The sequence below is a fragment of the Rhinolophus sinicus genome, chromosome 5, assembly GCF_057876585.1.
Source record: "Rhinolophus sinicus isolate RSI-liver-muscle chromosome 5, RSI-T2T, whole genome shotgun sequence".
Classification (NCBI taxonomy): domain Eukaryota; kingdom Metazoa; phylum Chordata; class Mammalia; order Chiroptera; family Rhinolophidae; genus Rhinolophus; species Rhinolophus sinicus.
This window is the reverse complement of record NC_142505.1, coordinates 27,057,478-27,196,794: the sequence shown is the minus strand read 5'-3', so window position 1 is coordinate 27,196,794 and position 139,317 is coordinate 27,057,478. Positions and strand designations below refer to the sequence as shown.

Here is a 139,317-nt window from a genome sequence, read left to right as displayed (position 1 = left end):
AATATCCCTCTAATCAGCATGCAGCATTCAGGCCAGATGGTATTTCTGGTAGTAGGAAAACCCCCTTACAGAAGTTAACCAGTGACTTAATGTCAACTTCTTTCCAGAGAGACAAAAGTAGAGAAAACATACTCCGTATGAAATTCTTCCCAAGGGAGAAGGTGGGTGTATCTTAACACGGGTTCTCAGGAGCTTGTCTTCCAAAGTGTATTCGTTGTTTACCTATTAATTATTTTATTTATATTATTTTATGGACTTAAAAACATGTTGCGATTTTGTTTATTTGATACCCAATTAACGCATTCTCCTTTTTTAAGATTCAAACAGTAAAGACGTATGCAGAAGAAAAGCAGACATCTCTCTTTCCCCAAGGGAACCACTGCCAAAAATTGGGTATGTATTGTTCTAGACTGTCTTCTATGGCTTTTCATATATACATGAAAACATAGACACAATCTATTTTTAGATTTAGGTTTAATTTGCATACAGTCAACTGCACAAATTCTAAATGTATACCTTGATGGATTTTTATATAAGAATATACTTGTAGACTTCATTAAGCCTCCTGTATTTTAAAAAATAACGTGGCAACATAATCATAATATTATTTTGTAAATGTTATCTGTCATTAGTTTGGGGTAGGGATTTTTCAGGTTAGTGCCTATCAACCTACCCCATTCTTTTTAACTGCTGTATTATATTCCATAGTGAATGTAGAGATGTAACATATAATAGATTATGTAACCATTTACGTATAATGATGGAAATTATTTTTGTTTTAATATTTAACATTACAGTGAACATGAACACGTGTACTGGCCTCTTTGTACACATGCTGGTGCTTGTTGGATGTCCAAACCACAGAAAGTCTGCACACCGAGTGGAAGGAGAAAGGCCTTAGGGGCAGGCAGGCTGGACTCAAATCCCACCTTGCTGCTGACTTGCTGGTGCTTTTAAATTCGTTAGCCCAGTTTGGGCCACAGTTTTGTCCACTGTAAAGTAGAAATAATAGTGACCTTGCTGGGTGGGTGTGAAATGAGAAACGTCTATCAAACATTGAGCTCGGGCCGGCCGGGTGGCTCAGGCGGTTGGAGCTCCGTGCTCCTAACTCCGAAGGCTGACGGTTCGATTCCCATATGGGCCAGTGAGCTCTCAACCACAAGGTTGCCAGTTCAACTCCTTGAGTCCCACAAGGGATGGTGGGCTGCGCCCCCTCCAACTAGCAACGGCAACTGGACCTGGAGCTGAGCTGCGCCCTCCACAACTAAGACTGAAAGAACAACAACTTGAAGCTGAATGGCACCCTTCACAACTAAGATTGAAAGGACAACAACTTGACTTGGAAAAAAAAAGTCCTGGAAGTACACACTGTTCCCCAATAAAGGCCTGTTCCCTTTCCCCAATAAAATCTTTTAAAAAAATGTATGAGGAAAAATATTATATAAAAAATCCATAAAACTCGACCAAGAACATAAAAAAAAATATGAATAAGGGTAAAGACTTACCTTGTTTTTGGATCGGAAAACTCAGTATTAGATAGATGTCAGCATAAAAGGGGGGAAGCAAACCATCCATAGGGCAAAGATCTTTACAACAACGCATCAGCTTGACAGAGTATTTAAATCCAGAATATGTAAAAATATAAACAATGCAAACAAATCAATAATAGAAAACATTCCCTTCCCCCCCCAAAGGCAGAAGACTTGAGAGACATTTCATAAGAGGAAATATGATTAATAACTATGCAAAATTATTACTCTACCTCAATAATAATCAGGAAGATGAAGATTTAAATCATAATTAATATTTCATATGAAATAGGCTAGCAATGGAGAGAGTATGCAAGCAACGCTGGGTTTTATGTAATATAATCATGAGAGTCACTTTCACCTTTGAATAATGGATGTCCCATCACCTTTGCCATATTCTAATGGTGAGAAGCAAGTCACAGGTCCCACCCACAATCAAAGGGAGAGGATTTCACAAGGATGTGAAGACCAGAAGATGTGTGGTCATTGAGGGTCACCTTCTGCCACAAGGAGAATAAATAAATAAATCGTCATATATTCATACAATGAAATATGCCTCAGTGGAAATAACCACACCAACTACCCACAACGTAGAAGAATATCAGGAAGTATATATTGATGGTAAAGAACTGCCAGTCTCAGGAGTTCATAGAGGAAGATTCCATTCATGTGAAGTACATAAACTTGCAAACTACACAATACATTTTTAGGATGCAAATATATGTGATATGATGAATAAAAACAAGGTAGTGATAAACCAATATTATCCAAAAAAGCATTTATCTCAGAGAGATCAGGGAAATAAATGGAATTGAGATCTTCAAGGTAATACTCACTAGACGATGGATACGTTATTCTTCATAATATAATATTTTGTATATACATTTAAAATGTTACTTTGTGCCTATTCACTACTGTAAAAATGAATAAGGCAGCATTGTTTACAGTGCTCAAAAATAAATGGTTAGTTTATCAAACGAGTCATAAACACAATAGAATACTATAAAACCTATACAAACAATCGAATTTATTCATAAAGAAGTTGACTAAATGTTTGATAAAAAAGCCAACTGCAGAACAGCATAAATAGGATGAGCCCATTTATGTAAGATTGTATAGCTGCATAAAGAAATAGCTTAGAAATATGTTTACCAAATTGCTAACCTTAGTTTTAGCTTTGTAAGAGATTTTTACTTTCTTATTTTTGCTTTTATATAAAGATTTAAAAATGAGAATGTATCATTTCCCCCAAGTAATTAAGATATTTTCAAATTAAATAAATCTATGCCCTTTTTATATTTTTACATAAAAACATTCATGCATTTTTAAATTTAAAAAAATAAATCAATTTAAAAGAAAAGTCATAAAAAATTGTACTTGCTTCTTTTTAAAGTGGAAAAAATTAAGCAAGTAAGTGAACTCTGAAGTGAAAGTGTTCTTTTCCTCCTTCCTCAATCCATCATCCAGAGGTGGACTCACTGGATGACATGAATCCTTCCAGGTCGGAAAACAAGTTGATTATATTTCACATATTCTTATATAGGTACTGTTCTATAATTTGCTTTTTCACTTAGCAATAATATTGTTGACACTGTTTCATTATCAGTTCATACAGATCTACCTTATTCTTTTTTAATTTTTTGTTTTTCTTATTTTTTTGTTTTGTGCATGTGTGTGTTTTTTGGACTACCTTATTCTTTTTTATATCCCATTATATCAGTATACAAAACATTATTTAATGTTCTCTGTATTGATGGACCTTTAGTTTGCAACAACAAAATCCTTGTGCATATATCCATAAGCGAAATTTCTAGTAGTGGAATTCCTCTGTCAATGACTGAGTTCATTTTGAATTTTTCAAATTTATTCAACAAAACTTTATTGAGGACATTCTCTGTGCCAGGCACTGTTTTTACCACTGGGGATTCCATGTGAAGAAAACAAATTCCTTCCTTCAAGGAGCACACACTTGCTCAAAATATTGCCCCCTATACCTTTTATACCAATTTGCACCATTTTTAGTTTTATTTCCTCTATCTTGATTAATAATGAGAATAAAAGAAAAAAAATGGACTTTAGTGCTATTTCTTTTGCATTTTAAATTAAGAGAGATTGATATTTTTACAAATATTTATAGGGCATCAGACTTTCTTTTCCCCTGAAACTGATGAATCAGGTACATTTTTTTCCCTATTATGTTGTTGATCTTTATTTCACTGGTTAGGAAGCAGTCTTCTATAATAAAGTAAACTTTTAACATATGTGTTACTTTTTTGTATTGTTAATTTTTTTAAATATGTATGCATAATTTCTCTGAAATCAATGAAACTACTTAAAAAATATAAGTAGCCAATACAATATTGAAGGAGAGGAACAAAGTTGGAGGACTGACACTACCCAACATCAAGACTTAGTATAAAACTACAGTAATCAAGACAATGTGGAATTGGGAAAAGAATAGACAAATGGGTGAATGGGACAAAATAGGGAGCCTAGAAATAAACCTACATAGGTATAGTCAACTAATCTTTGACAAAGGAGCAAAAACAATTCAATGGAGAAAGGGTAATCTTTTCAACAAATGATACTATAACAACCGGATATCTTTATGTTTAAAAAGAAAAGAATCTAGGCATAGATATTACACTTTTCACAAAATTAACTCAAAATGGTTCAAATAGTAAATGCAAACCAAAAAACTATAAAACTTCTGAAAGGCAATATAAGAAAAAAACCTAGGTGACCTTGGGTTTGGTCATGACTTTTTAGACATAAAAGCACAATCCATGGAAGAAAATTTGTTAAATTGAACTTCATTAAAATTAAAAACTTCTGCTCTGCAAAAGATACTAATGGAATGAAAAGACAAGCCACAATTTGGGAGAAAATATTTGCAAAACACATATCTGACAAATGACTAGTATTCAAAATATACAAAGATTCTTAGAATTCAACCAAAAATATCTGCAAACAACACAGATTAAAAATAGGTATAAAATACCGTGTTTCCCTGAAAATAAGACCTAGCTGGACCATCAGCTCTAATGTGTCTTTTGGAGCAAAAGTTAATATAGGACCCGGTCTTATTTTACTATAAGATTGGATCTAATATAATATAATATAATATAATATAATATAATATAGTATAGTATAGTATAGTATAGTATAGTATAGTATAGTATAGTATAATATAATATAATATAATATAATATAATATAATATAATATAATATAATATAAAATAATATAATACCGGGTCTTATATTAATTTTTGCTCCAAAAGACACATTAGAGCTGATGGTCCCGTAGGTCTTATTTTTGGGGAAACAGTATGAACAGACATTTACCAAAGAAAACAAACAAATGGTAAATGAGCATATGAAACGATGCTCAACGTCATAAATCGTTAGAGAATTATAAATTAAAACAACAATGAGATACCACTAATACCTATTAAAATGGCTGAAGTCCAGAACACTGACACCATCAGATGCTGGAAAAGATGAAGAGCAGCAGGAACTCTCATTGCTGGTGGGAATTTAAAATGGTACAGCCGCTTTGGAAGACAGCTTGGCAGTTTCTTACAAAACTAAACATGTGTTTACCGTATGATCCAGTAATTACCATCCTTGATATTTACCCAAATGCGTTGAAAACTTGTGTCGACACAAAAACCTGCACATGAATGTTTAAAGCAGCTTTATTCATAATTGCCAAAACTTGGAAGCAACCAAGATGTGCTTCAGTAGGTGAATGGATAAATAAACTTGGTATATTCATACAATGGACTATTATTCAGTGATAAAAAGAAATAAGCTGTCAGGCCATGAAAAGACATGGATGAATCTTAAATGCATATTGCTAAATGAAAGAAGTCAACAATATTATTATAACTATATATGGTTCTAGGTGAGTACTAGACTTATTGTGGGAAATCACTTCGTAAGTTATATAAAGGTCTAACCACTAGGCTATACACCTGAAACTAATATAATATTGAATATCAACTGTAGTTGAAAAAATTTTTTTAATTAAAAAAAAAGAGATATAACAATATAAACATAAAAAAAAAAGCCAACCTGGAAAGGCTACATGTTGTATGAATCCAGCTACATGACATTCTGAACAAAGCAAAATTATGGAGATAATAAAAGGATCAGTGGTTACCAAGAGTTGGGGGAGAGAGGGATGAATGTATGGAGCATAGGGGATTTCAGAGCAGTAAAACTATCCTGTTGATGACGTAATGGTGGATCATATTATACATTTGTCAAAACTCCTAGAATGTACAACACAAAGAATGAACTGTAATGTAAACTATGAATTTAGGTAATAATGTATCAATACTGGCTCATCAATTATAACAAATGTGCCACACTCATGCAGGATATTAATAATATGGAGGCGGGGGAGTGCCCAGTTAGCTCAGTTGGTTAGAGAGTAGTGCTGGTAGCACCAGGGTTGCTGCTGGATCCCCACATGGGCCACTGTGAGCTGCGCCCTTAAAGAAAATGAAGAAAATGATAATATGGAGGGAAGGGAGTGAGGGGGCATATGGGAAATCTGTACTTTCTGCTCAATTTTTCTGTAATTCAGAAACTGCTCAGAAATATTTTATTATTTTTATTAGTTTATTAATTAAAATATGTATTTGTGTGTGTAAATAGAAATATTCCAGGAAAACATCTTTTTGGAAGTGTATCCAATAATTTTATTTTCCTAATTCATGTCTAAAGCAAATAAACAGTAAAGATTGTAGGAAATTAGAAGATTAAATATATTGGGAAGGCTGATAGTACAAAAGAAGAATTATTTTCCTGTAAGATGGCTATATCAATTATTTAATTTATATATTGAGGTACTACAGGAGTAGGCACTAGACCTAAAGGCCAACGGCAGGTCTCTACCTTGAGGAGCTCAGTGTGATGGGAAAAATAGACCTACGCCTACAGATGCATTACTAGATAATAACAATGTCAGTGCTTACTATGTGCAGGAAATGGTTTCTAAGCATTCCATCCACATTATCTCACATCCATACAATGCTGCAAACAGACACTATTAACCCATTTAACAGACAAGGACACTGAAGCTCCGGATGGTGAGTTAACTTGCCTAGAGGAAGTGGCAGAGTACGGAATCAAGCTCAAGTGTGCTGACCAGCAAAATGGGTAACTTCTAGTATGCCAGGAACAGAGGTAAAATCAATTCATTTTGGAAGACGAGGACAATCAGTGATTCATATTGCTTCAGGAAGTAGGATTCTTACTACTGGAAACTTTTGAAGTTCAAATACATTCACCAATCTTTCATTTTTGCTCTTTTTGCCTTTTTCCTGTGGGAAGACATTCTTTGGCTTGTCCTTCTCCCAACTAAAGGTCAATTGACCTCATGTGGCTCAATGGAAAGGTGGCCCAACTACAAAAGGCTGCAAGTCAACCTCTCTAGTGGGCTGCCCTTGTTCAGCTTAAACGTGACCGTGAAATTCAAGTTTACCAGATGTTCTACAACAACTATGATCATAAAAGTTAAGGCCAAAAAAAAAAAAAGAAGTTAAGGCAGTAGACAGCAGTCCCGTGGAAGAGAGTTATATTTAGTAGTCCTTTAGGATCTGTCTCAGGATATCACTGAGATTCTAGTACAGGCTGTTACTGTTTGAGGGCTTCTCAGCCTGCGGCGGAGAAAATGGAGTGGGTGGTTTGCTGACAGTTTTTATAAATACCCCAGTATTTATTTAATGGCAGAAACACACAGAACACACAGAGCATTAGAGGAAAGAACACAGCTTAGCTCCATTCATCCTCTGGGCCCTGGACCAAGCACTTCTAGTCTGTTCTGAGGATCTGCCTCTGGAGCCAGCTGCAGCCCTGTGGCTGGGGAAGTCACCTGCCTGCCTGCTGGAGGAGGAAGGAAGGAAGGAACAGGGAACAATGAACCATTTGTTAAAAGCCCATTTTTTTTGTTTAGTTTTGTTTTTTAAGTTAATTTTCTGATCCTATCATTCCTCTGCTTAAAACCTTTTGGTAACTCATCACTGCTTTTAGGATAAAGGTCAAAAGCCCTAATAATGCTGATGAGGCTCTGCCGAGTTTGCCTCTTCCATCTCATCCCTCCCCACTCTCTTTTTCACTGAAGTTCCTCAAACATGTCTGCACACTGCCCACCTCAGGCCTATACATGCTATTTCCTCCCCCTTGAATGCTTTTCCCTTCACTGTCACTAATTCTAACTTATTCTTCATTGTCCAGCTAATCACATCTCTTCTTCAAGCTGAACTGTTGCACCATCAGAAAGATATTTCCCAGTGCCTCACACGAATCCTCCATCCTTATCAAATACCATCACAACTCATACTTTTCATTTATTCAACTTTCTAATGATGTGTTTGTATAATTATGTAATTAATGTTTCTCTCTCCGGTTCTGTCTTGCTAGCCATTATAAACATTTTAACCCTAGAGCCAAGGCATAGACTTAACAGTAGCTATGCCTGCTATGTAAGAAGAGTTCTATCAATAAATATTGATTAAATAAATAAATGAACAAATGACATAAGTGTTTGAGCCCTTCAATATTTAGTTTTTAATAAGTGGAGTAAGAAAGATCCCAATTCTTTACCCTCTTCCTTAGTTCATAGCAGTGCCCCAGTCTGAAGATACATGTTTCAGAAGCTGGCCAATAGTAGGGCGAAGAGAAAGGAGAGTGGAGAATCAGAAACTCTTAGACTCTGCTGGGAGCTTGGCCACCAAGCAATCTGATCTTCTACAACTGTACCGTCCAATATGGCAGCCACTGGCTACATGTGCTATTTAAATTTAAACTCGTTCAAATTAAATACAATTAAAATTTCAGTTCATCAGTCTCAATGACCACATTTCACATGCTCAATGGCCACATGTGGTCAGGAGCTTCCATACTGGACAGTACCGATGTAGACCAGTTCTATTATCACAGAAAGTTCTATTGAATGGTGCTACTCTAGACTAAAACATCTCATCTGTACAGAACATAGGATTCTCAAAAGGGTGAAAGAAGAAAGCCCACTTTCCCTTCCACTTTCAAATCAGGTGGTGGGGGAGAGAGACTCTGCATCCATTACAGTTACTGCCTCGATCACAGGTAACTCCAGGTGCTACAGCTAAAGGTTCTTCATCTGTAAACAGGACTCCTAGGTGCTCCTTATTGGGGCTCTTAGGAAGATTTAGTTACAACACATGTTCAGGCCCTGAGCTCTCAATAAATGTTAGTCACTCTCATTACCGGCTGAGAGTTCAAGTAGTAAAGAGCATGAGAGACTCTGGTGCAAGCTACTTCACTTCTCTGAGCCTTAAGTTCCTTATTGTGAAAATGGGAATAGTAACGTCAACATCCTAGTAAGGATTACATAGGATATTTTGCCAAAAGGGCTTAGTACAGTGCCTGACATCTACTAAGTACCGGAAAATTGTTGGCTATCCTTATTTTGTTGTTGTTGAATGCTGTAACAAACATGAGTTTCTCAAGAATCATCTCAGAAATTGGATTCCAGCTGTAAAAACTTTCCAGGTATGGGCCTGAAGATGTGTGGTTGTGGCCAGTAGAGCTAACTTCCTGAAACTTTCATTTGGTTTTGCTGAGGGCTGGCAGCCCACCCTGTGAGCCCAACTGTAAGTAAGAGTCAGTTACATTTCTGAGATGCCCGTGACTTCTCACCAGGCCATGAAGCGCCTGATACAGGCTATGTGTCAGAATTCTACTAAAAAGTATTGGTCGTCGTAAACAACTGAACTTCTTTTTTTGTTTTGTTTTTTTGTTGTTGGGGCAGGGGAACAGGACTTTACTGGGGAACAGTGTGTACTTCCAAGACTTTTTTTTCCAAGTCAAGTTGTTGTCCTTTCAATCTTAGTTGTGGAGGGTGCCGTTCAGCTTCAAGTTGTTGTCCTTTCAGTCTTAGTTGTGGAGGGTGCAGCTCAGCTCCAGGTCCAGTTGCCATTGCTAGTTACAGGGGGTGCAGCCCACCATCCCTTGCGGGACTCAAGGGATTGAACTGGCAACCTTGTGGTTGACAGCCCACTGGCCCATATAGGAATCGAACCGGCAGCCTTCGGAGTTAGGAGCATGGAGCTCTAACTGCCTGAGCCACCGGGCCGGCCCCAACAACTGAACTTTTATCAAAGTTTTCTAGTTGGAATCAACCAAATTCCTTTAATATCTCCTGTCAATTGTGCTAGCTCCAATGTTTTCTTCCAAATTTTAGACTTGTTTCCATCAGGCAACCAAATTCCAAACAGGATATGTATAGTTTGTCTTTGGAGGGTGGAGAGTAGGAAAGAAGGGAGGGAAATGATGTGTAATCTGATGTCAAGTTAAAAGCAAGAGAAGGAAAGTGGGGGTGGCAAAAGGGGATCACTAATATTTATTGAATACCCACCATTTACCAAATTATTTTTATTCTTTTCTTATTGACTTTCTTTTTTCTTCTTTTTCTAATTTTTAAAGTAATACATGTACATGGTCAAATGTAATTGCATTTAAAGAACACAAATTTTGAGTGTATTTTCATTCAAAAAATGTGAATGACAGTAAACGTAAAACGATTCAAAAATTAAACTTATTTTTTTTGTTTTAAAAAATGTTATTTTCTAAAATATTGAAAAGGACTTTTCATCAAAATGAAAAGGCAAAACGAAGTTCTAGTTAATCACTATCAAATTTTTAGCTAAAGATATTAAAATAAGCTAAATATTTTATCATTTTGGAAAATTCAGTAAGGCTTTTAAGATAATTTTTAAAAACTGTTCACAGTCTTTACAGTCAATGTTCATCAATTTGCCAACGGAAAAAAAAATAGTCACACTTCCCATATGCAATGTTTAGATCTATGTACATATAAATTTAAGGGTAAAATGAATTGTTTAATATTACAAAATGTTCCTCAGACCCTGTGCATGTCAGTGACTACTGTGCTAATTTATGAGGATCTTTAAAAGCATGAATTGGAACACAAAGAAAAGCAGGAAAATGGCTGCTTGGCACTCTGGGAAACAATACTTTGTTATGCAAGAATCTTTTGCATTCATGCTAAGAAGGAGGGTTTGACAAGTTAATTAATTTGTCTTTTCTCTTACCTAAGCATTCCTGCCACTCAAATCCTGCTCGCCTAAACGGTGCCTCTCTCAAATGCAAAACTTCTCTGTATTCTGATGCAGGCGCCTTCTGTTTTGAGGAACTAGGACCAGATACAAGGAAGTATGTCTCCCTAGGGCTTGAGTCAGTTAAGCAGAAGGGTGAATGTCTAGGTGCACAGAATTGCCTTGTCTGTAGCTCATACCAAATGACAAGTGACGGAGATGCCCCCCTCACCCTGACTCTGCCTGTGAGTTTTTCTGACGTGAGTAACTTTCTAAACTACGGGTCCCAGAGTAAGGCCTCCTCTTACTCTGAGGCTAAGGGTAATAGTGCTTTAATAACTAAGTAAAGAACATGCAATCTTAAACTGGGTAAAAGACGTTTTAAAAGCATTGCCGTGATCTTCCAGTAGATTGAGGTATAAGGTCATGCTACAAGGCACTCCTTCTCCAAACGCTTAACACTGATGTTTTAAAAATGAAATACAAAGAGAAAATTTTAGTAAGATGGTGACTGCTGACTCACATTATCTCAGCAATTGGTTGAGATGTAACAGGGACTTAATTGTGAATGATAAGGACAATAGAACTGAAAAATCACATAGGACACTAGTATCTTCACAAACATGGGTTAGGCAAAGTGGTTTTAAATGGGACAAAAGAGTACTTAATGTTAATTGATAAATCAGACCAGTAAAAGAGCTTCTGTTCATCAAAGGACAGTATTAGGAAAGTAAAGGTCAAGCTGCCCGCTAAGAAAATATTTGCAACACTTATATCCATTGAAGGATTCAAATCCAAAATATAAATTGAAAATTTATCACAAATCAATAAGAAAAAGACCAGCTAATTTTAAAATGGGCAAAAGATTTAAACAGGCATTTATTTCACAAAAGAAGATATCCAAAATGCCAATAGGTAAATGAAAAAGAAAACCTTATTATGCATGTTGTAAATACTAATTAAAACCATAAAGAGATACCACTATACAACCACAAAAACGGTGAAAATTAAAGAGATTGACGATATCAGAGTTTGAGGAAGGTGTTCAGCACTGTCATTTTCATTCCTTGCAGATAGGTATAAAAGTTGGCACAATCACTTTGCAAAACTGGCACTGTCTATTGAATCGCAACATACACTTTTCCTATGATTCAGCACCTGTACTCCTAGGTACATACCCGGGAGAAATGAGTGCATATAACCATCAAAAGGCATCATAGTCATAGTCATAGCAACTTTATTCACAGTAGTGAAAAACTGGAAATATTCATCAGTAAGAGAATGAATAAACTGTGGTATAGTCATATAATGCACTACTACACAACAATACAAGTAAGTGACATGGCTACATAGAACATGATGGATGTCATAAACTTAATGGTATTCAACAAGGGTCCATGCTGTACGAAGAACAGGCAAGACTAATTTATGATGAGAAAGCCAGAATAACAATTACCTTAGGGTACTGTCTAGAAAGGGGCAGAAGAAGCCCTCTTGGGTGTTGGGCATAGTCTATGTATTGATCTGAATGTTGAATAGCTAAGTGTATGCATATAAAAATTAATTGAGCTGGACAATTAAAATTAGTGCACTTAACTAAACATTATATCTTGGGGAAAAAAAAGTCTCTAAAAAAAAAAAAAAAAGGATAAATATCCCAGAACAGGGAGACAAAGGAGTAAAAGCAGCTGAAAATACAAGCATGATGGACTCTGATTCTTATTCTTTTCTTTCTTTCCTTTTTTCTTTTGGTGTGAAAGAAATACAAATGTCTATTTTTTTAATTGACATAAAATACTATTTCAATGTAGTCATCATTTTTCTTTATAGATTTTCAAATAATATTAAACTCATCCTGACTAGATATTACACATTTGTTGCAAATGTTTCATTTTTGTAGGTTTAAGGCTTTTCCTAAATGGAAGACTAGGTAAGTAATGAATTAGATCTTCTCTGAAAGAACTACATACGAAAAGGCACGTTCAGCAAGAAAAAAGAAGCAAACCTAGATTGAAGGAGTATAGTACAAGAAATGGTGAGCATGGGAATTGTTCAAATATATTGGCAGAAGTGTTAAATATGTTAATTCACTATTTATTGCATGTTATGGACTGAATTGTGTCCCCTACCCCAAATTCAAACGTTGAATTCCTAAACCTTAGTACCTCAGATGTGATTATACTTGGAGATAGGGTCTTTAAAGAGGTAATTAAAGTTAAATGAGGTCATATATATAATTGGTGTCATTATATGAAGAGGCAATTAGGACACAAGGACACACAGAAGGAAGACCACGTGAAGACATTGGAGGAAAATGGCCAACCCCACCAATACCTTGATCTTGGACTTGTAACATTCCAACTGTGAGGAAATAAATTTCTGCTACTTAAGCCATCCAGTTTCTGGTACTTTGTTATGGCATCCCCAGCAAACTAGTATATTACAGTTACATAAGAAGTTGGTTTGTGTCATAAACAAAATGTAGAGTGAAACAACAATAACAAGCAAGATGGGAGTGTTTGGTGGGTAGTTATAACAGGCTAATATCCTCTTGGTTTCCAGCCATGTAAGAGAAAGAAGTGTTCTTTTCCAGAACACTATACCTTGGCAAAGCTGAGTAGTTGCAATAGAGACTATGACCCACAAAGCCTAATCTACAATCTAGCCCTTTACAGTAAAGGTTCACCCAACCCTTCTCTAGAGGGTTTATTTTTAAATGTTAAAAAACACGAGGAAGGAGGATACGAGGATACTTGGGAAATGAGATAAAGAGAGATATGAAGGAGGATTTCTTAACCTGATAATATATATATGAGATAAAGGGAGATATGAAGGATTTCTTAAACTAATTAATTACTAGTACATATAGCATATCTGGCTAATGAAAACGAGAAAATTTGGTTAGTGAATATAAACATTATATCACTCACTGAACTTTTCTATGTGTTTGAAATATAACAATATACAGATTTTTGTGTTTTGGGAAAATATGTTACTATACACAAATATGTTTGTGCTTTGGGAAGATATCATGTTACTATAGTATAGTTCCCACGACAGCTCATTCCTCTTGCCGTGCCTAAGAACTGTACTGTACTACTTTTCATTTTTCTTCTTTGAGTTCTTTACCCAAAGTGGTTGCTGATGTATAACACCTGTTTCATAAGTTGAAAACCCTGCTCTGAGCTTTGATTTTAGACCTAGAAGGTCAGCTGCTGCACTCAGCCAACCAGGATTTAAGATTAAGGATTGGAGGTAGTTGGCTTGCCCATCTAAGGGAACCCTAAACTTAGAAAACCTGTGCTGATAAAATTTTTTTTCTAAATTTGTGAAATTATGTGTATGACCATTTTCACGGAGATAGGGAATTAGAATCCCTCTTAGGATTTTTTAATAAAAACAATTATCTGGCACTAACAAGAATAAAATTCATGCTATTCAGATTGTTACAGAAAATCTAGGTCATATCAAAGTTTGGTTCTTTGGAAATTTTATTTTCTTCCATAATTTTCAAGATGCTTGAAGAGATAGATACTCAGATATTGCTTTAGAAAAGCTGTCAGCCATTTAGCCTGAGTTCAGAAGAAAGGAGACTTCATTTCTTCTACTTACTTTCTACCTTCATTGTAAATGGTAGGTAGGCTGGTAAAACAAGTACATATGTTAGTATTTAAAACAAAACAATGGGGAAAAACCCTCTCTCTCTACAAGAGCAATGCTCAGCCAACACATTTAGGCCTATTATTTTTCTATTTTCCATGTTAAATATGGAAAATTGTTATTAACATGTTGTGTACGGATCACGAGAATCTTCGTTTTTTCTGAGTGGATTTTTATGAGGGATTTAAACTCCGCCGTATGCAACGTGTTAACAACTGAAAATAAAAATGAATAAAGTAGCACTAAAGGTATTTTGGGCCAGCCATGCTGTTTGGGGGAGGGTTTCAGGCAGCAAAGCAAATGCAGAGGCCCTAAGGCTGGAAAGAGCTCCCTGAGTCTGGCAGGAGTATGTACTACCACATGGGGAGAAGGCCCAGGAGAGGTGGATCTTGCTAATCAGGTTATAGAGTTGAGATTGTATTTTAAGTGTTATGAGAAACCACTGGAAGGTTTCAAGCAGGGAATTATGGAATAAGCTTTGCATTTACAGTTTGAAACCTCTGTACAACTATGAAGGGGGGATTGTGGAAGAGCAAGTGTAAAATCACGGAGACCAGTTAGGAAGTCGCTGTCAGGAGTCAGGGCAAGAGATGATGGCCACGGAGACAGGTATGAAAAGATTGAAGATAGAGTTTACAGGTAGAAATGATGACTAGTGTTTATTGAAAACTTTCTTTGAGTGAGGAACTGGGGAATACAAAGTGAGAAAATAAGTTTTATTCTCAAGGGTGCCCAGTGGAAGGGAACTACTTTTAAGAATTTGCTGTACCAGAGAGTAAGGGGGGTGGGGGGTGGGAGATGAGGGTAAGGGGGATCAAATATATGGTGATGGAAGGAGAACTGACTCTGGGTGGTGAACACACAATGGGATTTATAGATGATGCAATACAGAATTGTACACCTGAAATCTATGTAATTTTACTAACAATTGTCACCTCAATAAATTTAAAAAATAAATTATAAAAAAAAAAGAAAAAAAAAGAATTTGCTGTGTCTTTCTAAATCTTTCTCTTGCGTTTGCATTTGTATATGCATTATTGAACATACAGAATTGTGCTTATATGCCAATGAGTTTGTTTTTAACATAAATGATATTACACTGTACAGGGGTTCATTCAACAGTATTTCTTGGAGATCTAGCTATGCTGTTACATTTATATAAAGGTCATTCTTTGTAATCTCGTAATAGTATTAATACGCCAAAAGTAACCGCCAGTGGTCAACCTGACCCGTATAATTCCTACTCCCCATGCCCTTTATTTTGTAATTGTGGCTTCTCTTTACCTCAGTAACTTGTAAATACTTTGTAAATTAAAACATTGACTTTTATTTTCTGGGTACCCATTTCCTAAAAGGGCTCTGTACACAGGAGCTAAATACTCACAACAGCCTTGTTAGGAAGTCTCCGGAATCCTTTGCCCTTGAAATGTCCCTGCCTGGTGCTCATAACACACTTTGAATAAATAGCCCTGGAAACTCTAGGCCTTCAGCCTAAGGCAGTGTGTCATTTGGGTGCCCTGAGCAAGAAAATAATGAAAAACAATGTTCAGTAGATGTCACAAGCCATTCACTATTCAGACAGTGATGGTTTTCAGGGTGTATTGAAATGAGGTTGTTTTCTTCTTCAAACATTCTGCAAATAGCCTGCAATTTGAATTCTGGGAGTGGCTTTGGGAGAGGGAGGTGATGGGTGAGTTAATAGTAAAGCTGGGTTCCTCCCCACCCCCAACATTTTATTATGGAAAATTTCAAACATACTGAAAATTTGGAAGAATTGCGCAGTATGAACACTTCTATACCCACTATCTAAATACACTTAACATTTGACACTTCTTTATCGTATATATGCTCATCTGCTTATTTGCCCATTCACAGATACATCGATCCATCTGATTTTCTTGATGCATTACAAAGTACATAGCAGATATCAGGGCACTGCATACCTAAACTTTCAGCATGAGAAACATTAAGTAGAAGTCAATATTTATGATGTTAAAAACATATTTGAGGGAAATTTATATCCAGAGAAATGCACAAATATCAAGTGGACCAGTCCATCAGTTTGACAAATGGCTTCATGTGGAACCCAAACCCCTATCAATATCTGCCAACATCACGATGTTAGATTTTGACCAGAGGATCACAGCCTTTAACACTCCCATCCTGCTTTGGCAAGAATGGCCAAAAAAAGAAAAGAAAACAAAACTGTAAAACACCTCAGCAGAGTAAGGCGAGAGTAACAGTGGTAAAGTGAAGCACAGCAAGCTGGGAAAGGAAGCACCCAACCAACTCTTCTAATGGCACGGACCTGACAAGAGTTTGCCATTTCAGACCTTCAGATTGGACTCAGGGTGGGAGAGGATATTTCCTTTTGCCTTGTCTAATGTCACTGGTTAGATGTACAAACTTTGAAAACTTTTCCATTTTTACATATCACTCTGCATTAAAAATCAAAAGAATGTAGAGAATCTATAAAAAAGATAGAGAAAATTAACCGGCAAAAACAGGAACGGGAAGTGGGATATTTCCAGGGAAAAGCACATTCCTTAATATTTCTGGCTGGATTTGGGTGAGAATTATACAGCATGCAAAGAATTTGATAATATGCACATTATGACCCATATTACATAAAAATTATCACATTATGAAAGCAGGGCACTTGTGGAGGGTCCTAAGGAATAGCCCTGGGCTTTAAAAAACTGTTTTAGAAAGGCTGACCAAGGGTGCACAACGTTCAAATGAAAAAATGCAATGTTCATTCCACATTACTAAACACAACCCTCATTGTCATGAACAAGGAAAACGATAGTTTTCAACAGTTTAAACGGAGTTGATTTTTTTTTTTTTAACTTTGAGGCCAAAATCAATACTCATTTTTCGGTGTGCTTAATTTTTTTCATGGTTAATATGCCTGCTGGTGGTATCAATTTTGAAAACTATGGAACATTATAGAAAAGAATATAGCAAGATTATCACCACACCATACCGAGATGAGCCCTAGTAACAAACTTGTTGTATTCAAACTTTCCCCACTGCGCAGTTTTCATTTTGACAGTGCTTTTAGATAACCGTGTGTGTGTGTGTGTGTGTGTGTGTGTGTGTGTGTGTGTGTGTGTGTTTTAACAACCAGCACTTTCAAACAAAAATTACAGAAATATTAAGTCTTTTTCTTCCTCTGGCCGATTGGACCCAGAATTTACCGCAGGAAGAAAGCGTTCTTAATTAAAAAGAAAAAAGTTGGACAGAAAAGTATTTAAAAAGAGAAACAGAAAACATTACGCCCTTATTTTGGTGAATTAGCAACAAAGAAAAGGATTAGCATAGACGGGTACTTTTTAAAAATATTTATTTTCCTCTGGCTCCCGCTAGGGTGGAGGAAGTTCTCTGTTCCGAGCGAGGGTGGAACAGAGTGGAAGAACAAATGACTGGGAGTCCCCCCCGCACCCTCGGCTTGGGAGTGCGGGGGTCAGCAACGGGGGCTGCTGAGAGAGGCGGCCAGCAGGTGCCTGGGCTCCAGCCCCCTACCTCCCCGCCCCCATCCATCACCCCCTCCCGAGCTTGGCCTCGCCCCCTGGCGGGTGAGCGCTAGGAGTAGAGGCGCGGGGGTGGGGGGTGCAAAACCCGCGGGCAGCGGGAAAGAGGCCGAGGGTGGGGGTGCTTCCCGGCTCTGGCATCGCCGAGAGGTTGGCACCGCCTGCTCGCACCCTCAGTCCGCAGCCCCGAGGAACATGTCCGCGGCCAGGGCTCACAGTAGAGCCCCGGGGAGGAGAACCGGGGGAGGGCGTGTGCAGTGGCGGCGGCGGCCGCGGAGCCGCTAGTCCCCTCCCTCCTGGGGGAGCAGCTGCCGCCGCCGCCACCATCAGCGCGCGGGCCGCGGCCGGAGCTAGCCGGGCGAGCGGCGCGCGCGGGGGCGGGCGGGGGCGGGGAGGGGGGTGGGCAAAGGGGGCGGGAGGGCGTGGGGGGAGGGTCTCGCTCTCCCTGAGACCAGAGCCCGAGAGGGAGACCCTGGCGGCGGCGGCGGCGCCTGACACTCGGCGCCTCCTGCGGTGCTGCGGGGCGGCATGTCCGAGGCTGGCGGGGCCGGGCCGGGTGGCGGTGGGGCAGGAGCCGGGGCTGGGCTCGGGGCGCTGCCCCCACAACCCCCCGCGCCACCCCCCGTGCCGCCGCAGGGCTCCCCGTTCGCCGCCGCCGCCGCCGCCGGGGGCTCGGGCGCCTGCGGACCGGCGACGGCAGTGGCGGCGGCGGGCACGGCCGAAGGACCAGGAGGCGGCGGCTCGGCCCGAATCGCGGTGAAGAAGGCGCAACTGCGCTCCGCTCCGCGGGCCAAGAAACTGGAGAAACTCGGAGTGTACTCCGCCTGCAAGGTATTCGCTCGCCGCTCCCGGACCGCCGAAGGGGACTAGGGCCCAGCTCACGGGACCCCCGCCCCCTCCCCCTCCCGCCCGCGCCTCCCGCCTCCCGCCTCCCGCCTGGGGCCGCTGCACCGCGGAAGTGCTGTTGTCGCCCGCGCCCAATTAGCTGCTTCTCGGACAAGAGCGCTTTTGGGTTGGAAGAAGGGGGATCACCAAGACCGAGAGCTTTTCTTTCCTCCCATTTGGAAGGAGTAGCCTCTGTATCTGCGCTGCTGTGCTGCCCTGGGGCTTTGTTGCTCTGTAGGAGCTCGCCAGGGGTGCCTTCCCGGGAGTGCAGCAGTGCTCACTGTGTAACGAGCGCCCCAGGGCTAAGGAAACATCTTTTGGGGGAATCTGAGCACCCCCCTCTTCGCGCATCGTCTCCCTGTGCCCCATTGGGAGGAGCTGGAAGAAGGAGTGAGGGTGGAATGCGCTGCGGGACTCCCGGAGCGTTGGGAGATCGAAGGGGTGGAACGCACCGGGTGAGAAGGTGGGCACATCTCACGGCGAGGGTGCTGTAGCTTTGGGCTCCTTCCACTGAGGGTGGAGGCGCTGCGGCGTGAGGCGACAGCCCCATCATTATTGTGTTATTACTTGTTTAGTTAAAACGCTGTCCCAGCTGCTCGGGGTGTAAACAGGATTTGGCAAGGTGACAGCCCAGCGCGGCAGGCGCTGCTGCTCAGTTTGAGTACACACATTTCTTGCCATCCCCTCTCCGTCCTAGCTTTCGGCACCCCATAGTCCCTCAGCTGCAGATCCAGATGTGGGCGCCGTGCTCCCGCGGTGGCAGGATTGCCCGAGGCCGCAGGGCAGCCTGGCCCAGCGCTGTCAGCAGCGGCTTTGTTTTGACAGGGTGACAGCTGAAGGGGGCGGGGACTTGGCCTTGTCAGCTCCTGCGGCCTGTGGCTGAGGCAAGGAAGAGACACCCTCACACACTCACACACCTCTTATGTATTCCTCCCGCCTGCTGCAAACAGGGTCAAGTTCCCAGATTCCCACAACCGAGCTGCAGTGGCCAGTTCTGAATTTTGGTGTAAAGATTATTAATCCTGCCAGAACCTCTCTCCCCTGGTGATGTTGTTTTTAGTATTTACAGGAGCTTCTCAGCAGCGTTGGAGCGTCTGTGCTTACTGTTTTCCCACACCATTCACATCCTCTTGTACACGTTGAACGCCTGTTGAGTACCTGACCTGGTTCAATAAATACTTGTTGAGTGGATGTAGGATCTAGCCCAGTGTTTCTCGAACTTTAATGTGCATAGGACTCACCTGGGGAGCTGGTTGAAAATGATGATTCTAAATTAGTGGAATTGGGGTGGGGCTGAGAATCTGCATTTCTAACACATTCTTAGGTGGCTTGATGCTAGTTCACTAACGTCACTCCAAGTAGCATGTCCCAAGTTCAGAACTGGACAGTATATTATTGGACTCTTTTGAATTCTGAAACTGTGAAATAATAATGCCATGTGGTTGGTATTTCTGAAGACGGAATGCAAAAAAGATAAAATGTGGAGTGTGCTTCTTAAGAAAGGTGAAGGGCCAGGAGTTGGTTATTAAGGGCTTTAGAGTAATGAAGAACAAAGTCAGTTACTCAGTGGGCTCGGAGTTTTGCAGCCAGAGTGGGCCCATATAGGGACTGTGTCCGCTTAGTGTTTCTGCCCTGCCTTTTTATTGGTTTTTCCATCATGAGCACCTTCTCTCCCTGTTGCCCGCTGTTGCTTTAATATCCAAAAACTTGCCTGAAGTTTTGGTCCTTTCTAAAACTTTGAGCCTTGCATTGATATTTTGGATCCTTTCAAATTTCCAAGAGTGAGATGTAGCACCTTTTGTAAGGTTTGTGACTTGAGTGTTTCATGTTCACATTCACAATCAAACTTATACGAAGCGAGAACCTCTTAATAAAGACCTCCCTTCCTGCTCCTGGGAGACTCTGAAAGTGTCACTTTGTATTTACTCATTTATTCAATAAATATTTAGAGGTCCCAACTGGGTGCCAGGCATTGTGCTGGATGCTGGGGCTATGACACCCAGAATTTATCCTTCTGGAGTTTGTGTGTGTGTGCGTGTGTGTGCGTGCGTATGTCCCGTGCACACACATGTGTTGGGGGCCTGGGGAGGTGTGGGCAGGGAACCAATTACAATGAATTTAAAAAAGGAACTGCTTTCTTAGAGTGGTGTTGGAACTCAGAGCTGGCAATTCCTGGGCTGGAGCACTGTTGGGGTAGGAATGGCTTCCTGGAGGAAGTGTCAGTGGGTGCCAGGGAATCTTGGCAGAGCAGGGTGGGGTGAGGTGAAGCTTCTTGTAATGGAGAAACTGAAAGCAGATATGAAAACTTGGAGCTGTGCCAACAGGAGCTAGCGCTCCACTGGCTGGGGCAACCAGATTAGGGTGTGTGTGTGGCCAAGAGGGCATTGGGGAATCTAGGAATCTTAACACCTGGGGAGTGACATTATCTCAGATATGCTTTTTTTTTTTTTTTATACTGTGCTTGATTGGGTATGTGGGGTGCAAGAGAACATAATCTGTGGTTCTTTCTTAGCTTGTCCGTACACTTCATGTAAGAAAGCCCAAAAGAACAGATTGCCCTTCCTTTTGGTACTGACCGGCCCCTTGACAAGTCGGAGAGAGTAGAGAGGTTAGGGAGTGAAGAGCAACCTGGAAAGATGGGAAGTACTTTACTGGGTGCTATTGAAAGAAGAACAGGTCCCAGACCTGATAAAAGATCTGGCCTTTAAACTTCACCAGTGAAGCAGAAAACGAAGGGAGCTAGTTCACAGCCAGGGTGGTGCGCCACACCCTGGAGAGAAGAAAAAAAAAGAAACAAACTTGTTTTGCAGGATCCAGGGTAGAGTTCTTTGAACTGTGTGCTGGCAAAGATTGCTTCAGAGAGTCACTTGGCTGGCCTGTGACACAGCTAGAGTGATCATTAAAACTGTAGTCTGACCATGATTAACCTCTACTTAGGACCCTTTTGCTATCTCTGGCTCCTTTTCAGGGCCTTGGGTGCATGCTTCCTTTCTGCCTCAGGGCCTTTGCACACACTGTTCACTGTCACTGCTCTTCTCATCTCACTTTCAAATTAACTCCCCAGTCTTCTTGCAAATCTCAGACTCCTTGAATTTCCTTTACCAGCCTTACCATTATGTTTTCTAAACCCCTCTGTACTTACTTTTCCTTCTTGGTGCTTTTATCATAGTTTTAAATTGTGTGATTATTTGGTATGTGTTTGTCTCTTCGAATCTTCGACTAGATTCTAAGTGAAGTGGTTATTGAGTGAATGAGTGAATTGGAGAAGAAAGAAACTGAGGAAATGATTAGCTGTTAGGAGAGCAATAGTGAGATTTTAGCTTGACTACTTCTTGACAATTGGTAGAGGGGATTTTTCAGTGAGGACATTTTTAGGTATCTCACAGGTTTCCATAGGACTGGGTTTCAGTGTTAGAAAAGAAACCCGAAGTGAATGTATGAGTAGCCCAAATCCAAATCTCCTTGAATTAAAGTGTAATTTATCTATTAAAAAATCCCCCAAATCATTGGCTGACTCTTCTTAATGAAATAGGCTGTTTATACATGAAAGGAGGAAGTAGGTTGTAGTGGCCAAGAATACGTGCTTCAGCGTTCAGACTCACCGGAGTTCAAATTTCAGGATATCCAGCTGTGTGACCTTGGACAAGGACTTCACCTAAGCCTCCATTTCCTTGTCTGTAAAGTAGGAATAATAATGCTCCCCTCAGGGCAAAGCAGTGAGGATTTAAAATAGGCTAATGTGTATGCGGCATCCAGCAGGGTGTCTGGCCCCTGGTGAGCCCTCACAGCAGCTCAGAGTGGGGGATATACTTTTAACTTGGAAGTCAAGAAAGAACGTGGGACTTAGAGAGTGTCAAATCCCAGCCCTGCCACTTGTGTGATCTTGGACACAAGTCACTTAGTTATTCTTTGAGCCTTGATTAGTTCATTTATAAAATGGGGACCATGACTTGAACCCTGAAGTTAAAGGAGAGAAGATCCCCCAGAGTTTTTAGAACCTAAGAGTGCTGGCTGAACTGAATTGCCTGGTGCTTTACTCATTCATTGCCTGTCAGAGTCATTGGCTACGAAGCATTTATAGAAAACCCAGTTGCTTCGATTCTGGGCTGAGTGCCATACCTAGAGAGTTACATGGGCACAGGGCTATACAATTAGCCTTAATTTTAAAAAGAATGGTTTATAGTCTAGAAGTTAACACTGTAGAAATGTGCAGAATGTGGAGGCAGCAATGCCACCATGGGAGACAAAGTGTCCTGTGTTGGCCAAGGGCTGGTGAGTGGGGCACTAGAGCAAGGCTTAGAGTTGGGGAGTGCCCCCTACACCTTTGTATTTGTCATGTTACGCCTTCAGAGAGCAAATTTCTGTTTCAACTGTCAGCCTCTGGAGTAGTGACGCTCCCTTGAGCTGTTTTGCTCCCCCAGGGGGTATTTGGCAAGGTCTGGAGACATGTTTGGTCCTTGTAATTGGGAGGAGGAGTGTGCTACTGGCAACTAGTGATTAGAGGCCAGAGAAGTTGCTAAATATCCCATGATGCATAGGACAGCCCCCCACAACATAGAATCATCTGGCCCGGAATGACAGCAGTGCCAAATTTGAGAAACCCTGCTTCAGAGGAAAATGGTGTTGTCCCATAATGCCATAAATAAATACATTGGCAGTAAAGGAAAAATTAATGCTTTTAATGTTAATTTGAATCTGAACACTCAAAATCTGAAGCATCTCACTTTGTGAAGCATGGGCATATTTTTAAACAGCTTTATTGTGGTATAAATTATAGATCATGAAACTGACAAACTTAAATGTATACTCAGTTGCTTTTGAGAAATGTATACAGTTGTGCATCCATTACCATAGTCCAGTTTTGTAACTCTTTTATCTCCTGCAGTGGGCACCATTTTTTTAAGGTGAGATTTTTGTATCAGTGAATTGTGGATTTGCAAACAGAAACAAAATTTTAAAAAATATCTTTTTGGAGATTCTTTAGATAAGTAGTATTGTTATAGCAAAGCACAAAACATGAAGGGGGTAAATAAAATGTTTTAAGAAAATCAGTCTTTAGCTGCATAAGTCTTGTAGCATACAGTTATTTCAGTCATGTGTGGTGACTTCTCTAAAAGGCGGTATCATGGAGCCAACACACACAGGAAAAATGTTTCATTTGGCAGGCACAATACAAAAAGCCTGAGAGAAAGAGGAACAAATTTAATTCTGTTTCCTCATAAACTTTCAGGGAAGATGGAAATTCAAGCCTGCAAAAGCCTTCAGATTGCAATTTGCAGTTTTATGTAACTGAGAAAATAGTTTATAGGGCAAAATGGAACAAAATCTGCTGAGGACTGTTTTGTTTTAGAAACATGTGCTTGCAAATGACATTTGTGATGCAGAGCTGGTGGCTTTTGTTGTTGTTTTTTACCACTAAGATTTAAACCTAGTTACCACATTCTCAGGATTTATTCTGTGCCCATCAGGTAAATCCGTAGCGTTGGACCTGTCATAGGGAGTCTTGAGAGTAAAATACACAGTTTAATGTGAGGTACCTTGGAACAATCAGAACATCTGCTTCTCAGATGAAAGATCTGGAGACGCAGTACAGTGCCAAGATGGATTTCCAAAGCTCAGTGGCTTCTGATTGAGTTCATTTGTCTCTTCATGAGAGACAGGTAGCTATTTAGGAATAGTTGTCAGTGGTTTCCTACTCTTAATGGTTTTCTACTCCTAATCTGATTCAAACCCGAAGGTATCTGTGGCAGAATATCAAGCATGTGGACTACCTGGCAACCTGGTGAAAAACCTGGAGCATCCGCCCTCCTCTCTGCACCGGGCGCCTTGGGCACCGACTTAACTGCTTTGTGTTTCGGTTTCCTCTTTGGTGGAGTCAAGGCGTCACCTCATTGACCTCCTGTAAAGATGAAATAGTTTAGCTTCTGTGAAAGTTCTTGGAAGATAGGCATTTCACAGATGTCTATTTTATTTTTAACAACTTTCCATTGGTCTTAGCAGTTCGTATTTTGCTAAAGTGTTAGGCCTCATGTCACTTGATTCTTCTACCTGGGGCAAGAGAGAGGTAAGGAAGGTCATTTTACTAGCAGGGAACTGAGACCCAAAGGTTAAGCAATTTCCTCGAGCTGCAGTGGTTGCTCAGGGAGTCTCTTTCCAGTGCACCATTTTACATCCTCTTCCCAAAGTTTCTCATGCAGTGGAGGGGTTGCTGTTCCTCCAAATGGTTTACAGAGAGGATTTCATTTGTTTCAGACATTCTACTGCTCTCACTTGATGTCTATTGTCCCCCTATTGAGAGGTATGTTCAAAGGCTTTTCTAGTTCATTGAAACCGTGCAGGCCATAAAGCAGACAAAATAAGCGTTCTTTATTACTGGCCCAGGGCAGACAGATGCATGCCCTCGATTGTTTTAAAGCTAACAATCTAGAGTGGTAACTATGCTGGCCCAGCACAATTTCCTGTAGGAAGGAAAGAAGATGAAAGAGATACCAAGTCAGGCTGAGAAGGTGCCAGATATGCCAGAGAGGGAAGGATTGACTGTCCGGGATGTTTAGAAGTCCCCAAACAGAGGACTGCATACATACCATAGCAGTATTTCAGCACGATCCAGAGGAAAGTCACTTCTTAACTTTTAATTGTATGAACAGAAAGTAAAGTGCTGAAATCCTAAATACTGTATATATAGCCCAATGATTTTTTCCCATATGCATGTATCCATGCACCTGCCACCCAGGGACAGCTATAGCGCCTTTGCAGCACCTCAGAGGGCTCCCTGGTGCCCCCTTCCCACCTCTGGTAACCCTTATTCTGACTTTATCACCAGAGGTTGGTTTTTGCCTTTCTTAAAGTTCCTGTAAATGGACTCACACCATATGAACTCTCTTGCATCTGGCTTCTGTCACTCAACGTGATGTCTGCGAGCCGCATCCCTATTGTGGCGTATAGCAGTCGTGTGTAAAGATGCATTTTTTAAACTAAAAAACAAGTTCAAAGTTGCCACCCATTTTCAGGATGGAAGGCATTGGATACGGACAACTTTATAAAATGAACTTTAATTAGGCTTGTGAAAGAAAAGATATGAATTTGAAATTCAGGTATACTGGGAGGAACCCACGAGGGCAGGAACGTGGACTAGAAATCAGGGAATGTGTACCTGGCTACGCACATGCAGTCAAGGATTGTAATGGAGGCGAGGCGGACTGTTGGGGAGGTGGGTGCAGGAGGCCTGTGATGTCACAGACGGTGGAATGCCCGGTTTGCACAGTTCCTCTCCCATGGCGTCTGTATTGGTGAGTCCTTACTGGGAAATATGGGTGGGAAGTCCTGCTGTCACCCATCCTGGTTCTGAAAGAGGACTAGAGTTATACCCTGTGCCTTCGAGGCCACATAGAACCATACGTGTTGGGGGCTGTGGCAGGGTTCCTAGAAGACTGGCCAGAACCCAGTACATAAAGCTCCAGCGGACATTGATATTGGCAGCAATTCATCCATGAAACCTTGTACTAAATATATAAGATAAACATTATTTAATGGAATCATATGGACCATCCACTTATAAATTAATCTTCATATATACATATATATGAAGGGATTTTTATCTTATTTACTCGTGGGTGTCCATACACAGGGGTGTTATACCTATTGCCATGTATTCATTTAACATTTATTTCCATGGGCTGCTTTAGAAGATGTCTACTCAGGTAGCGCCTGTCCAAACTCTTTATGACAACTTGTCACCTAGTGATAATTGAAATAGAAGCGAATCTTTCTAATATTGAATTGCTTTCATCTCTGGCATCTCATTGGGCACACTGGTACCCCCTGCACTATACCTTTTCTTTTCCAAGTATTGGTGTGGCTTGTTAAACCTTATTCCAATTTGTTTCCAAAGGCCCATTTCTCAGAAAAGCTTTCCTGACATCCCCTACCTCTTGGTCTAAAATAGCAGCACTCCATCACTCTATAATCTTACCTTGTTCTGCATTTGTCAGTACTTGGAAATGACATGTATATTTTAAATCATTTCTCGTCTGTTTCCTTTATGACAACAGAAGCTCCATGAAGCAGAGACTTTTGGTTAATTCCCTGTCCCACAGGGGCCATGTCTTGCACATAGTAGGTACTCAGGACATATTTGTTGAGTAAATGGGCCATTTCATATTCACAGTGAATTTCATATTCGCTTTGTGAGATTGGAGGGAACAAAATCGTGTCTTAAAGATGAGGAAACCGAGCCTCAGAGAGGTTGAGTAACTTACCCAAAGCCACGTGGTCAGCAGCAGGGAAGCCCTCAGCTGGGGGTGGAATAACATGGCCTGACTCTTACGAGATGTGTGGTTCTACTCAGGTCATGAGTACTTGTCTAATGGCCTGGACTTTTGCTATAAGATGGAGCAAGGAGAAGTCACACCCACTTTTAATCCTCTGAACAAATGATGTGAACTTCTGTGACCACCATTTCCTGTTCCTCAAATGAGAATTACTAATAAATTCTCACAAGAGTATCATGAGCATTGTGCGACCAGTGAGTTGAAACCTATGAGCTGAGAAAAAGGCCCTACGATATATTCTAAAAGTCAATGTTATGTCAGTGAACTAGAAACAAAAATCACCTATAAAGTCAATTTTCTAGCTACTGTTCATGATTTTTGTTGCTTTGCTGCCTGCTTTAAACTAAGGGATATGATAGGCTTTAATTTGTTCTTCGGTTTGCATCCAGAGGCCCAGACACAGGGCTTGTTTTTTAAATCAGGAGATGAATGCATTTATTTTGGAAAATAGTGTGAACAACATCTTGAATGATCCACTTGGAATGTTGTTTTGTTGTTGTTACACTGCCTAACCTTAGGAGAAGGCTTTGAGTCATCTCTTAAGTGACCTCAGGGAAAGACGTGTGGGACGGTTCCATGAATTCCACACCATCCTAACCAGTCCGCATGCATTGTGTGCTCTCGGCCTGTGCAGAGGCTTCTGTTATGCAGCAGATTCTAGAAGTACAGAGATGAGACCTGAGTAATATAGTGCCTGATGGCAGCAGCTCTAATTTGCATCAGCTCTAACAAGCTGGTGTTGAAACTGGATGGCAGGATGCCACAGAAGTCAAGGTCAGCATACTTTGAAATAACGAAGTGAGTCATGTAACTCAGGATTTGCACGTACCCACAGGGCTACCTGACTAACCCCACCTCCAGTGAACACATCCACAAGTATTGGTTAAGGGTCTGTGCCCAGTTCTCTCCTAGGTGTGTGGTGAGTGACAAAGGGAAACAGAATTTCGCTAGAAGCCCCTCATCTTGCTGGAAGCCAGATACAGAGGGAAAGAAAAATTAAAATGAATAATCAAGCATGAAGTCAATACACAGAGAAGCCCTTATGAGCTAGGGACAGGTAGAAGCGTAGGAGAGAGGCCTGGCCCGGTGGAGTGAACAGTACATGACGAAGCAGAGAAGCAAAACTGAAGGGAGCAAAACTTCAGAGTGGTTTAAATGTGGACCTGGGCAACAGATGGACCTGAGTTTGAATCCTGATGTGCTGCTTTCTTGCTGTGTGACCATGAGAGAGATTATTTAACCCTTTATGAGCCTCAGATTTCATAGCTGTAAAATGGAGATCGTGATGTTGTCAACTTTTCCCATTCATTCAGCAAATTTGTTACTGAACGTGCCAGGCGCTGATTTAGATCTGGGGATACAGTGACAGATGGGTCCTTACTCTTGCAGAGCTTGCTTTCTGGTAGCAGAAGCAGACAGTAAACAACAAAATAACAGAAAAGGGTAAGTGCCACACAGAGAATGTAAACAGAGAAGTAAATGAGAGTGCCTGGGGAGCTCCTTCAGATGTGTGCCCAGAAAGGTCTTTCTGTGGAAGGGACAGTCTGGGGCCTGAATGATAATGAGAAGCCAAGGGGGAGGGTGCCAGGTGGGGATTGCAAAGACTTGGCCAGAGATGGCTTGGCATGTTCAAAGGCTGCCAGGCAACCATTGTGGCTAGATGGGGGTGGGCTGGGGGGTGAGTTTAGGAGATGAGGTGGAAGAGATCGATGGCGCCCAGATTGCCGAAGTGGAATTTTCACAATGAAATGATCTGACCTTCAGTTCTCATCAGTTCTGACAAATGCATATCATGATAGTACATTTTCATTGCCCCACAAAGTTCCTAACTGCTCCTTGCCATTCAAATCCCTCTCCTCTAGAAGCAACCACTGAGCTAAATGTGTGTCACCACAGGTTAGTTTTGACATGCTAGAGTTTCATATAAATGACTCTACATGGTACATACTCCTCTTCTTTCAATCAGAATCGTAGTTTTGAGATTCATCCTGTTGTTGCATGTATCAGTAGTAAATTTCTTTTTATTGCTGAGTATTCCACTGTATGGATGTACCACAGTTTGTTTATCTGTTCATCTGTTCTGGATGTCGGTGTTCTTTCTAATGGATTCAGATTTGATTTGCATTTTAAAGCATTCCCTTTGGCTATTCTGGGAAAAACAAAGTGTACAATCAGAAAGAGTAGAAAAAGAGGGCCAATGGGAGTTACTGCTATCTAGGTGTAAGTGTATAGTGGTCGCTTGGCTGAGGGTGGTGGCAGTGGAAGGTTATCTTATGAGTGTAGCGGCAGCAGGGCTTGGTGTGTCGTGGGGTGAGGGTGGCATGTGAGAGAAGACAGAAATGAACCTAAGGTCTAGGTTGTTGGTCTGAGGAACTGAGAGGATCCTGGTTCCATTTTCCTAGTTGGGGGAGACCATGGGAGAGGCAGGTGTGGGGTGGATGAGAACCAAGAGTCCTTTTGGGGATGTGTTAAATTAGGTATGCCTCTTCGTAGTCATGTGTTGTTTTGATAATAAAATGAGGTCATCCATTTAGCCGTTTGCTATAGTATCTGGAACATTCTAAATGCTCAACAAGTGGTAGCTACTGTTACAGTTAAAAGCAGTGCTGAGTCATAATTATGAAGCTTACTAAAGAGACTAGCTAAATTGGAGAAAAAGGAAGAATGAGTAAACAGGAATAGTAGGAGATAGGACCCACTGGATAAGGAAGAAATCAGTTTCTAGGTCTTGAATTTCAGGTAGAAAATTTTGAACTGAATCCACTTGGCAATAGTGACTCTTTGCGTTTTAAGGAGGAGGAGACACAAGACATTTTGAGTGCTAGCAGGAGCTCTAGGGTTTGGCTACTTGCTCTTTTGCTAGCTGGGTGAACTCAGGCAAGCTACACACCCCTCCTCTCTAACCCTTGAATTACTTGTCCTGTTGGGTCGTGGGGAGGGGAAAATAAGATGATGTAGGCTAAAAAATTGTGTTGGAAAGTATCAGACAGAAATGCTCCACATTTATTAAATGGCTTCAGAGTGTAGGGTGATGTGTTAGACAGTGGGTGTTAGGTGCAGGGTTGGGAGTGGGAGTGGGAGTGTATTGCAAGTGGGGAGGAAGCTGTTTTCATTTAACTGGCCATTAAGGGCCGGACCTGGGGCTCTGATAGGGAGAATGGAGAGGGTATAAATCTGTGGGAGACTTTGAAAGAAGAATCAGATGGCCTAGGGTGAGAGCATTGAATGCAGATGAATTGAGCCCCAGGATCTGGGAAAAAGGTAATGGCGGTGGAGAGAATAGGATAGGATAGTTGAAGTGGGGGTGGTGGAGTTGAAGGCAAGCCTTCATGTAAAACTCACTGGGTAGACATGCCAGACGTAGGCCGTTGGGAATGTGGGCTGGAAGTTCTGTTTTGCAGGTTGGGCTGGTTATGTGGATTTACAAGTCATCAGCCCAGATAATGACCGATACCACGTGATCCTGAGCTGTCCAAGGAAGCAACATACATGGTGCTGTTTATTTTGCTCATCCTGGTTGACCTGATGCCAAAACAACAGGCTGAAGAGTGAAAAATTCTGTCAGTCAGCGGGTTGTCTGGGCTGCTCAGTGCCAGCCAGTTTGACAAATCTTTCCACTGTGCCGAAGACTGAGCTGACTGCTCTGGCAAGTTCACCGATCAAGTACATTAAAAGAGATTCCAGAAATTGTGTTGGATTTAGGGTTCTGGGACACCAGTTTCCTGGCCTGGTATCACTCAGGACCTCTTGAGGCCCTTTCAGGGGTGGTTCATGTGTTTGGGTTTCGTCCTGAAGAGGTGACTCAGACGTAATGAAGGGTCTGGCCCACATTTAGGGCATTTGGTAGCACTGGAGTCATTCTAGCATCTTCTGAGACAATGTCTGAGGGTCCTGGGCCTTTACTTCAGTCAGACCTGATTATTTAGCACAAAGAGGGCAGCAGTTCCTTAGTCAACTCGAGCACAGGCTTCTTCCAGATGCTGATGTCCTGATGGGTTTCTGTTGATTTTGAGGTTGGGCTAATCTTGGAGAGGGTAGAAGAAAAGCCCTTGAATAGGGTGTTTATCCCTGGGTTATTTCTTCATGATATGGTTCCAATCTCCTTCAGTGTCCTTGACCACTCCTTCAGCATTTGTTTTTGCGGTTCCTTGTGGCTTTCCAGACCAAAATGGCACTCTTAATTGAGGTGTTCAGAGACTCCTGCTACTGAATTACCTTACCGGTTATCTTTTTTCCCCTTGTAGTTCTGTTTTCACTTTCAATTCCAGGCAAATTTGATCTCCTGAGGTAAGGCCCCCTCTCTCACTCCCACTTTCTTCTTTTCACTTGTGCCCAAAGTCCCCAGATTTTTAAAGTCCCAGTTTCAACTCATAGCTTTATGATTGATGTCTGCTCGCCTTCCATATACAACTTAACTGTGTGACCTGAAGTGTTATCACACTGTGGAGAAGGAAAAAGGGGTTCTGTCCCTGCAAGGATTACTTAACCGTTTCCGTTTAAGTGGTATGTGGAAAGCTAAAGCTAATGTAGGGAGGGGAGAGCAGTATTGGCACCCACATCCATCAGACCATTTTTTCCCCCTTCAAATCTTTGCTACTTAAAAGTGTGGTCCTCACGTGAGAGCTTGTTAGAAATACAGAATCTCAGGCCTGGACCTACTGATTCAGAATCTGCATTTTCACAAGATTTCCTAGGTGATTCCTGCGTGGATTAAAATTTGAGCAGCAGCGCCGCTCCAAATCACAACAGCAGTAGTCAGACTGCTTCCAAAGCAGTTCACTTCCAAAGGGAAAATTGGTTAGGATCACAACTCCATACAGCAGACTCCAGGTGGTGGTGTGGTTTGAAAAGAGGATTCAAAGATTTTTTTTTCCTTCCCCTGCATAATATATGCGCACCATCAAGAGGGAAGTTCAGACAGCCCATAGCAGTAGCAAATGAAAATGTCAACCCTTTTACTCTCCTCCTCCCCATCCCCAGCCTTTTTAATCATTTCCAGAAATTGTCCTTCTCCCCTCCCTCACCCTCCCGATCTGTAGCTTACATTTTACGCTACAGCTCAAGGAGGGGAACTAGAGTCATGGCACAGAAATCCACTTTAGATTTCAAGTAGGCTCCGATGAATTTGTGAATGTGCCAGAAAGTTGGATGTCATCAAGCCAAAGGTGTTGAGAGAGCGAGACCAAAAGCAACACCCTCAACAGGGCCTTATTATTAGCAAGTTGTAATTGTTTCAAACTCCACCAATTTTAAAAACAGGGCAACCTACTTAGTGACTCACTTATTCCTGTCATTTGCTGTTTCTCTTTCATGGAGACAAATTCTGATAGCGGAGGTGTGGACACCTAAACACTGTAACTTCTTTTACTCTTTTAGATCAGAAAAGGACAGGTGGTGCCTGCCATGTGCCCATCTTTTTTTGTTTTTAAATTCCCCCAAATGTAACTTTTTAATCTCTTTAATTTTAAGGAGAAAATAACTCAATTTTGGGATACGCTTTGGGACCACTTTACAGAAAACCCATATTTGTAGTGATATTTAGTTACTTGCTGTTCTTGCTGTTTTAAAGAAAAGCTTTATTGAGCTGTAATTTGTATGTCATAAAATTCTCTGTTTTTAAGGGTACAATTCAATATTTTTTTAGGAAATCGACTGAGTTGTACAATCATCATTGCAATTCGTCTTTAGAAGTTTCCCATCGCCCCAAAAAGATCCTTGTGTCTGTTCATGGTCAACCCCATTTGCTCCCCCAGCCTGTTAATCTTTCTATCTCTATAAATCTGCCTTTTCTGGACATTGATATAAATGGAATTATACAATATGTGGTCTTTTGTGACTGGCTTCTTACACTTACATTCTGTTTTTGAGGTTCATCCAAGTTGTAGCGTACATCAGCATCTCATTCTTTTTTATTGCCAAGTAATATTCCAGTGTAAGGTTATGCCACATTTTGTTTATGTATTCAGCAGTTGATGGAAATTTGGGTTATTTCCCTGGTTAGCTAACATGAATAATGTTGCTGTGGATATTTGTGTGCAATCTTTGTGTGGATATACGTATGAGGTCTGACAATTAAGTTCGTGAACTAATCCTAGAAAAAGTGCTACATACCTCATTGCTGAATATCACTGCGGTCACCTTCGAAGTACTCCCCTTGGGAAGCTGTGCACCGATGCCAGTGTCTAGTTCACCTTTCAAAGCAATTTTGGAACCCTTTTTCTGGAATGGCCATCAGAGCTGTCATTGCATTACTCTTCATGTCCTGAATGTCATCAAAATATCTTCCTTTCAATATTTCCTTTATCTTTGGGTAAAGAAAGAAGTCATTGGGGGTCAGATCAGGTGAGTAGGGAGGGTGTTCCAATACAGTTATTTGTTTACTGGCTAAAAACTCCCTCACAGACAGTGCTGTGTGAGCTGGTGCATTGTCGTGATGCAAGAGCCATGAATTGTTGGCAAAAAGTTCAGGTCGTCAACTTTTTCACGCAGCCTTTTCAGCACTTGCAAATAGTAAGCTTGGTTAACTGTTTGTCCAGTTGGTACAAATTCATAATGCATAATCCCTCATATCAAAGAAAGGTTGAGAACATCATTACAAGAAGTTCTCAAACTTATTAATAATTGTCAGACTTCATGTTACCATTTCTCTAGGAATGTTAGATACTAGGAATGGGTTTGATGAGTCATGTGGTAAATTTATGTTTAATTTTGAAAAACATTTTTTTATTTTTAATTGTGGTAAAATACATATCACATAAAATTTACCATCTTAACTATTTTTTAAGGGTACAGTTCAGTAGCATTAAGTAATTCACATTGTTGTGTAATCATTACCACCATCTATCCACAGAACTCTTTTCATTTTGCAAAACTAAAACTGTATCCATTCACCAGTATCTCCCCATTTCTCTCTGCTCTCAACTCCTGCAACCACCATTCTATTATACTTGGGTTTCTTTATTTTAACTTAAAAAAAATTTTTTTAAAGTCAAAGTTGACGATCAGTATTATTTTCTACTAGTTTCAGGTGTGCAGCATAGTAGTTAGTCATGATTCTACTTTCTCTATGATTTGACTACCCTAGGTACTTAATATAAGTAATCTCATACAGTATTTGTCCTTTTGTGACTGGTTTATTTCACTTAGCATAATGTCCTCATGGTTCATCGATGTTGTAGCATGTGTCAGAATTTCCTTTCTTTTTAAGTGTGAATAATATTCCATTGTATGCATATACTACGTTTTGTTTATCCATTCATCTGTTGATGGCCCCTTGGGTTACTTCTACCTTTTGGTTGTTGTAAAAAATGTTTCTGTTAACATGTGTGTGCAACTATCTCTTCAAGTTCCTGCTTTCAATTATTTTGGTTGTATACCCAGAAGAGGATCATATTACTAGATCATATGGTAATTCTATTTAAAAAATTTTGAGGAACCATCGTATACTGTCTTCTACAGTGACTGCGCCATTTTGCATTCCCACTAAGATTGCACAAGGATCCCAATTTCTCCACATCCTCACCAACACTTGTTTTCTGTGTTTGATAATAGTCATCCTATTTGTGTGAGTGGTGTCTCATTGTGGTTTCGATTTGCATTTCCCTAGTGATTAGGGATGTTGAACATCTTTTCCTGTGCTTATTGGCCATTTGTATGTCTTTGAAGAAGTGCCTGTTCATCAATTGCCTGTTACTTTACCAGGTTGTTTATTTTTTCTTAAGTTGTAGGAGTTATTTATTGATTCCGGATCTTAACCCCTTATCAGATAGTTGATTTGTAAATATTTTCTCTCATTTTGTATGTTGCTTTTTCACTCTGTTGATTGTGTTCTTTGATGCACAGAAGTTTTTAATTTTGATTGTCCAGTTTACATATTTTTTCTTTTGTTGTTTGTCATTTTGGTGTCATACACCAAGAAATCATCGCCAAATCAATGCCATGAAGCTTTCCCCCCCATGTTTTCTTCTAAGAGTTTTATAGTTTTATGTTTTATGTTTAAGGCTTTGATCTATTTGGAGTTAATTTTTGTATACGATGTTAAGGCAAGGCTCCAGCATCTTAATTCTTTTGCCTGCGAATATCCAGTTTCTCCAGCATTGTTTGTTGAAAAGACTCCCCTTCCTCCATCGAATGGTCTTGGCACCCTTGTGGAAAATCATTTGACCATATGTGTTAGGGTTTATTTTTGGGCTGTGTATTCTATTCCACTGGTCTATATTTAACTTTTTGAGGCACTGCCAAACTGTTTATTAAAGTGTCTGCGCCATTTTACACCCTGTCCAGCAACTTACAAGGATTCCCATTCCTCCACATCCTTGACAGCACTTGTTACTGCCGTGTTTCCCTGAAAATAAGACCTAGCCGGACCATCAGCTCTAACGTGTCTTTTGGAGCAAAAATTAATATAAGACCCAGTATTATATTATATTATACTATACCCGGTTTTATTTTACCAGAGTAAGACCGGGTCTTATATAAATTTTTGTTCCAAAAGACACATTAGAGCTGATGGTCTGGCTAGGTCTTGTTTTCGGGGAAACATGGTATCTGCTGTTTTGATTATAGCCATCCTCAAGGGTGTGAAGTTGTATCTCATGGTTTTGGTCTTTGACTTTTAAACATTCTGCCTCTGTCCAACCTGGAGCAGAGAGGTAGTAAAAGAGAGTGAGGACCTCCCCTCACACAACCACAGGACCAATTATCTGCCTACATTCAGTCCTGCCGTGTAGACTGAATATGCTCAGGCAAGTCTCTTCCCATCTTAGATCCTCAGAATCTTAGGTCTTCTGAATAATGGACATAATTAATAGTTTCCTCACACAGGGTAAGATAAGAACAAGTAGACAGTGTCTTTTTCATTTTAGGTGCTTAATAAATGTTGAATTCAGTTTTATTCCTTGCATTTCTAATCAGTGTGTTCTTGCTATGGGACATTCCTGTCACTGATTGAAGTTTTTTAGCAAATAGGACTTTCCAGTATTTTAAGCATTGACAATCTTGTTAGACAGCTTGGCTGTCTTTCTCCTGTTCCTTTGGATGTCACCCAAACATCTTCACACCCGTCTTACTCATCGACACTGAGTGAACTGCGAGCGCCCTCCTCCCTCGTTTGTCATCTGGGTCATGATCACTGTTTCTCCAGTTTAGCTTCCTTCTCCTCATCCATCCTGGCTGTTGCGTCCTATGACAAAGTTGATTGCGTTCTCTTGACCTCTAACCTTGGATTCTGTTGGGGCATAAACATTTTTATCGTAGCCCCATCAAAAGCAATGCAGTGGCCTTTTTTTTTCGTGGTTCTGCCACGTCTGCAGAGACTTGCTCTTGGGGGAGATGAAGTCATCTGGGCAGCTTTCTCCTTGTGCCTGGGTTGCTAGTTTCTGCAGTAATTAGCTTGGCAGCGCCCTCCCTAAAAGGCTGTCCTTCCGCTGGTACTTTGTTAAAGCTGCAAGACCAATCCCCTTGGGTGTTCCCTTAGGCAGCAGCTGTCTTGCCTAATTAAGGCCCGAAGTGGGAAAGGTGTTTTGAAGGAGACCTCTTTATCTCAGAGAACAGTGGAGGAGTCTGAGCATCTGGAAGGGAGATATGAAGGCCAAGGCAGAGGGCATGGTGGCAGCAGCTTGGAACACTTGGCAGAAAATGCTTTGCTGGCAGTCAGGATACTGTTTGAATGCTTTCTAAAGGACTAAGTATGTCCTCTTTAGTCAATAGGATAATAAGTCCCACACACATTAAGAATTTAACTCAGGTTTTGATGTGTCCCATTGGTGCAGGTACACACTTAGGAAGTACTTTTCATATCCTACCCCAAAAACATTCTAAAACTAGCGATCAGAGCCGAAAGGACTTCCAGATATCTCAATGGGGTGTAACTTGAACGAGTTACAATCATTCAGAAACTGTTGGGACTATGCTGTGCCTAAGCTGTTAGGGTCCATAGTGAAGACTTGGGTTTTGGGCGTGGGTTCCTTTTAAACTCTAGTGCAGCAAAGACCAATAGAAATACAGTGTGAGCCACATATATAACAACATTTTCTGATAGCCACATGTGTTAGTTTCCTAGGGCAACCATAACAGATGATCACAAACAGTTTTTCCAGGACCCATCTGATTAAGCCACAGAAAGTTCCTGTATTCACAGTTTTGGAGGCCAGAGGTCTGCAATCCAGGTGTCATGCTCCCTCTGAAGGCTTTGGGAAGACTCCTTCCTGGCCAGTTCCCAGCATCTGGTGGTTCCTGGCAGTCGTGGTGTTCCTTGGTTTGTAGATGTATCATATCACCCCAGTCTCTGCTGCTGTGTTTACATGGCTGTCTCCCTGTGTGTCTGTGACTTGGTGTCCAAATCTCCCACTCCTTTCTCTTATAAAAGCACCAGTTATTGGTTTTAGGGCCCAGTCTAAATCTAGGATAATTTTATCTGAAGAAGCCTAAATAATCATATCTATTTCCAAATAAGGCCCCAGATGGACATTCTGAGGTTCCAGGTAGACATGAACATTGGGGGACACTATTCAACCCACTACACATTATAAAACATGAGAAAAAACAATAATTTCATTAATTTTAATGTTTTGTTTAACCTAATGTCATTATAACATGTAATCATTGTAAAAGAATTTGTATTTATTTTTTTAATTGGGGAATATTGAGGAACAGGGTGTTTTTCCAGGACCCATCAGCTTCAAGTCAAATCATTGTTTTCTATTTATTTATTTTTTATTATTTTTTAAATTTTATTTGTTTCAGGTGCACAAGACAAAGCAATACTTAGACATTTATCATTTATATCCCTCACACTGTGTGAACCCCCCTCCCCCCATCCACTATCCCTCTGACATGACACAGAGCCATTACATTTCCACTGTCTCTATTCCTAATGCTGTATTCTGCTTCTTGTAAGTATATACATAATATATATGCATAGATATATATAGAGATACATATATAGATAGATATATAAAATTATAGTTGGCATTCATTATTGTTCAGCTTCAGGTGTACAGTGCAGAGATCAGGCATCTACATCATCCCTGAGGTGGAAAATCATTGTTTTCAATCTAGTGTGGAGGGCACAGCTCACTGTCCCATGTGAGACTTGAACCGGCGACCTTGGTGTTATGAGCTCTGCTCTCTAACCATGGAGCCAACCGGTTTCCCCCAAGAATTTTTAATGAGATATTTTAATTTAATGTGTTTTATTTTGGTACGAAGTCTTTGAAATCTAGTGTGTATTTTACACTTACAACGCATCTCAACCTGGATGTGCCACCTTTCAAAGATGCGATATTCACATGTGGCTGTCTGCCATGTATTTGCCAGCACAGCTGGAATCCTGTGTGGGTGACAACGCTTTTATACTTCTCAGTATTTTGCCCTATGTTTTCTTCCTCTGTCCCTTCCTCCCTTCCTTCATCCTCCTCTTTGCTTTCAGGGCATTTCCTATTTATTTGGGTAAAGTCTCAGTCATTCTGAGAAAAAGAAATAAAAATCTACTTTGTAAAAGCTACCAGGGTCCCAAGACTCATTGGAGGAAGCAAAGTTAGCCAGTTTTGAAAGAAAAGTTCTTTATTCAGTTACGTTTTGAAGCAGCAGCGTTATTGTTGGTAGAATTCATCAAGCACTTCAATCACAAGTGGCTTAAATAAGTGTGTTTAATATTTGGGATGCAATATTTTTATTGAGTAAGGGAAATGCAAGACTTTATTATTACAAATCTCCCTGCCATGAGATTTGTGGCCCACTGATTTATCCGTCCCCATGAATACTGCCATTATTTTAAGTTAAGACAAGAAGTGACAAACTTCTTTCTGGGCCAATTGCTGTTAAGTCTGTTGCAATGATGAAGTTAAGATTATACCTTTAAAAATCTGTATTGTGTCTCCAAGAATTGCAAGCTTGTTATTTTTTGGCTTGAACCTCAATGAGGGGTAGGGGGCTTTATAAGCAGACCCACAGGGAGAAACGTTTTGTATCCTTGAATTCTTAAATGTGGTTTGTGATAAGGATGAGGTTTCCACCATCCATTCCACTAACTGATTTAGCTGAGCCTCTGTTGCTGTCATTGGAATTTTGCTGGAATTTTCCCCTCAGATGAATTAATGTTAAAGAAAATTAGCAAGCAACCCATGCATATGAAGATCATAGAGAAGGACATATAAAGTACAATGTGAATGTCCCTTCCCCTACCCCACCCTTGCTTGCCATAAGAATGTGTCTATCCAGTTTCTCTACATAACCACATACTTATATATGTAAATTACTTATTCACGTACTTAAAAAACAATTAGATTATGCTGTGTATTTCTGCAGTTTGCTTTTCTGCCGTTCACTGAGACCTAGAGAGGCTGCATGTCTGTACAAATAGCCTTATTCTTGATAAAGTTGACATAATATTCTGTGGCACCAATCTACATAATTTAATACATTCTCTTATTGATAAAATTTTAGATTACTTTTTTCTTTTGCGCTAATAAATGTTGCACAAATATCATTGAGCACATGTGATTATTTCTATAGAAGAGCTTCTTAGTAGTACAATGGGACCAAAGGGCCTGAACATTCCAGTCTGGCTTCCGAAAGGCTGTACCAGTGTCTCTTCCCACACATGGGAGGTATATGAGGGTGTGTGTTTCTTTAGATTGTGGTCAACATTAGATATTATCAGTGTCAACCTTTCATTTTTATTTTTGCCCATCTAATTAGTATAAGAAAATATCTCACAGGACTTCTAATTTTTCATTTCTCCATTACTAGTTATTCTGACCATTTTGTATAGGTTTATTTGCCATTAGCATTCATTTTTCTTTGAATCACCTGGATTTGCCTTTTTTTTCTGTTACACTATTCCTTTTTCTTATTGTCTCATAGATGATTTTTAAATATTCCAGGTATTGATATATATGTCGTAAGTATATATTCACTCAACTGATCTGATTTACAAAATTTATAGATTAATTTGAGAATTGATACCTTTACAATGTGAAGTCTTCCTATCGAGAACAATGCTTATTTTTAATTTATTCAGTCTTTAGTAGAAAGTTGTGGTTTTCTGTACATAGGTCTTACTCATCTTCTTCAAGATTTAAGTATTTATGACTTTTGCTATTAGGATTTTTTTTTTTCCCCTGTTACATTTTGTAGGTGGTTATTGCTGGTACGGAGAAAAAACAGTTTTGTATGTTGATCTTATATGCAACCGATTGATTTCTTTGTTAGTTTTGACAATCTCTAAGAACTGCTTACCAATTTTTATACTTAGCATGAAAAACTCTGTAAAATGCTTTATGAATATTTTTTATACCAATTACATGTTGAAATGACACTTTGGACATTTTATGTTACATAAATTACTGAAATGATTTCACCTGTTTCTTTTTTAAAATTTGGCTGCTAGAAAAGTGAAAATATTATATGTGGTCCACATTATATTTATGTTGGACAGTATGATCCAGTTCTTCAGAGTTAACTAGAACTTTCCTATAAAACCATCTTGACCTGAGACCTTTTAGGAGTAGAGTTTTTACTACTTTTTCATTTTCTTCTAGGGTTGTTAGAAAACTTTACTACTTACTAAATCAGTTTTGATAATTTTTATTATCTTGGGATATCATTTGTTTCACCCAGTTTTTCAAATTTATTGTCATAAAGTTCTAGAGTGCTATTCGTAAAATATAATAAATGTATAGTTTTCTCTGCCTTTTCACTCTTTTTGCCTGTGATTTCTTTTTTCCTTGTTAGACTTGTCAAGAGTTTGTTTATTTTAATGGTCTTTTCGAAAACCAACCATTGGTTATAGTGGCTGGGTATATAATTTTGTTTGTTATTTATTTCCTTAATTTTTACAGTAATTCCTTTTGTCTATTTTCCTTGAGTTTATCTTATTCTTTTTCTATACTATTGAGTTGAATGATTAGTTCATTTATTTTTAATCTTTCTGTTTTTCCCATAAATCTTTCAGGGGTGTATGTTTTCCTTTAAGTGTTGCTTTGATCGTATCCCATATTGGATATATTTTGTTCTCACTGGATGATTGTGTATTTGTAACTTGGCTGTCTCTTTTTCATTCTTCTTTGTTACAAAAATCTCCACTGAGATCACTCGGTGAGCCTTTTGAGTGACTTCCCACTGCTATCACCTATAGTGGGAATGGAGCCAATTCTTTCTGTCAGTAGCATAACTTTAAATTTTGTTAGCTACCCAGTCATTTGTTTAATAAGTGCTGTGGCCTGTTTCATACTGATTGGGGCCAGGTGTATCCTCCGGCTATTTCAGTGTCTGTATCCTTTTCAAGTCCTTGCTTTAAAGTAGTCACTGGCATAGTTCATCATGACTTATAAAGCCCTTCTCCCCTGCTCACCCTTTACCTAACAGGGCAGTCCTAGCATATTATCAATGCCATCATCATCTTTATCACTACTTCCATTTATGCAGCACCTACCCACATTCATTATTTAATGCTCCAGCAGTCTTGTGTGACGGTTATTTTTATACCCATTTTATAGATTGGGAAGCTTGGAGAAGTTAAGCGATTCATCCAGGGTTCACATAGTTAGGAAATGTTGGAGCTAAGATTTGAAACTATGTGTGTATAACTGCAAGGCCTACTCTCTTGTCCGTGTCACTGGTACTGTATACTGTCACCTGCGTCCCTACTACCAACTTCCACCTAAGCTGAGACATTTTGCTGACCATGACTTTGCTTCCATTCCTTCTCCTGTTGCTGCTATGGGTTGAGGGCAAGGTGTTGAAGGAAAGTAGAGAAAGGGAACAAGCCTTTGCATGTGTGCTCAGAAAGGACCCCTTTCCCAGAGTCTCTTGCCAGTCTCTTGTGAGGGAGGATCGCCTCCGGCTTCGTATCTCCCTGTCCTCCTGCCCCTTTTCTCTACCCTGGCTTCTTTGCTTCTTCAGAGTCTGAGGAAGGCAGTATATTCTGAAAGAACATTCTAGTTCTTAGGCTTCGCTGCAAGAAAATCTGGTCTCTTTCCACAAAGTTATTTGGGAAAATTTCCAGGAATGTATTTGCTAAGCGGAGCTTCAGGAGGAATAGGTATGCCTCACCTCTTTGATTCAATTCCAAAGTCTTATCTATTCTAGGCCAAAGGTTCTCAACCTTTTGTTTTTAACTTAGGTTGAATTTTTAAGATAAATATCATAGCTAAAAAAGGCATAACTAAATTTTATTTATAATACAATGGTTTAGTGATAATTTTAGAATTTTAAACTACACGTATTCTTCTATCCCCTTCACAAAAATCCTAGAAAAGTCGGACATAGGGAAGGAGTTAGCTCCCTTCTTTTCCCCGCTGTCATACTGCTTCCGGTGAGCACCACCAGTCTCATCACATAAAAATACTCTAAAGGAAGTACATGCCTACATATTTAACTGTACGTGAGGCAAGTGGTAAAAGGTGTGTTCAGAAGCGTGCACATACTACTTTCTTCTGAAATGAACTGCTTTTCCCCCCCTCTCATGACCCTCATATGTTTAGATCTTCCCGACATGCCCGTTAGCATGTTTATTTATTTATGTATTTATTTTTTATTGGGGAATATTGGGGAACAGTGTTTTCTCCAGGACCCATCAGCTCCAAGTCTTTGTCCTTCAGTCTAGTTGTGGAGGGAGCAGTGCAGTTGCCGTTTTCAATCTTTAGTTGTAGGGGGTGCAGCCCAGTATCCCATGCGGGAATTGAACCTGCAATCTTGATGTTGAGAGCTCGCCCTCTAACCAACTGAGCCACCTGCCATCCATGGTTTTTTTTGTTTTTTTAATTGCAGTAATATTGGTTTATAACATTATGTAAGTTTCAGGTGTACAACATAATTTGTATCTGTGTACACTATAGTGTGCTCACCACCAAAAGTCTATAGTGTCCACCCATCACCATAGGTTTGACCCCCTTTACGCATTTTGTCCTCCCCCTTCCAGCAATCTCTTGTTCCTGTCTGTAAGTTTATTTTTGTTTTATTTTCTTTTTTGTTTGTTTGGTTTATATTCCACAATGAGTGAAATCATATGATTTTTATCCTTTTCCACCTGACTTGTTTTACTTAGCATAATACCTTCTGTCCATCCTATTGTTGCAAATGGCAATATTTCATCTTTTTTATGGCCGAGTAGTATTCCATTGTTTAGCTATGCTACATCTTCTTTATTCATCAGTTGGTAAGACACTAAGGTTCTTCCCATGTCTTGGCTGTTGTAAATAGTGCTGCAGTGAACATAAGCATGCATACCTTTTTGAATTAGTGTTTTCATGTTTTTTCGGATAAATACCCAGAGGGTGGAAACAAAACAAAAAGGCAACCAACCAAATGGGAAAAGAAGATATTTGCAAATGCTATTTCCAGTAAGGGCTAATATCCAAAATATATTTAAAAAAACTCCTACAACTCAACAACAAAAATCAAACAACTTGATTATAAAAATGGGCAGAGGATCTAAATAGACATTTTTCCCGGGAAGACATACAGATGGCCAATGGACACGTGAAAAGATGTTCAATATGTTTAATTATTAGGGAAATGCAAATTGAAGCCACAGTGAGATGTCACCTCATGCCTGTTAGAGTGGCTACGGTATTATCAAAAACACAAGGAAAAAATAAATGTTGGAGAGCATTGGAGAAAACGGAACCCTTATACACTGTTGGTGGGATTGTAAATTGGTGTAGCCACTGTGGAAAACAGTATGTAAGTTCCTCAAAATATTGAGAATAAAACTACCATATGATCCAGCACATTGTTTTTATAATGGATCCATTATTAGTATCCTTCTTTCAGATCAGAGATACGCAACTGTGGCTACACATTGGAATCACTAACTTAAAAAAAAAATGCTGGTGCCTGTGACCTGTCCTCAGAGATTCTGATATAATTGGTCTGGGGTCAGGTGTGTGTATTGAGCTTTAACGAGCTCCCTAGTAATTCCAGTGTGTCTCTAAGGTTGAGAATCACTGGGGTAGATTTTCATTTCTGCACAGATTTCTTGTGTCCTCCATACCTGGTCCTCTAATTGACATGTAGTAGGTGCTCAGTTAGTGTTTTAAGAATAAGTAGGTAGATGAGATGAGAAGTGCATGAGATAGTAGGAGAAATTCATGTTTTGTTTATTATTTTCTGTTTCTTCCCTATGCATTCTTCCCACCCACCCTCCCAATGCAGAGAAAACACTCCCCATTAGCATTGTCTTCTGAGATAATACAGTCCTTACACTGAAAAGCAGTGGTTTGGTTCCATAAGTATCCACTCCAACCAAGCACAGTACTGAGAGATTTCTTAGTTGTGGATGCAGACCTTTGAACCAAAAATGGTGTTTTCTCAAGGTTGGTGGCCATTCCTATAGAAGAACAGTAAGTATATAGGCCAGCTTTTGGATTCATTCAGAGCAAGTTGGCTTCTTCCACTTCCCTGTAATGAAGGAACTTCATACTTAACTAGGTCACTGTCTCTGTGAGAAACTGGAATTACAGTGCTGGCTATGGTTGATGTTATTCTAGTCCATACAGAGTTCCTGACGGTTTTACTTCCTGCCTATAGACAGCCTGCCACAGGAGACTTGAGCTGTGGTTGCTAATGTGCCAGAAGCAAAATCCATTACATTTGTCAAAAGCTAAAGTAGTTACCGAGGCAAATGAGGACAGACTCCTAAACCACATGATTCTTTGGAGTTTTGAACTTTAGTCGTTACCCACTTGACCACTAACCCTCAAGTAAATCTTGGGCCTTAATAAGTAATGAAACCCTTGACTTGGCATCTTGATGGTAATTTTAAGGAGACTCCTGTGTTCTCTTGGTGGGCCTTGGTGAAGGTATTCCTGTTCCTTTTCATCTATATATCAAAGAGATTGGAAAGTTCTGGATTGTATTAGTCATTGTTGTACTTTGCTGTGTAATAGAATGCATAGTTTCTCTTTCTCTAACCAAAGCCTTTTTGGAAAGGGCAGCTGGATCAGAACAACTGCTCAGAAAAGCCAGCAAGAAGCTTTAGAAGTCCCTTGAAGTAGCTGTTCCAATATTAGGAGAGGAGTAGCCCACAACGGGGCTGGTTTCCTCCAACCCTACAAGTATTTTAGGGATGCTTTCTTGGGTGCAAGTTCTCATGAGAGTCTTCTCAAGAACGTGTCCTCTGAGACCTTTCCAATCTCTGAAGAGGTGGGTGGCTTATTGCAGAGAATTTTAAGGCCTGGTTCAGTTTTGTAACAGAGCAGTGGGAGGGTAATAGGTCCTGCCTGATGTCTGGCTAAACAAGAGGGTCACTTGAGCTACTCACTAGGGTTGTGCTGTTGTGGACGCTGATGTAAGTTCCTTCTTTTGGTTCTGTCTTTTCCATGTTCACTGTGATGAAATATGAAATGCAGTCAGGTTGGGCTTGCCAGACTCATAGGGCCCTCTGTAAAGGACTTAGGTTCTGAAACAGATTTTTCTTCCTCCACCTTGACCCTTCTTGCCTTGACAGTTATTGTTTCTTCTCTTGCTTTTTGTACATGCACACACACTTCAGAAACTGTCCCTGTTGTGAAGGATTTTTGGTATGCGGTTATGGCAGCAGCCATTCTGGTGTGTTCTAGAAATCAGGTTTCTCCTAACTTCCGCCATCTGGTACATGGCAGAGCTTGGGGGATTGGGTTGTAGGTGTGGGGAAGCCTAAGCAGGGAGAAAAGACCTATGAGGGAACCGAAGATCTAACACAAAGCCCAAGCACAAAAATCTGTGCAATTTGTTTTATAGACAAGTGCTGTCCAGTAGAAGTATAATGTGAACCATATGTGTAATTAAATGTTCTGGTTGCCACGTTAAAAAAGTAAAAAGATACAGGTCAAATGAATTTTAATATCTTTTATTTAACTCTATATATCTAAAATACTAACGTTGCCGCATGTAATTATGGAAATTATTGAGATTTTATTTTTGCACTAGTCTAATAAATCTGGTATGTATTTTACAGCTACAGTACATTTTAGTTTGAACTAGCCACGTTTCAAGTGCTCAATAGCCATATGTGGTAGTGGCTGCCATATTGGACAGTGTATATGGAAGACTCTCACCCCGAATAAATCAGGTTATGTTACATGTTATTCTAATGATTTTCTGGTTTCCCAGCCATGGCAGATTTGAAGCAATAAATAAATGGCGAGAGTAGTTGAGTGGTAAAGGATACCAGGGAATGGGCAGAAGAATTGTAAGTGGCTGGTGTCATTCAGTGCAAGCATGATAGCCTCCCAATCCTTGTGACCCCAGAAGTATGCAACGTAGTAGCTTGGCAGAGTGAAAATAATCGGTATCTTTGCATGCGTGTGCTCTACTTCATAATCTGAGTCACCACAAAAAGGCTACATAATAGTCATGGTTCTCTAAGAAGGCAGGGAAATGTGAAGAGTTTGTGGAAAAAGTAGGAAGATTTCTAGCAAGTGTTGCTAAAATAACAGTGTTCTAGTCCAGGAAACTTGGGAAGTAGACACAGGTATAAATCCCAGACTACAAGACGAGGCCCTCTTCATTTCTAAAGCTGGGAGGCCACAAAGGAGGAGCCTGCAAGTGTGGCTTCAACTGGGAGTGTTCTTTTTCGTGTCCTTAAGATTACTAACTTCTTCATTTCTGCGGCTTTCCCTTCTGGTCCACGGACGGGCAAGGCTCACCTGTGGCCTGGGCCCCAGCTGTGTTCCAGGGACCTCGGGAGTCTGACTTGCCGCTTTGGGGAGCTTTCTGGACGGACATTCCTCTCCATGGACATTTACGTGGGGCAGCGGGACCAAAGTGTGTGGGCCTGCATTACTCAGATTCCAGCCAGCAGAACAAACAACATAACAGAAACCCGAATGGCCAAATCAGACACCCTCTTGGCCTTTTCTCTGTTGTTGTTTCGTCTGCATATGTAGAAAATTATAAAGTCAGGAGCAGGGAGAGTAATGGCCATAGAACTAGTGTGTATTGTTCTCATGTAAAACATTCAGTCCATTGATGCCTGTTACATAATTTTGTCTCTCTCTTTATTCCTTTTTTAGGCCGAGGAGTCTTGTAAATGTAATGGCTGGAAAAACCCCAACCCTTCTCCCACTCCCCCCAGAGCTGATCTGCAGCAAATAATTGTCAGTCTGACAGAATCCTGCCGGAGTTGTAGCCATGCCCTAGGTGAGTTCCTAAATCTTCAAGGCAACTCCAATGATGTCATTATTGCCTGAAAGTTCTAACTTACATGAATTCCGTGGGTTAAACCAATTTGCACACTATTTACCTCTATATGAGGCAACAACAAAAGAGTCTCTTTACTTTCATGAATTTGCTGGGGAGGGCTTCATTTGAGAGACAAACCCTATGCTGTTTGCACTGACTCCCCCCTTTCCCCAAGAGCTGGGTTGAACTGGGGGATTTCTAACTAAGATGAACCATGGACAGCTGAGCTAGTTAGAATAATGTGTAACATGTCCTGATTCATTTTGATGGGGGCCTAAGGGTCTGTGAACCCCCCAACCCCCGAAGGTTGAAACCTCAACCAACTGATTCATTGTCTTATTTTTATTATTATTTTATTATGCCTTGAACTTTTTCGAAATGCTTCATTTTATTTTCATACTCTTTAGTTTCTTGCATCTGGTAGCTCTTTCTTCATGGGGGTCATGTTCAGTAAATGTTTGCTTATGTTTTCTCTTTCAACTTTATCTGTCCCTGCAAGATAATCATTGTCACTCTGGCAGGATAGACTGCCAGAGTTACTCAACTCAACTATGCTCATGTGTTCTTGTCCTGATAGTAGTTTTAAGATAAATATTTTTTTAAAAATTGTGTTTTGTTTGAGTAGATAAACGTTAATGGGTAATTAGTTCCCCTAGATATTAAAATTCTATATATTTATAAAAAGTTCATAAAGGATCTTGGGAAGATTATACTTAATTTTTTGCCTTTATCCAGTCTCCCAGAGAATGTCTTTATGTCCCGTATTGCAAGGGCATCATACTTAACTGGGCAGAATATTTTAACTAAAGTGGCTTTTTCCATCTGACCATTTATTAAGTGGGTGTCTTCGTTTTGCCATCGTCTTGCTCACAGGCTTCCAGCTGACATCAGATGGTGTAGCATCAGCCTTCAAGGTCAGCATGGTGTTAGGCTGAGTCTGAGGTTTCATTTTGTACTCAGCTGGAGAGTATTTCAATACTTCAGAGCAAAAAAAAATAGTGTGATCTTCCCAGGAAGTTACTGTACTGGAGTAACCTTCTGAAAAAGGAAATAGAGAACGTTGATCTCACAAAAGAAATAAACACACTGATGATTACATCATGGTGTTGATTTTAACTGGTATGTAAAGTAATGTAAGTTCTGATTTTTGAAGCAGCCAGTGTAAGGCAAAGATTTTGAAAGTTACAGAAACACCTTTGCTTGTAAGTTACTTTTTTCCCACTTGATCCCTTTATGATTGCCTCAGGAAATATGATGCAATAAAAGGTACAAGCACTCCTTAAGCACTGGGCTTGAACTGTATTGGGTATTGATTTGGAAAATCCAATTATCCTACACAGTTAACATTTAAAAACAGCCTTCTTAGCTGAGCAGCATGTCTCCATTCTGAGCATGTAAACACACATGAATACCCAAAGGCAGAAACAGCCTTTTACAAAGAAAAGCCAACTTTCTTCCCTTTTATATTTCTTAACAGGCTTTGAAAACATATGCCTTTATTGGACGATACATAATTGAGAATGGGGAAAGAAGGTACCTACCGTTGATCTGGCAAATCTATCCCAAAAATTTAGCCTTATATAGAAGTTAAGTGCCTTCAAATGAGCTAATAGAACAGTTATTATAGACTTACTTATTCATGATATTAAAAACCTGGAAACTCCTCTTAAACTTCCCAATGTAAGAGATAATTGGTTGAATTATGAAAATCTACGTTGAAATTTAATACGGCCATTAAAAAAGATATGTTTTCCAACATGGAAAGATACTTCATGTGAAAAAGCAGCTCATAAAGCAGCTTAATTGGAGGTTTTATAATTTAGGAATTACAGTACCTGCCAGCCCAAGTTCAAATCCTGGCTCTACAAATGGTAGCTCAGAGTTGGAGCGTCTTATTTAATTTGCCTGGACCTCAGTATTCTCCATTCAAAAATGGAGTTAATAGTATCTACCTCTTAGGATTGTTGTGAGGATGAAATGAGATAACACACGTAAAAATTTTAGAACAGTGCCTGGCAAATCAATGCATTATTATGAGCTCTTCTTGTTGTTAGTATTACCTACTCTTCTGGTTCTTTCACTTCGAACAACAGATACGAATTCCGTGTAGTTTAACTAAGAAAACTGTGTTTATAAGAAGGGTACTGCTAGCTCCCAGAAACAGAAAACAAATGGAAACCCAGTTTCAGTCTGATCTGAGGATCAGCTGCAGGAATTCATGGGCCTTCTGTCCTGGACATGGCCGCCCGATGAATCTGTTTTAATGGCCTCCGTCCCTGTGAGTATTGATTCAGGATTTAAATCCCCCGAGAAGGGGATCTGATTGTCCTGTCACATGCCCAACCTCTCAGCATGTCACCTTCAAGGAGAACTACATGAAAGTTAATCATTCTCAAATGCAGGAACAGCATCAGGAGTATAATCTCATTTTCTTAGCTCAGAAAATATGGCATATTTTAAGATATATAAACAGAAGATCAGGAAGGATGTATTTAGAGTTTCTGACAGCGATTTTCTCAGGGTTTGGGGGTTTATAGGTGTTTTAAAAATATTTTTTCCCTTCTTTTCTCCCTCTTTCCCCCTCAAGCCCTCTTCATTCTGCTTTTTAAAAATTGAAATGTCTGCACCTTTTCAAGTACTCTTGGGATTATTTCCAGAATGCCATGATGTCTTAGTATCAAGGGTGTTGAGAACCATTTTTTTAGAGATTACGCTTGCTCCCACCTATCCCTTCACCCCCCTTTACTTATTTATTTATTGAAATGTCAAATGACATTTATTAAACGTTTAAGGTGATACTGAAAGGGAGAAAAGTTACGAGCGTTTCAAGTAAATTCGCTAAATAATAAAATCCATTTTTTATTCCAAAACTTAGTTACAGTGTAACTAAGATAAATGTTTTGAATATGATTTCAAACATTTCTTACCACTATCTCACGTTGTTGTGTTCATGTATATTATTTTTCTCAATTCTCTTTTTACACTTTATTTATTTTGGACATTCAGTATTATTTTGTGTGCACATAGTGGTTAGACATTTATATAATTATTTAAGAAGTGATCCCCCTGACTAAGTCTAGTACCCACCTGACCCCGCACCCCGTTTAAAAAATCTTTTTATTATAGAAAGTTTCAAATATATGTAAAGTGGAAAAAATAGTTTAATAAACCACCTTCTACCCATCACGTGGCTTTAACAATTATTAACATTTGCCACCCCCACCCCCCCTTTTATTTGCCAGAGTATTTTAAGCAAGTTCAGGCATCTTTCATGCAGATTACTTCTTAAGGATTACCAACAAAGTAGAGATTGGGGTCAAGGGAATTCTGTCAAGCTTCATTCAAGCCTGAGTTCTCCAGTACTTTTCAATTTGGGTCTGCTGGTCTGTTTTCACAGTTACTGTTCTGAACATGGTTAACTTAGTTACCAGTAATCATATACATGTGTCAATATGTAACATTGCTGGATTTGTCAAAATAAAACATTCAGACTTATCAATTGTGATGATATCTATTCTATTGACTTGTTGTTGAGCATCTTTTGGCTCAGTGGTACATGTTCTTTAGACAGTGAACTCTGGTTTCCTGTGGTCTCCTGACAGTTACTTCTATCCCAGGAGTCCTTGGCCTTCCATCATTTGATACTCTTCTGTGTCTCTTGGGTACAAAACACAGGACTGATGACAGTCTGATCAAGTGGAAAGACCATTCAACTGGGAGTTAGGAAATAAGAATTCTAGGCGTGGCTCATCAGTTTACCAAGTCCCTTAACCTCTTTGTAGTTCAATATCTTCATCCACAGAATGAAATGGTTAGTTTAGACCTATTGTCTAATGTTATAGCTGCTTGATACATGTGGCTAATGAGCACTTGAAATGTAGCCACTCCAAATTGAGATGTGCTATAGTGTAAAATACACGTGAGATTTTGAAACCTTAGTATGGAAAAAAACAGATACCGTATTAATATTGATTACATGCTGAAATATTTCGGATATATTGTGTCAATAAAATTTATTACAATTAATTTCACCTGGTTTTTAAACCTAAAATACATGTACGGCTTACATTGTATTTCTAGTGCATAGTGCTGGCCTAGAATATTCTAGTTCATTTTCTGAAATTATTTGACATTTGGGATTGGTACAGTTAAATTCATTTACAAAAATTTGACCAAACATTTCAAGAAAGCATTTCAGTTGGCCCAAATATTTCTCCTTATTTTTATTATTAATAAAAACTCCTTTTGCGACTGCTTATTTAACTAACAACCTGCTTTTATGACCAGGAAAGGAGTAAACACACCCTTGTGATCAAAACAGTTGGATTTTTATTGTAATTTTTTTGGGTCCATTGTTGTGAACTGTGCCAGAACTTACTGATTATTAAATTTGACTAGCGGTAATTTTTTTACAGTTTTATGTAGGTTTTTGATTATTTTTCAATGCCATCAGTTTTTTCTGACATATACAAATATATATATGATATATGTATTCTTTTTTTTTTTTTTTAAACATTTTATTGGGGAAGAGGAACAGGACTTTATTGGGGAATAGTGTGTACTTCCAGGACTTTTTTCCAAGTCAAGTTGTGTCTTTTCAATCTTAGTTGTGGAGGGTGCTGTTCAGCTTCAAGTTGTCCTTTCAGTCTTATTTGTGGAGGGCACAGCTCAGCTCCAGGTCCAGTTGCCGTTGCTAGTTGCAGGGGGCACAGCCCACCATCCCTTGTGGGAGTCAAACCGGCAACCTTGTGGTTGAGAGCCCACTGGCCCTGATATATGTATTCTTAATATACACATTATATATACACAGATATGATAGATAACATTACAAGAGTGGAAATTGCAATTCTTTATTATTATGGTTACTTCTGCTTGCTTACTTGCTTATTTACAGTAGAAACTTTCCAAGGAAAGTAAAGAGCTAGCATTGATTAGCTAGCATTGATTACACCGGACCTTATTTCTTGAATAGTATGAAGTATGAAGGGACTGCCGCTATTTTTCTCATGGACTGTTTCAAACATTTAGATCATAGGCAGATCATGTGACCCAACACCTTTTCTTTGGCCTTATCACGTTTGCATAGACCTCTGCCACTTAATCACCCCCTGGTTCCCATTTACGCATGTACTGTGCAGAAGCCAAATGACCTGGTACTCAGCCAGCACACTCACACAGCCACCTGAGTCAGCATATTTCTCTTGGCTGGGTGTCCTCTGTTCTCCTAATACCGCCTTTTATACACAGGTTTCAGAGTTGTCAGGAACTGTGAGCTTGGTACAGCAGCAGTTAAGGGGATAATAAACCTGTTAATATTTTTCCTGCTTGGTATACGTCGCTTTTCCCTACCTTCCTCTAGTCATGAAGTCCTGTTGGTTTTCCTTCCGTGAGCTTCCCTCAAGCACTGCCCCAATTCAGGCTTGTTCTCTGTATTTGGCTGTTTCTGCACCAGCTCCTGGAGAACCTCTCTCCATTCTGGTGTGCCCAGCTTCGCAAGGAAGTAGCGATCTAATCTGATCACATTCTCCTGCTTAACCTCTCTGAGCTTCCCATTCTCAGAATGAAGTCCGACGTTAGCTCAGTGTGAGGGATCCTTCAGGCCTCGACTGTCTAGCTTTATCCCCCACTTCCCTGCTCGACTGTCCAGCTTTGACCCCCACTTCCCCACTCTATGTCCTCTCTGAAGTTCTTTGCACTTTCTCCCATCTCTGCTTCAGATGTGGAGGCTCACACCACCTGCAATGCCTGTCCTTCATCTTCCGCCAGGGGAATCCTACTCACCTTCAAGGTTCTACTACTATAGAACTTGGTAGAGAGAATAAAGGCCTTCTTGGAGCTCGATTGCAGTGTTTCTTCTTGGATGAGTGTAATTGCCTATACCCTCGTTGGTTTTCTATATTGGACTGAGACGAATGCCTGACTTTCTCTAGTTCCTAATATGGTTAGCTCCTTGGGTTTATTTCTTCATTGATAAATATTCATTAAATGCAGTAGTACTAAAAAGGTGGCTGGTTTGCATTTATTTGCAGAGGAGCTTTCCTAGTTTGTCCTCTATACTGCACTGGCCAACACAGTAGCCACTAGCCACGTGTGGCTGCTGGGCACTGGAGATGTACTAGCTAGAACTGAAATGTGCTGCAAGTAGAAAATACATACAGGTGTTGAAGAGTTAGTATGACAAAAGAATGTTAAATGTTAGTATTTTTTTATATTGAATACATGTTGAAATGAATAATCTGATATATATGTACATATATATAAATAATTAGGTTAAATAAGATGTATTGATAAAATTTCACCTATATCTTTTACCTTTTTTTAAAGTGGCTGCTAGAATATTTAAATGGATGTAGGTGGCTTGCATTGTATTTCCATTGGACTGCACTCATCTAAAGGGCTCTTGCTCTTCAGTTCCTCTTTTTCTCCATTCCAGAGTTGAGATTACAAAAGATGAAACCATTTTTTAAACCTAGAAGCCTTTTGCACATAGTGCAAAAGGTTTCGTTGAGGGAATTTGTTTTACCTCTTTTTTGCATTGACCTCAAATTCCCATGAACGAAAAACGTGTTTGAACAGCTTACAAATCCTATGAATGTCGTGCCGTTTGCTTTCCAGTCACAAGGAGCAGAGACATGTTAGCTGCCTGCCCAGCTGCTGCCTGTTCACCCTGCAGGGCCTGGAGGCCTGGCAGGCTGTCCTCAAGAGAAGTGCATGCCAGTGATAGTGGAGCCAGAGCTTAGGGAGGGGCACAGCACACCGTGACAATGTACTTCCTGTTCCCAGCGAGGCAACAGCTGCACCATGGTTCTTGGCAGCAGGCTTTTGGTGGTTGACTCTGGCACCCTGGGTATTTGCAAGTCTGACACAGCACAGAGAGGTGCCAAGGTACACCCTCCTAGAGAGATGTAAAGACAGAAAAGCCCCCCTCAGTCCTCGGACTCACACCTTCCCTTCGCTTCTCCGTCCTCCACACAAGACCAGCAGGAGTGAGCTTTCCTGCCCAGTCAAGCGTTGGCCATTTTTGAGTACCTTTATCAATGCTTTGTACCCGGGTTTTGGAAGACTATTTGAAATGAAAGTAGGATAGTTTACATTTGACTCAAATTCCAGGTGGAAGGAAGACTTCAAAAAAAATTGTTTTTTTAATTTGGAAATAATTTCAGACTTACAGAAAAGTCATGAGAATAGTAATGAAGAATATCCAGTATATTTTTTCCCTAGATTTACCTATGGCTAATACTTTTCCCTATTTGCTTTGTCATTTGCTCTCATGTATACAGCGGGTGCCCAAAAAATGTATACACATTTTAAGAAAGGAATAAAATGGTATTGAAATTGTAATACTCAATATATACTGATAACAAAAGATGAATACGAATCATGTGTATACATTTTTTTTGGCACCCCCAGTACATACAAATACACACACATATACAGACAGGCTTATATATATGGTATGTATGAGTCTGTCTGTATACGTGTGTGTATTTGTATGTATATATTTGTTTTTCGTGGACTATGTGAGAATAAGTTGCATATACATCATGACCTCTTTCTTCTAAATGCTTAAGTATGTATTTCCTAAAAAGTAAGGATATTCTTTTATATAACCTCAGGTCAGTTACCAACTGCATTAAATTTTAACATTAATGTGTAATACTTTAATCTACTGTTTGATTCCAGTTTTTTCAGTTGACCCAGTTTTATCAGTAGCATATTTTCCTCTCATTAAGCATCTAGTCTGGAATCACATATGTATTTAGTTATTACATGAAAGGAAGACACAGTTTGCCTATGCTACTCACACTCAAAAGTTCTGACATCAACTGTGTGGGTTTTTCCACACCAGCAGTTCTTCAGCTCTCCAGTGGACACTGAGTGGATGTCCTATGATTTAACTCAATTCTAACATTAACTGCCTGAAGTTAGTAGTACACAGACCCCACAGGTTAAGGGCTCAGTCTCTCTCCTTTTCCTCACTTCAGATGCCAGTTGCAAATCCAAGTTGTTATCTGGGCTTCTGACTGACCCGCTATAAATTGGAGGTTCCCATGACCCCTCCTGAAGTTCGATAATTTTCTAGAGTGGCTCACAGAACTCAGGAGAACAGTTTACTTACTAGATGGCCAGTTTATTATGAAAGGATGCAACTCAGAATAGCCAGATGGAAGAGATGCATAGAGCATAGAGCAAGGTGTGGGGGAAGGGTGCCATGGAGCTTCTGTGCCTCTCCAAATGCGTCCCCTCCCAGCACCCCTACATGTTCACTAACCCTGAAGCTCTCTGAACCCCTTCAGTGAGGGTTTTTATGGAGGCCTTATTACGAAGGCACGTTTGATTAAATCATTGTCTACTAGTGATTAACTCAACCTCTAGACCCTCTCCCCTTCTGGAGGTGGAGTGGATGGGCTGAAAATTCCAACTCTCTAATCAGTTGTTTGGTTCCTCTGGCAACCAGCCTCCCATCCTTAGGGGTTTCCAAAAGTCACCTCATTAACATAAACTCAGGCTCGGTTGAAAGGGACTTGTTACCAATAACAAAAGACACTCCTTTCACCTTTCTTGCTCTTATTACTTGTGAAATTCCACCAGTGTTTGAAACACTGTGCCAGGAAAGGGAATGAAGACCAAATATGTATTTGTTCTTTTGTATCACAATATCACAGCGGGTCTCTTTAGTCTCCTAACCTGGAACAGTTCCTCAGCCTTTTTTTTTTTTTTGGTCTTTTACGACTTTGACATTTTGGTGGAAGGATGTTTTAAATTTTAAAAACAAACCTTTTAAAGAACTGGAAGAAAATACATTTTTCTTTCGTTTCGTTTTTTCTTCTTTGCAAGCAAGACCTTAAAGATATGCCAGCCATAGATTTGGCTTTCTAAAAAATTTAAAATTCATATACAACTAAACCAACCAAAAAACCCCAACAAAATCCAGGAGCATTGGCAATGAATATGACAGACAATAAAGCTCTTTCAAGGCAATAAGAAAAAGACCAACATCCTAAAAAAGCAGGCAGAGGACATGAATCGGCAGAACAAATACAGATAGCCAGGAACGTGACAAACCAACAACTCAGGGCAGCCCAGTGAATGCAAATCAGAACAGTGGGGGAGCACATTAATTTTTTGAAACATTGAGGAAGTTACTGTGAGTGATTCTCTACTGTTGGCAAGAGTGGGGAGAGGGGTATTCTGTCCTACTGCTGATAAGTGTGCGTGGATGCAAACTGTATGGGGTGGGGATTAGGGAGCACATATCAAAGCTTTAAGTAACAATGACTTAGTATTATGAGTCTGTGGCAGATTAATTGCTATTGATTTGTGCATTGGAGTTTACAGATTTTTATTTCATTTTATTTTAAAAAATTTAATAATATACTTGCAGACTTACATGGGGAAGAAGAAAGTCTCCTCCACCCTCCTAGGTTCTTTCAGCTGGTCTAATAATTAAATCCACACGAGCCAAATTAACAAGAGAAAAGAACCAAATTTAATTATATGAGTATGCATGGGAACCCCACATGAGTACATGAGAGAGTCAGAGACCCTATATGCCTGAGAGGTTCCAAGACAGAAAGGGAAAATGAAAAGGGAAAATGAGGTATATATGACATTCTGATAAGGCACCTGGGGCTTCAGAAGGGAGGAAAATCATAGCAGGACAATAAGAAGAGCAGATGTTCAGTAATTAGTAGTTTGCCCTTCCCTAAAGATAGGTTAAAAAAAGTTATTTCTAGCGATAACTCATTATGGGCAAGGCCCCTAATTTAAATTCTTTAAGTGAGAGGAAGAAGTTTTCTCCTGAGCCCATTGCCTTCAGCTCAAAATAATTCACATGTCAAAGAGCAACATTTGGGGGGAGGGGCCTGTTCTAAACCCGTATATTTGTAAATAATAGAGGCATATCTCTTTAAGAAAACATACTTTTAAATAATTGAATGGAACTTATTTACATCAGAAAAGCTTTAAAAAAAGATTAAGAGAAGGGTTTCTTTCAATAATGAGTGACCCTTTTGGGTTAAATGTGAGTTGATTATCAGTATAGTAAATGGTTTAACTTTGCAGTGAAGTTTGATGTGGCTTGGTGTTGGTTGTGGGCTCCTGAGTAGATCCTCTCTAAGTAAGCCCTGATCAGCAGCCACAAAGAGTCAGGAGCCGTCTTCAGATGTGGGGCTGTTGGGGGCAATGGCATTTTGGGAAGACTACCATGGCAGTGGAGAGAATAGTTCGGGGGCTGTTTTGGTACCGTAGGGCTTGAGATCCCAATGACCACAAAGTTAGGAGTGGGGAAAAGTGATGATTCTGAGACAAAGTGAGCAAACTCAGCTGAATCTGGTGACTGGTAATAAGTGGAAGGTAGAGAATAATGAAGGAATGAATGTTGGCCCCTTGGCAGAAACGGGGCTGGCAAGAGGGAGTCACCATTTTGAGAAGGGCCATGAGTTTTAATCTGAGAGTCAAGTGTGCCATGATGGTGGTCCACCCATGATGTTGGGATGGGAAGGCAGTGAGGTGGGGTGTGGGGAAGATCTGAGCTTGAGGAGAGTTGGGCTGACATAGGCATTTGATGAGAGGGAAAAACTGAGAGAAGCTCAGAGACTGAAAAGGAGTCTTGGTCAAAAGGAGCCCATAGTGGGAGACTGTGGGAACATGACAGGCCAAAGACTAAGTATTTATAGTGTAGTTATAACTGCCCTTGTCTGCCTTTCTTATCACAGGAAAGGGTTTTTTTTTCTCTCTCTGCCCCCGCCTCCAGCAGCTTGTCCAGAGCTTCTTTTTTCCTTCTCAGGCAAGTGGTTCACTCTCTCTAGTTTCATCTGATCTTCCCTTACCCTATCCATTCTAGGAAGCTTAACCCTTTCCACACGGTGTCATCCTTCTGCCTCTGTATGTCCCCTTCCACCCCGCGCTATCTTGCCTTCATTCTCAGAGGAAAAGATACTCTCCTCTGCTGTAACAGTTACCCTCGTTTGTCCAGCGGAGCCTCGCCCTTCCTCTTTTCTGGGAAGCTTGCTGTTTCGTTTACATTTCACCCCATGTCCAGCTCCTTATTCCTTTGTACTTTGGGTTACACAGAGAGCTTTGAAGAGAGATCACGGACTTCCTCACGGGCAGAGTCACAGGGAAATTAATCTTCTCAGGTCTCGCTTCTTAAGCATTTTAATTTTTATCTGGTCTACTTTTAAAAATTTGTGAGAAGATGGTTCCAGACAGCGGTTTTGAAACCATGGAGTTCCAACAAGGAAAGGAGATGCCCCTCTCCCTCCAGCCTTCTGAAAATAGGAGTTTCCACGTCTGTTTCAGAGCAACTCTTTTCTAACGCTGATTCATTTGGGTAAAGTGTTTTGTGGGTTAAAAAAAAAAAAATGAGCCTCTGGTTTCAACAATAAATCATGGCATGTTCCTCTATGAGTGAAACCCACTATATGTTAGGTAGAGCATTTCATATTCTGGAGAATCAGAAGGAATTTATGTTATATTGTAGACTGATTGCTTTCATAGCTTATCACTGGAAAGAGATGAAAACATTGCAAGGTAAAAATAGTCTTAAATTATTTCCGTAAATAAGTGACATAAAAATCTTGACCCAATTGTCTCCAGAATGAGGACTGTCTCCCAAAGGCTTCAAACTGACCTCAATGACAATTTTGCACAGTTTTCAGAAAAAAAATGATCTGGCAAATGTACTACTTAAAAGGAAGTCAAATTTCAGGCATCTTTTAGAAAGTGGTGACGCTACATATTGTATAGCCACGTGTGAAGTAATAGATTTGAATATTTTTATGTTTACACAAACATATTTGTAATTTTTCTGTGATGTAAGGTATTTATGCTCTTAGCAGCAGTTTAGTCAATTACTCCTTTTCCATTTGATAATATAATAATACATTGTTGGCATTTTCAGGTTTAGATGTGTCATTAGATTTATTGTATAATACCCAAGGCAGACAGATCACCAAATTTCCTTCCTCCTCTTACCTTTTAAAAATGCTCTTTAGGGGTGCACACGCATGTACCTGTAAGTGTGTGCTCATGCACACTCATCACGAGGGTCCCATGACTCTGCCTTTCCATTACGTTTCTGCATTAGAAAGAAATTTAACCTGGGTGGCCTCTGCACCTCTAATTTTAACCCCATTGACCTGGCTTCCTCATGGACCTTTGGAAGGCCCACTTTCTTGTTTTTTAATCCTCTTAACTCTGAAATTGCTTTTGATCAGATACCTTAGTTTGAGCTCCCTCAGAAGCAGACTGCAAGGCAGGGATTTGAATGCAAGTAGTTTATTTGGGAATAAAATAAGGAGTGGAAAAGCGACATGAGGAGGGAAAAAAAAAGGTGGTCCATAAAGGGTGAGTTACAAAGCCACTTCCCAGAATGAACCGGTGCTTCATTCTGTGGAGGGAAATGGGGAAGCGGGTATAGCACACTTACTGTACAGTTATTCCACCCACGGGGTAGGTAGTCTTTGGTTGATGGCTGCTCTTGAGGGGCAGGTGGGTGGCAGAGCAGAGTAGAGTGACAGGAAAAGGCCTAATATGGAATAATGGAGCTGCTGGTAGCTGGAAGCCTGGCAGTGTGCCTTGAAGTGGTAGGAAAGGAATATATATAAGGTACCAGCAGCATTTTCTCTCCCAGGCTCCTGATTGAGCTTCGTGGTTTAGTGACAAGAGCACGATGGTTTCTGTAGTAGACTGACCCGTGCTGACACCTAGCAAGTATTCTTCAATAACCTACAGTTCCATCTCCCTTTAAAAAGGCAAGGAAAAGCTTCTCACTCTTGTACACATTTTAGTCTTTCTTTAAAGATCGTCTCAAGCACTTGTGTGTTCAAGCCTTTTTAAGCCAGTCAACCAAGAACTACCCCTAAGAGGATCGCTCCGCAAGTGCTGTCTCCCGTTATGCAGCAAGCGTAGTGATACCTAGGTGCTGGGGATACAGAAATGAGACATGATCCCGGCCCAGAGGAGCTCGTGGGCTGGTGGGTGGTTGGCTATTGGATGGCTTACCTAGACAGTCCTTTTCAAGTGAGAAAGGAAGTGCATCAACCAATCATTAAAAAGGAAAGTTTGTGGGTACATTAGAATTTGGGTCAGTCTTCATGTTCGGACCCTGGTTCTTCCTTGTTGACTGAGTGACATTGGATGAAACAGCATTCAGTCTCTCTGAGCCTCAGTTTCCTCAGCTGTAAAATGGGATTATTAACACCTCCTTCTTGGGATTGTTTGAGGATTAAATGAGATAACCTTGAAAAATGGACTGGATATAGGTAGAAGAGAGGACAGGGACATGGGGGAGAAGAAGGTGAATGGATAGGTTACTTAACTATCTGTAAGACAGTAGAACAAAGGTAGGAAAAGTGGGTTTGGGGGCTTGACCATGGAGGATGTTGGATCTCAAGCTCCAATAGGAACTTGGCTGCAGAGACATTGAAGTATCAGCGTGTCTCAGAAAGGCTGAGATTAGGGCCTTCATTCAGCCTTTACACTAATATCTATTCTTGGCTAACCGAGCTATTCACAGTAACTAGAACTAAACTTTTAGGGAGCTTGGTTTTATGCCCTGCTAAACCACAGACCCATAAATCCTGGAGACCACAGAACCCTCTTGACGTGGTAGAGAATTTGCCTCTATGGAAACATATAAAAGTTTAATGCTGTTGTGACCTGACTTGGTGCCAACAAGTTCTGGATGTTAAATTATACATTAGTATTAGAATACATGAGCTACTGATCCATTTTTGGTGTTGGATGGAGAAGCTTAGGCTCAACAATGTGGCAATCTCTTAATTGTAAGTCAGTTTTGTGAGGAAGACTTAAATCTTACAGGGGTTCAGAAATTTCCTCTATTTACAATACAATCTAATGGGTTGGTGTTCCGGAGGGTTTGTGAGAGAGAACCTTCCATTTTGAAATTGAGAATGTTTGCGATTTCCAACTAACCTTCCACATATGTTCCTTTGGTCTTTGTCTTAAGCTGCTCATGTTTCCCACTTGGAGAATGTGTCAGAAGAAGAAATGAACAGACTCCTGGGAATAGTGCTGGATGTGGAATATCTCTTCACCTGTGTCCACAAGGAAGAGGATGCAGATACTAAACAAGTCTATTTCTACCTTTTCAAGGTGCGACTTTAACATTTTAAAAGGCTTTTCTTCTTTCTGTCATTGTTCAGATGTGCTCAGTGTTTGTACTCCAGGGCACGGGTGGGCAGGCTCTCAGCTCATGGTATGTCTACCCTCAGCGTTTGCCGAAGCATGCGTTTCTTCATGAGGGAGTCTCTGAAATGACGCACCGTATGTTGAACACATCACTGTCTTTGAGAGCCTTCATACTTGTTTTCAGAGTTGAATATCTTTACTTGCTTATGCTTACGGATTTCTTTCCATGCACCCATCCATTCATCCATCCAGAAATATTTCTTGCACACCTGCTCCGTGCATGGCACTCATGTAGGCATGAGGGATAGATCCGTGCCTTCATGGAGTTTACATTTCATTAGAAGAGGCAGACAACCAACAAGTAAATAATATATTTGCAGGTGGTGCTAAGTGCTGTGAAGACAAACAAAGTAGGGTAAGTGGAATCAGAATGGCAGGGATGGTAGTGGGTGGGGGGACGTGGTAATGAGGAAGGCAGTTAGGAAAGGCTTCTCTGAGGAGATGACAGACAGTTGAGCAGAAACTGGAGAGGGGGGGATAGGAGCCATCCCTGAGAAGGGCTGTAGGAAGAGCCTGCCAGGTGGCGGAAAGAGTAGGCATCTGGGCCGTGCAGCAAGTGAGCTTGATGTGATGTGGGAACAGCAAGGAGGCCAGCTGGTGGAGCCCAGTGAGCAAGGGGGAGGGGGTGGGAGGAGTTTGCTTGGGGGGTGGTGGTGCTACGGCCTTGACTCTTACACTTCAAGGGGGAGGAATCGAGAATTTCCAAATTTGCTTTGGCATCTTAACCACTGTTCCCTGTGTCTCATTGACACCAGTCACTGATTATTGCTACCAGTTCCCATAACTATCTCTACCTCAGCTCCATTTGGGTCATGTCACCACCCATTCCACGGATGGACATCTCCCCAAGCTTCTGATGGGAGTGATGACTGACAGGTCTGAGGGGGAAACGTAATGGTAGGAACCCATAGAAGAACTTCAGGTTTCCAAAAATAGATTCACAAAGGAGGCTGACAGAAGGAATAATGAAAAAAAGAAATGTCCTGCTATTGAGGGCACTGTTAATTATGTTATAGTGTATAACCCTTATACGGATCTTTAAAAACAAAAACAAAAAGCAAAACACTCCACTCAGAGCTTACAGCTAGGAAAAGTTTGCCTCTTCTAATGAGCGCTGTGCTTCCTCTTATATGACAGGGATAGAGAAATTTTCCATTGTGTTCCCTCTTTGGCTTTGGCTGCTAGGAATCTGGGTGCAAATTTTGTGCCTGATTCCTATAGCTTTTTTTTCTTCTTTTTTTGGGGGTCAGAATTTATGTGGTACATAATTTCCCCTTCTCCCTTTTTATTAACTTAAAAAAATTGTATTATTGGGGGTTTTGGGGGGTAAATAGAGTATGCTAGGAGTGGGAGGGAGAAGTATATTTTTAAACTTTGGGGGTCGTGATAGTAACTCTAAAATGGTTAATGGAGGGCAGAAAGAGAGTGAAGAAGACAGAGAGAGAGAGAGAGAGAGAGAGAGAGAGAGAGAGAGAGAAGAGAATATGAACAACTGGATTCCACACAGCTGTTAATAGGCACTGGACTACTCCAGGTGACAACTTGTTGACATGGTTGTGAGGCCTGAGTCATCCAGATTGAACCCTGGCAGGTTCATACTTTTTAGAGTTTCTTTGGAAAAAGATCTTAGTTGAAGAAAAACAACATCTGCATGACTGCAGCTATTATTTGTCTTGGAACTAAGCTCCCTGGCAGTCCCCCTCCACCCTGTTGGAAGTGAAGGTGGTGTCAAGGTTTCCATCCTGTTAGCCTCCTCTTGGTTCTGTTTATAACCAGCCATATAGGCCAGAAAGCACTGCTCTGCTCTGAAGTACATTTTCTCTCTCTCTCTTATCTCCCTTATCTTTAACATTGCAAATAAATTTGCTGGGGGGGTGGGGGGGAATCCAAAATATTCAGCACTGTCCCTCTTCCCTCCCCCCAAAATCATTCTTTGGGCAAATCAGTTCTAAATCATCCATTCCTTAGTTTTTAAAAAAGCAGTTCAGAGCCTGTATCTCCTATGTCTCAATCATTGAATTAAAATGAAGTATACATTTTAGTAGCATTTAAAAAACTTCAGGCTTAGATGTTAAAAATACACTCAGTGAAAAGCTGCTTTCTAAAATCTCCCTGTATCCTACTGCCTGTAAATGTGTCTCTGGTGCCCAACTATCTGGGTTTGAATCCAGCTTTATCACTTACTAAATGTGACCCTGGGCAAGTTATTTCCCGTTTCCTTATCTGTAAAATACTGACAATAATAGCACCTACCTCAAAAGGTTGTTACGAGTATTCAATGAGATAATACATGTAAAGAGCTACAAAGAGTACCTGTCAAAAGTAAGGAAGCAAATGCTTGCTGCTATTACTAACTTTTTTTGTATGCTTATCCCAGCTCCATCCTTTTGTAGATGAAGGATCTGAGATCCCACATCTCCCTAATCCATCAGTTTATCTCCAAATTGAAACCTCCAGTGGGCCAAGTTCCCAAATGGTCTTATTTTAACTGGGTAAAAAAACTAGGCCACCAGAATTATTTGTATTTATATTTTATGATTAATCTTTATCCTTACGATCACATACAATGATTTACTTCTTTTTGTGAAGCTGGGCATAATACATTGACAGGATCAACAAATGTCCCGTGCTGATAATTTACATGACACCCCTAGAGGGAACCGAGGCCCTTGCAAGACACACCCAGTGGGGACACGTGGTTTATCTTCAATCTTGGGGGGATCATCTATCTCCATTAACTCCTGGGAGAGTGGCTGCCATGTTTTGTTTCTATTGAAAGGGTAGTCAGTGGAGAAAAGAGGGAAAAAAGTAACAGGGTCCTATGTCAGCTGGCCCACATATAAAGGTTACAGAAGATTCAAGCAAAGATGGATGGTAAAGAATTTCAATATTAAATTTATTAGGTCCTGATTAATGGCTCTGTGTTCTTTTTTCTCTGATATTTGCTCTTTGAGGGCTTCAAATCCCAGTGGCAGGGATTAAGAGCAGTGTTTTGTTTTGTGGGTATTGAGATGCCAGCCACTTGGCCTGCATTCTGTGGATGGAGAGGAAATGAAAAAGACCGCCACAGTGAAAGTTGCCAATTGAGAGCCCTGCAAAATTCCTTCCCAAAGAGCTCGGGCCCTAGATTGTGCGTATGACACGCAGCTGCTCACAGATGGTACCCCGCCCACCCCACTCCCCCACCTCATTTGTGCACAATGGAACTCTTGCCTTTGAGGGGCTTGAATAACACTCTCTAGAGTGTCAGCACACCTGCACTGGTCTACATGGGCACGTGCAAAGTGTGCACAGTGGATCCCAGGCCTCTGGGCCAGAAACAGAGCAGGGAGAGGGGAAAGTGAGTAGGCTAGGTGTCTGGTGGTCACTGCTGGGTGCGCTAGGCTGCCCAGAATGTGAAAGTTGTCTAGCTCCTCACAGCTCTGGTTATGGGCTGAGGGCAAACTTGGGTTACCTGGTAGGCACCCTGGCAGTCAGTCCTTATTGATTTAAGGATTTATTTACATGTAGTTGAGATAAGTAGAATAAGGTGACCTCCCTTCAAAAGGCTGTGTGTGTGTGTGTGTGTGTGTGTGTGTGTGTGTGTGTGTGAGAGAGAGAGAGAGAGAGAGAGAGAGAGAGAGAGAGAGAGAGAAAGAGAAAGATATTGATTGATTTTTTTTTTTTTAAATGATTTCTTTGCAGCTCTTGAGAAAGTCTATTTTGCAAAGAGGAAAACCTGTGGTTGAAGGCTCTTTGGAGAAGAAACCCCCTTTTGAAAAACCTAGTATTGAACAGGTAAAAAGAAAAAAGAGAAGCCCTTTTTCTCTTGCTATAAGGCTGAACAAACCTTCTAAACTTCCTTTTACGTCTCTGTAAACATCTTTCTTCCATCCTCTTTACCAAGTCTGTAAAAATGGTCTTGGACCTTTTAGTTCAGAAGTGAATACTTAATTTAATAAATGATCTAGTTTATGTCTTTTAGGGTTGCTGTATACTCAGAATTCATTGTGTATTTGAGAAAGAAAAAAATAAGTAGAACATGTAGTTTGTAAGAAGGCATGAAATGTGCTTTTCTTGGTGTTGATATTTTAAAATTAAGTCTTTGTCCTTTTGTTTGGCACTGTTTGAAAAAGCCTATTGAGGTGAGGGAATTCAGTAGCAGTGTGAAAAATGTTGTAAGTCCAGCAAAAACACAAAAAAGAAATGAGATTTTGTATCTGAAAATTGACTTCTTGCTCCATTATGATTCCTGGAAATAAGCCGACTTACTGGGGAATCTGTTGACATGTATAGACTTTTTCTGTTAGATGTTGTCAGTATCTCATCAACATCCCTTTTTAGCTTATCATTGTGGGGCTGAATAAATCTCAGGTACTCTTGACTGAGTTTCTTGATGAGAATGATTACAGAAGACATGATATCAGAGTCCTTGCAAATAAGAAGTTTTATCTGTGTTCAGAAGAAGAAATTTTATTTTGTCTCTAAAAACCCTATTAAGTAAGAATGCATTGTTCATTTACTGGAAATTAGATTAGATGGGAGAGTTATGCAGAAAGATTAAATTAATTCACAGATTCTTTTCAAAAGCTCATAATTTGGAATAAGAACTTTTTGTGGTGAGCTTGCTGAAACTGAGAGTGACAGTAAAGAGTTTAAATTCTAATGGAGTGTAAGTTCAGCAGAAGCCATGCTAGTAGCTTTCTGATTACAGTTTGCTAATGTAAAAACATAATATTTATTCAAGAACCTCATTTTATGTGAGCTACTGTGTAGATAGTACAGCAATCATTATTTTGCAAAATAGTTATACTTTATTATTTAAGGGGTTTTGACCTTTTCAGTCTGTGATTTTGATTTTCTCTTTAAAGCTTCGGAATTGCAGCAGGCTTAGACTCGCAACTCACAGCCTCTCTGTCTTGTCACTTTTCATCCACTATGATCTGAGGCATGATTCCCTCTGGGCATTCCTATTTTCTCATAGCGAAAAGGAAGAGATTTTTGTGACTAGAGAAATGGCTTTTGCTAATAAGCCACTAATGGTGCCAACTGTGTGGGTATTCAGAATGAGTGTGATTACATAGCTACATGACTAAACTACTTTCCCTTCTTTTAAGGGTGTGAATAACTTTGTACAGTACAAATTTAGTCACCTGCCATCCAAAGAAAGGCAAACAATCGTTGAGTTGGCAAAAATGTTCCTAAACCGCATCAACTATTGGCATCTGGAAGCACCATCTCAACGAAGACTGCGCTCTCCCAGTGAGGATATTTCTGGGTACAAAGAGAACTACACAAGGTAATCATGTGAACAGTTGTTCCCTTTGGCCACATAGAGCACGGTGCAGGCATACAGTTGCTACTTGTCTCTGTAAGCAGAGGGTTGCCCAGTTATCATGGCGACTCCATCAATTCAGAGAGAACGTCTCTATAATTTAACTCTCCAGACTCCTTCCTGTTAATATTAATACTTTTCACTAATATGATGTTTTGGGGAGCGAGGGAGACCTGTACTAGCCAATGTGATAATTCCTAACCACATGTGGCTGTTGAGTACTTGAAATGTGGCTAGTATTAATTCAGATGTCTAAGATTGTACAAAAGAAAAGAATGTAAAATATTTCATTAATAGTTTTTTATGTTGACTACATGTTAAAATGATAATATTTTGGACATATTAGATTCAGTAAAATATAGTAATTTTACTTGTTTTTACTTTTTTAATGTGATGACTGGAAAATTTTAAATTACATATGTAGCTTACATTGTATTTCTGTTGAACATCACTGATCTACATAACTACACCGTGATTCTGTAATTATTATATAAAGACCTCACTCATTAAAAAAAAGAAGAAAATGACCACAAATATAATAGTGTTAAAACATTTTTTTAAAAAAAGGAAGATCACCCTAGTTCCCCAGCACCATGATGGAACTAATATTATACATATTGTCTTCCAGTCTTCACCCCTTTAAGTGAATATTTTACATTAGTTAGAATGAAAGAAAATAACAGAATTTGCATTCTTTTTTGTCCCCCCCACTTAACATCACATCAAACATTTTACTGGTTACATCACAGTCTGTTGAGTTGATGTATCATAATTTACCTAACTGTTTCCCTATTGATGGCCATCAAACTGCAAATATTCTTGGGTTGCACATATATTTTTTTCCAAAGTGGGAATTTATATTTATTGCTTATGAACTGCAGAATAATAAAATTGACTTTAAAAATCTTAAACATCTCCCATACAAACTAGAATGACCTACATGTATTTTCATTTAAGTGAGAAAGTGACTAGGACTATCCATTCTATTTATCTTTTTAATACTTTACCCATATGTTTTGTAGGCACATCAAGATTGCTTCAGGGGGTACTATGAGTGTGTGTGTGTGTGTGTGTGTGTGTGTGTGTGTGTATACACACACATATGTCTGATTTAAAGTAGGCAGTGTGTTTTGAGAGCCTGTAAAGACCACTTGTACACAGGTTATTTTCTATAATAACAGGGGACATGTAGAAGTGTGTGTAGTTTAAGATAAGCTTTCCTCTCTGATCACTGTCTTGATTTCATGAGGAATACCCCCGTTTCTTCTCCTACCCCTTTTACAGTATATGCAATTTGAGTTTTAAAGTATTTTCTCTTAATTATTGACTTTTAAGGGAGTTACAGATTTCTTCAAAATCAGTTTTTTAAATGGTATCTCCTTTTTACAGCTTCATGTCAGACTTTTACATTAACAGTAGTTCCTATATGATAACTTGTTTATAGTAATAGTTGAGATAATAAATCTCTCCAAAATAAGTATCTTTGAACCCCATCTGTGAACGATTGACAAAGCCAAACCCCTGAAAGTATTTGCCACTCTTAACAGAGGAAAAATTTTCATCAAGAAGGAGAATTAAATGTGAAGTTGCATAGGAGACATTACTGTATTTTAGAAAGCAGAATAGAAGTACTACGTAGCACTCGGCATTTACCAAGAAATGGGTTGAACCTATGTATAAATACGTAAGGAGTAGTAAAAACAGAAATTGAGCTTTGGAATGAGCGATGGGTTTGAATTGTGGCTCCATCCCTCCCTAGTTCTGTGTTCTTTAGACCATCACTTCACCTCCTTGACCTTCAGTTTCTTCCTCTGTCCAAGCCTCATGCGTGTTGTGGGTGTTCCATGAGGTGGTTTGTGCCTCGTGTCTGGCACACCCAGCAGGTGCCAGGAAGGTGCTAGTCATCATTTCCCTCCCACACACGTTCTTCTCTAAAACTCAGTCACTGCCAACATGGAATGCTTAAGCTAGAGCATGGACAGTTGAATGAACGTGTACTTATTGGAATATCTGTTTAGAAACTAAGATAATGAGGAGTAGAAAGACAGCATCAGAGTCCTTTCCAGCCAAGCATCCTGAGTCAACAGCTGACGGCAGAGGAGTGGAGTTGCACAAGGTGAAGAGAAACCTGCTGAGAGACTGAAATGAATATGCCTTGATGCGTTCTGAAACCTGCTGATTTCTAGGTGGAATGTAGACCAAGAGTCTCTGTTAATAATAAATAAGGAAATGAAGGTAGACAACACTGCCCCTGCTTCCCCACCATCACGCCATGTTGATGAAGAAAGGGAAGTAGAAACAACCTGTGAAAATTATGAGAAACGGTAATTGTTTCAGAGTAAAACCTCGCTGTCATGACCACTTGGATTTAAAAACCACATACCACTGCAACATGGTGTCTCACTGATATTAATCTCCTCAAAAATGGGTAATATTACAGGCTGCAGGCACCACTAGACTTTATCTTGATGTGTAAGTGAGCCTCAGGACCCGTAACGCTGGTTCAGCATATAATTTACAGCAGTTGGAGCGATTAGAACAAAGGGGCCGAAAGCTTCTGGAGCACACATCAGCATAAAAATGGGGTGAAATAGGATTCTCTGTGGAAAAGACTGGACTTAGTAAAATGATTATGTTCATTACAGAGCTAACCTTTGAAGCTTTATCCAGTAAGAAATTAAATGCAGATTGAACAGTGGAACTGCTTAAATAACTTTCACTCTCTGCTCTGAATAAAGGAAAAATATAAATGTTTTATGTATTGAAAATGTTTGACACATTAATGTTAACATACTTAATAATTAATGTAAGTATGTGTTAAATATACATTATATATATACATCCCCCAGAAATCACTAGTTTTAGGAAAAAAACTGGACAAATATTTTGAAGTTCCCTGAATTTCATGATAGTGCACTAATATAAATCCATGAAGAAGTAACCTGATAATAAAGTGTCAGAGGAATATGACCTCTTAAAACACATCTGACCAACAGAATTTGCTAAAGGAAAGTGGCAAATAATTAATCTTATTAGATTCTGAGTTGTGAAGAGCACTTGAAAGTTAATGTCACCCTGTATTGGGGAGATGTTTCAAAATACAGGGCAAGTTAGATATAAATGAGTTGATTTTGGTGAAACACTTTTATGTAACCATTGTTCGATGAAATATAGCCAGCCACCATGCTTATTGAGAATTCACGATTAGGCATGTGAGTCTAGGACAGTAACAGGAAGCATGGAAAGAGCAGTGGACTAGGGGATAGGAGACATAGCTTCTAATCTGGACTCTGTAGTAACTAACCTTTAGTTTAGGTGAGGTCACTTAATTCCCGAAAATCTTAGGACTTTCCAGCAAGTAAGTAGGATGACATGGTCTTCTGATCTCAAGCTCTCCAATTCTATTCATATTTGAAAAAAAGCAAGGTGGTTGCAAATCATCATAATACTATAAGAAATCTGAGAGAGGTATTTGAACAAACAGTAAATTGCATACACATGCCATCTCTGTTAGGCATGCAGAAATGAAAGAACTAGCCTTTCACTTCTTTTTAGCAGACCTGAAACCAGTCATTTAGATAAAATCTTTTTCTACAGTTAAGTTTTTGAAGGAATGTGTGTGCAGAGACAAGGTACACAAATTCCCATTTTCTTCTTTCCATCTCACTACATGAAATGAACCATGTGTCATTTATTCAAATAGCACCGAAAAACCACATTTTGATTCAGTCTCTGTATTATCAAACCATGTACTTTACAGCTTTATAAGATAAGATTAATTTGGAAATAAAAACAAAACTAAGAATAAACTGAGGTCTATAAAAAATTCTCGAGGAAATGAAAAGAAACTTATTTTTTGAAAAATTTTACTAGGTAATAACAATGTATGCTGCCCTTCTCTATCCTGGGAAGATTAAATGACCTATTAAGCACTTTCAGATAACATTTTATGATTTTTATGATAATATTTATAACTTTCCATTGCTATAGCAGAACTAACATTAGTCTTAAGTAGAGTCTCAGTCATCTGTGACCCATTCACAGATGGAAATATTCTTTAGACTCAAAATCAGCCCTGCCGAATAGATACATAATGTGAGTCCTATATGTAATTTAAAATTTTCTAGTAGCCATGTATTAAAATGCAAATAGACCTAGGACATTCATTTTAATGTTTGATTTTACCAAGTATATAAAAATATCATTTCGTTGTATAATCAATATGAAAAATTATTAATGTTGTATTTTTATTTTGTTTTATTTTTGTACTAAGTCTTCCCAATCCAGTGTGTATATTAATTACACTTACAGCACATCTTATTCATTCACTAAATTTTACGTGGTTGAAGCTAAATGGAGTCCTACTAAAACAAAGTTGTGCTTAATGGAAAAATATTTCACACTGTGTCCATTTAAAAATAAATATTTAATTAAAATGAAGTAACATTAAAAATTAAGCTCCTTGGTTGTACTCGCCACATTTCATGTGCTCAGTAGTTAACATGTGGCTGGTGGCTGCTGTTCCAGCACAGTCCCATCAGCATAAACAGCTTTATTGGACAGTACTGTTCTGAATCATTAAAACCTTACATCTTCCATTGCGGAAGATTGGACATGTTTTAATATGAAATCTTACAAATAGCCTTGGGAGAGTCTAAGTCTTATGAAACTGAATTTCTGATGATTGAGGTTTGTGACTGTTTAACTCTTTCACTTGTAGTTTCATAATTAGTTACTTGGGAGCTGGCCTCCCTTCAGCTCCAGATAGTCTCTTAATTTCGTAAGTGGCCACAGACTAACATTCCTCAAATATTGGTCTTCGAAGGTGATGCTCTTCTACATGAAGTGCCCTGTGAATTACAAAATAAATGCACTTTCTAGATTTTTCTGCCACCAGGAGCATTGTTTCTGACCTGACAAGATACAGCATAACACCTAAGATGCCCATTTTGGTAATGGAGTCATAAAATGAGATTTGGGTGTAAATTATTACGACAGAGAATTTGAGAGAAGAATAGAAACAATAGCAGGATTTTAAGGTTAATTTTGAATCTAGGCAGATGGACTAACACTTAGGAAAGTTTTCTTTTCCAAAGATGAAACACCATCACCACCACACACACAGGGGAAATACGAAGTAATACAGAATAAGAAAAAAAAAGCCGGGGTGGCTGGTTAGCTCTGTTGGTTAGAGGGTGGTGCTGGTAGCACCAAGGTTTCCAGTTCGATCCCCACATGGGCCATTGTGAGCTGCGTCCTCCTTAAAAAAAAAAAAAGCCAATAGCATGAGTAAATTAATATTGTTTCACTCTTTATTAAGGGGTTAAAAGTTCCTGGGGAGCTTCTCATAGCTGCTTGGGCACAGGAGAGCCCTTCCCTCCACCTTAAAGGAGATCAGGAAAACACACAGGGAGAGAGGTTTTAAGTTTTAGACAGCAGGCCTGTCATGGAAGAGGATGTTTGGATCTGCTTCCTGGGAATGAGGATCTGTGCAGTGAAGCTTCAGAGCCTTCTCTGGTCTGGTGCTGCAATCTATGCCGTGTCCCCCCCTCCCCCACCCCCCCCCACCCCCACCCCGTAAATTCATGTGGCTAGGAATTTGAGACCTTGGAGCTCCCGAAGACCAAGAAGAAAGAGGGTCGATTTTGAAAATAGCTTCTGTGGGCAGAACGAGCTTTCCAAACTGTATGCCCTACATAGCCAGTGTACCCCAGAACTGTGGTCAGATCTCAAGAAAGCCCTTGGTTTCCCTCTGGGTCTGGGCACTCCTCCAGCTTAGTGCAATGCCGGAGTGCATGTTTGACTCTGAGTCTGAGTCACTGAAAATGTACCTAAGCGACAGATGGTGGACCTTATTACTTCCTGCGTTTTGACTGAGTTTTGAAGTCTTGAAGATCTTTATCTTCCCACCAAAGCTTCAAGGGTATGTTGAGTGCTGTGTAGGCATTTTAAAGAAACCTTAAATTTTGCTCAGAGGACTAGATGGTGGAATTCTTTTTTAAAATTTATTGTTATATTTCAATTACAGTTGGCATTAATATTTTATATTAGTTTCAGGTGTACAGCATAATGGTTAGATGTTTACATGATTTGTGAAGTGATCCCCCCCCCCCCCCCCCGTAAGTCTAGTGCTAGATGGTGGCATTCTGATTCTTTTACAAAAGGGACTTCCTTAGCTTTTCCTTTAATTTCTTCTTTTATTTAAACTATCAGTGATCTGCCAGAAACTGAAATTGCATTATGCACTTTCTATATAATATATAATGCTCATAACAACCCAATGAAGTAGGTATTATTGCTGTCGCCATTTTATAAGTAAGGAAAGGGAGACTTAACATAATTAAATCCCCAATGTCATGCAGCCAGTTAAGTGGCAAAATAGGGTTTGGATCCCAGGGCTGTCTTGACTACAGGACTCAATGCACGATACTACAGAATGGAAGGGACAATTTTCACAGCACTGGACCCCAGTGGTTGTACAAGGGCGAGCTAATCTAATTGCCAAGTTTCACTAGCTGGTTGGGTGTGATACCACTGTTTGTCACTGCAACCCTACTTTCCTCTGCTGTGGTTAATGGTATGAGAGCAGCCCCAGTTGGATATTTCAGATGATCTGGGGGTTCAGAGATACTGATGGTGCTTGTCTCGTCTCGTCACAGGTGGCTGTGTTACTGCAACGTGCCACAGTTTTGTGATAGCCTGCCTCGGTATGAAACCACGCAGGTGTTTGGGAGAACACTGCTTCGCTCTGTCTTCACCGTTATGAGACGACAACTCCTGGAACAAGCAAGACAGGAAAAAGACAAACTGCCACTTGAGAAACGAACTCTAATCCTCACCCATTTCCCAAAGTAAGGGACCACTCTTGCAGATCTTTGTTTCCTGTGGGGGTTTGAGATTGGTAAATTCATGCCAAAGCCTGCATGCATCAATAACAAAATCAGGAATGACAGGAGATACATCCCAGGGAGGAGGAAGAAAAGATGGCTCCTTCTCAGCCATCTTTTCAAGTCCTCTTGGGTACTGGACAGTCCATCTATTATTTGAATTTGTGTTGACTGCAGTTACAGCTCCCTTAGCCCTCCCCCCTCCCACCTGGGTGTCATTGAGTCTCATAGAATGGGAGTGGTGCTTTGTTTTGTGTATTCAGCTGCCAGGAAGCTAGAGGGGGATGGGGGGAATGTGCAGAGCAGTTTCCATTTACTCAGAAGTGCAAGAGAACTCAAGTAGCTGGTTTTTTCCATCCCAGATGTCCAACCCTTTCTACAACTGGTGATGGCTCCTGCCTCAGCTACAGTAGGCCTGCCCCCTCACTGTTTGTAAACTGCATCCCAAGAACAGGGCTGGACAGGAAGAGAGAGGCCTCCTTCAGAATGCCCTTTGTACCTCTACGCTTAGTTTCTTGTACGATACACATACTCTTGCGCACCTTGCTTCTTGCTTTTGCCAGAGCTCCAACATGTAAATGTTTAAATGTTTTTCAAATGAAAGCCATGTGTCAAAGGAATAGGAAGTTGTAGTGTTGCACCATTGACCTTGGAAATGCTTTTTCAGTCTGAGAACCACGTATTTAAGCTAAGAGTCTGGCTGCTGGTGAGAGAGGCTGAGTGTGCAGTTGATGACTTGTCGTGAGCTATGACAGCAAGACATGAATGAGACAGTTTATTTTGTGGGTGTCATTCTGCCTAGAGCAGCACTTGATGGGGAAGGTTAGAAGTTATAATATGAAAAGGCTTTCTATGCGTGATAGAGCCTTCCGTCCCCATGCCATTGAGAACTGCTAGTGAAGAAAAGAGAGGAGGCATTATATTCTTGGACCAAAGATGGATGAAACCCTGTTTTAGTTGAGAAACTAGGTTTTTATTATTAAGTTAGTATTACCGGATTACCTAATTTGTGTCTCAAGAAAGATCATTTTAATTTTTAAAAATATGTTAGGTCCAAAACAACAACAAAAATGGTTTCCGGATAGAAATGGACTGGAAATTCCTTTGTGATTTAACACGAATCCTAAGCGTTAGGTAGAGCCTTTCATGGGTAATTCTGATGAGCTTTCGCTGAATGTATAATCTTCGTACATAAATCCTCACATCCTGATTTTCTGTGCTTTCTTGAGGAAACCAATACCTGCGACTGAGGCATGACACAAATATTTTGGCTTTCTCCAGGGAGAAAGACTCAAAAGCGCTTTTCTACAGTTTGGATGTTGCCCCTGAAGGGTTGTGAACTCTGGGCATGCTCATGTATTTCATGGCTGCTTTCTAACTGGTCTAACTTCCTTTCCTTAGAGAGTAAAGCTATCTTCTTACTTATTTCTCTATTACATTTGTCACATAAGCAGCATTTTATGTTTTCAGATTACAGTTGTCATTCTGTCTCTAAGCCAAGGGACTTAGGATCCCCCTTACGTTTGATCGTGCTTAAAGAGAAATTTTAATTACCTTGCATATTAACAATTTTTTTCCCCCACAGCAAATGTATTTCACTTCTTGCAGATATTTGCTAATTATAGTGTGTTTTGTTCCTTCAACCCAGAGTTCTGGCATGCTTATGCTATTGAGCTAAAAAAATCAATGCTGCTTTCTTTTCTTCTCTGTTACTAATGGTAGGGTAAAACTACCACCCACTTCTCCTTTTAAATCCCTTTTCATGGTCTAGGACAACATTTGAGGCTGTTAGGGATTTATACCTACAGGTTTGGCAGCAGAATCACATACATAGAGGGTGCCAAAAAAATGTATACATGTTTTCATAAAGGAAAAACCTATTACAATTTTAGTACTCAATACATACCGATAACAAAAGATGAATACAAGTCACATCTGACTTCTGCAATTACAAGAGGTGCTCAAAGTGGTTACCATCAGTGTCCAGACAGTTTTGATTATGGCGAACTCCTGCTTGAGCAACATTGACCAAAGTGTCCACTTGTATCGCTGCACATACTGTTTTTCAGTTTCTTCACACAGTACCATGTGTCTCAAACTTATCATGAATGCGTGCAATCGTTAGGTGTGTTGGAGTACTCACGCCTCCATTATTGTACTTTCACAACATTCTCGAATTTCAAATACCACTTCAAAATGGTCCTGTGCTCCTGAAATGACAACTGTGCTTCTGCCGTTTTCTTTGACTGTCCTGCCTGTTGCATGGTGATGCTAGCATTCATTTGATTAACACCATCTTTTGAAGAAACATCATACTACGCATTGCTACTGTAATTCAATTCAACTTCAAAACGTAATACATAGATAGCATCTCTTAAAATATGTGTACATTTTTTTTGGCACCCCCGGTATTGAAGCCTGAGGTGCTCTTGGTCACTGTTGCAAAATGTGAGTTGCATCACCCAGTGAGGTCTCTGTGGTTCTCAGAGGCATTTTCGGGGCTTACGTCCTTATCTGCCTCCTCTTCATATGTTGCCCTTTCTTCCACTTGGCTTTAACTTGTGCCTTTTCCCCCATCCACCGACTTAAAAGGTTGTTGTTAAAAAGGTTTAATATCCACATTTCATTCTAAAAATGATAAATGTGCATGTCGATGAAAATTTGGTTAAAAAGCGAAACACCAGCTATAGCCCTACCACTCTGAACTATCTTTGGTGCTTTTAGAAATATCTATTCTATTTTTTCTCCATGCAGTGTGTTCTTTCATTCTACCTATAATTTTGTATCCTGTGTATATAAAACAAGTACTTTTTCATGTCCATAATGTGAGACTGTTCTTTATTATAATGAAATAACTATATATATACACATATATAACACATAATTATTTTCCTAAATTAATGGAATTCTTTGGTGAGTCTCTAGCAGAGCTTTGTGAAGAGTGTTCTGATTATATAATTATTAAAGAAGAAGAAAGAGGAAAGCAAATTTACTTCCATGGTAAAGGGCAGGTGGGGAAAGCTTGAGGGCTGTGTAAAGGAAGGGCAGGGTCTGCTTAGGAAAATGCATCAAGAACCTTCTCTCTCAGCAAGATCAGAGTATGATCTCAGTAAGGATTTTACCTCTTATGGCTGTCCATCTCTCTGTGTTTGTTAAGAAACACACTGAAGTGTTTTAAAACATACTTTAATGGTGGCTTGCTGAGCAAGAAGTGACTGATGCGTTTTCTATAAGCCATGAAATGAATTACACTGGTGAGTGCGGGTAGGTATTCACTCAAATGGTACCTTGTTCTTAAATCTTCGATGAGCAGCAAGTCAGAAGACCCTCAGGACCTTTTCCCACATGTTTTCACTTGTGAGAAATCAACCTCTCCCTCCCCTGAAGCCATGTAAAATCTTGCAGGCATTGATAAATGAGAAGAATAGTGGTACTTTTAGTAACAGTGATGATGATGATAACACAGATCTTTGAACAATTATCCAAAACCTTGGTACTAGATATGTTTCACAATTCAAAATTTTAAAAATTTCATAAAGGTAGTATAACACATGTACCTTGTACCATATCCCACAGCTGCAGGGGTGGGGGCAATTTCCCAAATCAAATCCATTTATAATTATAAGGACTATGATAGCCTTATGTATGGTAAGGTCAGATTTTTGTTGCAAAATGGGCTATGGAAAATCTTTTTTTAAGGGTTTTTGGATTTTACTGTTTTAGAGAAGGGATAGCGGACTTATAATAGCTCACCTTTATTGCATCGTTGCAGTGTAAACTTCATGAGGGTCAGGTGGTTGTTTTGTTCACCCTGTCCTGCCAGAACCTAATACAGTGCCTGGCATGTGGTAAGCGTTCAATCACTATTTATTGAATGAATGAACGGAGCACCTGCCAGGGGTCAGGCATGCACAATAGCTTATCCCTCACTACCACTCGATGCAAAAATTAATGTTGATGTTTCCATTTTATAGAAGAGGAAAGTTAAGAACTCATTTCAAGAATATGTAGATTGTAAGTGGTGAGCTTCGCAAGTGGATTGTAGAGCCCAAGATCTTAGCCATTGTTCTGTGCTTCTCCACTAGAATTAATGGGCCTTAAAAAAGAGGCTTGCAGGAAGATATTCCGGTACCAGAAGTGCAGATTTGTGTTGGTATTTTAACCATAGATCTTCAATTTTGGCGTACATAAGAACTGTCTAAGGTACTTACCAAATTTAGTTACCCAGGCCCATTCTCACAGGCTGATTCAGTAAGCCTAAGTGGAGTTTGGGTAGCTGTATTTCAAGACCAAGGTCTCCAGGTAATTTCTATGGGCCCTCAAAACTTGAGATCCATTTGGTTTACAACATGACAGAAAAGTATAACTTAATTAATCACTGGTTCAAACTTGGCCCCGAGTTTACTAGTTGAGGGACTTTGTACCAGTTAGTTAACCTCTCCATGCCTTAAGTTTTTTCATCTGTGAAGTTATGAAGATCAAGAGAGTTCAAATACATCAATCACTTAGAACAATGTCTGTCATAGAGTAAGAGCTACATGTGTATGTAATAAATAAAAATAAAACATGTAACACATTGGGTTGATGTGAGGATTCAATGAGGTCTTAGAACAGCGCAGGTACATAGCAAGCACTTGATAAAAGTTAGCAACTTTTGTTATAATAATGATAATGATGATGATAGCTACCTGGAGGGCTGAAATCTTTCTCAGACTCACGGAGTAGGACTCAGTAGAATGCATTTCCATTGATATAATGCTCTATGTTGTGTCAATCTATGCAGAGGCAGAAGAAAATAAATTTGTAGAAATGCATTTTTGTATTTGAATACACCAGGGCTGCCCAACTAAATCATCCTTTGAGTCATAATTTACTAGCATATTTCTGAGTTGTAGGTAAGATGCTGATTCAGGTTATTGCCATAGATGGTTAGGGCTTTTGTCCTTCTGGTAGTATATTAGTTTTTGATCTCACTGTTGCTTTTACTCTTGTGTCTAGGTTCCTGTCCATGTTAGAAGAAGAAGTTTATAGTCAAAACTCTCCCATCTGGGATCAGGATTTTCTCACAGCCTCTTCCAGAACCAGCCAGCTAGGAATCCAAACAGGTAAATGTCTTTTTGCATAAATAAGAGAACAACCAGGAAGTGTTCACTTTGTAGCTCACTCTGCATTTAGTTGTGCTTTTCATCAAGAAATTGAAGACTGGAGCCAGTAAGAAGTAAACACTCCAGCAAATTTTGCGTCTGCACCTCTATTAATGAGGAAAGCAGGTGCAAATCAAACAGAAAAAAACCACCACTACTGCTCCTACTATTGGGTTTGCTTAGCCTGCATGTTACAGTTTTATGGGAGGTGTAAAGTACCACGCAGCTCAGGTCTGTAGTCAAATGGTGACTCTTTTTAAAGACACGTATAGTTTCAGTCAGGGCCAGATAGGCCTAGGAATCAAGTCTCAATCTGGTTTCTGAATCCATGTCTGTTTTATGCATCAAGTTACTGTCATGGATAATGATAGATGGCGAGTGGAGGACAGCAGTCTTGAGTCTCAGGGCATGAAGAACTTCCCAGTGGGGCCAGATGCCCTGGCTGTTGCCTTGAGTCAGACAGTGATAGCACCTGGCATTTTGTGAGGACGGAAGACATGTGATTTCTGGAGTCACACCGATCCCAGAGAGATGATCTGAATTCCTGCCTTTGACACTAGGAGGATTCGGAGAAGTTTGGCAGGAGGTACCAAAGCAGTCATTTATATGTGGCCCTGGGGAAAGACGAAAATGAAGAATTTGGATGTCAGTTTTTAGTAGATGTAGCTCAATGTGTAATACGGGGACTTGTCAGTATCGCCTCCAGCAAAGGTGATTTTCTTCTTGCTTTAAAAAAAAAAAAATTACACGCAATGAAAGTTACCCTTTTTGGTATATGGGTCTGTGAATTTTGACAAACACATATAGTTGTGTAATGACCACTACCTTGAAAATAGTGGACAGTTGCATCACCCCAGAAAATTCTGTTGTACCCCTGTGTAGCCCATTTATTGCCCTACCCCCAGCCCTGGCAATCACTGATTCTTTTTTCCTATAGTTTTTTGCCTTTTCTAGAATTTCATATGAATGGAATCATATAGTGCATAGCTTTTTGAGTCTAGCTTCTTTGACTCAGCATAATGCATTTGAGAAGGTGATTAAATTTTTTTTTTCTTTCATCTAGAGCCCACGTTTGGATGTAAATATAACTAAAGTCTTACAAAGCAAGGTACTTAGGGAATGAGGTATTTTGGTTTGGGTCAAACCCTTTTTTTTGGATTCTTGTTACCAAAAACATGTCAAAAAAATCTTTGCGTGTTTTTTTATTTTTTTACCCTTAGGTCATAGAATATAATTTCTTGTTTGTCTGGTCCCAAACCTGCAGAGCTTTGGGGCCCATCTATGCATGTAACATGCTCCATGCTCCCTCCAGCCTCGCGTTTACTCGAGTTCTCTGTGGTGACGGGGCTTATCCCCCATATGGTTCTCTGTCCCAGTGCTGTTCACGTTACCTTTGTGTTGATCTCAGCTAGCATTGTTCCCACAAACTCTTTCCTGATTCTTCCTGTGCTTTCTAGCAAGTACTGGAACTCCTTTCTTCCAGACTTTCACAGACCTTTACTATATTCTGTTCTTGGTTCTCAAACTTGGTTGCTCAATAGCATCACCCACAGTGACTTAAAATAATACTGATGTCAATCCCTTCCCAAGTGAGGGTGATGTAATTTGCCTAGGGTATGGCCTGGACGGTGAGACTTTTAAAAGTTGCCCAGGTGATTCTGAGATGCAGCAATGTTTGAGAGCTGCTGTGTCACAGAACACCTCATGCTATCCTAGCCCCATTTTTTCCTGTACATTGTCTCTTTCCTATGAGTGTGACTTCTGTATGGTCAGAGACCCAATTTTGCCATAATAATAATGAATAGTACCATTCTGTGCTTACCCATGAGGTTTGCTTCATATCTTTAAGCTTCAGCACAAATCCTGGGAAATTGCTATTATTATCCCCTTAAAATAGATGAGAAATAGAAGCTCACAGAGGGGCAACAAGTTGCCCAAGATCAGATCTCATTAAATGATGGAACTGTGTTTTATACCCAGGTCTGTGTAATTCCTAACTACGATGCCACATGATAAGCCAGAGCTCTAACTACTGCGTTGTGGGGCTCTGCTGTGCAGGCAAATGCTTATAGAAAGAATGAGTGAAGAACACAGTTTCCTCCTTCAGGCAGGGGGACACCAAAGCTATTCAGCAGGGTCAACTTAGTTCTTTTCTGGAGAGGATTTCTTTCTGTGTGAAAACTCCCGATCTCCTCCTCCTCAAAATGCTTCCCAGTCTGTTCCACTTTCAGCTCATTACCTGTGTCATCGCACAGGATGGAGAAGATGGAGGTTGTCTCTGACCCTCTGGGAATTTCATGTTTATTTCTGTGGGTAAGGTTGTGACCCAGTTAAGCTGGATTGTACTCTTCAGTATTACCTGAAGCCGTCAGAAGCAGGCTGTCTTCTCCTGTTCTGTAATTGCAGTGTGTTCTCTGGGGAGAAAGAAGAGGGTAATCATCGACTTAATTGGCACGTCTGCACGTCCATGCAACTGTGCTAAATGACATTCATAATGATGGCTCTGAAGTTATGCAAGATGCTCTTTGTGTAGAATCACTCCCTGTACTTTGAAATTCTGGAGGCCTGTCTGCTGGAAGGAAAACCACGTAGCCTGGCACTTCGGCACATTCTGATTCTTCACATACCGATTGCCATTCAGTTAGGAGTGCTGTAGGTTAGCGTGTCTCTGTTGCTTGGTTTTCTCATTCTGTCACTTTCTTGGCTGCTGGGAATGTCCTCTGTGACTGAACTGTGGCTGTACTGAAACATGGATGAACATTGTCTCTGGGCATCTGTCTGCACGGCCATACTATGTCATATATGTGACCAATGTCACTGAGAAAGTCTGTATCCCTCATTAACTCATCAGCTACAGATCAGCAGCACATTAGCAAAGCAACGTCCTATTCCTTACAATGGCTTAAGACAAAATGTTTTTGCTTGGAAAGACTCTCGAACTTACAAAAGAGTTGTAAGAATAGGACAAAGAAATCCTGTGTATTACATATCCTTTCCCCAGATTCACCAAGTGTTAACATTATGCAATACTTGCTTTATTATCCCTTCCCTCTCTCCCTTCCTCTCTCCCTTCTTCCCTCCTTCCTTCCCTCCATATCTCCCTGCCTTCTTCCCTCCCTCTATATCGATTGATCGATCTATTTTTTTCCTAAACTATTTGGAAGTTGCAAACATCATGACCAACTACTGTGGATATCTCCCAAGAACAAGGACATTCTCTTACTTAACCGTATAGTTATCAAAGTAAGAAATTTTAACAGTGATGCGATATTATTATTTAATTCATAGGCTATTGTCCGTTTTTGCCTCTTACCTCTGTTGTGTGGTTTATAGTAATTTTTGCATCACGTCAGGAGGCACATAATGTTGGTCTCTCCCATTATTGTTGGTGTTAAGTTTGATCACTTGGTTAAGGTCCTGTTCAGAAGGTTTCTCCACTGCAACGTTACCATTTTTCCTTTTGTAAATCAAAAAGTACTTTTGTGGGGAGATACTCTGAGGCTGTCCTGCCTTCATTAAAATTATACTCACAAGGTTTAGGCTGGACAGATGAGTCTTCCCTGAATCAATTATTATATGTTGGCTTCCGAAAATTTTTTTCTAACATCCATCATTCCTTCTTTATTAAGTTGTTGGCATTTTCCTTTAAGGAAGAGCTTTACCTTCTCTCCATTGATTGATTGATTGATTTTTATCAATCTGGCCTCAGATATTCCATTCAGTGGGTTAAATCCATTACTATCTTTATTATAATGCTCACATTGACCCCATTTCTTTTATTTTAAAGTTGACTTTTTTGTGGTGTTGAGCAGCAATGGGATGGTCTCATGTGCACTTGGTTCCTTATTGCATAAGAAAGGACTCATCTAATACTTTCTTTTCCCTTTATTGGGGCAGTCATCAATCCACCTCCTGTGGCTGGGACAATTTCATACAATTCAACCTCGTCTTCCCTTGAGCAGCCGAATGGAGGAAGCACCAGTCCTTCCTGCAAAGGCTCTTCTGGGCTTGAGGCAAACCCAGGTAAGCTCTTAGGGGGCATAATAGAGAGCTGTGAATTGCCCTAGAAGCTCTATTATAATCTGAGGAGTGCCAGAGGTAGACTTAGACCAATTACAGACTGTGCATGTCCAGAATTTCAATGGCTGGAAATCACTTTGAGCAATATTGGTTAGTTACAACTGTGTAACAAACCAACCCAAAATGCAGAGTCTTGAAACCATAATCATTTATTATCATTGCTCACTCACTCTGTGTGTTGCCTGGTCGGTGGCTGATCTTAGCTGCCTCGTTCAGTCTTGGCTGGGCTTGCTCATGAGTTCTTCCTGGTGGGGCTCTGTTCTGGATGTGGCAAGAACACTTAAGATGAAGTATCTCTGTTCCACATATTTCTCATCCTCCTCCTGGGATCACTGGGCCTCTTTTCCTTTTCTTGGAACAGAATATGTCTTTATGATGATAGCAGAAGCACCAGAAAACAAGCAGAAATACAGTTTCTTGAAGCCTAGGCTGAGAACTGATATGGCATCATTCCTGCCTCTTTTTGTCATCTAAAGCAAATCATGTAGTCAGACTCAGAGTCAAGGGGTGAAGAAATGTACTCCTTTTGTGGGAAGAACTGCAGAGTCACGTGGCAAAGAGTGTGGATCCTAGGAGGGTAAAGAATTTGGTCATGAGTGTAATCTGCCACATGGGCAAAAACATCTCAATTCTGAAGGCGTTTTACAGTTACAGAATGTTTTGAAGAATGCATTTCTGTCCATAGGCTTGACATCAGACAAATCTTAGGTATGACGAAGTTTGACATTAAAGAAGCGTTTGACACAAAAGAGAGGGAGAAGAGGATTTTTATATGAAGCAGCAAATATTCAGCACAGATGTAGCCTCAGATGCTTTTTTCTTCTAAGATTTTATGTGAGCCAAGCTGATGACCGGCTGGGAAGCAGGATCTCGGATGCTCCCTCAGATGCTTTCTTATTATAACACTATTAGCAGTCTGTCAAGTTTGGGGCTTATTAGGTATAAACCTCAGCTACAGAATAAATAGTTCACAGAATTACTCTTGGGGAATCATGGAATTTGAAGGTTTGTTGAGCAAATGACTGCAAACATTTTCACTCCTTCAACAAATAAAAGTGTTAGTTATTAAAGCAAGAACTCAACAAAGTCCATTTGGTAAGTAACATGTAATACTTCTGGAAGATCTCATATGGACAAGCTACTTTACATTGCTCCTCCTTTTTAATTAAAGAGAATGAGATTGCTATATGGAAACGTTATTAGTGGGATTCACACCTGAAGAATCTATTAGATTGGAAATTCTAAAATTTTAAAAACTTAATTGTAAAAATAAATACGTTTTATGACTAAAAAAAAAAAAAAAAAGGAAAAATCAAACCAAACTAGAAAAAACAAAAAGCCACCATATAATCTAATGAGGAAAGTGGAAGAATGTTCTCCTTCTCTTCGCCTGGCCTTTCCCAGCATGTGACATGTAGAGAACGGCAATGCTCACTTTGTGAGGCATCATCTTAAGGCACAAAAGCATTGTGAGAGATAAACGGAGTCGTTTTATAATGAAAAAATTAGATTTACCAGCAAAATAAAACAGCTCACTAGTGTATTTCAAATATTTTTGGACATATACGCATAACATACATACACACACAGATACATACGTATATACGGATGTGAAACAGAGGATTAGCAGAACTACATGGAGCAATAAATAAACCAACGGTTGGAAACTTGGAGAAGCATCTCAGTAATTTGTAGTCTAAGCAGATGAAACTATCAGTACAATATAAAAGCCCTGAAAGCATGATGAACAAGCCTAATCTAATGGATGTATAGCGATCATTACTTCTAAAATTTGGAAAATACGCATTCTTTCTAAGAAGGCACTACACATTTATAAATAATTGGTCACGTTTTAGGCCATAAAACAAGTTTCAAACAATGTTGACAGCTTGGTGTTTCATGGACTCTTTTCTATAAACACCAAGGGACTAAATTAGAGATTAATAACCAGTGATAGCTAGAATCACTGCTTGCATTTGTATATGAAGAAATTAATGCCTTAATGACTTACATATCAAGTTCAAAAATTATTACAGAGCATAGAAAAGACTCAGTGAATTTATGGTTGGCAGTTGTTGTGATGTCCTCCCACCTTCAACTGCCGCTGCTTCCCTGGGTAAACGGAGAGTTCACTTTCGTATCCATTAGTGTTATTAGAATATTGGTTGGATCAGTTGACATGTGTTATCTCCTTTGTGTTTATAAAATGGTCCATTGCTTGCCCTTTTATTTTGATTATTGCAGGAGAAAAGAGGAAAATGAATGACACTCATGTATTGGAAGAGGCCAAGAAACCCCGAGTTATGGGGGATATTCCAATGGAATTAATCGATGAGGTGATGTCTACCATCACGGACCCTGCGGCAATGCTGGGACCAGAGGTCAGCAGGGTGAACCTGGGCAGCCGGCTGTAGACTTCTTCTTCTCCTCCCCTGGTCACTCCAGTTGTCAGAAATGGGGATGGTGTCACGGAGAGTGAGCATGTCTGCTACCCTGGTTTGCATTTCACCTGGTGAGGAGGGCAGGAAAAGCTGGTGGGGAGGTGATTCCACTTGATGAATATCACATCACAGGGAAGCATGCTTATAATCTCACAAAGGTGAAGGCATCCTCCTCCTTCAACTTTTTATCTTAGAAAATTTAAACCCTGACAAATGTTGCAGAAATTCCACAATAAAGATCCATTGACTCTTTATTTAGATTCACCATTTGTTAACATTATGCTGTATTCACTTTCCTTCTGTCCCTTTGTCTCTCTCCTTCTCTCTTTTGTGAACCATTTGGAACCATTTCAGAATTAAATGCAAATGTGGTAACATTTCACCCCTAACTATCTTTGCTTGTATTGCTTAAGACTAAGACTGTTCTTTTATATTACCACAATGTAGCGACCACTATCAGAAAATTTAGCTAGGTTACAATATTGTCTAACATATGAGTAGGCAAGCTATAGCAAAATCTGGCCCACTGGGTGTTTTTGTAAATAAAGTTTTATTGAAACATCTTGTCTATGGCTGCCTTGCCCTACAAGAGCAGATTTGAGTAATTGAGACAGGTTGTATGGCCCACAAAGGCTAAAACATTTGTTATCTGGCCTTTAACAGAAAAGTTTGCCATGGCCTAATATATAGCCCATATCCAAATCTCCATATATCCAAATTATGTCCTTGATAACATTTGTTGCTGTCTTTGGAAGGGACCGGTCAGGGATCATGCATTGCATTTAGTTCTTATCCCTTCATTTCTTTAGTCTCCATTAATCTGATACAGTTTCCCAGCCCTTTTATGGTTTTTTATGGCAGTGCCATTGTTGAAGAGTCCTGGTCACTAGTTTTTCATTATGTCTCTCTGGACATTGGACTTGTCTGTTTCCTCATGATTAGATTAGATTCAAGTAAAGCATTTTTGGGAGAAGTACTGCTGTTATCTCATGCATTGCATCCAGGGGCAGGGCAGTTTCAGGCATTTTTGGCAGTTTCTAGGAAATCAGGAAATAGCTTGGAGATTATTTTGCAAAACATTTTTTTTAATGTTTTGAGTGTTGCTCTGATAGATGAAAGTATCAATTTTTGATTTGTCATGTTTCCTTGGATGTTTATGATATTGAGGATAATTCAGAGAACTGGAATGTTGTAAGAGAGAGATCTCATTATAAAATTGTCCTTTCCATTTCCTTCTGGATACTGAGTCCTAGGGACTAAGGCTAGTACCTTTTGTATACTTGTCTGTCAGAGATTTAGTTCCTTCACAGATTAGCTTAACTCAGTTTTTTTTTTAGCTCTAAAATGTAGATGTAATCACACACATCAAAATGTGTTGGGTGGATTTAGTAGTGTCTGCAGCTGGCTTGTACTGGTGCGCACAAGGTAGTTGTTCCATTTTCAGGAATTTTGTGAGCCGGTTGTTAAATATGTTGGTAGCTTGAAATTGACCACAGTGGTACTTGGTGACCTGGGCAGCCATCTGTGAACCCATGATATGAGCAAGTGCTACCAGTCAGGGCTTTCTTCCCTGGCGACCTGCTTGTTGAACATGTCCCTGCACACTGGTGGATTAAATAGGAAGGGCAGCAGAAAGTGCTGGTACAACACTGTGGTGCCATGGAGGAGAGGGGGTCAACAGACAATCTTGTGGAAAGAAAACTGTCTTCCAAAAATGAGTGCGAAGAGAATATAAGTGTGACTACCACTGTTGGTCCTGTGGTGAGAATTTGGGGTCTGTCATCCCGAAGGTCCTATAAAGCTCATCCAGATGGGTTTCCTCTAAACCAGGGGTTGGCAAACTATAGCCCACAAGCCAAATCAGTGTACCCTTCCCTCTTTAAATAAAGTTTTAGTGGAACACTACTACACCCATTCATTTATGTATTGTCTGTGGCTGCTTTGACAGTACAACACTTAACTAGTTGCCACAGAGACCTTATGACTTGCAAAGTCTAAATTACTTACTATCTGGCCCTTTACAGAAAAGTTAGGTGACTCTTAATCTACACCAAATATCCATGTACATGTATAACACTCTGATCTCTCAAAATGCTTTACCTACCATTTCTACGTTTTCATAACTTACGTGTGTTGTTTGGGACCCTGAAAATCCACAAGTGTAATACCTTATTAGAAAAAAGAACAGCAGTGTTGATACGTCCTATCTGCACTGCCTTAAGATAAGAGCTCTGTAATTTTTTTCCGTCTTCTGCATCCCAGACCAATTTTCTGTCAGCACATTCGGCCAGGGATGAGGCAGCCAGGATGGAAGAGCGCAGGGGCGTGATTGAATTTCACGTGGTCGGCAATTCCCTGAACCAGAAACCCAATAAGAAGATCCTGATGTGGCTGGTCGGGCTCCAGAACGTGTTCTCCCATCAGCTGCCCCGAATGCCAAAAGAGTACATCACACGGCTTGTCTTTGACCCGTAAGTGGTGCATTGCTCTTCCTTTTTTATTTCCTTTTAAAATGAAAGAGGAACTACTCAGAACATGAAAGTCAGCTGTTGCCACCCACCAAACCTGCAGCTTCTTGTCACACGGTGAATACAGAGCTACATTAATATAATTGCCATGTCTAAAAGCATTAAGATGAATTTTTCAACAATTCGTAGATTTTTTTTTGTTAATAATAATGAAGCTTTTTTCTTAATAATAACAAAGTATTTTAAGTTGCTGATGACCATGCTGTGCTTCATTCATTATAGCAATGTAAGAATATAAAAGAAGATTGTCCCACTTTTTTCATAGTCAAAGAAAGCATTCTTGGTTTTGGTGTCTTAACTAGGTGCCACTGTTGCCCAGGTCTATGAGCCCTGGGAATATTTTGGGATATCGGACAGGTAAACTTTGAAAACCTATTGCTTAAAAACAAACAACCCCTGCCCCCCAAAATACTGAACATCTCTAATTTGTGTATTTTAAACGTAGCTCAAAAGCCTATGTGGACTGTGATCCATGCTCATGCCGTGAAATGTCAGAGTGACATTTTAGACAGGAGGTCTGACAGGATTCTATAATGCAGGTTTTGGCAAATTGTGCATGTGCATTTTCTGTTCTTTTCCATCATGTTTCTGTAATATTTCTGAGTAAGACTAATCTTCAGAAACATATGCTATGTTTGTCCATGACTTTGTGTGCTGTCCACGATTCCCCCTATCACGGGTCCTTTGGCATTGGGTGAACCCCTGTTCCAGTACTCTGGACCGTGCACTCTGTTCTTGATTTGTAAACCTCAGACACTCCTTAGGTGGCTAGCATCTTGTTCTGGTGGAAACTCTGATAAAAAGTTGTGCAGGCAAGCTTGCTCTAAATAGTTCACATTAAATTAAAGGATGGTCTAGTGAGATTGTGGCTAAGTAAAGGAGGTTTCCATAGAAATTCAAGAAAAACATCACCTTCCTTCCTGGTTGGTTAGTAATGAACACCCCAAAAAGTGTATAACCAAGGTAGATAAAACTTTGATATAATCTTATTCTTTCAGGAAACACAAAACCCTTGCTTTAATTAAAGATGGCCGTGTTATTGGTGGTATCTGTTTCCGTATGTTCCCATCCCAAGGATTCACCGAGATTGTTTTCTGTGCTGTAACCTCCAATGAGCAAGTCAAGGTAAGGGTAACTCAAGGTCTTAGAAGAAAGCAGAATGTGGTGCTTCTCACTAAAGCTGCAGAACTTGAGAAGGTGTCTCTGTGTCATGTCAAAGGTTCCAAGAAGGTTCAAAGTGGCGTTTAGAACTTTCTGAGAAGAATCCTTTCACTCTCAGTGTACGCATATGTGTGCGAAGAGAGTAAATGGTTCCCCACACCAATAGGTCAGGTTTACCAAGGCTTTGCTGATTCGTGGGGCAAGGTACAGGGACATTGCACAGCCCCAAATGCAATTCGAGTATAGTCTATGGCAAGTGAAGAAGGGGTGTTTGAAACTAAATTGCAGTGTTCATTGTTAGTTTACACATGCACACAGATACACACACACACATCTCCTGACACTGAAGCACCAGAAAGGATGGGGAGTGATGTGAATTAGAAATGATTCAGCTGGCTTTCACTTCAGAAAGATTTTTTATGACCTTGTCCCTAAAGTGGGGCAGGGACGAAAGAAACTCTGTAATGGAAGTTATGAAAAATTTGAAATTTATGACTCATTTTCCAAAGTATCCATGCAAGGTTTGGAATGTAGTGTGTTTTAGAGGTCGGTTTGTGTGGCCAGTTTACCTTCCCAGTTATTCTTGGCATTGGTCCCTTCCTCCCCAGGAACTGTGGCTGTTTCATTGATATCACAGTTGGTATCGCAGCCTGACTGGAATAAACTAGACTCTCACTTGCAGAAAGAACTCTGATCTAGATTGTGTTGTGTTCTACTCTACTGCCCTTAGGAAAATGGAAGCAAGAAGTATATCTTTAGAGTATTATTTATTTGGTATTTGGGGAGCCCTAAAGAGGATCGTGCAAAAATACAGTTAGTGGTGGAAAGATAAGCAGCTCAGGATTCCATGGCTGCTGAGAAAAATCGTGGGTACCTGTCTCAATTTGGACCACCCATATTTCAGGGGCTCACTGGGCACATGTGGCCAGTGGCTCCTGTGTTGCACAGTGCAGGTGTAGGGACGTTGTTGCCTCCTGCAGCTACAAAGAAGCAATGCCATTTACAAAGATGGAAAATAAGTCACTGGAAGGAATCATTCATTCTCTGTTGGAGGGCCCCAGCTAGTGGTGTGCGTACTTTTGCTTTCATTTCCAACTTTGGTCACGGTGCCAGTTATAGCCAGTGAAATTGTTTATTCTCATGAAGCACAAATGTGGCCTTTTGGCTTTGATTCATAATCCTAAGCATCAAAGGGCAAACAAAATTCATCAGTCTTACATCCGTCATTCTGGCGGGGGGCAAAGTGGGGGCCCAGATTTGCTTGAAACTGACCTCTGGCTCCTTTTTAAGGAATTCTGACAGGGTGTCTTTAGATGGTGCTGTTGTTGTATTTATCACTTTTTAATTTCCCACTAGCCAAAGTGAGAAACAATTCCAAATGTCCAGACTTGAGGAACTTATTTAAAAAGAAAATTTTGTTTGGCTTTTCATCGGGAGAAAAGCTGGAAAATGTGTCCTTGGTTTATAATTTCAGAAAAAGATTGCATAATTTGTTTTCAAAGAAAGTCACCAAGCACCTTGTCTGGAAAGGTTGATTAAGGTTGACTTGGACACTTGCAGGGATACCAGAGGAAACTAAAGGGATTTAATATGAATTGGGTGCTTTGTTTATTACTTTCCAGAAGGGCACATTTTTTTTCTTCTTTCCCCCCAAACCATGTAATTTTCTAAAGACTTGAAGGAAGGTGGCCAAACATCACAAACTCAGTAGGAAGAACTAGGAAAAAAATCATTTTTTGTAAGTGACTGAAAACGGTAGTTTTAGAAAATGAAGAGTATTCTTTCAAAACTGAATAGAGTGGATGAGTTTGGTGGAAGCCAGTACTGCTAGTACCTATTTATGAAAACAGCAAGTTCATAAGTGGAGGTTTAAAATTTTTATTTAACATATTAAAACTCTTGGCTAAATAATACTTTAAAATCTGTATCTACTCATTTTGGAGTATCACACAACAAAATTGCTGTGAATGCTTTAAGTAAGATTTGTATGTGAATTTGTCTTGCTCAAAGTACACACAAGATAACATTTGAGAATTTACTTGAATTTCTTCAACTGGTTTTAGAATATCTTGTCAACTAAGAATTATTTGGATTTGATACTATATTGCAACTTTAAAGTTATATACCTAATACTTGTTTACCATAATAAACATTTAAACATTGAAGTTACCAGATGGATTTGGAAAAGAATCCTTTTGGTGGCTGTTAAAAATAAAGGCATATAAACAAGGGAAATAGTTCTGGGGTGAAAATCTAAACATTTGCTTATAATAGCTTAATGTTGTTAATGCCTCTTTAACCAAAGAAACATTTAAGCTACCACTGTTGCCAATCACAATACTTAACAGAGAGGATTCAAGTTAAAAGACGCAGCCCTTACTCTCAAGCAACTTGGAATATGGAAAATTTCATTGGAGAGGTGACAAATTAATGGCCACCGATAAAAAATATGTAGATTTTGAGAAGCTATTTATAAATGAACCATTATTATTGTTCTTGAGTAAATCATTGGATTGTGGATAAACTGGAGAAAACATATTTCTATTAATTCTTAACAAGATGGTGTATGTAAAAGCCTAGCTGTCTTCTATCATCCACATCTACGTTAAAGTGAGTTTCAATAGAAGACCCAATTTTTACTAATTTCTAGAAATTACGGCTTCTATAGCCAACCTTTCTCTTTTCTTCAGTTTTTATTTTTTTATTTTTTATAAAAATAATTTTAAATTACATAGGTCACACACACATACATTTTCAGATAAAACAAAAATCCCACTGCCTCTTCCCCCTGCCGTTCCACTATTGTCAGCTTGGTGTGCATCCTTCCAGTTGCTTCTCTACTGATTTACATACATGGAAATGTACCTGTATGTAAGAGGTGACTATGTGTTTTATTGTTGTTATTTACAGAAATAGAATTCATACTGTGTGTACTTAAAAATGTACTTTCCATTATGTCTTAGGGATCTTTTCAATGTTAGTGCATATATGTAGTTATTTACATTTATATTTAGATCAACTAAAATTTAATAAAATTTAAAATTCAGTTTCTTAGTCACTCTAGTACTCAATTGTCACACGTGACGAATGGCTACCATATTGGATAGCATAGGGAAGGAACATTTTCATCACTGTAGGAATTTCTATTAAACAGTACTAATATAGAGCTATATTATTTTTTTTGTATATAGTATTTTGTAATGTAGATGCACCATAATTTATGTAATCATTTCCCTGTTGACATTTATGTTTTTTTCTATCACAAACTGCTCTGTTTGGAAATGTTTTTGTAAAAATTGAGAAGTAGATTTGCTGCATGAATAAATATGGCCACTCTAAATTAAAGAAAAAATTTCCAGATTGCCCTTTTAAATGGACTTACCAATTTACATTTTCACCAGTGATATTGGAGAGTACCATCCATGTTGCCCCATCCTTACTGATATTGGCTGGGTACCATCAACCTTAAAGATATTTGCATACTGTTGAGTGAAATGTTGCATCTTCTGATGGAGTGCTCTGATTACTAATGTGGCCTCACATCATTTTTATATTTATTGGTAATGTTTATTGCTTGTTCCTTTCCTTTGACAATTATTCTTTTAGGCTCTCTCTCTTTTTCTTGTATCGATCCTATAGAAGATATTTATATATTATTGATATTAAATCTTTATAATATATTTTGCAATTATACCCCCCATTTGTCATTTGCCTTTTGTTTATGGTATCTTAAATTGCTTGTAATAGCTTTAAGCAATTTTAACATTTGAAGTAGTCTACTTAGTAATCAGTGCTTTCCTTTATGCTTTTGCATTTTGTATTTTCTTCAAGAAGGCCTTTTCTACTCCTAGGATATAAACCCACTTTTCCATATCTTTCTTTTCTTTTTTTTTTTTAAGATTTTATTGGGGAAGGGGAACAAGACTTTATTGGGGGAACAGTGTGTACTTCCAGAACTTTTTTTTTTTTTTTCCCAAGTCAAGTTGTTGTCCTTTCAATCTTAGTTGTGGAGGATGCCATTCAGCTTCAAGTTGTTGTCCTTTCAGTCTTAGTTGTGGAGGGCGCAGCTCAGCTCCAGGTCCAGTTGCCGTTGCTAGTTGCAGGGGGCACAGCCCACCATCCCTTGCAGGAGTCAAACGGCAACCTTGTGGTTGAGAAGACATGCTCCAACCAACTGAGCCATCCTGGAGGCAGCTCAGCTCAAGGTGCTGTGTTCAATTTTAGTTGCAGGGGGCGGAGCCCACCATCCCTTCCGGGACTCGAGGAGTTGAACTGGCAACCTTGTGGTTGAGAGCCCACCGGCCCATGTGGGAATCGAACCGGCAGCCTTTGGAGTTAGGAGCATGGAGCTCTAACCACCTGAGCCACTAGGCCGGCCCCTCTATATCTTTTTATAATTCTTTTGTATAGGTTTATTTTTCCTTACATTTAGATTTCCAATCCATCTACTTACCTTATTTTCTATTTGGCAAACTCTTTTAAGGTCTAGCTTAAACATTTTCTTTTACTTTTTATATTCCCTCTCTTCCCCTTAATTATCTTCTAGCATTTTTTTCTATTATAGGTACAGATGCATCACTCTGTACCAGTGCTGTGCAATAGAATACATTTTGAGCCTCAAATGCAAGCCACATGTGTAATTTTAAAACTTCCAGTAGCCATATTTAAAAAAGTGAAAAGAAACAGATGCCATTAATTTTGATATTTTAAATTTAACCTGATATGTCCAAAATATTGTCATTTCAACATGTAATAAGTATAACATGTTACTAGTGAGAATTTTTTTCCTGATGTGCATTTTGCACTCTAGTATATCTCAATTTGGACTAGTCACATTTTAGTTGCTGAAGAGCCATGTGTTGATAGCACAGCTCTATAGTGTAATTATGTTTTATATGTTTATCTTCCCCACTTAACTATCTTCATCTCAAAGAGAGAGGTATTTCATTCATCCTTTTATTCACGTTTTATTCAAACTCACAATATATCAGTATGTTTGGGAAAAGCTAAAATGTCCTTGGGTAGCATTAAAAGAAGAATAATTTCCAGAAGAGGGAGACTTCCAGCTTCACATGGGATAGACAGATCAAATGACTTCCAAAGCTCTATCTCTTCTTGAGGTGCTACAGTTTCATGAGATCGTACCTGTAAGCATGTTTGAATTCTTTAGAAACGTGTGTCACCAAATTCTAAAATGTTTATGTGAATATAATTTGTGTCTGGATGCTTGGATTTACTTTCACCTATTTTTATGAGGTTCTAAAACAATCACTTTAAATTTATAGGGTTTTTTCCTAAGCTTTATACATCACTGAAAAACCTAGTGATTGCATTTTGTTTTCCATATTCCATTTATTTATTCAACTATCTTTAGTTACTTTGTAATGTGTTCTGGCTCGCTCAGAGATTCTGGGCTTCTTAGACCTTGTTTGGAAAGGTCTGATAAGACCAAGTTGAAAATCCTATGTATGTGATGAGATAGCTGAAGGATTGCTGATTTGCACTGTACAGCAGTCTCTTGGGATTAGTCACCATTCTAGTAAAGATTAGCACTTTTCATTTACATTGCTCTTTTCATCTCAGGTTCTCAAATACTTTAAAGATAAGCAGAAATTCATAATCCATATTTACTCCAAAAACTTCTTTATTAATATTCAGCAAGTAATCTTAAGGATTGAACTAGGAGCTAGTAGTCTTTGTGTGTTATTTTCAAAGAACCAGAAACTTGTATTTTAAATAATTATTATATCTCTATTCAAGGATTTTGAATTTTTTGGTTTTGTAGCTCATTTTCAAAGTTCAGAAATGCAAGAAAGGGGGTTAGTATTTTATTGGTAAAACATATTAAAGTACAAACATTTTAATTTGCTAACATTTCCCAGTGAATTTGTAGGACTTTCTTTTCTTCAGAACCTAATAATGTGTTTGTCTGCATACTAACTTTCACATAGGGCTATGGAACACACCTGATGAATCATTTGAAAGAATACCATATAAAACATGACATCCTGAACTTCCTCACATATGCTGATGAATATGCAATTGGATATTTCAAGAAACAGGTAGGTTTTCCCTGTGCAGCCCTGTTCTGCCTTTCCTTTTTAAAATATACACTCAGGTAGCCTTCATCCAAATAGGTACCCCCCCACCCCGATATTTTCTACTTATAAGAAGGACATACATTTATTTTGTAAGCTTTAAGCCATAGTAAACTTCAGACTGGATTTGAGGGCATGACCAGCACATAGTAAGTACTAAATAAATATTTGTTGAGTGAATGAATGAATGTCATCTATAAATGAAGTAGAATATTGCATCCTGACATTCTAAATTATGATATCCCAGGCTAAGGAGAAATTCCCAGTGCTGGGTGAGTAGAGTTCTCCATGTATGAGAGAAACACGTTCAGTCTGTAGAAGGCCAGCAGAGAGGAAATTCGGACATTTAGGAAGAGCTCCAGACAATCCTGGGTCGACAGCACACAGCAGACTGGGAGCTTGGCTGCCATCTCAGTCCTTTCTGACCAGAAGTTTTCAGCTCATCTTTTTAAGGATTATTCTTTGGTTGCATATTTTTTAAATTTTGGAAAATGTAGTGAAGCACAAATTAAAAAAGGAAAAATGGCTTGTAATTCTATCAACCCAGAGAAATTTACTATTGATGTTTTGACATATGCCCGTCTACTGTTTTTTTCTCTGTGCGTGTGTTTGTGAGTGTGTGTATATAAATATAAAAATTGGCTCATACTGTAATTTAATCACTTGCCTTTTTACTTAATATATTCTGATTTCTTTTTTCATATGATTTTTCATGATTCTCTGGAATTTTGTTGTATAAATAGAAAACTATTAAACCAATACCACATTTTGGGGACATTTAGGTATTTCTTGTATGTAAGTATACATATGTGAGTTTGTGTGTGTGCATGTGCGTTTGTGTTACCCTCATCTATCGTAATTTGGTTAGAATAAATGTCTAGAAGTAGAGTTGCTTTCAGACAGATTTAAGGTTTTGTTATACATTGCCAAATACTGTAACAGTTTCTTTTCTTGTCAGCAGTATGTGGGGGTCTCAGGAAAGTAGTTGGTAGTTGAAAAAAAATTTTTTTTTTACCCCTTTCCTAGGTAACAAATTGTGTATGTTTGCATTTATTTGGTCATTGTCAGGTTTCACTTGTTTTTCTTTGTTCATTGACCCTTTGTGTTTCTTTTTCTTTTTTTTTGAATTGCCAATTCATTGTATTTTGCCTCTTTTTCTATTAAAATACTTATTTTTACATTGGTTTATCAAAACTCTTTGTATATAAAGATATTAACCTTTTATTTTATGATTTTTTTCCTTCTGCTTATCTCTTGTTTCAACATTGCTTATGGCTTTTTCTTTAATACGTAGAATTTTAAAGATTTTATTACATAAATTCTATTAACTTTTTTTTTTTTTCAAATATACGTCCTTATATGACTAGAAAACTTTCCAATGTCACATAATTAATCTCCTATTTGTTTTTTTCTCATTCTTGGGATGTTTGTGGCTTTTATAATCAAACTCATCAGACAGTGGGATTATTTCACTGAAAGCTTGAGAATCAGCTTTCCTAGGCTGTAACTACATTGCAAAGCATGAAATCTCAGTCACGGTTCTTAAATGACTTGTCTGTAGTGGGTGCTCTTTGTGGATGATGGCAATAATTGCTTGGAAAGTAAGTTTTTGCTGGAAGAGGAGGCAGGAAGCTGCTCGTGATAGTTCTGAAGCCCCAGTCATTTTCTGGAAAAAACTGAAATGGGCACTGTAAGGAAAATTATGTTTATATTATAAATATATGAATATATACCCAGTAGCACTATGTTTTTACAGCTTAAATTATGTAAATGAATGTATTGCAAAGCATTAATGTCACTGAAACAACCACACATTCTAATGGTCTGGAAGTTTTCTGCCTGTAAAGTTTGGGGTTTCATTTTCTCAACATCAGGATTCTAATTGCTGTATTTTTTCACAAACTTTTCTTTCAGAATTTAGATAATTAATTATTGATTTGTTGAGAATCCTTTCCCACTTTGGGAGCAAATGTGCAATTTAATGCAAAATTAAACCTAATTTTTATTTAACAGTCATTTCTGTTTTAAAAACATTTAATGTTGTATTTTACTAGGATTACTTTTTTATGTTGTCTTGCTTCCTATTTGCACAGTTTGATTTTTGCTGTTTATGAACTTTTTTTTTTAATTTATTTTTTAAATTTATTTAAGTGACAATTAGTAAAATTACATAGATTTCAGGTGTACAATTCTGTATTATATCATCTATAAATCCCATTGTGTGTTCACCACCCAGAGTCAGTTCTCCTTCCATCACCATATATTTGATCTGTTTATGAACTTGTAGAAATAGCATGCTAATGCTTGCCAAAATAATATGATAGGAACTTGAAAAAAACATAGCTTGATGCTGAGCGCAGTGCCTAGCACATAGTTAGCACTCAGTAGATATTTGATGTGCAGTGCCCATATGAATGAATTTATTTGCTTTGCAGGGTTTCTCCAAAGAAATTAAAATACCTAAAACCAAATATGTTGGCTATATCAAGGATTATGAAGGAGCCACTTTAATGGGATGTGAGCTAAATCCACGGATCCCATACACAGAATTTTCTGTCATCATTAAGAAGCAGAAGGAGGTGAGTTCTTGACTGACTTACGTTCCCTCTATACAGGCCGGTCTTAGTTGGGGTGAGTTGCCTATCACTGGACTGTGCGTGTATCAATCTACTGGGTGTGGTAATCTCAGTGTGCTGTGGTTTGTCTAGATTTCTTCTTTGAAGGCATCCTCGATCTATCTCCTCTCTAGGTCACCGTTCCTAGGAGTGTCGACACTTGTTAAATTGGTATAAAATACAAAACTTGGAAAATATGATGGCTCATCTGGCCTCAAGCGTCCTTCCCAAACTTGTCTCTTTACTTTCCTCTCTAAACTGTTCTCCAGAGGTCATTACTGACGCGTTCACCCTCTTGCTTGGTGTTTTCATCTGTTAGCCACCTCCCTCTCCCAACAAATACACAATTTGAACCACTTTAGCCCGTGTTCCTTCTCTAGCACTAGTTTGATCCATCCATTAGAATTTCAATTATTTATTATCATCTCACATAGACATTTATCTTAGTGTGTATTAATCGCTCCTTTTACTCGGCAAGTTCTGAAGGCTTACATTTCTGGGTGTTAAAGTGACTGGTTATCTAATATAAGGGTGAAGTCTTTTACGCATATGAACTAAAAGGGAAGCAGTAAAGGGAAAGGTTCATAGATTTGACTACACAGCAATTTTACATTTCTCTAAGACAGGAAAAATAACATATAATGAACATCATTGGGGAGTGCACAGAGGCCATTTAATAAATGAATGAACTTTGCGTGTTAAGCCTGGGATGACCTCCTTGTTCCCTTAGTTCATTGGAGGTCAAATACTGGGCGTTTGCACCTGTGTCATCCCACATCAATTCTGCTTTATACTTTTGTTATTCAGTCTAGCCCACTTTTCTCCAGAGGTAACTTCTAGAAGTTCTGTCTTAAACCTGCCTTTGTTTTCTAGTTTCTACAAATGTCCCTTAATCTCAGTTCTTAGTTATGTGTCAGATATCACCATCACCAGTATTACAGACACATTTTACAAAGTGGCTGGTGCATAGTAGGTGCTTGATAAGTATTTTCCTTTTACTTGGAAGTGGCTCACGTTTGTGCTTATGCTTCTTAGGGAAGTGAGCAAAAGGCATTTTTTTTTTTTTTTTTTTAGACTTAGAAAATAAAACCAACCTTTGTTGTTTCTTGGTCAAAATGTCAGCCTCAGAGAGAATTCCAAATAGGGTACTTGGAGAGTTAATAAAAGCACAGCAGGCTCCTCTCTCTGTCTGTCTCTGAAGAGCTAGCTTTCTTCATTGTTCTCTTTGGGGCTTAATGAGAAGGTCTGAATTCAGCAGCTCATTGTTCCGCATTAGAGGCTGCTGGCTCGCCAAAGCCATCACAGCGCTGTCAGCTGCTCTTCCCTCATTCCTCCTCCCAGCAGCACCAGCTCATCTCCACAATGTAAGCTCAGAGCAGGATATCCCTGATGGGGTCTGCAAATTCACATAGCTCAGATCTGTTGACTCTTCCTCCAAAAAGGGGAAAGCCATAAGCACAGAGCTAATAAAAGCAGTCAGTCTTTGAGAAGGCAAACCTCCTTTCCCCTTCCTTTCTCCTCTCTCCTGGGCTCTCTTTTCCCTCTCTCCTCGCCTTCCCTCTTTACCTCCAGCACTCTGTAACATGTTGAATGGATGATGAAGGATGATGTGATCCTACTTCTTTTAAAGGGATCTGAAGTCACCGTAATAAAATATTTGGATTCACAATGTATCTTCTTCCACAGAATTCAAATACTTTTTACAAGTATCATTTATTCCAACCTTGAGAACCCCCTTGAGGAAGGTGGGGACTGTTGGCGATAGCAAACAAATTCTAAATAATATAGAGGACTTTCCTACCCCCTAAAAGCATAAAGAGCAGCATACGTTGTGCTTGAGGATAGTGGAGATGGAGAGAGAAACCTAGTGCAGTTGGACAGGTGGCACAGAGAACAGAGAGCTCAGTGCTATTTTGTGAGTGGTGGGATCCATAGGGCCCTAGCGTCATCTGGGATGGCTCTGTGGGAGATGGGTTTCGAACTGGACAGCCTGGTCGGGTAATCAGCATGAGCAAAGACTTGGAGTCCAAGTAGATTCATGGGCACGTGAATAGCTAGGACCACTGGTGGGTGTCTAGTGAAAGCCACTATTAGAGAAAAGTGTGAATGGGCTATGAGCTGGCAGAATTGGGTGTATATGTGTGTGTGCATGTGTGTGCATATGTGTGCAGGCGAGGTGGGAGGGATAATTTAAAATCTTAATCCACATAATGAGACTACAAAGGGACTGGGTTGAGAGGAGCCAGAGTCAGGGTGAGGCACAGCAGTGAAACTTTTTGTAAGAAGACATGTTAAGACTTGGTGACACATTCAAGATAGGGGAGTCTTCCCAAATTTTCTGTTTGGGAAGACTGATAGCAATGGACTGACAGATGGACTTGAGGAGAGAAAGATGATGACACAGTGAGGAAGTAAAGACATTTTCTGGGGAGGTGAAAAGGTTGGAACAGAAGTAAAATGTTTCCTTTCTCCAAAGTGAGGCACAGAGGTTAGGAAGCCTCCCATTCCCGTTGGCAGTCACTCACCAGGAACCCACCCACCTTCAAGGTGTTGTATGGAAACTACCTGGTGGGTCATCACATTGGAGAATCCCTTGGGAAGGGCGAAATAACTTTTCAAATTATATTTTCTGAAGGCATTCATTTAAGAGATTGCCCTTGGGAGTCTTTTTTAAAAAAGGCTTGTACTTATAAATAAATAAAAGGAAGCATCCATCTAGATTTGCCCTAAGTGGCAGCCGCTAGTGACCTGGGGCTACTGAGTATTTGATTTATGGTAGTCCAAATTGAGATGTGGTATAAGAATAAAATACATTCCAATTTTGAAGACCTAGTATGAACAAAAGAATGTAAAATATTTCATAATTTTTCTATTGATTATATACTGCAATGATAATATTTTGGATATATTGGATTAAATAAAAATATATTGTTAAAGTCAATTTCACCTGCTTTTAGTTTTTAAAGAAAATGTGGCTACTGGAAAATTTTAAATTACATGAGTAGTTTATATTTCCGTTGGACAGCACTGAACAAGATTTACAGGAATCTGCTTTTACTAGTCTCATTCATTTTATGAAGTTCTTTTAAGATCAAACAGTTGGGAACTAGAATTTTTTTTCATTGTTTTATTTTGTGAATTTAGTGATTTAATGATTGTTATTATTCCCCACCCCCCACCCCAAATGGTTATATCAGTTATGACATGGTAAATTTTTCTTTTTGTTGTTGTTGTTTGTTTTCTTTCTTTAAAGGGAAAACTTCACTGTTTTGGAAATAATTACCTTAGTATATCAGGAATTATTTTATAAAAGAAACACACCTCTCAAAATTCCCTCACATCATGGTTGTGATGCCTTAACAGACAACTCCTTAGAGCTGCTTTTTAGATGCAAATAGCATAGGTTGGGGATCCAGACTCGAAAAATGTGACTAGTAAGGCCATTCTCCCAGGCTTTGGGGACTTTCTGAGGCCTGCTCTTTTGCCCCTTCAGTCAGAAGGGAACAGGTCCTAGTCATGGGAATTGGAGAGGTTCTGACGCATGTCTGGGTAGCAGGTGCTCAGCTGCTTTACTGTAGTTCTGGCAGAGACTCCTCGAAGAAGCAGGGCAAAATAATTGGATCTCATGCTAAAGAGGACAGCGGGCTCTCGGGGCAGGGCGTTCTCTCAATATTGGATTTTCTGATGGCAGGGGACAAGTATTCAAAGAAGGCTGTGTGAATGACACTGAGGGCTTGGTTTGCGTAATACCATGTTTTCATGTCTTACCTGTTAAATGGCATTCACCTTTTTCTCCCTTTTGGTTTCCTAAACGCTTTATTTTCTTAGGAAAATGACTCCTTAGGTTGGCGGACTTAAGCTGTAGCCATCAACTTCTGTCTCTGAACACATTTTTTTTGGTCTGCTTTACAGATCATTAAAAAGCTGATCGAAAGAAAACAAGCCCAGATTCGAAAAGTCTACCCTGGCCTTTCGTGTTTTAAAGATGGAGTTCGACAGATTCCGATAGAAAGCATTCCTGGAATTAGTATGTATAGATCTTCTTTTAAAAACAAAATCTTTTAGTAATGCCACCAGATGTGTTTGAAACAATTACTAGAGTGCAGTGCTTTGAAAAGTTATTGCCCTCCCTGGCTCCATTTGTGGTATGTCTAGTCTTTTAAGAAGGCAGCAAATGCTTTCCTTTTATATCTTTTCTCTACTTCCCAATGCAACAAACCAGAGAGAGCTTAGATGATCCCTTTTTGTAGCTCTTAGTATCCATCATTTATTGAGATCCTGCTATTGGTAGCTCAGTGCTAGGTACCACCCTCATGTGATCTTGAAAGTAGGGGAATTCTACTTTTACAAATGGGGAAATTGAGTCTCAGATTGGCTAAGTCCTTTAACCTTACTGTCACATGGCCAGTAACTGTCAGAATTAGAAGCAGCCCGATTCTGATCTCCTCCAAACATCTTGCTTGTTCACTCCATGTCTCATTGCCATCTTGGTTGTAACCGACATACGTCTGTGCTTGACTGAACTAGTTTTCCCAGACTTCTACGACAGTGACTGGAAATCATATAATTTGTTTCAAGTTTCCTAGTTTACAGTAGTTTTCCCAAGGGTTCTTATCTGTATGTTAGTGGTAAATTGCATTGGGTTAAAACATACAAAGTAGCTGTTTGTGTAGATCAAAAGCGATCAAATATTGGCACTTTCATTTGGTTTAAGTCCAGGATCTTCTGGTACATTGAAGATTTAAAAAGCAAAACAAAATCAAACAAACTGAAAGTTTCCAGAAAAAAACACACAAGACTTTGTTTCTTCATTAAAAAATTTACTCTATAGCAGATCTTGATTTCACTGCCAGACCCAGAAATTTTACTTTCCCGTATTATCCCTATTAATGGTTTAATAGCTACCATATCACTGCATGCCAGTTTGTGGATAACATCACCTAATGTTTAGAGTTCTGTTTTATAGATTGATAAACTGAGATGCAAAAGGTTAAATAACATATTTATTTAAGTTATTATAGGATAAGTTAGCTTTTACAGAGAGCAAGGAATATAATCCAGGTCTATTGGACTCCAGGCTTTGTTTTCTTTCTGTTACATTAAACCATCTTACATTACAAGCAGGGTCTTCGCCAAATAAAATAGAGACCAGGACAGAGTTTGTTCTAACCAAAAATAACATCTTAACTCTTTCACATGGTAATTGGCAAAGAAATGTGACTTTGAGTTTAAGAAATACATGTGCCCACAATACTGGACGTATTTATTTTTTATGCTTTCCTTTGAAAGGTTGAAGTTCCTTTAAAAAAACACTAACATGTAGAGCAGTGTTGTCAGTGTTGGAAATGTGTCCTTTTGTTAGCTGTATAAGGAGGTAACTACAGTTAATTTCAGTCTTTTCTCAGAAATAGACTTATTGAGGCATGGCTGTAATTGATTGCATTTTTGATAAGTATTAACTGTTATTCTCTTGACCAAAAGCAGTTCTCATTCAGTGTTTAATTTCGTTGACGTATAGGAGAGACAGGCTGGAAACCGAGTGGAAAAGAGAAAAGGTAAGTAGGATGGGCAAGAGGATATTAATGGGAGTGATTCCCCCCCCGCCCCCCGCCCCCCCGCCAGCAACTTAGAGAAAGTGGGCAAACTGATTGTAATCACCAATACAACACTTGTTGGGTTTCAATTTTCATTAATAACTTCTGGAATAATTCCTGTTTTAGGTTTTTATAAAAATGAGCTGAATAGGAATCAACTAGCAAGAGGGTAAAACACTAATCCTTGTTCCTTGTGTTCACTCTTTTCCTTTCAAGTAAAGAACCCAAAGACCCTGACCAGCTTTACAGCACGCTCAAGAGCATCCTCCAGCAGGTGAAGGTGGGTGTTTTCTTTTCATTCACCTCATGCAAATATTTTGAAATGATTTCCCACATGGAATTTCCATATTAGAGACCTTACTTTTTTCTTTACCCAAGAGCCATCAAAGCGCTTGGCCCTTCATGGAACCCGTGAAGAGAACAGAAGCTCCGGGATATTATGAAGTTATAAGGTTCCCCATGGGTAATGCCATTAACCTTTTCTAAGTATAGATTTAAAACTCTGTGGATGGCGGTGTGGGGGACAAATGGTTGCTGAGGTTGATCCCTACTCTGCCGTAGTAGGGTAGGGTGTGTATGATGGGCAGTGGGATTCCATGTACCCGTGGAGGGCAGTGCTGTCAGAGCAGGGTGACAAAGGGAAAGTGGGTGGCTGTGTTCATGAGTGGCATTCTGCAGCTGTCTTTGGGAGCCTCTACACCAACAACACGAGATGCAGAAAGCCCAGCGGGGGACTGCAGACAGCACGAGATAAGAACACTGGTTCTTTGGACATGATTTTGCTTATGTTCTTCCTGTTGGGTTGCAAATGGAAAAACATCATGTTGTCCTTTTGATATATTTTGAGTCTGTCTGAGAATTTTTGAAGGCAATATAGAAGAAGTTAGATAAGGCTGCTTGCCTGCTCTACTTTCAGGGGAAATTGTAGTTAATGCAGTCCTGGATTTTTCATGCTCTTGATACTATTACTGTCACTCCTTATTCCTATTTTGAGCTTTGTCCCAAATCCAAAACCAAACAACGAAAAAGTGCCTTTAGAAATGTAGACTTGGGGAACTTGCAGCTGTGCCTGCACTATATTAAAATGAATGATTAATTGAATCAATTGAAAATCCCCAAATTAAACAAATTTGGCATGGTGCTGATGACAGACAGCTAGCTGAGGTGTTTTCTTTTCAATTGGTTGTGTGGCCGTTTTTTGTTTTGTTTTGGAGAGAGCCTGGGTCTTCTGTCCCTTTTCTACCTGTCATCTATTCCTGGTACTAAGAAAGGATTAAAATGTAGAAGGAAGAATGAAAGGGAGCCATTGGCTCCCTGATAACAGTTATTTTTAGATGTTTTCTTTGGCATTCATTTTCACATGAATGTTTTATACAGTCATCATAACCGGTGGTAGGTACTCCTTAACATGGACACACATCCATATGCTTTTCTTCCCCTTTTGTCTCTGCCTTGCTATTACACGAAAACCAAAGTGAGGGTTGACAGAGTCTAGAATGGAAGGGTGATTTGGGAATCAGTATTTCCCGTGATATAAAACGTATGTCGAAACCCTTTATGTCCATTTCCAAACTTAACTGACCTTTGCATTCTCATCTCCTGGACCATATCACCTACTTGTGAAACCCTCCTGGGAAAGTTGTATGCGTTTGGGGAGAATGATTCTCTTCCCGCCCCCGTCTCCTGCACTCTGAAGACCTGCGTTGGTAGGTGTAGCGGCCCCTGTCAGTCATAGCCTACTCACAGCCTGCTTTCTGGAAGTCATTTGCTTGGTGCCATCTGAGAAGGGTGTGAGCCTCTCCACTTGGATACCACTTGTGTGTATAGCTGAGTGCCACACACACAAAATCTGAGGTGTGTACCTGACGAAGTTGATTAAAACAGGAAACGGTGCTCTTTAGTGGAGCTAAAAAGATTTGTTGGGATGCCTTTAGATGCTGGGTGAAACGTGTAGTCTTGCCCTTACGATGGTCATGTGTCTGAGGACAAGATTGACAAATCTGTAATTTGACTTTCCTCATGACCTTCTTGGCTTTTTCCAAAAACATTTCTTCTCTTTCCCCTGTGCCCTAAAAAAACTCTTCTAAATGAATGAGATGTAACCTGTTTTATTGAGGAACACTGTCTGAGCAGTCTGGCCTAAACGTGTCTTCTTACCACGCATGGATTGCTAGGCAGGGTTTTCCAATTTATCCAGAATTCCCAAGTGGGTGTGTGGGGGAAGGAAAATAAAACAACTCAATGGTATCTCCATATTTGGTATCACTGATGTTTAATCATCTTTTTTAACCCATGCCATTTGGTCGATTGAAAGAATATAAGAAGGCTAGAGGAAGAAAGATATTGTCTATCACTTTAGACTAGAAAGGAAATACGCAAAATTGGTTGTAATTAATCAGAAAGGTCCAAACACTTTTATGATTCTTGTTTCGTTTCTGATATATTTTAGGTTCTTCCGATTACTTCTTACCCTTTCCCTTCTAAAACAGAGTTTGAAAAGCTTTCGGATAAACTTCTTTGTGTCAAGTTTCATTCCATCACCCCCCTCCCCCCTTACTTTTCTTTTTTGGGTAACACGTCTCTTTGTTCCAAAATGTTTTAAATATTTTATGTGGCAGCATATATTAAGTGGTAGGCATTTAGGTAGAAGGAAGGTAGACATCTGATTTTACCTCGAGAAGCAGAATTTCATTTCTCTTTCTTCATTAAATGAGAGGACATCTTCATCTGTTCAGTCACACTTAGGTGAGACACTTACTGGGGTCTTTTGTGAGCCTTTGTGTATCTTAACACTTTACAATTTTTCTGTCCCTCCAAACTATTTCAGTTCGAGAAGAAAGTTGACGGTTGAACTCACAGATGTGATGACATACCTCTTAATTGAGTTGGCTTTAGTCAAAGGAAATAGGCAGAAGCAGATATTTTCCATTTTTTGTTTGGTGACTTGTGGGAGGTTAGGCTTTTGATGCAAATGAAGTTCTTCCCATTTTGAGATGTTGCACATAAATTTATTTATCTTATTAAATGATAATCCCAATGTATTTGGTTATAAATTTCCTTCCCTCTGGAAAATTTGATAATATAGTGGGAATTTGGGCTATTGATATTCAAAACTATTTCTTTAGTAATTTTGACTTATTTTTTCATGCATAGTTAATATAATTTTTAATGATAGAATCAGACTTAAGAGACAACTAGGGACCTATAAATAGACAATGTTAATAAGTTAATGTTAATAAGTAGAAGATGTGAGCATCTTTTAATCCGCATGGAATTCTTTAAATTAATCCTGAGACTGAAAATTAAAGAAGCCCCATTGTATTCTTACACGTTTATATGAAACATTGTTTTCATTTGTAAAAATAATACCGTTGAATGCAAGTAGATGTATTGGGAACCTATTCTTTTTACAATAGTCTCACAAGGCTTATTTGCTTTAGAAAGTAGGTTATTAAGTAAAGTTTGTCATTCTTAGGTTATTGATGGATGATGAAACTAAAATCATATGAACCATTTTATCTGCAAGGTCACTGTTGTATTTGCAGATGTATTCCTGATCAGTTTCTCTAGTTCTGTCTCTACAACAATACCTGTGACTTTAGTGAAACTAACACAGTTTAATTGTTTTGATTTAAGTAATGAAATGATTCAGTACAAAGGTTCCACGTGTTCTCATGTAGAATGAGCCTCTTCATTCACAATTCCGAATGAATAGCTAACAGTACTTAGTTTATCACACTTAGGTATCACTGCTAATCTACTTAGCTTCTTGTGCTGAATAGGGGATTCGGCCAGATGACTAATAATGGTCCCCTCAATGTTAAAATGCTGTGACTTTATACAAGAAACACAAAAGAAAGAACATAAGATTTAAGAACTGTTTTCCCTGATCATATGAATTTTTCTTAAACAAAGGCATTGGGATGGTAAAAATGTAATCAAATCGATGACACAGATTTCTTTTCCAATCTCACTTTTGTCAGCTAATGTGTAAAAGGAGTCAAAGATTGCTAATATTTCTTTTTTCCTGTGCAGATCTGAAAACCATGAGCGAACGCCTCAAGAATAGGTACTACGTGTCTAAGAAATTGTTCATGGCTGACTTACAGCGAGTCTTTACCAATTGCAAAGAGTACAACCCCCCTGAGAGTGAATACTACAAATGTGCCAATATCCTGGAGAAATTCTTCTTCAGTAAAATTAAGGAAGCTGGATTAATTGACAAGTGATTTTTCCCCCCTCTGCTTCTTAGAAACTCATCAGTGTGCCTAAAGCAAGGTGGTTTAGTTTTACAAAAAATTGGACATAATGTATTGAAGATATTTGTAAATGTAATAATTAGCACTTTTGAAAAACAGAAAACCTCCTCTTAGCTTTTCAGATATGTATTTAAATTGAAGTCATAGAACATTTTTTATTTTATGAAATAGATTTTAATCTATTTACTACTATTCATGTAAATTTTCTATGGCATGTCTATTAACTGAATAGTCAATAATAGATGACCAGAGGTTTCCTCAAAACCTGTACATGAGGAAATCGCACATAGTACCAAGATTTGGGGGAATCCAGAAAATTTCAGACCGTGAATGTTTCCATTTTTTCCTAATGGAATGTGAGAGTTTATTTTTATTTTTTTCTGAAGGACTTTAAGGAAGGAATACATGATAAAAAGCCCGTAAAAGGTGAAATATGTGATGTTTGAAGTCTCATTGTAGACTTTTTATATGTATATTTTAAAAACACTCATCTAGATGAGGTGCTTTGAGCAGTTCTGAAAAAAATGCAGTTCCAGAAAAGCAACTGCTTCAATTCCTAAGGAAGAAATTCTAAATAATGCAAACTTTTTTATAAGCCTCTGGGTTTTGATAATTCTGTCTACCTACAACAAACTTGTGAGTACACAACCACTATTTTAATAATTATTTTCTCTACACAAATGTGGAATGTTTTATTTGACTTTGCTTATGCAGGCCATAAGTTCCAGAAGGCAATTTCCTGGGCCACAAAGGCATAAATTTGAAAACACTTGAAACTGAATCAACATACTTTAATAGGAAAAGAGGTATATTCTATATATGTATCAAATATGGTGAACCCTTGTTCTAATAAATAAGGATTTTTTTTCTCCTTTTCTATGATACACACCACCTCAGTCATAATGTATATGTGGATATTTTTCCTTTTGCCTCTCTAGATTATGTATATTCATTATCTAAGGTGAATTAAATTACCAGCAAGATCTGCTGTCAGTATTTTCACATCGACATTGGTTTATAGACCCAGGGTAATATCCCACTAAAATCCATCCTACAACCTTATTAACCTGTTGTAGGATTCCAGTTTAGTGCTTGGATTTATTTCTTGATTAACACTACATAGAAAAGTGGGACATCTGCCATCCCAACTCTGGGAGAACCAACTAATATAAAACAAATGAAGGCCACCTTGATGGTCTTGACACTAATTTTTATGATACAAATTTATAAACTGATTTTTGTAAAGGACTAGCTTTTAAAAGTGTATTTAACTTGATGTTTTCTATCAGCATAAGTGAATTAAGATGATCATTTAATAGTCATTAAAAACAGTTGCCAGAGATAATCTGCATGAAGGAAAAAGAACCTGCAAATGGCTATTAAGTTGGAAGTATTGTTTTTAATATGTAAGAGATATTCAGAATGCTCACACTGAAAAATGCCTCAACTTTTTTAAGTATAAGAAACCACCTTGAGTGGCATCTAGATTTCTAATGAAGAATGATGATACAGTTTGGATTAAGTACCGTGTTTCCCCAAAAATAAGACCTAGCTGGATAATCAGCTCTCATGTATCTTTTGGAGCAAAAATTAATATAAGACCTGGTCTTATTTTACTGTAATATAAGACCGGGTCTTATATAACGTAAGACCCGGTCTTATATTTATTTTTGCTCCAAAAGACGCTTTACAGCTGATTGTCCTGCTAGGTCTTATTTTTGGGGAAACATGGTATCTCAGACTGGTTTTAAACAGTGCTTTGTACTGGATCTGCCGAAGCATCTGTCCAGCTTGATATCCTGTGAAAGTTTATTTCCTGGGTAGACATTCTTATAGAGTATTGTCTTTAAAATCAGATTGTCTCTTCTATATTGAAAGCATTTTTATGTTTTCTAATTTAAAAATTAATATTTTCTTATAGATATTGTGCAATAAAGCTGAAGTAGGATGTGTGGTTTTTGCAAATGCTTTAACAGCTGATAAAATTTTACATTTGTAAAATTAATATATTGTACTGGTACAAAATAGTTTTAAATTATATTTTGAAAAGCTCTCAACCTGGTGGTGTGTTTTCTTCTAGCAATTTGATTTTAACAGGGAAAATGTATGATCTGTTTGATGACCATCGATTACATCTTTAACTCTTAGTTCTTAAGCAATTTGTTGAAGATGTTTAGAATTGTTGCATTTGTAGGAAGTTTCATAAAAATCCACAGTGCATCAATGAGTGGTTTTCAAGAGGAGAGACACTGTATCTGTGTCTGTTGAGTTGTCCATTGCGTCTTGCCCACTGTCATTCAGTAAACAAAGAAAAAAAATACACCTGAAGAAGTGTTACTTGGTTTAGAAATTAAAAGTGCTTTTTCCCCCCCTCCAGTTTTTCTACTTTGTATCTGTGAAACACATGAATGTCCTGTAAGAAAGTCCTTGGGTTCGATTGATGTCAGCTGTTTTAGAGTTGAATAGAGTACACACTTGGTTCATAATAAGTTTGTGAGCAAGCTCTAATTCAAATCTTGTTTTCCACAGACTGCTATTAAGTGTGCCAGCACTGCTGCTGCTTAGCACACTCACATACTTGCACAGTTGTAGCTCTGTGTACAACTCAGCATCTCTCCTATATAGTTTTTAATATTTTACAAAGATAAGTTGCCAGATTTTAAGACTTAAATCTATTACTGGAAATGAAATGTAAACCATGTGACAAGGTAACATGTGAATTCAGAGGTAAGAGATTAATATGAGGTTGGGTGAAGGTTGATGATGTGTTGTGGGAATCAGGTTGGAGAGGGTCGTGGAGCACCGTGGTAAGGAGCCTGGGCTTTAGTAATAGGCTCACAAAAGCTACTGTAGGTAAAAAACGATCAAAGGTACATACATTTTCATGGGGAGATCAGACATTGAACAAGTAATTACAACTGTTAAAAGTGTTACAGTGGGAGGTGGAGCTTATAGTGGTGGCACCAAGGGTGGCTTCATCAATATACAAGTTAAATTAAAAAGATACTTGTCACGCATATGTAGCTTTAAGAAGTTTCCTAGGCACTCCCTGGGTTCCCTTCCCCAATCTCACAAAAGTCACCGTCACAGGGTCCAGTCTATAGGGAAATTCTGGAGCTTCCATTGGTATAGTGCTAAGAGACCATAAGAAGGAAAGCACAATCTGGGAAGTGGGAGCTTAGGGAAAGCTTCCCAGAGGAAATGACTTTTAAGCTAGTGCTGAAAGATGAATGGGCATTGACTAAGGCACAATTTGGAGAAAGGAAGGCAGGGACAGTACCGGCTGAGAAATCCATGAAGCAGTAAAGAATCATAAAATTGAGAGAACCAATAGGACAGAAGTGGTAGAGCAAAGAGGAATGGTGTGAAATGGTATAGTGCCATAATAGGCCATATTGAGAATACTGGATTTTATTTTAAGGGAAATAGGAAATGGCTGGTAAGCTGAACAAATTTTGTGTCCTGTGAAGGACGAGCTCACAAAAAATTAGGAAACAGAGCAAACAAATCATAATCAAAAGTCAGCAGACCCAACAAGTACCAAGTTGAGATGCCTAATGTGAGAAAACACCAATACTCCAAAAGAAAAGAAGTGCTTATAATTGTTAAAAACAGCAAAACATTAAGTGACAGGTTAAATAGGCAATGATACAGCCAAGGATAGAATGAGCGACCTGGAATATAGAACTAATGGAATGAAACAGAAAGAACATAGAGGCAAATAAATAGAAAAAAGGAATTAAGAGACAGAAGATTGGCTATAAACAATGTGAATTCCATTAGGACAGAATATTTATGTTGCTCACTGAGGTATCCCAAATGCCTAGAACAGTGCCTGAAACAGTTGGTGCCGAATTGTAAAGTAAAAGTCCAATAATGTTAGAAGTTGTATAAGGAGAGTGGGAAAAGGTAATGCTTAACAAACTAAGAACTTTTTTTACAATCAATAAAAGACGTGGATATTTATAGTCAGTGAATCCCAAGGAGAATACTGACTTCCACTTCTGCCCATGAAGGAGTAACTACTACAGTGCTTGTCACCCATTATAAGTGAGAAAATTGGACTCAGTATTAATATATTAATAAACTCTTTCCAGAAATTGGACAATAGGTCTTACAGGGCTCTGATCCCAGAAAGAAGGAGAAACAACAGAGTGAGACGTATGTTCCGCCTATATTTCTTTCTAAGACAGTTTCAGAATTGTGGCCAAAGGAGGGGGAATCCAAACAGAGTCCAGTACTACTGAGTTGAGAAGATACTGAGGTTTCGAGGAAGCTAGAATTTGCTAGTAGAGTAATGGAAAAGGAGCTATGCACAGAGAGCGCTCCAGAATTCTGCTTCGGCTTCTCTGAGTCTTAGTTGAATACTAATCTGCACATCTGTAGGGTGAAACTTCATGAAGCTAGGGAAAGCACCGTGGCAGGGTAAAGAGTAATTACAGGGAATGGTACGCTGAACAACTCTCAGAGCTTGTACAGGGCTGGGAATCATTTGTACACCCAGCCCCCAGCAGCCAGAGTGGGCAGACCTTGTTTAAATGCGTGGGACATTCAGTGGAGACCTTAGCTGTGTCCTATCTTAGTACTGGGGCTAAAGGAGCCCTCGAGTAAAAGCTACCCTAGACCTGCTTCCAAAAGCCTGAAACCAAACCTAAAAAGGATTAAGCTGATGTCCAAGTAACTTAATTGCTTGACCAAAGCTCAAAACTCTTTAAAGGAATACAACAAAATGTAGTTTATAAAAATGTTAAATTCTCAATGTACAGTATCCAGTAAAAAGTTACAAGATAATGTGATGCAGGAAAGATACATAACTAAAAGAAAAATTGACCAATAAAAACTAATCCAGATACGAAAGATAATGGAATTAGCAGGCAAGGATATTAAAACTATTTATTTATTTATTTGAAAGCATTATTATTTTTAATTTTATTGGAGAATATTGGGGGACAGTGTGTTTCTCCAGGGCCCATCAGCTCCACGTTGTCCTGCAATCTAGTTGTGGAGGGTACAGCTTACTGGCCCATGTGGGAATCGAACTGACAACCCTGTTATTAAGAGCTCACGCTATAACCAACTGAGCCATCTGGTCGCCCCTAAAACACTTTTTATAAACATCAGTATGCTCAAGGATATAAAGAAAACATGAGTAGAATGAAGAGGAAAATAGAAGATATATATAAAAAGAACCAAATGCAGTTTCCAGAGGTGAACAATTGACTGGATGGGATCAATAGAAGATTTGACAAAGCAGAAGAAAATATAAGTAAAATTGAAGATATGGCAATAGAAGCGATCCAAAATGAAGCATAAAGGGAAAAGACAAAGTCACAAGTAAAATTATAAAACATCTTGAACTAAATGAAAGTGAAAACAACATATTAATATTTGTAGGATGCAGCCAATACAGTGTTTAAGAGGAAAATTATACCATTAAAATACTCATATTAAAATAAGAGAGGTCTTAATTCAGCCTATCTTAAGAAAAAGAGCAAATTAAACCCAAAGTAGAAGGAGGAATATGAAGGAGTACAAATCAATGAAATAGGAAATGAGCAAAAAAAGAGAAATCAGTGAAATAACCAGGTCTTTAAAAAATGGATAAACTTAGAAGAAAAAAGAAAGCATAAATCACGAATATCAGGAATGAAAGAGGACATAGCTAGAGCTTGCATGCAAGGTATTAAAAGGATAAGGGGATATTATAAACATGCCAAGTCATTTGATAGATAAAATGGGAAAAGACCTCATGTGACACAAATTAGCAAAACTGACTAAAGAAGAAATATAAAACCTAAACATCCCTATATCAATTAAAGAAACTAAATTCATAATGAAAAACTTTTCAAAGAAAACTCAAGGCACAGATGGCTTCACTAGTCTTTCAGACATTTAAGGAAAAAAGTAGTATTAATCCTACACAAACTGAGAAAACAGGTGTTTTGCAAAAAATGTTTTATGAGACCAGTATTGTTAACCTGATACTAAAGCCAGAAAAAAAAAAAAAATTACAAGAAAACTATTAAACCAATAATCCTTTCATAGATGTGAAAACCTTTACCAAATGATTAGCAAATGGAATTCAGCAATATATAAAAAAGAATAGATTATGATCAAGTGGGATTTATCTCATTAAGTCAAGGAGGCTTTAACATAGGAAATCCATTAATGTAACTAACGATATGAACAAAATAAAGGAGAAAAAAGTTCACCTCAATAGATACATGTAAAGCATTTGACAAAATTCAACACCCATTTATGATTTATGGAAAAAAACTCACAGCAAACAATCCAATGAAACTTTCTCAATATGATAAGTGTTATCAGTAGAAACGTACAGCCAACATCATAGTAATGCTGGATACCATGTGCTCCCAAGGTTGAGACTAAGGCAAAGATGTCTACTCTCATCACTTCTCAACATGATAGCAGAGGTTCCAGTTGGCGCAATAAGGCAAGGAAAGGCATACAAGTAGGACAGAAATGAACTGTATTTATAGACTATAAGATCATGGACATAAAAATATTCTAAGGAATCTACAAAAGTACTAGAACTAGTGAGTGAATTTACTAGGATCTATGTATGAAAATCAATTGCATTTCTATAAACTAGAAGGAAATGAGTGAAAATGAATTTTAAAAATACATTTATAGTAAGTCAATATTAAATGCTTAGGATATATTAATAAAATGAGCAAAAATTAGACTGACAAAACTTCTCAACAGCAAAATAAAGACCATAAGAAAATTAAATGCTGGGGGTATTCAACAATCTACTGAGGGCAAAATTTAATTTCTGGAAAAAAACCTGAGAATTTGACTGTCATCAAAATGACATAAAAGATGTACTTCAGAACCTTGGACTTCGGAAAAGTCAAGTATACAAGGTAAGCCATTTAAGGATGATCACTTAAAAAACAACTCTATCAATCTAGAGGTAAACAGTAAGAAAAATAAAATGGCAAAGTAGATAGCACGAAATAGTTGATAGAAATAAATTATAGCACTTATCACAATCAATGTAAATGGATTGAATTTACTAGATAAAGATGACAATTCAGTTTGGACTAAAAAAACCAAAATTTAATATGCTTCTTAAAGAGACATCTAAAACATCAACATAGGAAGAAGGCTTAAAGAAATGAAAAAGAAAAATGATATGCCGTGTTTCCCCAAAAATAAGACCTAGCCGGACAATCAGCTCTAATGCATCTTTGGGAGCAAAAATTAATATAAGACCCGGTCATATTTTACTATAAGACCAGGATTTTACTATAAGACTGGGTCTTATATGGTCTTACATTAATTGTTGCTCCCAAAGATGCATTAGAGCTGATTGTCTGGCTAATAACTAAATGCAGGTAAATATTAACTACATATAAGTTGCCTTAGCTGTATCAGACTTTAAGATATAATAGAAAACCATTATAAGGGAAAAATGGAGTGAATACAATAGTTACAAAAGCAACAATTCACTAGGAAATAAAATGAACAAATCAAAAAATAATGTATTATTATACTTTTAGTAAATAAGAGAACCAGACAAAATTGGTAAAGATAAAAATTTGAAAATTGTAACATTGCACTCAATTAGAGAATTTATATTTTTCTCAAGTACAAAAGCAAGTACAACTAGGCAATAAAGTTTAACATAACTACAGATAGTATAGGTTTGAAAAATATTTTTAAATATTATAAATAACTCAAGCCATTATATAAAAGATGAAATATACAATTCCTGAGAAAAAGGTAAACAGAATCAAGAATTAGAGAACCTGTTAGACTTATTAAACTAAGACAGAAATTTCCCCACAAAAGCACATGGTAAGTGGTTTTAATGGCAAGTGCTACCACACCTTCTATAGGTACAATTTGTTCCATAGAGCAAAAAGAGAAAGTATTTTCAACTTATTTTTGAGGCTATTCTTGCTACCCAAAATATAAGATGTATATGGGATAGGATATAGGCAAATTTTACTTAGAAGATAGAGGATACTAATATTTAAAACTCCCAAACATTGACATTATAAACAAGGTATAAAGAAAGAAAAGGTAGAAACTAAGGAAAGATAGTTATAATCCATGTAAATAAAGACAAGGAATGGTATCTAGAATATATAAAGAACCCATACTATTTAGTAAGAAAAAGACATTCTAATAGAAAAGTGGGAGAAAGATATAACAAGCAATTCACAGAAGGAATGAGAATGACCAATAAACACTTGAATTCTCACAAGCAATTAATACGATAAAATCGTGTAAGTAATTAAAAGAAAGAAACCATTTCATACTCATTCGCTTGGCTAATTTTAATGTTCAGTATCACCAAGTGACAGTATGTGGGGAAACTGGAAACATGAATTGCTGTTAGAGTAATATATTCCTTGTGTGAGAATTGGTACAACCACTTTGGAGAGCCACTCCACTTCTAGGTATCAACTTCATGGAAACTTACGTGTGTACGAGGACTGATTTATAATAATGAAAAAGTAGAGGCAAATTATATCCCAAAAGAATAAGTGATTTATTTACATAACAAAATACTGTACAACGAAGAAAATAGCCTACATCTGCCAACATGGAAAAATCTGAAAAACAATGTTGCATTAAAAGTCAGTTGCAAAAAGAGACATACAACATAACATTCACGTTAAATGTTAACATACAAAACAATTCTTAATAGTCTATGGATAAACGCTACAGCAAGAATACAGAAATATTAAAAGTACAAAAATACACATTCAGAATAATGATTATTTTGAAGATGAAGGTAAAGATCAAAGCCAGCCCAGAAAATGTCAGGAGAAAGATTTATAAAGTAAAATAAAGGCAGTAAATGGTCTAGAGCAGGAGTTGGCAAACTTTTCCCATAAAGGGCTGGAGAGTTAAGTATTGTTAGGCTTTGCAAGCCAAAGGTAAAAATCAAAGATACTACGTAAGTATTTTACTGGGGTTCAAATTGAATGTTTTCTATCATCAAAATTGATACCAATTGTTAGATTTTCAGCCCAAACATTCAGAAACATGAAAAACCAATTGTAGCTTGCAGACCATGCAAAAGCAGACAGACGGCTGTATTTGGCCCATTGGCTATAGTTTGACCACTGCTGGCTTAGAGCAGCATTGTCCAGTAGACCTTTCTGTGGTGATGGAAATAGTCTATATCTGCATTGACCCCAAAATGGTAACTTCTAGCCATATGTGGCTATTGAGCATTTGAATTGTGGCTCCTATGACCGAGAAATTTTAAATTGTATTTAATCTTAATTAAACCTAGCTGTTCTAGAGTGTTTTGTTTTTATGAATTTAAAGAACAGGTGGAAAGGGAGTGGTTGAACAAACAAACCGGAAAAATAAGAGATTGTGACGGGAGAGTAGGAGACATGAATCAGTGATTCCATCAGGAATAAAAGAATTTTGGCTGATGAATAGGATTTTGGGTGTGATTGATAACAGAATGCAGAAAGATACACAGTTAAGAAAATCTGAGGTCCGGATTGGATGAGTCCCCCGGTTAAATAGAATTTGTTGATCATGGACCTGAAGTGTCCGCAATGAAAAGCTGAAAGAAAGAAGTGTTAGGTTGAGAGTATGGTGGGGCGGCTAAGAGTTTCATGGCAGTGACAATAGAGAAGACCAAGGTGTGGGGACAAAAATGTCTAAGACGGGTGATAACAGTGAAGGCTAGAGAGTAAGACAACCAGATGCATACTCTGATATTTAAAGAATAGAAGAAAAACACAAGCACTATCTTATACAAACTTTATTGCTCTTTAAAACTGAATAAACTACAGTGCTTTAAAGGTATGCAAGTATTGCTTCGAAATTTGAGAACTGAACTGATTCCCTCTCATTAGTTGATCAAAAATACAACAAAAACTTTGGCACTCAGACATTTAACATTTGAGGTTTTGGACTAAATAAGGAACTATCTTCAAAGTCCATGACATAATTTGTGATTTTGCTGATCACTTTGAACAATATACACCTAGAGCTTGGGGTTTAGAGTTAGTTACTTACCCAGTCACTCAGCTTAAGCCACCATCAGTTCTCTAATCATGATCTCATACACATTTTTATCTAAAAAATTAAATATAGCGATGGTATAAGGGATCCACAAACAATAGGGTATACCCTACTGTGAATGTCAAGAATTTATTTTATTCAAATACATAAGGAGTTTCAAAAGATCCTCAGCCTGTCTTCAAAAATCATTCATTCTAGCATTCCCCACTTAAAGGAAAAAGAAAAATGCCAGAGGTTTATAATTAAAACATCTTAATTTGAATAATTACTAATTTCCAAGATACAGTTTGACTAAAATTAAGGTTTTTAGGCAGTATAAGAAATCTATTAACAGTGCGCAAGTCCAGTTATTTATATTTAAAAGAAAGAGGAAAAAAATCACAAAATACAGTTTTGAAGAAATGTTCATGATCTAGAGTCCTGTCAACAGAATATTCTATGGCAATAGTTCAACACCCTTGTGTAGTAGCTTATGGATGCTCTTGGAGCATTATAAGTGGGTGTAGGATGAGTTTAAACAGCATCCGACAACTGCTTCATTCTATTTGCTTCATACTTTTTTTTTTAGAACTGCGTCTGGAATCCTTTTTTTGCTTGAAAACAGGTGAATTCAAGAAACACAAATCTGTAAAAGGGTCCCCTCTTCTCAGTTTCCTATAAAGGTAAAAAGAGACTGTTAGCATCCCAATACTAACCTTAGTCTTCAGTATAAAGTTACTGTAAAATGTGCCAGTGAAAGGTGAGTTCCCACAAATTAAATACTTACGAACTAAGCGTGGGTTCCTTGTAGTTCACACTAGCTGTGCACCTACGCTTAGGCAGAGACACTGCTGGGCTTTCTTTATTCTTTTTTGGAGGTAGAGAAAGTTTTCTGATTTGCACTACAGGATGCAAGGAGACATTGGTGATATCCTTCAGGCTAAAATGAGGTGACTGGTGAGTTTCAGGTAATGCACCTACAAAAACAGCTTTTACTGAATATGGTTCCAAAAAAAAACACCACCAACAAACCATAGGAAATAAAATTGTATGCAATTACACATCCTAAATATATACAAAATCCAGCACTTTATAAGATTTTTTTTAACCTGTTCATTTTTTCACCCCAGATAACATTGAAATATTAATTATTGTAGATGTGGAAAATTGACACAAGTTTACTAAAACTTAAAATTGTTAGAAATTAAAAAAGGATTAATTTTCTAGGATAGCTTGGGCATAATGAATTAAACTATAGAATTTCATTTTTAGTCACATCTTGCTCTTTAGAATCATTAAAACCATCTCTTTCAGTACGAAAGTTTATCAAGTGGCTCCCTATAATCTTATAATGCTACTTAAACTCATTCTATTAATACATGAGAATTCTAAACCATAGCCTCTGTGTAAACCAGGAAAAAGGGGGTTCCCTCTAGTAAAGCTAGTAGGTTCAAGTTACCCAGTGTTTTTCCTGTCATAAGCAAATTATTCTACTTTGGAGCTACATCTATATTGGGAGACAGGTGCCCAGCACAGAGTAAGGTCACTGCAAGACAAACAATTTCTTCAAATAGCTTTAAAAAGCAAATCATTCCACAAGAAAAAATTGTAACTGTAAAATGACTATTTAACAACCATGTTCTCCGGGGTTATCTGAGTTTCAAATACTCTTTTTTGTCTCCACATAAGCATACTATATTACACAAATTATTCCAACGTTACGAAAAGTATGGTTAAGCAAGAACATCAGTTGCTATGTTCTGGAACAATGCTTCTCAAACTTGAATGTATATACAAACCCCCGAGGAACTTGTCTTTAAAAAGATGCAGATTCTAATTCAAGGGTGTGGGGGAACAGCCTTAGATTCTGCAATTCTACAAAGTTTCCAGGTAATGCCGATGCTGCTGGTCCAGGGACAATACCCCGAGTAGCACTGTTTTAGAATGGACTTTTTTTTTCTTTTAAAAACTTAGGAAGTTTTCAAGTATACACAGAGATGGAGGCAACAGTATAATGAATCCACAGTTACCTAGCTTCAGTAATTATCAAAATTTTGCCAATCTTGTTTGCTTTACTCTAACATCATTATAACATATTACCACCTAACTAGTTGACCCTGGAAAGTCATTTAACTCTGGCTTTAGTGTCCTGATACCCACACTTCAGAGTTGTTCCTAGTAGGATTAAATGAAATATGACAAAATTTTGAGACTGCTACAGCCTGACTGTATATGTTGGTTTTACCATACTAATGAAAATTCCCAGATGAGTATCTTTGTGGGCAGGTGCAGGCGGTATCACCAGCCTCTGAACCATGCTGACTTTTGCTCTAACAAAAGATTTTCTAAGCCACAGTTTTTAGATGTTTTGCAAATGTCTTACAAAAGAATACTAAGCCTGTCAATTGAGGGAAGAGTTTTTTGGTCTTATTAGGCGACCTTCACTAAGTAGAAAATGACCTAAAATCATGGTTCCTGTCAAATTGAATATAAAACAAAGCCATTATAGTGACAAGTCACTGGATTCAAGCTGGATTTCATTTTCAAGGGGACATTACAGGTGAGTGTATAAAAGATATTTTAACTCAGCCTAACTCCACAGTTTATTCCTCACCTTGGAAGCCTTCCTTTACTGAAAGTAAAAATGGTTTCTCCTTAACAAGTAGTATTTGTTCTTAAAGAGGATTTAAATTAGCTGAAAGCAGGTCAGAACAACACAACTGTGATTTCTACCCTCAGTGCCCCACTATTTAATCAGACTGCTGTTACTTCCCTCAGAGACAGATGGTAAGTCTCTAACCTCCCCCAGAGAAACAGATGGCAAATGCAGTATATAAGCATCGGGAGTGATCATTTATCATAAACATTGAAAGTGCAGGCAAACAAGTAGATCACTTACTGGTAGGAGTTTCTGTTGACTGAACACCCTCGGTCTCTTTTTCATTCCTACATTTTAGAGTTCTTTTAGATCGAGGCCTGGTGACTGGGCTCCTATTTGATTCGGAAAGACCTTGAATGTCCTTGCAAGTGGGCAAATAGAGGTCATCAGAATCATCTCCTGAATCACTTGATTCACAGATGCTCACTTCGGAGTCACTGCTGTTTTCTTCTCTCTCAGAATCGTTGCTCATTTTTTGTCGGAAAGGAGTGAGGTGAACACCCTCTTCTGAATTAAAATTGTAAGCATCACCAGAAGTGACAAAATCATCCAACTTCTTTTTGGAAACTGTTTTTTTATTTTCACTTTTTCTCTCTTTATACTTAGATACAGATTTTGATTTTATCCTGTTAGCTTTTCTTTTCTCTTCTCTTTTTCTTCTTTGTGCATCTCTACACTTACTTTTAGTTTGTTCAGATTTATATTCTAAAAAAATGTCTTCTTTTGTTTTAGATCTTCCTTGGTGAATCAGCTTTGGTGATAAGTTAATTTGATCTTTGTTCCATTGACAAACATTTTGTCCAACATTTTCAGACACGTGCATGTTTACTAGTGGGTCTACAGATCGAATTGTTTCCAATTCAAAAGACTGTTCTGATAAATGACTGATTTCAAAATTATCCAAAGTACTGAATTCGCATAAATCATTAAAATGTTTCTTTAAATTGCGACGGAGAGATACAGTTCTAGGTAAGACATTATCAGTAGATTTATGTTCGTCTGAATCCAAATCAAATCCCAGTCTGTCTTGAGGGATAGTAGGTATTTGCTCTGAGAATTTAAAAAGTAAATGAGAAAAATAGTTTTACTCTATGGAAATTTTAATTTCAAGAATCTTAGAATTCAAAGTTAAAAATAGAATAAAGGAAACCATTCTGTAGTTTCCCCATATTTAAGTAAATAAAAATCTGGGGCACTTCATATTACCATCTATTTATTTGGCATTGATCACTTGCTGGCTTATATCTGATCCGTGATAGAATCTTACATAACTTTAAAAAATATTCTAACTTGGGTTTTATGTGCTCCTGGTTTAAAGATAACTAGTAGTCTATATGTATCTTATGTGTACAGGATACAGGATTCCAAAGTAGGACAAATACACCAAGAAAGTGATGGGAGCTAAGTTGTTCTTTAAAAAATGAGTAAAATGGGACAATTGGAAAACCTTTCAGGTAAGAAATATAATCTGTATTTTCAATAAAAGTGAGGATACTTGGTTTAGCTTAGTTGAACTCTATCCCTGCTTCAAGCTTAGTTCAAGTAGAGAGGATTGATATTGGAATACAGGGACATACCAATTTAAAAGTAGAAGGGGATCATTTTGGAGGTCAGCTTTGAGTTTAAATCCTAACTCTTACCATCTGGGCTACTTCTTATGAGATACTTTCCTTCTTTGAGTCTTTGAGTAAAATGGGACCCTATAATCCAAGGTTGTTCTGAAGCTTAAGTGTACCTATATTCCAAGGTGGTTGTGAAGGTTGAGACTATATATGTAAAATGCCTAACATAGAGCTTGACACAGTCTGGCTCAGTAAATTGTAGCCACAGTTGTAGCCAAGGTTTCTGATTATAGATTTTGCAAAATAAACGGATGTATTTTAAATCTCTTATTATTCTGTATAAAATAAATAGATTTGCTGTGGGTAGAAGCATACCAGGGAAGCAGATTTGAAAAGTGAAAAGGAAAATTGGAAATTTGAATTATGTTACTTGTTCTCAAAGATCTCATCTTGCCCGTAATCATATTCTCAGATTTTCACTTGAATTACCTTGCATTTGGAATGATTCTCCTTGTCCTGGAAGGTGATCTTCCTGAAGAGGAACTTGCCTTAGAAAATACCATTGAAAAAACAGAAATTTATTTAACAATTACGCAATAACAATAAATGTAAGATTTTTTTCTTAAAATTAAGATTTTTTCTTTCCGTCAGTATTATTTCATAATTCCATTCTAAATTAATACATCTGTTCTATTTCAAAGGAAACCAAAACACATTTATACTGATTACATGGAGGCTGATTTGTTACGACTGACATTCAACTCCTACTAGAATACCTTAACATATCAAACTGGACAGTTCCTCCTTAAAAATATGCCATAACTCGTAATTTCATTTAACTGGAAAACTAGCCAATCAGAATTATTTATAAAATACATTAAGGAAATGTAGTTTGATTATTCAGCTCTTTAGGAGTCTGCTTTATTATCAGCTAAGTTGTAATTTTTTTGATGGTAAATGCTTTTATGGTGCTTAACTACTGATTCCTCTGAAGTAAACACTTCATTTTTTTAAAAAAACATGTCCTCCTTTGGTTCATGGAAAAAGAAATTTTCTTTATGTTCTAATACTATTACTGGTTGTTTCATTTTAATTATTTTATTTTTAAGACTTCTTTAAAATTTTCACCTCTAGACATCAAAATTTAAATAGTTTTAGGTAAAAGAGTCATGGGAATCAACTAATTACGATTTTAGAAATCTTATAAAAACTCAATTACCTCATCTTACTTTTTGCCTATTACATAAATTTTTTGTCAAATCGTCAAAGTTCAACAGTTTTAAAACTATTCATGGTTAAAATTAATATGGAGATAGAAATCATATTTGCGATTACTTCTGAGAGGAAGGGAGCATACACTCAAAAGGGATCTGAGGGAATGGCTTATGGCAGTTGTTCCTACTAGAGGACGATTATATCCCCCCAGGGGATATTTGTCAATGTCTGGAAACATTTCTGGTTCTCATAACTGGGGGAGAGGAGTGCTACTAGCATTTGTGGGTAGAGGCCAATGATGCTGCTAAATATCCCACAATGCTTAGGACAGCTCTCTACAACAAAGAATGATTTGGCCCAAATGTCAAAGTGTTAAGACTGCGAAGGCCGAGGTAGAGTGATGTCAGTGCTCTATGTCTTAATTGAGGTTTCGGTCCACAGGTATATACATTAATCAAACTCATTGAACTGTATAATAAACACCTGTGCATTTTACTGTATGTAATTATATCTCAATAACTCATCAGCAAACAGTACACTTGATCCGAGAGAAGGGCAAAAGTGTACATGGGATCTGATTGTATTTAAGAATAAACTGGTTCAGGAAGACAGTGTGACAGTGGTGTTCAATATGTTTTATTATATTTCTTTTCTAAATCAGACTATTTGTAGTACTAGCAAAATACCATCATTTGAATAACCAATCCTTCTTAGAATGAAAATTTGATACAAGAAAAGTATAACTGAAGTGAATATTTTAAAATTCTAGAAAAGCTTCTTATTCCTAAGACATCAAAACAGTAACTAAATATAAGAAGGTTTTGGCTTGGCTATATACAACAGAATTTCAAAATATCAAATATTCTTAAATACGTTCTCAGTAGGGAGAACATCAGACTCTAAATATGAGTCAATATGATGCAAATATTCTTTTATAAATGGATCACAGAATTAAATCTTTCTTGGTATTAATAATCATAATAATGAATTTGATACTAACGGTAAATCCTTCACAAATAAATCCCCAGAGTTGTCACTATTGGAGTCCATTCCACAAGGATATACTTCATGGTTCTGTTAATATATTAAAACAAAGAAAACACTGGTAAAACGGAAATATTTGTAACAAAGCATTCATTTATTCAATAAAAAACACTTACTGACAGGCTACCATGTTGCCAGGCACTGTTCTGGGAACTGGGTCTAGTAGCAAAAAAGAGATTAAGTCCTGCCCTCTTAAAGCTTACATTCTAGCATAGGGAGAGAAACTTTCAAAAAGGAAAAGATATATACCGGGGGTGCCAAAAAATGTATACAAGTGGATACTTTGGTCAATGTTGCTCAAGCAGTAGTTCGCTGTAATCAGAAGTGTCTGGACACTGATGATAACCACTTTGAGCACCTCTTGTAATTGCAGAAGTCAAACGTGTCTTGTGTTCATCTTTTGTTATGGGTATATATAGAGTATTACAGTTTTAAGTTTTCCTTTCTTAAAATGTGTATACATTTTTTGACACCCTGCATATGTATCTGTATCTATATATCTATATCATTTCAGTAGTGTTAAGTGCTATGAAGGAAATACTCAGGATGAAGTGACAGAGAGTAACTGAGGTAGAGGGTTCTTTTAGATAGGGCGACTTTCATCTGAAATCTGAACAATGCAAAGGAGTCAGGCATTGAAAGAGCAGGGGGAAGAGAAAACTGGAAATAGCAAATATAAAAGTCATGATGTAGGGAAAATCTTGCTGTGTTTAGAAAAGAAAGGCCATTGTGGCTGGAACATAGTCACTGAAAAGAACAGTAGGAGATGTGCATGCAGAGGCCAGAAAACATAGGGCCTTGAGAGCCATGAGTTTGGATTTTAGTCTAAGTGTGATGGAAAGTCACTTAAATATTAAGCAGGGAATAAAATGATCTAAATTTTAAAAAGATCAGTCTGGCCACTGTGTGAGACATGGATTGAAAAGAGCCAAGGGCAGGTGTTAGGAAGGCACAGTAAATCAAGGAAGACATGATATTAGACAGGACTGGAATCCTGTGGCTATGGAGGTGAAGCTGAGTCGATCTTGAGATAACAAAGTGTGCTCAGATTGAATAGGAGTGGAGGTGGGGACAAGGAGAGGGTAGCCTCTTAAGGTTTTGACTTTAGCAAATGGGTAGGCTGTTTTACTGAGACGCATAACAGAGGAATGTAGAAGTACACAATATGTTTGGGAGGAGGAAAAGAGAGTTGTGTTTTGTACAAAATATGTTTGAGATCCTTTATAAATATTTAAGTGGATATATGAAGCAGTAGCTCTCTCTCTTTTTCTGTGTGTGTGTGTCTTTAGGTCTTGACCGATAAATTTGGAAGTTACCAGCAGATAGACTGTATTTAAAGCTATAGGAGAGGATAAGATACAAAGTGTGATCACAAAACACAATGAATGTTTAAATAAAAAAAAATTTATTACTGTAAAAGACACATTGCCATTAATCCCCCTCAAAATACACCCCATCTCTTCAAACACACTTATCCCAACATTCTTTCCTCTTTCTGAAGCAGTTCTGGAAGTCTTCTTTTATGAATTTCTCTAGTTGCGCTGTCATGTCTGCTTGGATGTCATGAATTGATTCAAAACGTTTTCCTTTCATGGTCATTTTGACTTTGGGGAAGAGCCAGAAGTCACACAGTACCAGATCCGGTGAATAAGGTGATGAGGATACACTATAATGTTTTTATTTGACAGAAATTGCAGTACCAGAAGCAATATGTGATGTGGAATATTGTCATTATGGAGGATAAAGTAAAGACACTCAGAAAGAAGACTTCCAGAACTGTTTCAGAAAGTGACAGGAACCATGGTATAAGAGTGTTCAAGGGGGCCGGCCTGGTGGCTCAGGCAGTTGGAGCTCCGTGCTCCTAACTCCGAAGGCTGACGGTTTGATTCCCACATGGGCCAGTGGGCTCTCAACCACAAGGTTGCCAGTTCAACTCCTCGAGTCCTGCAAGGGATGGTGGGCTGTGCCCCCTGCAACTAGCAATGGCAACTGGACCTGGAGCTGAGCTGCGCCCTCCTCAACTAAGACTGACTGAAAGGACAACAACTTGAAGCTGAACGGCACCCTCCAAAACTAAGATTAAAGGACACCTTGACTTGGGGAAGAAAAAAAGTCCTGGAAGTACACACTGTTCCCCAATAAAATCCTTAAAAAAGAAAAAAAAAGAAAAAAAGTGTTCAAAGTGAGGGGGATTAATGGCAATGTGTCTTTTACTGTAATACATTTTTTTAAATTAAACATTCACTATATCTTTTGATCACACCTCGTAAGATGGATCTAAGACAACTGACATTTAAAAGTAAAGAAGCCAGCAAAAGAGACAGATATGGAACAGTCAGAAAGGTAGAAAGAAAACTAGGAGAATATGGCGGTGAGAAAGGTAAGAGATCAAAGTATTTCCAGCAAGGCGTAAATCCTGTGTTGTATATTAATTACTTCAAGGTCAAAAAGAAAGAAGTGACCACTGAATATGGCAACATGGAATTTTCGGTGACTTTGACACACATTGACAATTAAATGGCATGGGTAAAGGCCCGGTAAGAGTTCAAAAGTGAATGGAAGCTGAGGAAATGAACACAGTAAGTGCTCAGTTCTCTTTGGATAAGTTCTGCTGGGAACAGAAGCACAGAAATGAGCATGGAGAGATACGAGATCAGGAGAGATTTCATTTATTTTCTTTTCCTCTTAAGGTTGAGGATTCTAAAGCACTTTTGTATGATAACTAGAATGATTCAGCAGAGAGGGAGATACATGTTGGAAGAGAGCATAAACTTTCAGGAGCCAAGTCCTAGCGGAGATGAAAAGAAGGGAATTGTGTTCGCTTCGGCAGCACATATACTAAAATTGGAAAAGAAGGGAATTGATGCGTAAGAGGAGGGCCTGGACTTAGGAACAGGGACACTTCTGTCACTGCAACAAGAGGGAAGATAGAGAACACAAATATAGATAAAGGCAGATTTGCAGGCTTGTATTAGGAAGCTGAGAGTTCTAGTCTGATTCCTTAGAAAGCACTGTAATTCATTTCAGTTGTTTTTTGATATTTGTTGCACATATAATATGCTAATGTTATAATGAATAGGTTAAAATTGGTCATCAGAAACAAAATGACTAGAAATTTAATCCTGAAAATTTATTATCAGTATAGCTAATGTTCTAAAACTAGTATTATTACTGAAGGTAAATAAAGGAGACTATTTAACTACAGAGTGATATAATTTAAAAAGATTATTAAAAAGATCCATTGTAAAATTCAGGGACTCAAAGGCTATTAGAAATTAATTTCGGATTAATCTTTATAAGCTAACAATTGGTAGGCAAGAAAAACGTTCTTCTTATTAATCCATTTTAAGCTTCTCCATCACTGCTAAATTGACTTGATAAATATGGAAGTATGAGTGTAGAGAGATGGTTGAGAATGAGTGACATATGCAACAAGTATATGGCAGAAAACAAACTTTGATGTTGTAAATGTAAGAACACTTTTGCCCAGCAACTAACAACATGTTTTCACAAATACTCAAAAGTCATCGATAAATATCAGAAGGCCTGCAATAACAATTTCCCCCCCACTGTTTTTGTTATTATCTTATTGGGTACTTAACGTTACACTATTCTATGTGTGTTTTCAGCAAAAACTTGGGAAAGGGAAGAGGAAGATTCACATGTCTCTGGAGGGATTTTTTTCCCCTCACCGGTTGACCAAACAAGGAAAAGGACAAAATTAGGAAAGATTACATTCTGAAAGCAAATTATTTTTTAAAATAATCTAACCCTCACATGAAGGTAAAGAAATCATATCTAATCTTTATAGAGACTATTTTCTACCACACTGTATATGTATATATTGCGTATATGTGAGTATACATATGTATGTTTATTACACATATAAGCATATGTATGTATATACACACACACACAACACATTCTATGTATCATATATAGAAAAAATATGGAGTCACCTTAGTTGCAGGGAAGCAAGAACTCTTTCACTGACTTCTCCTATCAACAGAGAGGTGACTAATTTTCTGAAGTCCATATCCCTCCCCTAATAACTATGGCCTGGCTTTCTCCTCTGGTCTCCTACAACATAACTGTCTTCCTGGCATAGCAAACTAATGGACACCTGGGAAGAAAGTAAACTGTTCTGTTAACACCTGACATTCAGCACTGCTTTTCTCTTTCTCTGTCTGCCCCATGAGTTTCCCTGGCAATGACTTCTGGGAAAAGGAAAGGAGAAATTAGCTTATCATTACGCTTCTCATCATTAGTGTGCAATGAGACACAAAGAATATCCTAAAACAAGCTTTCTCCACGTCTGTTATATTTTGTCTGGCTCTTCTATACAGCATCAGACTCAAGCCGAATCAGATTAAAATGTGGACAGCAAAATGTTCAGGACATTTCTTGTTTGGGAGTTTAATGTACAGTCTTCTTTATTTAGTCCTCTAGTAGGTAAAAATGATTCTCTAAAAAGCACTTAAATTCTTCCTACTCCCAAATTAAGGTCGTTCTTATAAAAACTCCACTGGATGTAGCAAAACTACATAGAAAAGCTAAGATTTATAGCACTGATTAAAACTTTTGGACTAATCTCCTTCAACTACCACTCTTAGACTTTTAGTTTAGTTGTCCTATCTTTGATTCACTTAGCTCAACATTCAAAAGGACCAGCAGTGCAAAAGGCTAACCTATTTCTTCTCTACCTTGTCTTGCTACCATGTTTCCCCGAAAATAATACCAGGTCTTATATTAATTTTTGCTCCAAAAGATACAGTAAGGGCTTATGTTCAGGGAATGTCATACTGAAAAATCTTGCTAGGGCTTATTTTCCAGTTAAGTCTTATTTTCGGGGAAACATGGTACATGCTTTCAAAACCAAGTTACACAGGTACAAGTCTCAATCACCTATATGCCTGAAGCGTTCTTAACTGCCCACACACAATAGCTGTGCTGGAGCACTGAAGAAAGATGTTTTGATCAATTATAACAGATCAGTAATTAAATCATATAATTGATCTATTTCATAGATTTACAATTGATCTACTAATTCGTAGCTTTAACAATTTTTCCTAAGAAATTCAGCCTCTGTAATGAAAATACCTGAGTAGGTTCTTCTGTTTGTTGTGAAGTAAGTTTTTCTTTCAATGCATATAACTGACATGTGAGGTAGTAACATTCTTTTCTCAGCTGTAGGATGATGTCTTGGGCTTCTCTTACTTTGGATTTTTCATTTTCCAAAGCTAAAACTAACATTCTGTTGTTGTCTTGGTAGTTTTTTAGCAGTGTAGAAGTGTTAGCTAAAAGAGGATAAAAAATATTTTATTAGTTATTAAATCTAAACTTTAAAAAGTGATGCAAAAGGACAACATGAAAATCTTACTGATTATTTGGCACGGCGCAGCCATAAAAGACTTTCGTTTGCCAATCTCTGCCAAGTTTTTATTCCTTTTTTCTTTCATTCGTTTCTTTATATCTTCAAGACTATCTTGAAAGGACTTTTTGAGGATCCTTTCCTTGGCCATCTTCTGCCTAGGAATTTAAAACAATAAACATAATATCATCAAACATAAAAGAAGATCGAAAACACAGGCTATTCATAAGGAATGATTAAATAGAGACTTAGTAACTGAAGAATTAGCACAAAGTACATAGCTAACCTAGTAATAATCTAGATTTTACAGCTTTTAAATCTCAGTATTTTTGGCATATCATCCTCCTCAGGTACTTCATTGGGAAGGTCTAATAAATATGGATTTCCAACCCAAAGACTATTGTATGCTACTTATTTATTCTTTAACAAATACTCATTGGGGGCTTAACTATATAGTAGGTACTACGGGAAAAGCTTAAAATTGCATTTTGATATTATTATTTATGTTTCCTTCAGGCAATGTTTATGACCAACTTTTAGTGTTTATTAGGTTTATAGCATTAGTTTAGAGGCAATCATATATCTGGGCTTTGTTTTCCAGTTTTTCTCTATATTACTAATTTATCAGATTAGGTCACCTGAATACTTGTCTCCTCTTCCACACTCTTTTAACCCAATTATTACTTCAGATATGCACACACTCTCTAGAAAGTCAAAGTGATCTTCTGAGGTTTAAACTATGTAGGACTATATATAATTTTAACAAGCTGTTATAACAATGATAGAGTTAGAACCAGCAGGAACTGGGGCACAGGAAAACATCAGTTTTCTCAAAGTTATTCTAAAACTCTGGTCTGCTAACTCCCAGTACATGATGAATATAGTAAACCAGACTAAGTAATGATTGTTTTACACACAGTTAAAAGAAGCGAAGCATGCAATGACAGTGGAATACACTATTCAGTATATTAATAAGTCTACTCAAATCTTTCACTGCTGCAAATCAGATGTGCCTCAGTATTCTGCTACTAAGCCTGTCAAACTACTTTTCAGGAACATTGTATACCCTGGATTGCACTTTGTGGATCTTAAAATTGCAAAAACATAATTGTTTCCTACAACAATCTATGTAGATGGTTTTCACTACAAAGGCTACGTTCATAATCTCTTAGTCAAATATTTTCCTGAACCTTACATTTTTTTGAGTATTTCTCCAGTCCTTACTTATTTCCCTCTGTGCAGTGTCTGAGGTCTTAAATATAGATATTGTAGGTCTCATTTAAATATTTCCTTTATTTCCTAGTATAGATACAATATTTACTGGGATGTTTCCCGTAGAGCAAACACAACTATTTTTAATGCATTAATGTAAAGTGGGTTGTATAAAACAATTTAATCAACTTAAAATCATAAAATACTGCTATTACATTTAATCAACTTAAAATCACAAAAGACATTTGCCATATCATTAGTTTTATTTCCTGTGTAGGCCGATGGTGCTAACAGGGAGTGGGGTGGAGAGAACGAATGAAAACAGGTCAAGGTGCGGGATGACAGTCTCGCTCTGTATAGTATTTGGGTAAGGGGTCTGGATTCAAAAGAACCTAGACTATCTGATCTCTGTTACAATTCTTTGATCATTCCAGCCCCTGAGGCAGCCAGGTAGGTCCCTGGTCAGCACCGGCTTCTCCATGGTAACCCAGAAAGCCAAAGGGGAGAGCGTCAACGGTACTGCGCTGCACAAAGAGCTGCCAGTTTGGGCGCCCTTAGGTTGAGCCTGGCGTCTAACCACCGTAAATGCTTTATTTACACATCACTTAATTCACACAATTCTAGAAGGCAGGAGAGGAGGTTCGGGTTCCCATTTATTTAACAGAAGAGGAAATTAGATCATCGGAAAGCGCGGGTCGGGTGGCTGAGCAAAGAGAAAGGCACCCGGTCGGTCCGACTCGACAGCCTGAGCTTTTGGACACCAAACTTAGAGCGACAGAAAGACCCCTGAGGAAAGAAGAACATGGGTCACGATACGCCAGATCCACACCTGAAAATCCTGCGGCCTCTTTCTCCGAGGGGCTCCAGGAAAGCCAGGAGGCGGGGGAGAGGGGGTGCGTAGCCGGAAAAGGGCCAGGAGATCCGCCTCCCACAGGTACGTCCACAACGATATCTTGGCCACCACTTCTGCTGCAGCTGTCGCCCTCTTCCTCACATCCCAAGGCTGCGTGAAACTGTCCGGCTGAGTGTGCTCGGTGCTCCCACCCTCCGGGTCTAAGGCACGGTCTCCCGTTACCCGCCTACTACTGCGACCACATTCGAAATTCGCCGCCGCGATCACCCATTGGCTGGCTAGGAGGCGGTCACGTGAGGCATCGGCGCAGCCACACACGCAGCGCCCCACCGGGCGTCCTCACGTGACACACACTAGCCGAGACTCCACATCCGGGTATATTTCGGGCCCCGTCCCGGAGGGCGGAGCCCGTAGTCAGCCCGTGTGGGTGTGGTGACACGCCTCCGCTCCGAGTAGTTGGCTTGTAGAGGTGGAGCCACTCCCAGTCCTGCGAGGGGTGGGTATTTTAGGGCGTCCAAAAGCTTCCTCTTTTTTTAGTTTTAGCTTTCCGTCTTCGAGGTTGTGCTCAAGGGTTCCCTCTTGTGAGAATAATCTCTTTGGTTGGTTGCCCGCCCAAGCAGTGAACCTGCTGCACAGAGGCAGATTTTAGGGATATTAAAACCAAAATAGGCAGCAAATTTTGGATTAACGGGATATTACTAGGTTAAGTTGCAGATACCTGAAATATTCAGCTCCGGGTTCTTTCTCTTTGCCCGGCTACCTCGGGCTCTTTAACCCTAAGGAAATGGTACCAGCATCCATCCAATTAACGGACCCAGAAGCCTGGGGACTCCTTATTGATTATTCCCGCTTAGCCTTTCCGCCTCCATTTAACCACCCAATCCTGTCAGTTCTACTTTCTAAGTATTTCTCACATCCAAGCCTCACTATTTTCCATCCCCGAATCCAGCCAACTACCTGATCTCTTTATGAGCTGCACAAATACTAACTCTGACTGCACACTCCACTCCCTTCTGTTTTTCATAGACTGATATTTTGGCAATGCAGATACGATTGACTGTGAAATTCTTAAATTATGACTGTCCTCTGCATTTAACTCCCTCAGGTGTTTGATGCTTAAAGAACCCCATGTTTCCACCTCTTCTGGATTTTCTTTCTTTTCATTGTAATTCCTCTTGCTGCTTTTGCCCAGGCTGTTAATGTTTGTGAAGAAGAGTCTTTTCCTCCCCACCCCGGCCCCACTTACCATCCATGCCGCAGGTTTCATTGTAGAGGTGAATTCCAGAAGTGTTATCCGCTTAGTACCTTGCTTTGTACTCTCTTAGTGCCGTGTACTTTCCCCCTTGGTACTCCTTGTGGCACTGATATGTCACTCATTGCCTGTTTATTCAAGTGGCATAAAGGTAGCAGCTAGTCTGTTCATACTTAAATATTCATCTGTTTAGCAATTTGAAGTAAGTCAATAAATATTCACGGGGACAATGAAACAATAGATTGAAACCTAAGCAAGTGCTTTGAATTTAGGATTCAATTGATTATAAAGTTGTTGTTTATAAAGATAACTGACATTTACATCCTCACTCTAGTCTCAGCCTCAGGCCTTCCTAGTTTACGCAGAAGAGATTAGAACATCCTTCTCCAGCCCATAATTTGTTCTCCAAATGTCATCCACCAGATTACCTCTATGAGTCCTCAGATTACTGTTGCTGGGCAGTGCAGCTCACATGTGCAAAGGCATCAGGAAGCAAGGAGCAGAGAGGTGTTTTAATTACTTGAGGTTAGAGGGCATGAAGTGGAAAGCGAGAGCAGCACTAGATTCATGGGCATGCGACCTAGGCTCAGAAAGGCCCTGCACTTGCCATCATGAAATGCTGAAGAATTTATCTTTGAGCTTGTGACTTGTAAGTGAAGACTGATGAGACAATGGAGCATGCATATGACCATGTGAGGTATGTATAATATGTATGTCCCCCCCTGTCTCTTGCTGTCTCATTGCCATGCAGTGTTTAGAATGCTCACTAAATGGCTTTAATGACATGCGCACTTTGTGCTTGGGGGCCCTGTATTCAGAAGGGCTTCACACTTGGTTTAATGTTCTGTGGCCTTCTTGAAATTCTTCACAATTTTATCTTTGAACAGCATACTCATTTTGAATCTCATTGAACTTTCATGCTTCTTAGCCGAAAGAGACTATTAAAAAAAAAATCTATTCTGAGATTCTTTATTACTAGACAATTTTAAGAAACTAAAGTTGACTTTATGGAGCCAATAAAGCCCCTTGGATATTAGCAAAACTTTAACCAAGGTATTATATCTAAAGATGTGCCTAAAGTCATTATTCTTGCTATACTTATTTAAATAACCAGGGCAAATTTAATGAGACTAGACTTATTTTGCAAGCAAATTAATGTGACTGTGAATATCTTTGTTAAAAATGGGGTGACTGTAGAGAGAACAATTGTATTTCAATAGAAAACTATTGTGTACCCAATATTAGAATCTAGTCCTGTTTACTGCCTTTGAGGTTTTGTTATCTACCTGCAAACTGGATTGGGTCCTGAATTCTTCTGGTTTCCTCTGATATCTGGCTACAGCTCTTCAAACTAACATTTCCATTTTTCTCCTACCCTCTGACTTACAATCATTAAACACTAAACTGTCCTTTCCCCCCAACCCTAGCTAGCTAACGGGGGACAAATAGATAGAAACTCCAGAGACATCGCCACAACAGATCATATATGCACCATCTTCATGTCTACTTCTGTGTAGGCCACTCAGCGAGTTCACCAGAACACCCTGGCATCATCAGACATTCAAACTGCAAGCCAGGAAATTGATCACATCGAGACTGTCATTCTGCCACCTAAAGATGCTTCAAGCTCAAATCTAGAAAATTTCTCGACTGACTGTCCTTTAGACTCAGAAACTAATTTATAATGTGCTCCAACTATTAACCTTTGGTTTTCTTTTGTTTCCTTAGAAATATCTCTTATTAAATACCTGATTGCTCACACCATATGGAGACCTACTTAGATGGAAGCTCATCTGCAATACCACCTCTTGAAGGTACGTGTGTATAGGAAAAAAAAAAAAAAAAAAAAAAAAAATATATATATATATATATATATATATAGGGTTTGGTACAATCTGTGGTTTCAGGCATCCGCTGGGGGTCTTGAAATGTATCCCCCGGAAAAAGGAGGACTACTATACTTTAAAAAAAGGAATCCATAGTAGAAGACACTTAAAACAATTTGGGACATGTAGTGATAATCATCACAATAGTATGTGGTTATTCCTCTTATTTCTTTTCTGAAGCATGTTATTCGTTCAAATGTTGGGAATTATTTATTGCTATGGTTTGAATGTTGGTGTTCCCCCCAAATTTACATGTTATAATCCTAATGCCCAATGTGGTAGTGGCAGGAGGTGGGGTCTTTCGGCGGTGTTTAAGTCATGAAGGCAGAGCCCTCATGAATGGGATTGATTGATGCTCTCATAGAAGAGATCCCACAGAGCTCAGCTCCCTAGCCCCTTCCACCATGTTAGGACACAGTAAGAAGTTATCTTCTATGAACCAGGAAGCCCTCACTAAACACTGAATCTGCCAACACCATGGTCACAGGATTCCCTGCCTCGAGAACTGTGAGAAATAAATTTCTGTCGTTTATAAGCCACCTAGACGATGGTATTTTGTTATAGTGGCCTGGATGAACTAACACACTTATTAAATAGAGAAATAATTCATAGCACACTGATAGTATTCTATAAATAAAGAGGAAAAGGTATACATAGGTCTTAGTCTAGTTGGGAAAACAAGGGACACCGCTGTGGAAAGTTATGAAACAATTGTTTAATAACTAAGAATGCTAATGACCTAAGATAAAGAAATGAGTATTGCCAAGTGAGAATTAGAACATGAACGTATTAGTTAAGTAAATCAAGGCGATGGAGTGACTTTAACGATTTTTATTCATTCATAGCACAAATGTATTTTTAAACACTAAGACAGAGACTGCTCTTACCCTTCTGATATCCCTTCGCTTTTAATGATAGAACCTCTATATTGTTGGTATAGCAGTTGTGCTTAGCTACAATGGATATTTCAAATGTCCCTTTCATAGGAATGGTTAATGTGAGTGGAATGCCTTGTATGGGGAACTGTGTAAATTCTGGGACATATTTTCTTAAGCGTGGAGCTTAAGGGTCTAAATCCTAAACAAGCTATAGCAAAAAAAGTTTCATCTTTCATGCCATATTTCATCATGCTGTAATTACTTGTTTCAATGTCTGTCTTTCCTAAAATGTGTAAGCTCTGAGGACAGGGGCTGTATCTGTCTTATTCTATATTGGATCCCAGAAGAGAAACACAACAAATATTTGTTGCATGAATGAATGAATGAATGAAGCAATGACTGTTGAACTTCGTATTGAGAAGGATTCTGTACTCAGGATTTAGTATTGTACTCAGGGGAAATCATGTTATTGTCAATTAACTGTGACTGTCATAGTTATGCCATAAGGAAAGGGATACTCACATGCCAGAGATGTGTCATTTTTATTAAAACTTTATGTTATAAACACAGATCACTACTAATGTGCTATTTTATTGCTGTTTAATTTTGTGTTATGTGTTGATACAATGAACTAGTAAGTGCACACATACACACACACACACACCTATATCTATCTGCATATATACACATATTTCTAGGATGACAAGGTCATCCTAGAAAAAGTGCTACATACCTCATTGTTGAATATCACTATGGTCACCTTCAAACTACTCCCTTTGGGAAGCTATGCACTAATGCCAGCACCTAGTCCACCCTTCAAAGCAATTTTGGAACTCTTTTTCTGGAATGGCCATCGAGCTGTCGTCATATTACCCTTGATGTCCTGAATGTCATCAAAATGTCTTCCTTTCAATATTTCCTTTATCTTCGGGTGAAAAAAGAAGTCATTGAGGGCCAGATCAGGTGAGTAAGGAGGGTGTTCCAATACAGTTATTTGTTTACTGGCTAAAAACTCCCTCACAGATAGTGCCGTGCGAGCTGGTGCATTGTCGTGATGCAAGAGCCATGAATTGTTGGCGAAAAGTTCAGGTCATCTAACTTTTTCACGCACCCTTTTTTGCACTTCCAAATATTAGGTTGGTGCAAAAGTAATTGTGGTTTAAAAGCTTAAAAATAATTGCAAAAACCGCAATTTGTTTTGTAGCAATCTAATAAATGTAAAATTACAGTTCTGATAAGTGTGATGAAAAAGTGAACACATTGCTGGGAGAGAATGTAATAGGATGATTGTACCCAGGTGACTACACAAGGGCAATCTGGAAAGGATCCTCTGATGTAACAACAAGTGGGCTGAGATCTGGCAAAAGGTAAGGAAAACCTTATTTGTGAATGTAGAATGGGACCTAATTGCCCTGTCATATGACTTCCTCCAGTAGTGCTTGGCTGATTGATTGCAGGTGTGGAAAAAGGGAGAGCCTGGATGGATGTAGGTCTGGGAGAGAAGGGCCAGGGTTGACAGTAGAATATTGGGAAGAGTGTTATTGAAATGAAGATTCATGAAATCTAAAGTGGATAAATCAATAAGTAAAAAAAAAAAAAAAAAGATAGGGGATTAGGACTGATAGATTGAGAAACAATAGAGGCATTTATAAACTTGAAGTTCTGATGAGGTTAATAATACAAATTGGAAAGGGAGGCTGTTGTTATAAGACCCTGGGTTGTTTGAAAAGGAGATTTTTGGGGGCGGAGAAGTTGCAGGAAATGAAAAAGTTCAAGGTGTTACCATGGGAGTAATGGCTACGGTAAAAATGAAGGATCTTGGAGATGAAGTCAGCGACCTCTGAAGTCAGTTATTCGATTAGTTTTCTGTGTAGACAGTGAGATCCCCCAGCATTTCTTTAAGGCACAGTTTTGGAGTGAGTCACGTGCTAAATCACAGGTTAATGAGGGAGAATGACCTGAAAGAGGAAAAACAGAGGAATAAAGGAGGGAACGAACAATTGTCTGGAAGAGGCCTGAAGGTTCGAGAGGCTAAGAGGATGGTCTGCTATCACATGAGAAGGCTGCAGGACCAGCAGTGGTGGAGGAGAGATTCTGGGCCAGGATGAGGTTATAGGGAGTTTGTTGGTTATGGATTAGGAAATCTATGGGCATGTAGGTTTTGGGAACTGGATGAAGGATATGTGACCAGGTCATGGAAGCATGAGTATTAAGGGATGGTGCCTGAAAGGGTGTTGGGGTGGTGGTTTACATTTTGGAAGATATTTCAAAGCAAGAACTAGAGGCAAGGTGAATTTAACATTGAAACTTTTCTTTTTTCTTTCTTTTTCTTTTCTTTTCTTTTTGTTTTTTGACAGATGGCAGCTAAACAGAATCAGAGTCGTTTTATTTCCTGTTGGATGAAAAATGTTATCTCCTTGCTGATTTAAATTGCATTTCTTTAATTTTAAGTGAGGTTGGGCATATTTTTATGTATTTTTAAAACACTTGTTTTAAATTGGATTATTGTCTTTTTATTCTAGATTTGTACCAGCACTTAGTAAATTAAGGAAATTGGCTCTTTGACATATGCATTACAAATATTTTTCCCATTAGTTATTTGTCTTTGTCCATGGTATTTTTGTCATATACAGCTTTTAAAATTTATATTCTAGATTTATCAATCTTTTCTTTTTATAATTCTGAGTTTTGTTTTTCTGGATTTCTTCTCTTCTGAGAACATTTTCTCCTCTAATATTATAAATAATTTTACTTGTGATTTGTTCTAGACATTTTCTGGATTTATTTTAATAGTCAAATTTTTGTTCTACCTGGAATTAAATTTGGTATAAGAAGTGAGGACAGAATCCAGCTTAATTTTTTTTCCAGATATATATTCAGTTGTCCGAACACCACTTAGCTACTGATATGAAATCTGACTTTTATCATAAATACAAATTTAAAATATAGTTGGGTTATTTTAGAACAAAAGGTTTATGTAAGACTGTATGATATACTTAAGAGGCATGTCTTGGAGTGAAATAGACTTTAAAAGCTGACTCTAGCACTTGCTGTTGACCTTAGCCAAGAAATTTCTCTGGGTTTCAGGTTTTTCTCATCTTACAAATGGGGATAATCATAGCCTTTGAGGAATAGTGACAATATATGAAATATATGCACCACTATGTCTAGAGTAGAGAGAGCAAGAAAGAGCATAGAAAAGAGGAAGTGAGAGAAGTAACAGAGAGGGAGGTTATCTAAGACCCTGGATGTCAATGTAAAGAATTTTTTTTCCCTTTGAGTGAGATGAGAAGCCTCTAAGGATTTTGAGCAGAGACAGGATAGGCTTTTATGTTGAAATTATACCGTAGAAGGAAACAGGATAGAAGATAATCACAGTTTTGAGGACAGAGATGATAATGGCCCAGACCAGGATAGGAGCAGAGATTTGGGTAGGAAATGATAGGATTTTGGATGGAGTTGCCATCGACTGAGATAGAAAGACTGGTGGGTAGAACAGGTTTGGGAATAGAGGTTGGGACTTAGGATTTGATCATGTTAAATGTGAGATTTATTACATATCTAAGTATAGATGTTAGGTAGTCAGTATACACACTTGGTTGGGATTCAGGGAAGTGATCTGAGCTGGAAATAAATATTTAAGAGTTGTCAATATATAGGCTGTATTTAATGTCATGTGACTGAATGAGATCACCAAAAAAGTGAGTATGGACACAGAAGGAAAGAGGTGACAAGACTGAACCCAAGGATTCACCAACATTAAGAGGTGGAGGAGAGAGAAATCTGAGGAGTGCCCAGTAAGGCAGGAAAACTGACAAGCAGTGGTATCTT

At 38.8% G+C, this 139,317-nt stretch overlaps 2 protein-coding genes across 3 annotated transcripts; one reads left to right on the top strand and one right to left on the bottom strand.

The window, feature by feature from the left end:
- The first annotated feature begins 18,247 nt into the window (after positions 1 to 18,247).
- Positions 18,248 to 109,606, top strand: KAT2B (lysine acetyltransferase 2B). Of its 2 annotated transcripts, XM_074312789.2 has the most exons (18): positions 18,249 to 18,661; positions 47,043 to 47,169; positions 61,187 to 61,332; positions 65,113 to 65,205; positions 66,525 to 66,706; positions 73,402 to 73,593; positions 78,628 to 78,734; positions 82,671 to 82,796; positions 85,098 to 85,234; positions 87,557 to 87,765; positions 88,821 to 88,947; positions 94,935 to 95,045; positions 97,517 to 97,660; positions 101,609 to 101,723; positions 103,215 to 103,251; positions 103,507 to 103,570; positions 103,669 to 103,753; positions 107,326 to 109,606. In XM_074312789.2, exons 1-18 carry the CDS (start codon positions 18,359 to 18,361, stop codon positions 107,517 to 107,519), a joined length of 2,499 nt encoding a protein of 832 aa, XP_074168890.2. In that variant the 5' UTR covers positions 18,249 to 18,358; the 3' UTR covers positions 107,520 to 109,606. The 2 variants fall into 2 exon arrangements, with proteins under 2 accessions (XP_074168891.2, XP_074168890.2); XM_074312790.2 differs by lacking the exon at positions 103,669 to 103,753 and having other exon boundaries at positions 18,248 to 18,661; positions 107,326 to 107,465.
- A 7,691-nt stretch (positions 109,607 to 117,297) lies between these two features.
- On the bottom strand, positions 117,298 to 131,733 carry SGO1 (shugoshin 1). Its single transcript, XM_019726039.3, has 8 exons — positions 131,447 to 131,733; positions 129,415 to 129,563; positions 129,135 to 129,331; positions 123,991 to 124,064; positions 122,265 to 122,323; positions 120,454 to 121,263; positions 118,342 to 118,531; positions 117,298 to 118,229 (listed from the first exon to the last, which is right to left on the bottom strand). The coding sequence occupies exons 2-8, from the start codon at positions 129,554 to 129,556 to the stop codon at positions 118,112 to 118,114; spliced, it is 1,590 nt and encodes a 529-aa protein (XP_019581598.3). The 5' UTR covers positions 129,557 to 129,563; positions 131,447 to 131,733; the 3' UTR covers positions 117,298 to 118,111.
- Between the last annotated feature and the right edge of the window lie 7,584 nt (positions 131,734 to 139,317).

What these genes read in the sequence shown, in the direction of transcription:
- KAT2B (XM_074312789.2), top strand. Translation starts at nt 18,359, where the DNA reads ATGTCCGAGGCTGGCGGGGCCGGGCCGGGTGGCGGTGGGGCAGGAGCC. An exon ending in AAAAACCTAGTATTGAACAG is followed by an intron (nt 65,206 to 66,524) that starts GTAAAAAGAAAA and finishes CCTTCTTTTAAG; the next exon opens with GGTGTGAATAACTTTGTACA. An exon ending in CCAGCTAGGAATCCAAACAG is followed by an intron (nt 78,735 to 82,670) that starts GTAAATGTCTTT and finishes TTATTGGGGCAG; the next exon opens with TCATCAATCCACCTCCTGTG.
- SGO1 (XM_019726039.3), bottom strand. Translation starts at nt 129,556, where the DNA reads ATGGCCAAGGAAAGGATCCTCAAAAAGTCCTTTCAAGATAGTCTTGAA. An exon ending in TGCGCCGTGCCAAATAATCA is followed by an intron (nt 129,332 to 129,414) that starts GTAAGATTTTCA and finishes ATCCTCTTTTAG; the next exon opens with CTAACACTTCTACACTGCTA. An exon ending in AAGGAACCCACGCTTAGTTC is followed by an intron (nt 118,230 to 118,341) that starts GTAAGTATTTAA and finishes TTACCTTTATAG; the next exon opens with GAAACTGAGAAGAGGGGACC.